The sequence below is a fragment of the Ctenopharyngodon idella genome, chromosome 13, assembly GCF_019924925.1.
Source record: "Ctenopharyngodon idella isolate HZGC_01 chromosome 13, HZGC01, whole genome shotgun sequence".
NCBI classification, from domain to species: Eukaryota; Metazoa; Chordata; class Actinopteri; order Cypriniformes; family Xenocyprididae; genus Ctenopharyngodon; species Ctenopharyngodon idella.
The window spans coordinates 20,020,006-20,164,184 of NC_067232.1; the positions used below are offsets into that span (position 1 = coordinate 20,020,006).

The 144,179-nt window shown below is 37.1% G+C and overlaps 4 protein-coding genes across 6 annotated transcripts; 1 reads left to right on the forward strand and 3 right to left on the reverse strand.

The window, feature by feature from the left end:
• Nucleotides 1-38,688: 38,688 nt before the first annotated feature.
• On the reverse strand, nt 38,689-61,236 carry ipmka (inositol polyphosphate multikinase a). 3 transcript variants are annotated; one of them, XM_051918038.1, is made up of 6 exons: nt 60,845-61,228; nt 57,931-58,016; nt 55,500-55,596; nt 52,462-52,634; nt 47,683-47,764; nt 38,689-39,615 (listed from the first exon to the last, which is right to left on the reverse strand). In XM_051918038.1, the coding sequence occupies exons 1-6, from the start codon at nt 61,017-61,019 to the stop codon at nt 39,107-39,109; spliced, it is 1,122 nt and encodes a 373-aa protein (XP_051773998.1). In that variant the 5' UTR covers nt 61,020-61,228; the 3' UTR covers nt 38,689-39,106. The 3 variants fall into 3 exon arrangements, 1 of the variants encoding a protein (XP_051773998.1); XR_007933348.1 differs by having other exon boundaries at nt 39,449-39,615; nt 47,683-48,021; nt 60,845-61,236; XR_007933349.1 differs by lacking the exon at nt 38,689-39,615 and adding an exon at nt 47,861-48,021 and having other exon boundaries at nt 60,845-61,236.
• Nucleotides 61,237-61,678: 442 nt separating this feature from the next.
• On the reverse strand, nt 61,679-67,274 carry cisd1 (CDGSH iron sulfur domain 1). The gene is made up of 3 exons (XM_051918040.1): nt 67,069-67,274; nt 66,187-66,392; nt 61,679-62,552 (listed from the first exon to the last, which is right to left on the reverse strand). Exons 1-3 carry the CDS (start codon nt 67,094-67,096, stop codon nt 62,463-62,465), a joined length of 324 nt encoding a protein of 107 aa, XP_051774000.1. The 5' UTR covers nt 67,097-67,274; the 3' UTR covers nt 61,679-62,462.
• A 678-nt stretch (nt 67,275-67,952) lies between these two features.
• polr1b (RNA polymerase I subunit B) lies at nt 67,953-81,551 on the forward strand. The gene is made up of 15 exons (XM_051918029.1): nt 67,953-68,185; nt 68,283-68,450; nt 69,891-70,037; nt 70,128-70,260; nt 70,345-70,481; nt 72,131-72,354; nt 72,676-72,847; nt 75,049-75,217; nt 75,347-75,628; nt 75,872-76,005; nt 76,109-76,279; nt 76,911-77,067; nt 77,828-78,024; nt 78,107-78,357; nt 80,367-81,551. Exons 1-15 carry the CDS (start codon nt 68,012-68,014, stop codon nt 81,247-81,249), a joined length of 3,399 nt encoding a protein of 1,132 aa, XP_051773989.1. The 5' UTR covers nt 67,953-68,011; the 3' UTR covers nt 81,250-81,551.
• A 4,525-nt stretch (nt 81,552-86,076) lies between these two features.
• Nucleotides 86,077-95,011, reverse strand: nanp (N-acetylneuraminic acid phosphatase). Its single transcript, XM_051918039.1, has 2 exons — nt 94,825-95,011; nt 86,077-87,674 (listed from the first exon to the last, which is right to left on the reverse strand). The coding sequence occupies exons 1-2, from the start codon at nt 94,915-94,917 to the stop codon at nt 87,030-87,032; spliced, it is 738 nt and encodes a 245-aa protein (XP_051773999.1). The 5' UTR covers nt 94,918-95,011; the 3' UTR covers nt 86,077-87,029.
• Nucleotides 95,012-144,179: the final 49,168 nt, after the last annotated feature.

Here is a 144,179-nt window from a genome sequence, read left to right on the forward strand (position 1 = left end):
TGTTTGGTGGAGGCTGCCCCCATATTTCAGCCCCCCTTGTCAAACAAATAGTTGCTCTGACTTAGGCCACTGGCTAGTGTGGTCTACATAGGCCTAAAGAGCATGGACTTGGCACAGTCTGTGAAGTTTCTCCTGATCCAGCGTTGTGAAAGGCAGAGGGCTGAAGGGTTCAAGAATGACTGGATTTATGGTCGAGAAAGGAACTTTAGGCAGTGTCTGTTGGGAGGCAAAGAGGTCTACCCCTTTGTAAAATCTTTCCCAGATTTGTTTCACTACCCCGGGGTGGAGTTTCAGATGTCAAGAGATGTAGACTGCTCTGAGTGACAGGAAATTGTCCTAAGCTCAAAGAAAAATCTGCTGCACTAGCTCGTTTAAGCAGCATGAACGCAGACTGCCCTAGGGATTTATGTAGGAGACTGTCGCCGTGTTGTCCACCCGGACATGGCAGCCTCTCAGCTGCTGGAGGAAGTATTTCAGGACCAGAAATACAGCCATCAACTCGAGGCAGATGATGGGGCAATCGAGGTGATGAACCTCCTATACTCAAGTTTTTCAGCAGGTCCACCTGGTACGACTGCAACACTGCCATGGTGTGCAAGGCAGCACCAGCCTGAACTGCTGGTTGAAACATTTTCCCCACTAGCCTTGAGGTGGTTCTACATGGCTTTGTGGGGAGAGGTGGTTTCTTAAGGAATAATGCTGACCCAGGAGAGAGATAGCCCGCAAGCATCTCTTCGACCTGTGGCATCATCGTATACCCTCGTGCCTTCGCACTCACAATAGTCGAATATGTCGATGTCGAAGGCGCAAAGACACGAGAAGTGTACGGGTTCTCCTCAAGTGTGAGAAATGCTCAGAGACAGGAAACTCAAAATCCATAGCAGATGCAAGAGATTCACTGTCCTCTGCACGAGCCGAAGAAAAGCCGGGGCACGCTTCGGGATCGAGCAGAAGGACATCCGGATCTGGAGAGAGAGCAATCGATAAGGATGGACCCGTCTCTCGCCCCTCAGCCAGATCCATACAAGAGCCCCACGATGCTGGCAAAGTGGTTGCTGGCCCCCGGAAGTAAGCAAGATGAGTGCGTAGCACTTTAACCGAGAAGCTCTTGCGTTGCTCGCACTCGCGCTGCTCCAACGGGAGGACAGCGTGCTCTTCCCCCAAGCAAAACTGGTGTGAACTGCATTCAGGCATGAGTAGTGAACATGGAGACACACCGTTTACCTTGCACATCACTCATTTTCCTTTTTCCTATTCCTTTTTGCTTCTTGCAAAAAGTGAAAGGAGAAAGTGAGAGTTTTAAGCACACTGCCTGGGCAAAAACGAACTCCTAGCAGAGAAACAGAAAGAGACAGCTTGTCACACACACGCACACACAGTATGCTCTGAAGACAAAGAAACCTGAGGATGCGCATGTGGCACATCTAATCATAGCCTCTCATGACCGTGTATTCCAATGACGTCACCGTCTGAGGCTACTGAGTTCAATGTCAATTTCATTGACGTGTTAAACACAGACTTCACAGCTGGTCAAACCATTATGTTTTAGTACTATCGATAATATTACTGAATATTAAGTGCTCTTTGTGGAAAAAAATAAACAACACATGGGTTTGGAACAATCTTTAAAAGGTCTACCCTGTTTCCATAAATTTTCACAAGCTTTATTTTATTTTCACATTGTGCTATTAGCCATTTCGGTAACACTTTAGAATACTGTTCCATCATTAATGAATAACTATACAGGAACAAATGAGCAGAGCTGGGTAGTAACGGATTACATGTAATCTGGATTACGTAATCAGATTCCAAAAATCAAGTACTTGTAATTAGAGTAAACTACTTTTTAAAACACTTGTAATCAGACTACAGTTACTTTTATGGATTACATGATTACATATTATTTACACAATGGCAGTAAGTTGTTCACAATTCATTGATTCTCCTAATTTTTCATTTTTTTAAAACGTTTATTTTTTTCATAATAAACCTGCAGCTTATATACGTTCGTAATTCTTCGAGTTTTTCTGGCAGTGAGGGGGAGGGGTGTGGAATCTTGCACAGAAATCAGCAACAACAAGAATATTTGTTTTTGTAATGTTGCTGTTTTCTAAATTTACTTAATTTTAAGTAAATATGTTTTAAAATTATAAGATGTGATTTTGTTTTATTCAGTGTTATTATCAGCAAACACTAACAGGTACATTAGTGTTAGTATTTTGAAGTACTGTCCATACATTGCACTTTAAAAATAATCTGTTGAAGCTCCTGTTGGTGAATTGTTGGTGAATAGAATATATTTTTTGGAATATATTTTATCTTTGTATCTGTCAAAATAGTACAAGATTATCTTACAATATAATGTGACATCAAATAAGGGTTAGCACAAAAGTAATCTAAATGTAATCCAAAAGTAGTCAGATTACGTTACCAAAAATGTGTAATCTAAGAGATGTAATATTGTCGTGTGATTTGTAATCAGTAACTGATTACATTTAATAAGTAATCTACCCAGCTCTGCAAATGAGTAATGCATTATTAACACTGTAGTAACTACTACAGAAACGTACAAAAACCTCAAAAGTTTACAGTGACTTCAGTAGTTACTAGAGAGTTATCATGTTTCTCACTTTAGAATACAGATCCAAATAATTAGTAATTCCTTCTGAAGGATGTAGTAACACTTCAGTCATTACAAGTGGGTTACCATGACCTTCACTTTAGAATTAATTATACATTATGCATTATTCATGTTAATTATAAACCTGTATATAGTAGTTCTTAGTAGTTCTCTGGGAGGTATGAAAAAACAGTAGTTACTGATTAGCTAATAGTGAACTACCACAGTGAACTAGCACTGTTACTTACTAATTCGCTAATCAGAGTTTCTTGTTAGTTATTAGTAGTTACCACAGTGTTAATAATGCATTACTCATTTGTTCCTGTGTAGTTATTCATTAATGACCGAACAGTATTCTAAAGTGTTACCGGCATTTCTTTCAGTAAGCATGAAGTTCCAGTGCTTCGATTGACAATGACAGCATCCAAAACACTATCTTGCCTGGTTAAGACATCATTAAAAAAAAAAAAAAAAAGATTAACTTTCATATTCACATGAATTTACAACCTAAACAAAAGTGCTACTTCTCCCTGCATACATACAAAAAAATAGACTTTGGAGTGGATTTGTTGGCCACAATATTGGTAAAGGATTTAGAGTGAGTAAGAACTAGATCTCTAGACCCACATTTTATGACAACCACCATGAATTTTTTTTACTGCCACAGGCATTGGGAGAGATCGACCCCTTGAAGCCAGCATATGGAGAGGGACTGCTTCTTCACAGAATCTTGCTTTGATTTGAAGGTCAGTCATTGGCGTGCATTTTTCACACATGAGTGCAACTCCAATTCTTCAATTTTATATCATTCTTATTATTCTAGGACGTTTTATGTTTCTTGACAAAGACGTGTATGTGAGTATAGCGAGTGTGCTTCTTCCCTCAGCTATCCTCTGAGCTACGGAAACAATCAACTGCGTGAGTCCTGTGTGTAGGAGATAGCAGAATTGGCTGTGAGGAATGATCTTTGCAGTTGAGCAGAATACCTGCTCATCTCTCACCGTCCACACAGAGCTGCCTCAGCCAACACTTCACACAGCTGCAGAGACATAACCTACACCGAGCTGTATTTGTCCTTGAAACTATCTCTCTTTCATTAAAGCTCTAGCTCTGTGACTGACAAAACATTTCCGAAGGACATGATATAGCTTACACACAGATGCACAGTAGAAACATAAAGAGCCACTGCAATTCAGTCAATCATTGTGTAACTTTTCATTACAGTCATCTTGACATCTCTGAGAGAACTGAGAAAGAGAGTCAAATAACTTTTGAAAGACAGGCAAAAATAAAAGAAAATAAAAAAACAATACATTCAAAAGTTTAAGGTCAGTAAGATTATTTTTCTGTGAAAGAAATTAATACTTATATTCACACAGATGCATTAAATGATAGAAACGACATTTATAATGCTACAAAATATGTATGTCAAATAAATGCTGTTCTTTTAAATGTATATTAAAAAAAAATTCTAAAAAACAGTTATTGTTTCTACAAAAAAATTAAGCAGCACGCACAACTGTTTTCAACATTGATTATAATAAGATGTTTCTTGAGCAGAAAAACAGCATATTAGAATGATTTTTGAAGGATCATGTGACACTGAAGACTGCAGTAATGATGCTGAAAATTCAACTTTGCCATCACAGGAATAAATTACATTTTAAAACATTTTAAAAGTTATTTCAAACTGTAATAATATTACACAGTATTACTGTTTTACTGTAGTTTTGATCAAATAAATGCAGCCTTAATGAGCATAAAAGCACTTCTTTCGAAAACTCTTAAAACTCCTTTTAAAAAATCTTACTGACCCAAACTTTTGAATGGTATTGGAAACAGAATGAGTTGGGATTTAAGTATATGATATGATATATTATAATTTAATTTAAAAAAAAAAAAAATGCTGAATGTTGTCAATTCAAATTCAAATATATAGGCAAGTCAAGAAACAATGTCAATGAAAAAAAAAAAAATCTTCCAATTTAAATAGTAGCAATGTTTCTATGACTGTATGTTGTGAAATTGTTAATCGTACGATATAAGTGGGTCTGTGCTGTAGATTCATTCATCTCCAAGTGATTTAACCATAAGCTGTTGTAAATGATGTGTGAATCCAGCCTCAGGTTTGTGGCATCTTGGGAATTGACAGTTCAGCACAGCATCCTAAAAAATCAACTGTGTGAAAAGCTTTTCCTTTTGAGTGCATAAGGGAACATTAATAGCTTGTCTTGAGCGTAATGTGGGAGGAAACACATTAATAAAAAAAATCCATACTCATCCAATGATTTCTAAAGGCAGTGACTGCCAATGCATTTCTGATTCTTTTTTAGAAAGAGAAAAGAAAAGTATATACACAAAAATAATATGCATAAGCAGCCTCATATCTTGACCTGATGTTCAGCTCAAGACTGGAGCCCAGAGCAGATGGAGCAAGACAAACTAATAGTGACTGATGTTTAGAGTGCGTCCCTCTCATCTCTGGATCTCTCATCTTTCTCTTCTCTCATTCCTTCAGACTGACAACCAATACGTTTTGGTAAACAGCCAAAAAAAAAAAAAAAAATGAGCAGGGCCAGATTCATTCATATGTGTTTGAAGGTGGCCAATTCTTGCTCCTCCTTGATAGCAAGACGGAAAAAGAGAGGAATTTGATTGGAATGATTGAACGGAAATGGGAGCAGACGAGGAGGGTGAGACGGAGTGACAGAAAGTAATTACCCCAGAGAAAATAGGAGGAATAGAAGGAGCGGCACTGCCTCAGCGGAGGTGCCGAAGATTTAATGTCCGAATGATCATGAAAAATCACCATCATCTCATGAATACACAGGAAAAGACTGTGACAAGAGACAGAGATGGGAATAGAGAAAGAGCATGCAAACCAGGAACATGTAACACTTATGATACAGGTACATCCAATCAGAAAACTCTAAATCTCTACAATTGCCACAATCTTGTAATATTAATCACACAAAGCACAAACATGGGAAATTACTAGCAATGCTTAATTGCACTGCAGAATTACACCCATTTGTTCTGATGGGCCTACTGAACACAAGTGACTACTGTATATTCTAAACCACTTGCATGGTTAAACTCCCTGCCAACGGCTATTTGGGATAGTTTTAAATGGTTATTTTTAAGGAGTTATTAATGAACGCTTCAGACCCTAATGGTGTCATCCTCAGCGTGGCCCAGGCCAACGTCATGGATCATGTCCTAACCTCACTACAGGAGGGGTGAGAGATTAGCGTAATGTGCCGTCCTCTTCCAGCTACGAGACAAATAACTTCAACAAAGCCGTAATTACCCAAACACCCAGAGCACGCTAATTAGCATACCTGCCATGGATTGGCCCACATCAAAATAACGTGCCCCCCTGAGGAGACTCACAACAACGTTACCCATACATCAGTGACGAGGTTAACACTAATGCCTTGTTAATGACCAGCTTCATCTGTATTAAACTGACCAGTGATATATATCAGGTGTTTTCAAATTGGAGGCTGCAAGGGGGTGCTATGGAATCTGTGGGAAAAAAAATAAGACAAAATACATTTTTTTTATATATCTATTACTGTATATCTCTATTTTATAAAACTGTTAGTTCCTGTCCTTGATTCTGAGTGGTCAATAGCTGTGTTTTATTCATGATAAAACACGGCTATGACCGCTTCACCCAATGTTAACACCTTTAGCACCAATCTTAGCAACGTAAACGGTTTGTTCTCAATTTATATTGTTCATTAAAGCTTACTGTATTATGTAGAAGAGTATTGTGAGAAAGAGATCGATTGAGCGAGTTTATTACCTGCATTCAGATTTAGCATTTTCCTTCAGGTCAGTCCTATGTTCATAATAAAAACATCTGTTTAAATGTCCAATGTATTATCTTGTCCTTTTAACAGTTAAGGGGTTTTCCCGTGACTGACAGCGCTAGTCAAAGTATTTGTCAGTTGCGTCTTGTTCCATGTTCAATTCTACGGAGCCCCGCACATCACATGCAAGAAAAAAAATTAAATCGTGCGCACGATTTACTAATTTGTTCCCTCGATTTACTAAATCGTGTGCATGATTTATTAATTCGTTAGCTCGATTTACTAAATCGTGCGCACGATATACTATTTCGTTCCCTCGATTTATAAATCATGCGCATGATTTATAAATTGAGGGAACGAAATAGTAAATCGTGCGCACGTTTTAGTAAATCGAGGGAACGAAATATAAATCGTGTGCACGTTTTAGTAAATCGAGGGAACGAATTAATAAATCGTGTGCACGATTTAGCCTACTATTTTTTTCCTGCATGTCATGTCCGGGGCTCCATACAATTCAGTCTTTTCAATGTAAAAGTCTTTGCTACTGACTAACACACTCATAAAGACAGTCTTTGCCGCCATCTAATGGCGTAATAATGTAACTTCTGTTGCTGTTCATGGTCAGGGACTGTTTTTTCCGGCGGAAGGAAGGCTTTTAGTAAAAGTTTACTTCATGAAAGTTGCATTGATACATATTTTTGGCTTTAATATTTGTGTTGTGTGGTAACCGTTTTATAAAAGCAATAAGGTACTCGAGGCTAGTGCTGTATTGTGAATAAGTCACAGCTGAAGGGCTTCACGTCGTGCCTAACAACGCCATTCAGCTGTGACTTATTCACGATACAGCACAGCCTCTCATGCCTTATTGCTTACATAAAACTGGATAGAAAAAAAATTATGTTAAAGTAGTAAAAAGTAAATATTTACTTTTTTAAATATTAAATTTTAAATATTTCCCAGATAATTATATTTTATATTAAGTGATAATTATATTTTATAATATAAGTGATAATTGTATTATCTCATATATTATAATATTGGATAGAAAAAAAGATGTTTACTTAGTACAAAGTACATATTTACCAGAAAATATTTTAAATATTTTCCAAATAATATTTGAATAATTTGCAAGTCCTCTGATACTTAAAAAAAAAAAAAGAAATGTGACAAATTTAAAGCTGAAGACACTTTCTCTATTCTTTTCTATAGAAGAAACAGTATCAGCTTATTCTACAACAAATTCTGGATATCGAACTTTGAACAACTTTCAATTCCACAACCTGCTGTTATCTGTTTTACAGAGAAAACTCACCTCAGCTTCTCTGAATTTAGTGCTTTGTCGTCTTTTCAAGGTTGCTTGCCTATATTTACAATCATTTTCATGACTGTATTTGACCGATGCATTGAGTTCTTTTGCCACCTTTCTTTCCATGTTGCACAGTTAGACACTCTCTGAATGAGAAATAAACAAAAGAAAATCAATTGTCCATTTTAAATTGCAATCAGTTAAAGTATTTTGTATTACAGTGCTAGATGAAAGTTTCAAGCACAATTTTCCATTCCACATACCCAGAATATAGTCAGATAAAGGATTTCTTCCCCCCAGTTGGCCCTGAATTAATGTTAACTTCAATTAGAATAAATAAAAATCATGACTCTAGGAATGTGAACCCTGAATTACATTGTTTAAAAAAAGATACAGCTGAAATCAAATCAAGCAATTATAAAGTTTAAGTAAAATGCCTCTTTAGAGGCTGAAAGTCTTGGTTTTAAACACAAAAGAGCTAAAAATTCAACAAACAAGTTACACTTTTTCATGCAATTACAATAAATGAAAACACTATAGTCCAAAGTCATTAGTGCTTGTTCAGAATCATTAGGACCAGTTATGTGAACCAGATCAAGTGACTCATTTAAAAGATCTGACTCAAAAGATTATTCATTCACAAATCAGACATGGCTACTTCTCTCATGAACTCTCCAGAATTTTGTATTTTGGGCCTTTAAGTAAATGGCAAATGCTTTTATTGTTTCCAAGACATGAACAATACCAAGGAGATGCAAGTACCTTGCTGTCCCCTGAGAGACAAACCAATTAGTTGATTAGAGCAACACTGTGCTAGTCCTTGAAGAAGTGCACGGTATTGACCTTTAAAGGACTCACTAAAACTTATTGTATTACACAAGTGGCATCCCAGCTTACCATGTGTCAATACAGTTATATTTCTCCAGTCGGGATCTGGCATTTATTCTGTTTATGAGGAATGAGGGGCATTAGCTTCTCTGATATTAAAATATTTAAATATTTATCTTGCAACACGATTTGTCTAGAATAATGATAAATGATACATCAAATAATGCTTGATAAACTATAGCTGTCCATTGTCCAATTCTAATGCAAAAAAAAAAAAAAGAAAGAAAAGAAAAGAAAAAGATAGATGGGGGGGTGATAAGATTGCCCAGTCTGCCCCACAAAGTTTTGGATGAGATGCGACAGCGATTCTTCATAGCACCATCTGGCTCTGGGGATGAAAATGCTAAATCAATGCTAAAACCTCTCCAACAAAGCAGGTAATGAATGAAGAGGTTCCTTTGCCAAGATGTACAAAGACTGGCCCAAACTTTGCTTCTCCCACTCTCTTCTCTCTGTGGTTTATGCAGGAGAATGATAAACAGCACCATCTGAACAGGACAGACCTGAGTATTTGCCCACAGCTCAGTCCAGCTCATTGTGAATTTCACATTACAAAAGATAGCAACTTCCTCATGAGCCAAAACAGAATCAAAGGTTCCATAATACAATGAATAAATTTCCATCTGAAATGACCTTGTCTAATTAGAAATAATTATTAAAAACAAATAATTAAAATTATTATACGGGGTCCAAAAGTGTGAGACTACACTGAAAAGTGAATGAATGAATGAATGAATGAATGAATTTATTTCAAAACACAAGTGTAAATTTATAAAATTATTATTTTTTATTAAATTATTAATTATATAAAGTCTTCATGTAGCTCAAACATTGTGCTAGCAAAGCCAAAGTCATAGGTTTGATTCCCAGAGAAAGCAATAACCAAGAACTGAAATTTAAATGTAAAAAAAAATTACATTATTACATTTTTAGGATATCAGAATCAGAATCAGAATGAGCTTTTTTCACCAGGTGTGCACAAACACACAAGGAATTTGTTGTGGTTTTCTACAGGAGCTCTTGGTACATACATATACACATACATACAACATGAGAACAGAAAGAGCATTTAAATAAGTAAAACTAAGAAAATAATAATAAATAAATAATTAAAATAAAATAAATAATAATAATACTAATGTGGTATATTAATATACATTAAAATAGTTTTACTCCAAAAGAAATCAGTATATAATAATAATAAAAAATTGCTAAAAGTCTCAGACTTTTGGGCCCTAGCAAACAAGAAATTATATAATGTAGTTTATACAGTTATAATAGAGAAGCTCTGACCTTACTACCTATCTTTAAAATTAATTCAGAAACAGCAAGTTCTCAGCATTTATTGGGTTTAAAAATAAAAATTAATAAATAACATTATGAAAATTTGATTATTGATCAATTATTGCCCAACAATAGCCATTTCCAATCATTTAAAAGAGCACAGAAACAAACAGCGAAGATGCTGGTGTTTAGGCGATATGACCAAATTCTTATCTCACGATATGAGGAATTTTATTTCATGATAACAATATATATCACAATAGTTATTTTGTTATTTTTATCTAATTTCTGTTATTAAAAATAAGAAAAGAAGAAAATTACAAACAATAGGACAAATACAATATAACAAAAATATGAATAAAACTAATTAAAGGGTTAGTTCACCCAAAAATGAAATTTCTGTCATTAATTACTCACCCTTGTGTCGTTCCAAACTTGTAAGGCCTTCATTCATCTTCGGAACACAAATTAAGATATTTTGAAGAAATCCGAGAGGTTTTTTTTTTTTATCCTTTTTTTAACCAACGAAATTACCACATTCAGTGTCCAGAAAAGTAGTAAAAACATTGTTAAAATAGTCAACGTGACTGCAGTGGTTCAACCTTAATGTTATGAAGCGATGAGAATACTTTTTGTGCGCAAAAACAAAACAAAAATAACTACTTTATTCAACAAATTCATCTCTCGCGTCATTCTGCTATGCTATTTTTGTTGCAGGGCTTCCAGGTTTTACGTCCGAACGGCGGCTCAGTGTTAGCCGATGCCGGTTCACGTGAGCAGCACGACGCGTGCGTGTGATGCTGACGCAGGAGCTGGCCAATAATGAGCTGGCATTCAGACTTAAACACAGAAATGCAGCACTGTGCCAAATGCGTAACAGACTGACAGAGAAGAGGAAAAATTGTTGAATAAAGCCGTTATTTTTGTTTTTGCGCACAAAAAGTATTCTCGTCGCTTCATAACATTAAGGTTGAACCACTGTAGTCACGTTGACTAGTTTATCGATGTTTTTACTACTTTTCTTGACATTGAGTGTGGAAATTTTATTGCTTTCAATAGAGGATTTCATCAAAATATCTTAATTTGTGTTCCGAAGATGAACAAAGGTCTTTGGAATGACATGAGGGTGAGTAATTAATGAAAAATTTCATTTTTGGTTGAACTAACCCTTTAAGTTTTTCAGATACAGTAGGTTTATTTAAAATGTAGTTAGAATTAGTACATAAATTTAATAATCAAATTCTTCACTGTATGAATTAAATATAAAAGTATTCTTATTAAAGCTATAAAAAAGTTATTCAGCCAAGAGCAGTAAGTTATTTTCTCTTTTGTTTGATTCACATTAATGACACAGAGCAGCAGGTAGGTAGGCTGCTGTCACTTTAAGACCAAACGCACAGATCCATTATACTGATACACATCCGATTTACACCCAACTGTTTATTTTCACTTGAGATATAACCAACTGTGTTTACATGAATACTCCACAGAATGGCCATTTTGACATAATCGAGTGTGTATTTGATCATTCAAGTGCAATAAAACGTGAAAGAGAACCGAATTTGCGGTCGCATGCAGAGAGATTCAGCTTTCTGTGCATGCGCTTATGCTGTGTCAGTTCACTGCATTGAGTTCTTTTTCACTGCTTATTGTGCTTAAAGGGATAGTTCACCCAAAAATGAAAATTTGATGTTTATCTGCTTACCCCCAGCACATCCAAGATGTAGGTGACTTTGTTTCTTCAGTAGAACACAAATGATGATTTTTAACTCCAACCGTTGCGGTCTGTCAGTCGTATAATGGGTGTCAATGGGAACTTCTTTTATAAGAGTAAATAAAACTTGCTTAGACAAATCCAAATTAAACCCTGCTGCTCGTGACGACACATTGATGTCCTAAGACACGAAACGATCGGTTTGTGCGAGAAACCGAACAGTATTTATATAATTTTTTACCTCTAAAACACCACTATGTCCAACTGCGTTCAGCATTCGCTTAGTGAGGTCTGAAGTGATGTCTCGCACTCATTGAAGTATAAGCGCGAGACATCCGTTGTCAGAGTGCGATCAGACCTCACTAAGCGAATGCTGAACGCAGTTGGACATAGTGGTGTTTTACAGGTAAAAAATGATATAAATACTGTTCGGTACACAGGTATACAGTTCCCATTGACACCCATTATACGACTGACAGATAGCAACGGTTGGAGTTAAAAATCATCATTTGTGTTCTACTGAAGAAACAAAGTAACCTACATCTTGGATGCCCTGGGGGTAAGCAGATAAACATCAAATTTTCATTTTTGGGTGAACTATCCCTTTAATAACACTTTTTTAAGCATCGAGCACGTACCAAAATCGCAATCACCTTCTGAGAGAGGCAGCTTTCTGTGTGCGCGCTTACGCTGTGTGCCAGTCAGCACGAGCGCAGCACGAGTTCCTTTTCAGGATATATGGCACTTATAACTCTTTTTAATATCAAGCATGTACCGCTCTTTATATTCTCATTCATACATTTCATCACTCTGAAGTATCAATAGTGCTATATATTTACATACCGCTATATACACAATATAGCAAAACCTCTAACGATAGACATTTTATACTGTGGTAGCGATATATATCGTCATACCGCCCAGCCCTACTGGTGTTTACAAAACACATTTTCTATCAAGGATACAAGCAACGCTGCCTTATGTAGTGTAAGGTATCTTAAAAGAAACAGTCTTTACATCAGAAGCATGCCTGTCATAATTTAAAAAGCAAGGTTTTGGAAGAAAAAAAAAAAAAAAAACTAGTGTGTAATATTCATTGAATATCTTATAAAGTCCACAGTATTTAACTGCAGAAAGTCATAGGTCACATCACACCTAAACCTGCAGGTTAAGTATGATTCTGGACATCAGTATGCATCACAGAAACAGGTCAGGTCATCTGACAAAAATCAGAGTCTTTAAAACCAAACAATAGTTACTCAGCCAAATGATGATATCTTGCTTGAGTCACAGTGTAACATTACACTACAATTCATCATCTCCACCCATTTATCTCAATATCTGTTAATTAGGCCATGCAAGTGAAAAGCTAATGTTCAACATATGTTGTTTATTTGCTGTTATCACCTTGCGACTTTGCACTCTTTTTGGGTTAATAATATAAAAAGTACTTGACATTCTGAAAGACAACTTCATTTTAGTTCTAATAGATCCCACCTGTCTCTCATGAATATTCATTCCATTTTTTTATTAGGAATTAATGAGTTGCAAGATACAGCTGGCATATCTAAACGCCTGACTTCATCCCTTTCTCTTTAAACACCAGAAAGGTGACAAAACCCATTTGCAGTTTCTCCAGATGCTTTTGTTAAAAGTCTTTTAAAAATGATGCAAACTAGCAACAATAATGATCAAATGAAGACAAAAAACACTGTCTTGGTTTGATTACCAATAAAAAGATGTGGTTCTCAGTACCAATTTTGGTACCAGAGGAAAAAACTGTTGAATTAAGCACTTTAAAAATAGTTCTGTTTTGTCTTGTCCGTTGGTTATCACAGTCAGTCATAGCAATTTCCTGTTCAATCACACATTTAAATACGGTTGATAATTTTAAAAAAGCTGTCTTGTACAAAGAATCTCTTATTTACATTGTGTTTACACGTTGTTGGCTATAATGAAATGATTCACAAGTATGCGACACACGTCACATTGAACAACACAAAACCTGTGCATTTTCAGAACTAAGTGGATTCTTTCCACCTTACTGACTAGCACCTCTGATTAGGCCAGTCATGAAAACTACTTTTTGTTGGCCAATATATTGTCCCAGAAATAATTGTTATTAATTATATTATTGTCATTTTAAGACCATTTTTATGCTACTGAATATATAATCATAATATAACAGTATAATAATGCAAGTAGGCCTATACACTTTCAAATGACAATGAACATAACTCTTAAGAATAGTTAGATAGTTGACCTGAAGTGACAAAAAATTAAATATCCTACATTAAAAAAAAAAAAAAAAAATGAGAATAAATAATACATAAACCTTTGCTAAAAAAAAAGTGCAAAATAACAAGCAGAAGACAAACACACACACACACTTGCAAATGCACAAAAGTCACATATGGAGATTTTTCATCTAGAGATTTTTCCCTGACCTTCTTTCTCAGTAAAGTAAGGGTGCATACTGCTGCTGAAAAACAAACCCTACTTAGCAGTCAGATGTCCATGAACAAAGGCACAGATGCCCAACAGGCCATATCTGCTGCTAAATTTATATTTCTAGAGGCTTTTTTTAAAAGTTGAACTTCTTTTAACTAGAGCGCTGCATGTTTATAACGCGTCATGCACGAGATGCTGCAAAAGATAAACCCTTGCTAATGGTCAAAGACCTTTGCAATGGTCAAACACGTCTGTTTACTGCATGTTTACATAGAAAAACAATGGAGTGCATTTGGACTTGTTCTTCCAAACTGTCTGTAGTTGTCAGGAAAACACTATAAAGCCTTGAATGACGCCTTCTTTTCACCTGTCTATGTCTGCTGTGTATAAAGGAGCAGCAAAGGCCCGCTTTCGTTTCCGACACGGAGGCTGATAAGATGCCAGAGGCAACGTGATCAGCAAAATGTTGGTGACATTTATTTTTGTGTAAACATAACGGGCAATATATCGAGTCACCAAAAATTATCAAGGTCATATCCATATATGGTACGATAAGTCGATATATTAATTATCGCGACAGGCCTATCTCTGATAGGCCACTGCGTTCAAGTGCTCAACAGATATGATTGTGATTGACTACAATGCTCAACACCTTTAAAAACACATTGTAAATAGCAAAATTGTAAATAACCTTTGATGGTCAGAGTGCTCAAACAAATGTGAACAAGAATATTTGTAAGCAGCGTCTATCAGCAGGTACTGAATATGCAGAAATGCCGGTATAGTGTTGATTTTGTGTTTATGTTGTGCCGAATTCTGACCCTGCCAGATTATTACCCCCGCTACATACCCAGTATAGGTAGGTTTAGGATTAGGTGTAGGGTTATGATTAGGGTGTTGGGTTAGGATTAGGCAGTCTGGTAGCTATTTCAACGGGGTGGGGCAGGGCGGGGCGGGGGTAGGTGTAATAATTTGGCAGGGAGTTGAAATTCGGCATAACACCTGTACTTTTGACAACCCTACTAGTTTATGCAGATCAGTTCATTCCTGTAACAACAAATTTACTCCAAATGAGAAAAATAAAACAAATGTTATTTAGAAGCCCATATAACTGTCAAGACTCCACAAGGTTTTATTTTCAAGAATCATTTGGCATCATTGCTAAATGCCTTTTTGATTTATACAGACTACACATACAGAATCTCAAATTCCATATACAACTGATAGGGAAAAAAGACTTATAGCAGAGAATGTGTGCAGTCTTAGCTCAGACCATCTATTCCAACATGCCACACAACAATACATGAAATATGCATTCATATTGATTTTACACCTACTCTGAATGAATTAACCTATAGGTTTACATCCTCTCAAAATGCACCCATATGCCTGGAAAAAGAAAAAATAGGCTATAAAATGATACTGGCTTATATATACAATTTACACTGGTCTCCCTTTCACTATCTGTTCACACATGATGAAATATACTACTGACTAAATCGTCCAAATGTGCTGCAGGACATTCCACACTGAGCTGTTATGATCACCCATCAGTAGCAATGGATATATCGTCTGATCCACCAAGGATCAAATGAAAGATTTCAAGCAGAGGATTAAATGATTTGCCTTCAGGACTATACATGGACATTTTAAAGGGTTTGTGAGCATCTAAACTATTCAAATCTCAAAATCAGATTCTGTCAGAGTATATATATATACCATTCAAAAGTTAGGCTTTAAAAAAAGATATACAGACATCTATTCAGCAAGGACTCATTAAAATCAAAAGTGACAGTAAAACATTTGTAATGATGCAAAAGATCAAGAAAAAAAAAAATAATTTGCATTTGCTGTCAACATAAGTAATAAGAAATGTTTCTTGAGAAGCAAATCAGCATATTAGAATGATTTCCAAAGGATCATGTGACACTGAAGACTGGAGTAATGATTTTTTTTTTTTTTATATTTTTTAAAATAAATGCAGCCTTGGTGAGCAAAAGAGACTTAACAAAATCATTTATGGTTTAAATGACATAAATCAAACAATATTGTATCTGATAAAGCAGAGAATATCCAAAACAAGTTCTTTCAGCTAGTGAAATTGCTTTGAACTGTCATTGACATGAATGGGAATACTAATCTCTCTCTCTCTCTCTCTCTCTCTCTCTCTCTCTATCATAGATGTCCTTGCTTAGTGCAGATTAAACAATGTTTGTGACTAATATATTTAACTGAAATGTTTCTGCCTTTGTGTTATTACATTAGAGGTCAATAGCCATTGATCACCTAGCACTCAGTTATGGATCAGACATAAAGGAGAAATTAAATAAACGACCCACAAAACAGTAACACAGAGCAAACACTGACACGCAGCATGTGATCGATTCTAAAATGTTTCTGCAGATATGACCTGAATGTATATTTTGGTTATAAGCTGAATTGAATTTTAAGTTGAAGTTTATTGACTGAATACGATTTTACTTAATCTGGTGTGCAAACTGAACACCCACATGCAAGTCAGCACTTACACCCAGCAGGTCAAATCAGTAAGAGACTCTGACTCATCAACTAAGAGCCGTTTTAGTGTGAAACTGGTGCACGGTGTAAACAGCTTTATTGGTTTTATTCCATCAGTTTTGCTTCATTACACCCTCCCAGGCACTTGATATCCTTGTATATGATTAAACTCTCTCCCCTATCAGTAACCACATACCGAGAGCGAATTCAGTGTCCCACACTCTCAAAGTGCTCTAACAATCAGAATATTTACAAATTCAGCTCTTTATGAACTGCATGAAACTAATGCTGATTTACCCCAGTTGTTGATGATTACGTTCAGAATAAAGAATGAATATTCCTCATACGTACCATTATACCCCTATGTACCACACAGGGATCTAACCTACAATTTATAGGTCAGGTGTTTATTACTTATCGCTGAGTGCCACTCAGAAGTAGGGTTGCAAAATTCTGGGAATTTTCAAAGACCTTCCATGGTAATTATTAGGAATATATGGGAATTAACAGAAATTATGGGAATTTATGGGAACAAACTGGAAATTGCAGGTTAGCCTATAACAGGAAACTTAAATGTAGTTGAAATCTTGCAGCATAATAAATCAATCATAAACAATCAGATTTAATGCTAATTCAGTTGAATTTCTACCCTGCACATTCCTCAATCACATGCACACAGCACACTTCACAGACATTGAGTGGCGACCCAACATAGTACCAAAAAAAGCTAACAAAATGTCAATGTTAATATCAAACATTTGTATTAATTTAATATTATTTATTTTATTTTAAAGAAGCTATATGTAAGAATGTATTAATCACTATTTTATTGCCAATGTGTGAACAGCTTGCAATGAAACTTAAAAAACGAGACCTTCCTCGATTTCCTAGGTTAAAAATGACTGTGATTTTAACGGTAAAAGACTGTAAAAATGCTATGGTGAAAAACAGTTAATTGGTTTACAGAAAGTTTCCGTACTATATACGGTGAATAACTGTAATAGATCTAATGGTACATTTAATGTAATTTTATGGTAAAATACCATTAAATTTACAGTTTTTGGAAGTGAAAAATAACAAGTCATTGTATAATTTACAGTGAAAAAACGTATATTGACATTCCCACAATTCCCTGCGTGACACTTCACATTTGATGTATTTTCGTCTAAATAACTATATTTCTTCTTAGTTTTTCTAAACAGTTATGTACATTAGGGATTTATGTTACATCTAATGTTGTTACATTAATGTTTATTGCATTTTTAAAATTTCATGTGTGTTACCATGATGGTGTTTAGTGTTTGTGTGAATGACACTGTGTGTACCTTCTATATATTAGTATTGTCCTTTTCAGCTTGTGGAAAAGCTGCTTGTGATGAACTTTGATTCATCATGTGACTCTCATCACCACTGTATTTGGTGGTTGTAAGTGTATTACAAAGGTACAAAAAAGATATTAGTACTTCAATAGGTTGTTAAATTAACATCATATCAGTTAATGAAATGCGTTTTTTACCATAAATTTAACAGGATTTTTTTTTTTTTTTTTTTTGTGTAAAATAAACGGTTATGAACCTAAATTATTACGATATAAACCCTTAAATTATACGGTTTTGAACTGTAAACTAAGTGCTGTCCCGTAAAACCTAAAACTGTCACAGAGACAAGCTCCGTGGTTCCCTCCTCTGGCCATCGGAGGGAGCCGTCTCCCGAATACTGACACACACACTCGCATAGGCCTACACACTACATTTCCCACAAGCCCGTGCCTTGGACTGATTACACCCACAGCTGTTACTCATTACCCGGACTATAAAGTACTCCCTTGTACCATAGTTCATTGCGAAGTCTTGTTTTGCCTTGGTGAACATTTCTGAGCGTTATTACCCTGTCTGATTACCTGTTGCTGATCCTGCTGCCTGCCTTTGACCTCTGCCTTGTGTTCTGTGAGTGATATCTGCCTGTCCCGTACCACTGCCTGTTTCCTGACCTCGATTCTGCCTGTCCTTTTGGTACCTGTCTGCTCCTGTTTGACCCTGCCTGTACGACCACGCTCTTATTCAATAAAAGCATACAAATGGATCCCAGCCTGAGTGACGATTCCTTACAAAAACGTTGCTTCCGTTTTTTTTTACGGTAAAGTTCTGGCAACCACAGCTGTGTTTTTTTACCATAAATTTTACAGAGATTTTTTTTTTTACAGTATATGAAAGCCGACATGATGTCGGTGAATCACATTCAGTCACTGTTTTGGCTGAGGCTCGCTCGTGTCACTATGGAGTGTGTGTGAGCAAGAGCAAGAGCAATAAATTGCTGGCTGCAGGTCACCAGTGTCACTAATGGTTTTCTTAATTCCATATGTAGCCCCTTTAAAAAAAATTTTACATACACTACCGTTCAAAAGTTTGGGAGCTATAGAATTTTTTTTTTTTTTTTTTTTTTTTTTTTGAAAAGAAAAAAATCCTGGAAAAAAGTACACTAATCTACAACTAATCTACAGTGTACAACAGTCCAAATGTCATAAAGTGTATGAAGTCTATTCGACAGTTACCTACAGCCAATAGATCAGCCATGAAAAATCATGAACGATGCATCCCTAACAACAATAACCAAATATTCTTAGCTTAGCAGACTGCCTGTGCACACAGTTTAATCAGAGTTGTGCTTAAAACTCCAGTTAATCTTGACTCAAACTATATGAATGATAGTCAAACCCTCACTGATGTTAGCAAAATCAATGCTGTGGGCAAATCAATAACATGCTGTAAAGATCGTCTACTAAATAAATCATCTGTCAAGACTCTTAGATCTGCTAACGACTTTTACCTCATACAAAAATATGGGTACAGCAGTGAGTTCAAGATGAGTTATCAATATTTTTGGTCTGTTTTACCCAGAAGAGACAGACTGTAAAGTTGAAATGTGCACATCTCAGTTCATTTTGTCGTCTTTTATGAGTACACTAGCATGCAGATGTTCTCAAAGCTAACACACATGGACTAAAAGTACGTTCAGAGTCACGTACGCTCAGAGCTCCTGCTGTTCAGAGTCTTACTCAAAGACTGTAAATTGTAAAAACGTAGACCTAATATGTTAAAGAACAGCATGGGGTGATGAGGTATCACGCTTAAAGATCAGAGCTAGTAACCAGATGGTTGCTGGACTGCTTACTCCTGGTAAGGAGCAGTCACCACAGTGCCATTGAAAAAGGAACTTTAAATCAGGTTTCACCCAAGAATAAAAAATAAGTTGCTTTCGATAAAATAAATAAATAAATCTGTGTGGCAAGCAGGACAGGGGCAGAGGGCCATGAGAACAGAGCGAGGCCAGTGGCGTAATTGATAATGAGCTTCGCCTGCACGCCACACCGGTCTCATATCTAACGGCAGAGCTTGTGAGATACGGAAGCATAAAAGGAGGAACGACGACGGTGAAGGACCAGGCCTGGACATTTTACATTATGTTTTGTTTACCCAGCAAATACTGGTCCGACGGCAACTTCGTGTCCCTGGCCAAAAATAGTCGCAGGTAGCATGGCATAAATGGGTAAAAATATGTAACACAGAACATTTCCTAAAAAATGCATTCAGCTACGTTTGTACATGTCTACAGTTCTCTGGGGTTGCATGTATAATTGTTACTTTGACTTTTAGCTACGTGTAGTTCAATATATGTATATTAATTAATTAATAAGATAACGTCAAAGACGTCCGTTCAAATTTCATTTTGGAACTATTTTTCAAACATGACGGGACGTGTCGGAGGGAAGTCTTTTCAACAGTCATTAAATGTCCAAATGTTTGCTGGGTTATGTATGTGCGGCAGTCGTCCATGAGGGGCTGCCGTTTTTACTTTCGTTTTGTGTTTGTTTATTATTAAAGTATTGTTGAACGTTCGCCAGTCCCCGCAATCTGCTAAATTACTAATTACTAACAGTAAAACATAACCTTCATAACACATTCAGAAAGAAAGCATTATTAGGTTCTTCCTAATAAGGTTAATTAAAGATTAGTTCACTTCTGAATTAAAATTTTCTGATAATTTACTCCCATGTCATCCAAGATGTTCATGTCTTTCTTTATTCAGTTGAAAAGAAATTAAGGTTTTTGAGGAAAACATTCCAGGATTTTTCTCCATATAGTGGACTTCAGTGGTGTACAACCGGTGGAAGGTCCAAATTGCAGTTTCAGTGCAGCTTCAGCACGGTCTACACGAACCCAGACGAGGAATAAGTGTCTTATCTAGCAAAACGATCAGCTATTTTCTAAAAAAAGTAAATATTTATATACTTTTTAACGACAAATGCTCGTCTTGCACTGCTCTGCGATGCGCCACACATTACGTTATCACGTTGACGTAGGTCACGTGTGACGTAGGCAGAAGTACAGATCCAGTGTCTACAAAGTGAATGTGCAAAGACTAAGCCAAACGAAAAAAAAGGTAAAACAATGATGTCGGACAGTTTTGAAGTTGGAGTTTTTCGCCCTACCGTGGTACTTCTTCCTACAGCACGCGTGACCTTCCTAACGTGATTACGTAATGCGTGGCGCATTACAGAGCTAGTACAAGACAAGCATTTGTGGTTAAAAAGTACATACATTTTTATTATTTTTAGAAAATGACCGATCGTTTTGCTAGACAAGACCCTTATTCCTCATCTGGGATCGTGTAGAGCCCTTTGAAGCTGCACTGAAACTGCAATTTGAAACTTCCACCCATTGTACCCCACTGAAGTCCACTATATGGAGAAAAATCCTGGAATGTTTTTTTCAAAAACTATAATTTCTTTTCGACTGAAGAACAAAAGACATGAACATCTTGAATGACATAGGGATGAGTAAATTATCAGGAAATTTTAATTCTGAAGTGAACTAATCCTTTAACCAAGAAGTGGCTCATTCACAGATATGATTGCTGAAAATAAATCTCTGAATTGGAACATGCCTTAAACTATCTCCCACAGTAAAATAATGCATTGTCAAACAACATTTTAAATCTCATGCTCAAATTAACTAAATGAATACACGTATATGGCTAGCACTTTCTTCAGCATCTCTTAACAGCCTTTAAAAAAAAAGTATCATAAAATCCTCGGCTGATTGTATTTGTTCAAACAGCTCTTACGTTACTCTGCGTTAAGTATGACACCCTGAGGCCTGACAATTTTATGCTTAAGTTTATTGGCTGCAGTAAAAGACAAGTGAAAACCTCCTGCCCTTGTCATCTTTAGCAGAGGATCCGTCCCGTCCGTGTAAATGTCTGTATAACTTACAACCTCGTTTGCTTTCAGTACCATCATGACACCTGCATTCTGAGCCACTTACGAAATGTGAGCCTATCATGCTTGTCAGGATGGGAGGGAAGGGTTATGAGTCTCCTCTGGTGTGTTAGGTCATCATGACAAACTGCATCTCCAGAGCATGTCAAACAGCTTCAATTCATACTCTTGCTCTCACCTGAATGCAATCTTAAATCCTTGAATTATGGATCTTTGAGGAAAGTCTCAAGAGCAACTAAATTCACACTGTAATTTACCCGCAAATACACTCTTGAACAGACTTAAAGACGTGGGCAATTGAAACAGCTATTACTGGAGTCTGACCTGTTGCTACAGAAGCGTTCAGAGAAATTGATCCAAAACACACAGAAAAGATTTTTTTTTTTTTTTTTTTGCTGTTACAGCCAATAACTCATATAATGTTTGTGTTTTTAAAAATTACACACCTCTGTAACCATGCATCAGTTTATCAGCATTCTATATTAATGCACCAAGTTGCTTCACTGCTTGGTGAACTGTAAAAAGCTTACAATGAATTACAGTAGTTGGCAAACGTAATAAATTTAACAATTTATTAAGCATTAAAAGTGATTTTAACAGTTAAATAGGTTTTTAAATTTACATGCTTCAAAGCATTAAAGTATACAGGGAGGATGGCGGGGCGTCAGCCGTCAACCTTTTTACCTGAGATTTGGAGCCAATTTACAGGGGTGTAAGAAGGACTTCAGAAAGATGGCAGCATCATTATTTTATTTTTACACAGAGACTGGTAGGTCTATTAGTTAAATCTGTTGACTTTAGTAATCTTTGTTTTATTATATGCCAACGGTGACAGTTCAAAAATGGCAAAAAGCATTTCTTGTGTTTTTTGCCTCAAGTTTGCATGCCTGTAACTCAAGGGCCTTCACAGAAACCAGCCTAAGCCAGGATTAGGCCTTAGTTCAAGGACATTTAAGTAGCTTTTATAAACGTTCACTAGAAAAAGAAAAAAATTCTGGTGTGCATCTTGAGACAAAACAATGGCACTGACATATTTTAAGATATGTCAGGACAAGTTACTTTCCGTTAAAAGCTTAAGCCTTGTCTGTGAAACCGGGGGAAGAAGTATTAAAGATAACTTAATATCCTTTTAGATTCTAGTTCTTAACAAATGTTCCTTTTGGTATCTTCATTTTAAAGGCCCTCCATGATTCAATCCCAGAGATATGGACATGTTAATGTGATAGATTGGTATTGGTAAATTGTAAACATTTTCAGTGGTCAAAACCCAAATGTGGGTCATTTTGCATAGAGCTGATACTTTTTTTTTTCTTTTAAAGAGAAATATCTAAAGAACAAATAATGTTAAAACTAGAAATGTATCTTTTCTTTTCTATCAGCTCTATTGCAAAGAACATACCTGTCTGAGTGCCATAAATATTATTTTTCTAAAGTTGTCATACCTGTAACTCTAAAAGTATTCAACATATCTTTATATTCTTCTAGATTCTCATTTTTAATAAACTTTTCTTTTGGAATCTTCATTTTTAAGGCCCTATATATTTCAGTCCCATAGATATTGGGACCCCAATGTGACTCTATGTCCAAATTGTTGAATTTTACCCATTTTCAATGGTCAAGAACCAAATGTACGTAACCTTTTTTAAACAGCTGATAGTTATTGTGTTTAAAGAAGAATGTCTTAAGAACAAATAACACTGAAATTAGGAACTGTATCTTGTTTCCATCTATCTAAACAATTGAATATAACACACCTCTGAGTTCCAAAAACAAACCATTTTCCAAAGTTTACGTCTTTAATTTAAGAAGTGTTAAAGATATCTTAATGTCATTTTAGATTCTTGTTCTTTTCAAGGCCCTATATGGTTCAATCTCATAGATATAGGGATGTCAATGAGGTAACGTGTAGTTACGATACTGCATATTTTAACTCTTGGTAGCTTCAGAAGCTGTTAAAATGAACAAAATCTCATCTTCCAAATATCCCTAAACTGATTTAAATATAGTTTTTTATAAATACACTTTTGAGAGCAAGTTAATATGCCTCAACCATTTTCAATGGATTTTTGGCACTCAGATGTGTATGTTTTATGCAGTTCTTTTGATAAAGGGAAACAAGATACATTTCTGGTTTAAACATTATTTATTCTTCAGACATTCCTCTTTAAATGCAATAAGTATCAGCTGTGTGTAAAGTAAACCACGTTTGGTTTTCGATCACTGAAAATGGGTAAAATTCAACAATTTGAACATTGAACTGCTTTGAGATCCCCATATCTATGGGACTGAACTATATATGGCCTTGAAAATGACAATTTCAAAAGGAAAGTTTATTAAGAATGAGAATCTTGAAGGATATTATGATATCTTGAATACTTTTAGAGTTACAGGCATGACAACTTTGGAAAAGGAATATTTATGGCACTCAGACAGGTATGTTCTATGCAACTGAGTTGATGGAAAAACACAAGATACATTTCTAGTTTCAAAATGATTTGTTCTTCAGATATTACTCTTTAAAAGAAACAAAAGTATCAGCTGTATGCAAAGTGACCCACATTTGGTTTTTGACCACTGAAAATGTTTACAATTTACTCATGGAGCCGCATTAAGATATCCATATCTCTGGAACTAAACTATTGAGGGCCTTTAAAATGAAGATACAAAAAGGAAGTTTGTTAAGAACCAGAATCTAAAAGGATATTAAGATATCTTTAATACTTCTTGAGTTACAGGCATGCAAATCTGCTAAAGTCAACAGATTTTACTAATAGACCTACCAAACTCTGCTGTCATCTTTCTAAAGTAATTTTTACACCCCTGTAAATTGGCTCCAAATCTCAGTTGAAAATTGTCATTTTGACCCCTCTCTACAAAATAGTGGGTTACTCAGTACATACACATCTGTGACATTTAATATTTTGTCTTTCATCACTATTTATGTTTGTCTTTCTACAGAAAAAAAAAATAAATAAAAAAAATAACAAAATAAAAAATTTGAGCTGGGGAAGTATCCACAGAACCACCCAAGAGGTTTCCAGCCAAGAGGGACGTTAGAGCGTGGAAGGCCTGAAAATGGATGCCGAGGTTGCTTTGTTTCTGCTTGATACGTGAGTAATTTTGTTTTTGCTACATGTTATCCAAGATATGCTGTATGTGTTATGTAACGCAGTATAGTGAAAGGCACGAGGACGAAGGAGAATACGAATGAAGATATTTAATAACAAAACAGGTAGGGAGTACACTTTTACACAAGTTAACATTAACGAGAACAGATGAGGAATGAAGGAGAACACAGGGTATATATACAAATGGCAAACAAAGGGAAATTAACAAGATAATTAACAGAACACAGGTAAATGAAATGACTAATTAAACAGAATGGGGAAAACTAGGTCACAGAAAACACAGGACAGAGCATACACCTAACATAACATCCCCTCACGAAAAGGCGCATCCTCACGTCATAACGGTCCATCGAGGAGGGAGGGAGGGAGGGGGTTCTGGAGGAGGGCATGTAGAAGAGAAAAAACAACAAAAACAAGAGTAGTCCAGGGCACAGAAAACAGTCCATGGGGGAGTGGAGGGTGGAAGGAGCCAGGGGAAAGCCAGGCGCAGGAGGAGCCAGATGTTACCCCAGAGGCCAGCCAGGATGAGGCCCCAGGGTGGAGTCGCAGATGGGAGGAGCCATGGTGGAGTCAGCTTGGTGGCAGACGACACCCTGGGGATGACCAACGGTGATGCATCTGAAGATGGAGCTGATAAGCCAAAGAGCCCACGCGCAGGAGATGGTCCTGGAGACCGAGGAGAAGCCATGGTGACGAGCATCCGAGGTGGAGGTGGACATCCAGAGGGCAGAGGCTGAGCCGGTGGGACCGAGGACAGAGGTGGAGCTGGAGGGAAGGCGGAGCCAGACGGAGCCGTAGGTGCAGGCAGGTTGACGGCTGACCAAGGTGGAGCCAGAGAGACGAGGGAGCCCGGAGAGGCCGTATGGCCGATGGTGTCCGGGGGAGCCGAGGAAGGGAGGAGCCAGGGTGGAGCCGAAGCATCGACGGGCCGAGGTGGAGCAGGGGGCACAGAGGCTGGAGGTGGAGACAGGGGATGTTCTGAGTGAGATGGAGCTGGTGGCCTGAAGACGCCTGGCCTCTCTACCTGGCATGTGGAAGATGTAGAGTGGCTGAAGGTCAGTAGCGATGGTGGGGCTGAGGAACTGGCTGAAGAACTGGCTGAATGAGGAGAGACACAGGAGATACAGAGAACGCTGGATAATCAGGAGAAACTGGAAATACAGAGCGTTCCGGAGACTCAGGGAACACAGGCGAATCAGGGGAATGGGAAATCACCTCTCCAAAAAAAGCCAATTAAATCATCCTCAAAAATACCTTTCAGTTCCTCAGTATTGTTGCCAGGGACAGCAGTCATCTCAACCACTGCGGTGGTGTTGTGGGCGGGGCTTTCCTCCCAGCCCTCGAGCTCCACAAGCACTTTCAAGGAAATCCTTCCGAGGACCGCTCCCTGGAAGGCGTGCCTGGGGCCGCTCGCTTAGGCTGGAGATGTAAAACACGCAGAGTGAGCGGTCGGGAATGTATGTAAAGGTGGGTGCACACTGTGCGATTTTGGCACCGATTTGGTCGTCTGAGACAAATTTTGAGAATCCTAAAAGATTACTATAATCCTAGGCTAAAATCTGTAGTCTTTGATTGCTAGTTTGACATGATCACTGACAGCCGAATAATGACCGTTGCAATCAAATTTTACCTTTGACGAAATTCTGGCAGTGTCAGAAGATTTGGCACACAGTCCTGCAGTGTGACTTCTACAACAAACGTCAAATTGTCTTCGTTTTGCTGTGATCAAAATTAACGCTAGAGAATTCTTTGTTTTCAGTCCTGCGTGTAATGCAGCTCACAGTCACTGAACGTGTATGGGTTGATGATGTAATACTCTGGACAAGTTTTCATGCGCGCATCCGTTTTTAACGTGTCTTGACTGTTGTACAGTCTGACATAAATGACAGCTGAGATCCCACAGTGTGACATAAGGATCATGAACGTACAGTCTGACAAGCAACAATCATAAAGGACCATTATAAATCGCACAGTGTGCACCCGGCTTGAGGCACGCCAACTCCAAAAAAATCCCTGGTGTGTGATTCCAGGGAGCGGTCCCTCTGCTCCAGGCATAGCAGGGCAACTGCAGGAATGTCCATTGTGACGGAGGAAGGAAAAAACAAAAAGAAATTGGGATATTTGCATACAAAACTGTGATCTGTGGTGTCTTCATTGCACATATTTAACCTCTGAAAGCCATCTTCATCTATAGATGCTTACTGAGTGTCATGACAATCACACACACATATGCATGTAATATATATATATATATATTATTTTTTTTTTTTGTAACATGGCACAAGCATACCATTTGAAGTCATGGTTATTATCTGCTTCAAATATCAGTGGATCAAATAACTTCCAATCATTTAAAAAATGTATTATACTGTGAAATGCTGATGCTTTTATCTTCCCAACACAGATAGCCTTTTCAATTCTCTACAATACTAATCAATAGAAAATTGGTGGTGTATATCACATTAGTGACATCTACATCATAACGTAGACCCTGTCACCTGCACAAATGCAAAAAAATGACTGATAATAATCTCCTGCCCCTATATAGAAAAGGTCATCATGTGTGTTAAGTGGGTAGCATGAACTCTTGGATGAACTCTCTGAATGTCACTGCACATCTTAAGGTCTCGTTAGTCATAATGCTTATAACACACTTGCTTTAGCGGACATTTCAAGTCAACACACCATAAACACAAACTGCATAGTGCATACACATTGTAAAAATAAATAAATAAATAAAGGTACACTTTGTAATTTTTTTAGTTCAAAATTAACAAAATTTAAACAAACCAGTACATCATCAATCCTTCCAAAACATGTATTTGTCTTACCCTGATTCACTATGGTGTGCCTATAATAAGAGTTTATATTTTAGACCTGATGGGTGGTTTTCGCTGGAAATTACATACATACATCACTCACCCACATGTCTCGTTGCTCCGGCTACCTTGACGTGTGTATGGTGTGAGAGTGGCATAGGCTAGTTTTCACAACAAGCGAGAAAGATTGACATGCACGCAAAAATCTTGAACCGCTGTGGAATCACCTGTTTTAAAAAAACGTCGAAGAGAGGAGAGTCTGCTGGCAAAAATAGAATTCGACAGAGCTCGTAATAAAACAAGAATCAACATTGGCTTGGCTTTTCGGATATGGCGAGAACTGAGGAATTTGAAATGTTGTAAAAGCATCGCAGGGGTGCCATTTTTATTAAGTTACTTTATTGAACAGATAAATTGCCTTATGCCTCTATTGTGAAGGGTCATTTCCTTATGGGATGTTGTTACGCTGTGCTGGAATTTTTTTTAAGGAAGTACCGTGTTTATTAATGGGTATAGCTACAATAATGTCTTTAGCTACTGAGCTTGAGATCCTTTCCATCTAAACTGGTTATATCCCTTAAGCCTAATAATGAATGTTTAATGAGCAGTAGGATAACCATATTCATCCGAACAGTCATGCAGAGCCAAAGCACAAACAAAACATTGTTCTTCCGCAAAATGCATGCAGTTTTGATGTTTAACCGCTGGAGTTGCTCATACAAAATTACATAAAAGTTGACTTTTTGTATTCTGTTTCTGTTTTTGTGACATATCAGGACACAAATTTGTATAACGGGTATGACATAGGTATTACAAGGAGAGGGTGACTTATGAGGACATACCCCATGTCCCCATTTTTCAAAATTCTTATAAATCATACAGAATGAGTTTTTTTGAGAAAGTAAAAATGTGCACAGTTTCCTGTGATGGGTAGGTTTAGAGGTAGGGGTAGTGTAGGGTGATAGAAAATACAGTTTGTACAGTATAAAAACCATTACACCTATGGAATGTCCCCACAATTCACAAAAACAAATGTGTGTGTGTGTGTGTGTGTGTGTGTGTGTGAGAGAGAGAGAGAGAGAGAGAGAGAGAGAGAGAGCAAAAGAAAGAGAGAGAGACAAAATAAAAGTTGGATTTTGTACAGTGCATAAACACTCATTTGTCTAAGGATACATGTCATACACTGTGGCATTCTGGTGAGAAACTGAATTGCTGCAAGAAAATTCAGTGCTTCAGATTTCGTCCTCTTGTTTTGTTCTCCCTCTCTGCCTCTCATTCACTACTAAAGATGAATATTTCAGCAGATGGTGCCACAGAGGTCCAGCGAAACGCCACTTCTCCAACCCTGTCAATGAGATCTTCTGAAGAGGAAAAAGTTTGTTCTACTTCCTGTGAATCCAAGATGAGAGATGTCAGAACCTTTCACATGCATTAAATCCTACAAGCCCAAGTCTTCATGACAGATCAACTCATCAGGTACTACAGGTCCAGCTCTCTCTCTCTCTCTCTCTCTCTCTCTCTCTCTCTCTCTATCTATCTTGTCTCACGTTCCCTCTTTTTCTCCCTCCAATCCATTTCCCATTTAAAGTGTCCTGCAATCATCCTGCAAATGTCAATTAATAGACAAATAGATTTCATCTCCTCAGCCGCACTCCTGCAGTCATGGTGAATGAATTTGACCTTTCAATCCTCTCCATGGTGATACTGTTTGATATGTTTTGGTATGATTTTATTGTTTTAGGACTTGCAGGGATGTTTAACAGAGTATGTTGCTTCAGGTTGTCCTTTCAAAATTTTACAGAACAAAAATTTTGCTAATATAAGAGACATGAATGCATTGAATTAAAGATATAAAGATATAAAGAAATCTTCTGATGACTTTACTTCAAAATAAATGTTATTCATTATACTTCAAAATAAATGTTATAGCAAAAATGTGTTTTGATTTTTTTTGATGATTTTTGATGACACAACACCCATTGCGTGTACCGTTACAGCCGTACTTGAGCCTGGAGCATGTGTGTTGCTGCTCTCTTGATGCTCTTGGTCTGTTCACTGATAAAAGCTGCTTTACAAACCACTCACTCACATATTCTAGAATGACATGTGACTCACACCTAAACAAAGCTGCTTTGTAGAAATGAGGAAATAAAGTACAATGTGAATCAGTCGATCTGAAAACATAAAGAAAAAGGTTGGGATAATATGATCATACCTTGTACAAAAAAAGTACTTATTTCCATTTTTAAAAAGTGGTGGTACTATGGTACTGAATGATTACCATAATCATATACTGAAGTACTCCAAGGTGCTTAGTTTAAATAAAATATATAGAGAGAGATGAATTTTCCTCAACATATGCTGATAATTCTATATCTTAATTTATTGGCTTAATATTTCACTTATGACTCAATATTTCTGGTTCTGTTTTTTTTTTTTTTTTTTTTTTTAAGACGGTGTTTGAAGCTGCTTTTGATTTTTTGATTTTTTATTGTGCTGTGTTCGGACCTAAAGAATGTTATTATATAATTTTAGTAATAATATTATGATTATAATAATAATAATTTGTAATTGTATTGTTAGTGTCATTAAAATGTTTTGTTAGTGTGCTATAGAAACAAAAACCCAGACGTTTTCGCCTTGGCTCAAACAACTGTAGGCAATAAGAATGATGCGTCTCTTTTATAACAAGCATTCCTGACATTTTGTGAATAGATCACCCTGAAATTTATTTTAATGTGGGAATTTTTTAGTCTTTTGTAAAACATTTGAGGACTCCTCAATCCTCTAAGCGCGTGTCATCTCTAGTGGTTTTAACAACTAGTAGAGATGACATTCAAAGGTATTCCTGAGAGGGGAGGAGCTTGATATTGGTAAAGAGTTTACATATCTTGGAGTGACTTTGGATTTCGCTTTAACTTTAAAAAGTTAAAAAGTTGTCTAATATTGAAAAATTTAATTTTATGATATATATAGTTCAGTCATGAAACTCTAGATGGCGCAAGCTGATGGGTCCTTAAAGAGTTAGTTAACCCAAAAATGAAAATTCTGTCATTAAGTATTCACCCTCATGTTGTTCCACACCCGTAAGATCTTCATTCATCTTCGGAACACAAAATAAGATATTTTTGATAAAATTCGATGGCTCAGTGAGGCCTTCATTGCCAGCAAGATAATTAACACTTTCAGATGCCCAGAAATCTACTAAAGAACAATTTAAATCATTTCATGTGACTACAGTGGTTCAACCTTAATGTTATGAAGCGACGAAAATACTTTTTGTGAACCAAAAAGAAGTTTGATACACGCTCCGAATCACTGATTCGAAATATATATATATATATATATATATATATATACAGTGGTGGTCAGAATTATTGGCACCCTTGGAAAATATGATCAAAGATGACTATAAAAATAAATCTGCATTGTTTATCCTTTTAATCTTTAATTCATAAAATTAGCAAAAATCTAACCTTTCATTGAAGGAAAAGAATTGAAAGTGGGGGGAAAATCACATTATGAAATAAATGTTTTTCTCCAAAACACGTTGGTCACAATTATTGGCACCCCTAGAATTTTTTTATGAGTAAAATATCTCTGAAGTATATTCCCATTCATATTTACATTTTTTTAGCACACCAGGGTGATCATGAACATGAAATTGTCCAGCCATGACGTCCTGTTCCACAGGAGTATAAACATGAGGAAACACAAAGGCCAAATTCCCTCAAACATTCATCACAATGAGAAAAACCAAAGAATATAGTTCTGATGTGCAGCAAAAGATTGTTGAGCTTCACAAAATAGAAAATGGCTGTAAGAAAATAGTCAAAGCATTGAAAATCCCCATTTCCACTATCAGGGCAATAATTAAGAAGTTCCAATCAACTAAAAATGTTATAAATCTGCCTGGAAGAGGACGTGTGTCTAAATCATCCTAATGCGCGGTAAGGAGGAAAGTTTGAGTGGCCAAAGACTCTCCAAGGATCACAGCTGGAGAATTGCAGAGATTAGTTGAGTCTTGAGTCTCAGAAAGCCTAAAGAAAATGATCAAACAGCACCTACAACCCCAAAAGTTGTTTGGGAGGGTTACAAGAAAAACCCTCTGCTCTCATCTAGAAACAATATCCAGCATATTCAGTTGTCAGACAAGACTGAAACTTCAAACAGGATTGGCTTCTATGGTCAGATGAAACTAAAAAAAGAACTTTTTGGCAGCAAACCCACCAGATGGGTTTGGTGCACACATGGATAAAAAGTACCCCATGCCCACGGTTAAATATACTGCTGGATCTTTAATGTTGTGGGTCTATTTTTCTGCTGGAGTTCCTGGACATCTTGTTCAGATACTTGGTATCATGGATTCTATCAAATACCAACAGATAAAAAATCAAAACCTGACCGCTTCTGCTAGAAATCCAATAATGGGCCGTAGTTGGATCTTCCATAAGGACATTGATCCAAAACAAACATCAAAACCAACACAAAAATGTGTCACTAAGCACAAAATTAAGCTTCTGCCATGGCCATCCCAGTCCCCTGACCTGAACCCTAAAGAAAATGAGTGAACTGAAGAGAAGAAGCACCAACATAGAACTGGGAATATGAAGGATCTGTAGAGATTCTGTATCGAGGAATGGTCTCTGATCTCTTGTCAGGTGTTCTCCAAACTCATCAGGCATTATAGGTGAAGACTCAGAGCTGTTATCCTAGCAAAAGGAGGTTACAAAAAGTATTGAATAAAAGGGTGCCAATAATTGTGGCCAACGTGTTTTGGAGAAAAACATTTATTTCATAATGTGATTTCCCCCCCACTTTCAATTCTTTTCCTTCAACGAAAGGTTAGATTTTTGCTAATTTTATGAATTAAAGATCAAAAGGATAAACAATGCAGATTTATTTTTATAGTCATCTTTGATCATATTTACCAAGGGTGCCAATAATTCTGACCACCACTATATATATATATATATATATATATATATATATATGTATGTATGTATGTATATATATATATATATATATATATATATATATATATATATGTTATACATACACACACTTTTGACACTTATTGTACAACAGTTAAATTGAGTAACTTACATTTTATACGCATTATTGCCAGCCACATTACTTTTTCTTCAAAACGAAAATAGTTCTAAAACCTGGATTGTCCAAACCAGCCAAGCAACACAGTAGTGGTGTTTTGTTCCAGAATTTTAGAATAGTGTTCATTTAAAAGAAAAAAAAAAACAGTTGAGTGATTAAGTGACTCAATTATAAATACACTTGTTTTGTTTCTGAAAAAATCAGTGTTTTGAATGAATAATCTGAATCAATGAGTCGCTTATAAAGACAGTCACTTGTTGCTACCTACTGGCGTAGCAATGTAAAACACTAATGACTGTCTGAAATGGGCACATATAAGCTTCGACACTTTACCCCTAGAATAAATAGCACATCACTTCCGTTTACATTTTAAGATCCTATTTGTTTCTTTTTACACTTACTGCAAACAGTATCTACCACAATTTCCATGTAAGTATCATCTACCTTCTAATGCACTCAGTGTAAATTGCTTCTCCTGTATTTGAGAGCTCGAGTTTCTGCACCTGTTCTGATACCTTGACCTCAGTTATTAAGAAAGCCAGTACAGCAGAGCATCTCAGTAATTTCATTTCCTATGCTTCCTTATCTTTCTTTTGCTTCATTCACCTTGGTTTTCCTCATTATTGTCATGTAGAAAGAGAAATGCTTACATTTTGCTTTGTTCGTTTTTACCCTTGTCCTGACTCTTCCATTATAATAACCATAAAATCACATCATATGTAAAATCCATTAAGCTTCCATGTTTTACAGTCCTGACTGGCATCTCAATCTGCAGAAGTCTGAGTCACTCACAATGCTCTGGTTGAAATGATTGACATATTTGACCTTTTTTGTTGTTTATGTTTGTCCTTGGAAGCAATAATGTAATTTGCTTATAGAGACAGCCTATGAACACAATACAGAAATTGTCGCTTTTCTAGTTACAATATAGAGCCAACTGGTAAGACTTCTATCAAACACTTCTGGAAACATCAAGGCTGCTCTTGAAAATAAAAAAGTGAATTATATTTGAATAGTAAGTAAAGGTTTAAGAGTTTTTTTTATAAAGAAAAAAATCTGAACAAGTATCTACATGAATATTATTTAATTTTAATGCAACTACAACAGAATAAAGGGCTATCAATGAGAGCTAATATTATTTAACCTCAGAATGACATTTATATAATCAAAAGATTTCAACTTTTAAAGTAGATGCAGAACAACACGAAACAGCTCTAATAAGTCACCTCCTTTATAATCTTTATCAACACACGACCAGTCTCAATGGATTTTATTTACAAGACTTTCATGTGACAATGCCATAGAAATGCACCTCAGAAAACTGCCCTGGATTAACCTGAGGTTAACGATCTTGCTCAAGGCCACATGGTCACAGCTAATGAATCACTCTTTCAAATAATCAAACCAACAATGATCTGGTTACCGCCCTGAGACTAAACTGCTACAGTACACCAAGTACTGGCATGATAAGAACCATATACATTCATCAAACTGAAGATCTACAATAATATCAATCTAGAGACCTGGAGAACCAAACATAAGAAAATATGTCCCGGCCTGTTAAGATGATACATTGAGAAACTTTTTCATTGGTCTCATTCTCTATACGACCAATTAAGATGCATTAAGAGCATTGAAAACCTCAGCATGAGTAGTTATACTTTTAAAAGCCTGGTTTTTGTAAGAGTGCAATCACAGTGGCATAGTCAAACTGAGTTCAGTTTAGATTTTTAAGAGCACTTCACAGCAGACAGCATTGTGTTTTATGTTCAGGAACTAGTAAAGGTTTGCCTGAACCATAAAACAGGAATTTTTGACCACATCTACTGAAAGTACAGCCAGAAATATCCAGTTTTCTATAGAGAATTCAATGGAACTGAACCTTCGCTACCTTGCTACTGTAGAGTCCTGCCTTAGCAACCATTGCCATATGACATTTAGACAATTGTTTACTCTTTTCTAATTTAGGGAAAACCTGTATATTTGAATAGATTTAAAAAGGAGTTTTATAGAAATGATTAAACATAATTAGCAAATTTTCAATGACGGCATGTGCCACTGGTCACGGGTAAATTGCATTCTCTCCGTATTTACGATTCTTTGCAGCCTTTAGCCACTGCCTACAACTCACTGGATCCTTCACCGAAAGTAACTCACTACCACTAAATGTTTACTCTTTGAATTCTTGCACCAGGGAACATTACAAGGTGACACTATTATGACTAAAAGTTTGCTAAGAAGTATTTCCAACTAAAGCAAGACGGTATTTGATTCTGGTATGGCAACATTCCCAGTGCATTATGTAAACTCTCATCAAGGAAACAACAGACACATTTGTAATACATTACAAAGAGCTCTGTTATTAGCTCCACAGTAGAAAATGAAACCTTATCCGTACCGGCGTATCTAAAATGGATTGGAAACATATCTTTCAGATGGAATTAAATAAGTACCTTGGGTGTCTTGTTCATGTCTTCATCTAAAAGAAACAGAAATTAACTTCTACCAGAAAGACTCGGGAGGCAAGATAACGTAACAATGATATTTATTAACAATAAGCAAGCATAGTATTGTAAAATAAAGTTCTTTGGCGTAGGCCCCGTCTGTAGCTTACATCCTGAGGGTTACGGTCTCTGCATATCCTGCCTGAAGAAGAAGGCAGGGGCGTAGCCGACCCCTCGTGCAATATGGACAGGGACCATCCTGGTGGTGGTGGGGAGGATGGAGGTGAAGGTTGGCGTCAGCACCTGCGAACTCAGACATGTGTAAGTACCGATCTTTTATACTCCAAGTGTTAGATAATGATTGGTTAGATCGAAACTATTAAGTGACATAACATTTGAGTCTTCCCTGTCAGAGCTTTTACGGTAGAGCTTTCATTTACACCCAGTTTATTAGCAACACAGCACATGAGTGAGAATCACAAGCAGGTATCTGATTCAAACTGAAGGTCTTGACTGCACTTATTTCAATCCTCCCCTCACTGCAGCCGTCCCTCTTCTAAATTTCAATTTAGTGTCTCAAACGAGTCAAAAAGATTTGAAAAAGTCTTGAAAGAGTCATTTGATTCCGTCTAAATCCTTCACTCACTGAATTTGTCAAGTTCTTATTACTTCCAGTAATAGATTATTTAATAGGCTATAGCCTGTTATAGGATGGATGGGTAACAAGTTAGCAGGTTCACAGTGTAATTTTACTTTTAAATTTACTTTAAAAAAATAAATAAATAACAAAAAGCATTGTAACTGAAAAAGAAATAGACTTCCAGGCAAATTAATCAATTGCATAATCACACAAATCAGACTTTTCTCTTTTTAGTTTGTGCTGTTTGCCTCGATTAAAGTGTGGAGACTCCAAATCAAATCATGTCAGTGTAATTTAACAATTTCTTTAGAGAAAACGGAAGATAAATGCTCTGCAATGTCACTCTTCATTTCAGCCCACGAAGGAATTAATTCGATATTGACCACTTTAAGAGCACATTTATATAGGCCGCTACACGCTGCTGACACAAACATCCACTAGCGGTAATGTCTATATCGCTTCAGTAAAATACATCACACATATGATTATTTACAAACATTTTGAAGAACTTGGAGAACTCTAACCAGATGGGTGAAAGATCAGAATTGAATTACGATTATGGCATTGCTTTGATTCAATTAATAAATTATTTGGATGTGCATGTGTGAGCACTATGAGATAAAGCTTGTCATTTTAATAAAGAATCAATTCCAGTTTTAATTAGCTTCTCTCTTTTCCACCTGCCCTCCATCTCGATCTGGCCATATATTCATTTACTTAATCACAAATCACACAAACGCTCCCAGCATGATCAATGGACATACCAACACACAATAATGAAATACAAAAGCCGATCCAAAATATGTGCAAGTAAAACTGTTTTCTCAAGCCAGCCACTGTCTCTCATCTCAAGCAAACTCCCACAAGTATCATAGACATAGATCCCAAAGCAAAATAATCAAGAGCTCTTTCAGATCAACACATAGAAAGCAATATAATAACCACATCACGTACACCACTACATATATCATGAAATGCTTTTCGTTTTCCATTGAATTTCCGGATCTGATGCCAATGGATGGAGTTGTGAGATTTCTCCATTGCTACAGTCTTTCAATCTGTGCAGCCACACAGGAGCCACAGCACCACCAAATGAAAATATGGAGAAATACACACACACTATAACATTGATTAGGACTAGCTGCACAGGCAGAAATATAAATATCAAATATATGTACTGTATGACAAGTATGATTTATTAATTCAGAGCTGTGAGAAAAACATGAAATGTGTTCCTGTATGCATTTCAAACACTATAAACATGTTTTGAGATCAAAGGTTGGGGAAAGGTGAAAAAAGAAATAAAAACATTATCAGCTGCTAGAAAGCGAGATCTTAAGCCAATAAATTCAAATTTTTGTTTAATGGATACCTCAGAGCTGAGCGTTTCTGGGGCGTTTGCTGGGAAATTGCTTCTGAGGTCCCAATTATATTTCAAATTACATTCAAATTAGGAATAATAAAAAATCCCTGCAGTTAAAAGAAGAGCAGGAGGACAGAATGACACTCAGAAAACTGTAAATGAAGAAACGCAGCAGGACAGCAGCTCAATAACTGTGAGCTTATCCACATGAAATGATGCACTTCACTTCAGATACTTATTTGTCTGTTTTATCTATTTTTAAACAACATAATTATTATGCTGCTAACGTCTTTGTTTTGACTTGCTTGATCAACTTTAAGTATTAAAAAGAAGTGTGATGTTTTTGAACATCAGTACAAATAATGAGTTCATTAAGCATCAGAAGAGAATTAAAATAGTTGTTTTTGGTCCTGTTTGCTTGCACATTTAAGCAATCTTGGTTTCTCATTGTTGCTTCATCTACATTAAAACTGCAGAAAAAACACTCTGGGTTTGTCCAATCACTAATAATAAGAGTCGTTTGGAAGAAGTGTTGCTCATGTGAGAGATGGTTTATGGATAATAAACTTTTACAAGAAAACCCAAAGTAGCCATTAGGGAAAAAGTCAGTGAAGAATCTGAAGCTTTCTGCAAAGCTAAATTTATCTGCGTTGTTGCGTTATCACCGGAATAGAGTGCTTGTATCATTTTTAAAGCATAAGAGAAGTGTACAGACATTTTAATTCCATATTAGACTTTTGAACAATTTACCAAAGTTCTGAGATTTGGGAAATTTGGGATAAAAAGTCAAATGAATGTAGCTTTAAAATGCTATTAGAAATAACTTGATTGGATCTGATCAACAAAATGTCAGCAGCATAAAATCCGAAAACTGTCAGATATTTCTTTATGGTTATCAATTTGAATTCTGCACAGACAATCTCACTTAGAGGAGAAGCTGCATGATTGCAGGCATAACCCACCTTAAAGCTGAAATATTAATGACTGCTCATTGCTCATTCTGTTTTATTCAGCAATATATAAAGAATACCCATTTTCTCTGTTAGCAAGCCTCTATGTAGAGCTGTGATGTAAAAAACAAACAAAACAACACTGCACTTTGTTGTATGAATCCAAATTTATATGAAAAACATGTAACATGTTCTTAGGAAGTTTTCTTATTTTTAAACAATACAACTTCTAAAATAATTTAATATAATAAAATGCATTGTTTTTACAGATTCTAAATTATTTTAAAAAAAATAAAATAAAAAAATAAATTACATTTTTAAAAGATACACCAATGTGGATATTTTTGGCAGTAAGAAAAGGTACACATACATTTAAAAAATAAAAATCTAACTAGAATTTACCTTGGAATCAGAACATCAACAGTTGAATCATAAGTATAGCGACATCAGTAAGTGTGTTTTGACAAATAATCATAATTATTTTATTAAGATTTTTCCCCCTGATGTCTATCTATAATTTTAGAAAATTATTTAGTTGTTGACAGACTTGACAGACTTTTTTATAGAGGGTTTGAGCTCTGAAAGTTACAATATGTTTTCATCATATCTAAAAAAATAAAAAATAAAAAAAAGAGTTCATCAAAAAATTAAATCAAGAAAAAATATGCCTATAAATATATAACCCCATTTTCCAAATTAATTTAAAACAACAGAGAAATATCAGATCAAAGAGAGAGAGAGAGAGAGAGATGGACTCTCTCAGGAGGTCAGATGTCAATCCTTTAGTATTTGTTCTAAAGTTGAGAGAAGATTCCTCAGTCCGAACATGTAGCCCTCATCCGGACTGTTGCTGGAAAATACATGAGCAAAATCGATCATCTTCACCTCCACTGCCTCCTCCTGTCCAAACTGCTTTTTATCCCCCATTCCAATTTCCTCATGTTCCACTTCTACACTTCCTACACATATTCCGTTAGTGTTCCTCTCATGGCAGTACGGATGACTGTGTGTTAAACTGCCCTGAACGCTCAGAGCCTCATGGGGTTTGTTACAGTTGCTCTGTGGCTCCCCCTGCTGATGTTCTCTTCCTATCTCAGCTCGCTTGTGTTTCCGTCCATTGACTGTTCGAGGAGAGCCTTCATACACCAGCAGCAGAGAGCTGGCATAGAAATGCAGCTGAGTTTGACTCTCAAACCAGTGGAGAATGCTTCGGATTTTAGAGATGATCAGGGAAACTGCATGCCTCTGTAAGTCTTGACCATTATGGAAGAATCTAGTCAGGCCTGAGGGGAATAAAAATTGACAGATTCATTTTTGAGTTCAGAGACTACATGATCTCACACATTTTCTAGTCAAATCACATCAAATCACTAGGAGCCAATTTTAGAGCTGAACATAATGTTACATCCCAGGACATATTTTCTTTTGTTTTGTGTAAATGAGTAATAATAAAAAGAGCGTTATGATACAGGATCTGAATTGTTATATTGGTGTTTTGTTCTGTTTTTTTTTTTCTCTCTCTCTCTCTCTCTCTCTCTCTCTCTCTCTCTCATTCTCATTCTCTGGCTGTGTCCGAAATCACCCCCTATACACTTAAAGGTGCTATATGTGCTGTAATTTTTGGACTATACTAAAGCAAAAAATATCATAATAATCCAGCGTTAGCGTCAGTTCTAGCAGGTCATGTCAGTCAAGCTCGCATCAGCTGACTCCCAGGTGACTCATGTCTACCTATAGGAATACGACACTTATTGTCACGAATGTGGCTCCCGCGCCTCCTCCTCCGCACCACCGGAGGGAGCCATCACCTGAATACTGACTGTTTCCCATTCGGACTACGTTTGCCATAGGCCCTCATTCCTGGGACTGATTACGTACACACCTGCACCTCATCACGCTCACACTATTTAAGCCACACACTCACACACTCTCATCGCGAAGTCTTGATTTGCCCTGGTGATCATTACTGAGCGTTTTCTTGTGGACTGTTTTCTCTGTTACCGTTGGATTGTTTATTCTCTGTGATTCTCTGCTGCCTGCCCTGATCTTTGCCTGTGTACTGGACTGTGTTTGCTTGCCGCCTGCCCTGATCTCTGCCTGTGACTCGACACTGTTTGTCTGCCGCCTGCCACGACCATTGCCTGTCCCTGTTTACGTCTTTGCCCTTGCCCCTGTCTGCCTTGGTGATTGTTCTAATAAAAGCTGCAAATGGATCCCCACTCTGCCGACCCTTCATTACAGAAGACTTCGCCAAACCGCGATCCAGCAGCAATCATGCAGATCTCCACCGAGCTGTCCGCCCAGGCCAACCAGCTCGCGGTACATCAACACCAACTGAATCGATTGACTTCTCTTACCGAGGAGCTGGTGAGAACCCTGCAGAGTCTTCGATTCGACGCCACCGAGGCCGCCACGCCGCCGCCAGCGACTCCCGCCAGCCAGGCCTTCACTGCCGCTCCCGCCGTAAATCCACGCCTCGCACTCCCGGAGAAGTTTGACGGTACCCCCGCAAAATGTAAGGGATTTCTTCTTCAATGTTCTCTGTTCATCAACCAACAACCAACTCTCTATCCCACCGAGTCCAGTCGGATTTCCTTTGTCTGCTCCCTGTTGACGGGTAGAGTGCTGGATTGGGCCACGGCTGTATGGAGAGAGGATAGTTCTGTGTTTCCCACCTTTTCTGCCTTCCTGCAAAGTTTCAAAGAGGTCTTCGACCATCCGGAGGGAGGCAAAAGCGCAGGGGATCAATTGCTGTCGCTGTGTCAAGGTAAAACCACAGCTGCCGAATACGCTCTTAACTTTCGAACCCTCGCCGCACAAACAAACTGGGTCGAGGACACGTTGAAACTATTGTTTCACAAGGGGCTGTCTCTGGAGCTTCAAGCCGAGCTCGCATGCCGCGACGAGGAAAAAAAAAAAAAAAAAAAATCGCTTAATGACTTCATTGAATTAACCATTCACATCGGTAATCTCCTTCGGTCACGACGCCCTGTCCGTCTCTCCACTCTGACCAATCCCACGTCAGAACCCATGCAGCTCGGGTACACCCCGCTTCATCCAGAGGAGAGAGAAAGGAGACGACAACTTCATTTGTGCTTGTATTGCGGTCAAGCCGGCCACATCAAGATCAACTGCCCCATCTGACCCAATCCATCCAACCCGAAAGCGGTGAGTTCTCCACTTTCCACCGACTATTCCTCTAACTGCCTCAAAATACCCATTCAAGTAACAGTGAATGAGCAATGCATAGCCACGCATGCACTTTTGGACTCTGGGGCAGCGGGTAACTTCATGTCAGATACATTCATCAGAGAACACAATGTTACACTAACGGACTGTAATTCTCCATTGACAGTGGAGGCGCTAGATGGGAGACCCATCGGAGGAGGAAGAGTGGCGCACATCACCGCTGAACTCACACTGCAAGTGGGAGTCCTTCATCACGAACGCATCCGATTTTATGTAATCCACTCACCCAACAATCCAGTTATCCTTGGTCTCCCGTGGCTTAGAACTCACAACCCGCTTATTTCCTGGAAGGAGGGCCAGATCGTTCAGTGGGATGCCACCTGTCACGAACACTGTCTGAAACAGATCACTCCCATACCAGTCCAGACCGTTTCAGTTCATGAGTCTAACACTGACGAGCCCGACATACCTGCTGAGTATGCAGATCTGGCGGTTGCTTTTAGTAAAAGCAAGTCAACTGAATTACCTCCTCACCGTTCCAGTGACTGCGCCATAGATCTGCTACCTGGTACCACGCCCCCCAAGGGCAGAATATTTCCCGTCTCAGCCAGAATCAGCAGCTATGAAAGCATACATCGAGGAAGAACTGGCCAAAGGTTTTATCCGACCTTCCACATCCCCGGCAGCATCCGGTTTCTTCTTCGTCAAAAAGAAAGACGGCAGTCTTCGGCCCTGCATCGACTATCGCGGACTGAACGACATTACAGTTAAGTTCCGCTACCCTCTGCCATTGGTTCCCGCAGCCCAAGAGCAGCTAAGACAAGCCAAGTATTTTACCAAGCTAGATCTCCGGTGCGCATACAACCTGATTCGTATCAGAGAGGGTGATGAATGGAAGACGGACTTTTCCACTGCTACTGGCCACTATGAGACCCTTGTTATGCCGTTCGGGCTGGCCAACAGTCCCTCCATCTTTCAATCATTCATTAACGACGTCTTTCGGGATATGCTCAATCGCTGGGTCATAGGCTACATCGACGACATTCTCATCCATTCCAAAACCTTCGAGGAACACGTCCAACATGTCCGGGCCGTACTGCAGCGACTCATTCAGCACAAACTGTATGCCAAAGCGGAGAAATGTGAGTTCCACCGTACTTCTACATCATTCCTGGGCTATGTCATCAGTCAGGAGGGAGTAGCGATGGACGACAGTAAAGTAAGGGCAGTGCTTGAGTGGCCTCAACCACGCACGCTGAAAGAACTACAACGATTCCTGGGGTTCGCCAACTTCTACAGGCGATTCATCCGAAACTTCAGTGGCATTGCGGCCCCATTAACTTCCATGACTAAGCGCCAATCCACACGCCTCTCCTGGTCCGACGAGGCGGTGCACGCCTTTCAAGAATTGAAGGAGCGATTCACCTCCGCACCCATTCTCCGCCACCCAGACCCAGAACTCCCTTTTATAGTCGAGGTCAACGCCTCCAGCACAGGCATCATGGCTATACTCTCACAGCGCCAAGGTAATCCAGCAAAGATGTACCCGTGTGCATTCTACTCCAGAAAGTTGTCGGCAGCAGAGCGCAACTATGATGTAGGCAATCGGGAACTCCTGGCTATGAAGGCGGCATTGGAGGAGTGGCGCCACTGGCTGGAGGGAGCACAACACCCATTCACCATACTCGCAGATCACAAGAACCTGGAATACCTCCGGTCTGCTAAACGTCTGAATCCCCGGCAAGCTAGATGGGCCATGTTCTTCACCCGTTTCCAGTTCACGGTAACCTATAGGCCCGGTTCAAAGTGCGTCTGCCTTGACGTTTTATCTCGTCAGGCAGAGGAGGTGGAACGAACGGAGAACGAGGAAAACATTATTCCTGCCAAACTGCTGCTCGCTACAGTTCAGTGGGACGTCATGACCGAAATCACTCAGGCCAACGAACAAACAGCACCACCACCAGACTGCCCACCAAACCACACTTTTGTACCCGTGCACCTCCGCAACAAATTGCTTCACCAAGTTCACGACTTCCCCAGCTCAGGCCATCCAGGCATCACAGCCACACTACATCTACTACAAAACCGGTTCTGGTGGGACACCATGGTAACAGACACCTCCCAATTCATCAACAATTGCACAGACTGTCAAACTTCCAAAACATCACACCAAGCCCCAGCGGGTCTATTACAACCGCTGCCCATTCCTCAACATCCTTGGTCCCATATAGCCATTGACTTTATCACCGACCTCCCTGAATCCCGTGGTCACACCACTATCCTCACAGTAATCGACCGATTCTCCAAGGCATGCCGACTCATACCACTTCCCAAGCTACCCACCGCGTTTGAGACGGCAGAGATTTTGTGCAACTACGTATTCCGCTTCTACGGGCTTCTGGAGGACATTGTGTCTGACAGGGGTCCACAGTTCACATCCCGGGTATGGACAGCCTTTTTCAAACAATTAAACATCATCATCATCAGCCTCACCTCAGGATACCACCCTGAATCCAATGGACAAACCGAACGCATGAACCAAGAACTCACCAGATTCTTACGCACAAATCAATCAGAGTGGAGCCGCTACCTGCTGTGGGCTGAGTATGCTCAAAATTCCCTACGGAAACCTGCCACTGGTGTCACGCCCTTCCAATGCGTCTTGGGTTTTCAACCGCCACTCTTTCCCTGGACCTGGGAACCATCCAACCTGCCATCGGTAACCGAGTGGATGCAACGAAGCGAGGAGACCTGGGACTTGGCCCATCACCATCTACAACGCGCTGTAAGAAGACAGAGATACAGGCCAATCGACATCGTCGCCCCAATCCTGAATACTCCGTGGGACAGTGGGTCTGGCTGTCAACTAGGGACCTGCGTCTAAGACTTCCATGCAGAAAGCTCAGTCCCAGGTTTGTAGGGCCTTTCCAAATTCTCAAACAAATTACCCCTGTATCGTTTCGTTTAAATTTACCTGCTAACTACAGTGTTTCTCCCACTTTCCATGTGTCGTTGCTGAAACCCTCTGGTGGTCCGAGAGGGGAGCCGGAGGGAGCCGAAGCCCACAACCCCCTGCCCTTGATGATCGAAGGCGAGGAAGCCTATCAAGTTCGAGAGTTGCTCGATTCCAGGCGCCGGGGTAGGAGACTACAGTACCTAGTCGACTGGGAGGGGTACGGCCCGGAGGAGCGATCTTGGGTCAATGCGGATGACATCCTGGACCCATCACTCATAGACTAGTTTCATCGGACGCATCCGGAGAGACCGGCCCCTCGACCACGTGGTAGACCCCGGCGCCCGCTTCCTCGCGTCTGGAGCCGCTCGCAGGGGGGGGGCTCGGTCACGAATGTGGCTCCCGCGCCTCCTCCTCCGCACCACCGGAGGGAGCCATCACCTGAATACTGACTGTTTCCCATTCGGACTACGTTTCCCATAGGCCCTCATTCCTGGGACTGATTACGCACAAACCTGCACCTCATCACGCTCACACTATTTAAGCCACACACTCACAAACTCTCATCGCGAAGTCTTGATTTGCCCTGGTGATCATTACTGAGCGTTTTCTTGTGGACTGTTTTCTCTGTTACCGTTGGACTGTTTATTCTGTGATTCTCTGCTGCCTGCCCTGATCTTTGCCTGTGTACTGGACTGTGTTTGCTTGCCGCCTGCCCTGATCTCTGCCTGTGACTCGACACCATTTGTCTGCCGCCTGCCACGACCATTGCCTGTCCCTGTTTATGTCTTTGCCCTTGCCCCTGTCTGCCTTGGTGATTGTTCTAATAAAAGCTGCAAATGGATCCCCACTCTTCATTACCCTTCATTACACTTATCACAGCATCCATATATAAGCTCCTCGGTATTATCAGCAGCTATTGCATTTCTCATACCCTCCTCCATCCCCAGCTCCTCCTCTCTTCAGTCAGGATTGGCCTTATGATTCCCCTGAATCAAACTATTCTTGAAATTTGTGTACATGTTAAATTATTGACATTAATTATATCTTTATATTGGTTCTGTTCTGTTACCCTAGGGGGGTTATTGCTGCTCTCCCTGCTCTTATCCATGCTAGGCTGCATGGATGCGCAGGGAGTTCTTGCCCAAAACAGAACCATACCGCCAATACAAACTCTATGCAATTATCAATCATATTTGATGATAGTGGTCCTGACAGCACTGTATGTTTCAGATATTTAGGAAACATGCAAAATTCACAACTGTTTCTACCGAAAAACAATGCTACAGCCAGTTATTCTACTTTGAAATGTGCGTTGTGTGTCTGAATGTCTGTTTTTTTGTTTTGGTTCGTGTGATCCCGCCCACTGCCAATTTACCCAATAGTATTTGGACACTCTGGGTTGCCAGTTGGCATAAAACACTGTGTATTGCAGCCATGGAAGCCAGCAAACGAACTGGGTCAGAGTGACTATAATTATATATATATATAAACATAAGAGAGAGAGAGAGAGAGAGAGAGGGTCAAAATTACATAACCAATCAAATAAATAAATAAATCATTTTTCTCAGAGCTGTGGAATTTTAAAATTGTGATTTCCAGATCTGGAAAAGTCTGGAAATTGTAAATATTATCTATGTGAAAGTCATATTATAAAAGTAAAATTATGTATTGAATTTTTTCCCAAATTGACCCTTTTCCGGGAGTTTGACTGACAGGCGATCTAACCAATCATAACGCTGAATCCACCGTTATGTCCAAATGTTTGTTTCACAATTTGTTATGCTGACAAAGCAGTCAGGGGAGTTAGTAGATTAAAGGATTAGTTCATTTTGAAATGAAAATTAGCCCAAGCTTTACTCACCTTCAAGCCATCCTAGGTGTATGACTTTCTTCTTTCTGATGAACATAATCGCAGAAATATTATAAATATCCTGACGCATCCGAGCTTTATAATGGCAGTGATCAGGAGTCACAAGTATGAGCTGAAGAAAGTGTCTCCATCCACATCCATCCATCATAAATATGTGCTCCACATGGCTCCAGGGGGTTAATAAAGGCCTTCTGAAGTGAAGCGATGCGTTTGTGTAAAAAATATTCATATTTAAACAAGTTATGAAGTAAAATATGTAGCTTCCGCCAGACCGCCTTCCGTATTGAAGTTACAAAGAAAGTGTAAACTGGCATCACATCAGTTAAGATTTTTCCGTAAGTTGAACAGGGAAGGCGTACGACATAGCGTAAGCTTTGTGAACTGCATGAGTTTTACACTTTCTGTATACGTTGAATACGGAAGGCGGTCTGGTGGAAGCTAGAGATATTTTACTTCATAACTTGTTTAAATATGGATATTTTTTTACACAAACGCATCGCTTCACTTCAGAAGGCCTTTATTAACCCCCCAGAGCCATGTGGAGTAAGTTTATGATGGATGGATGTGGATGGAAGCACTTTCTTCAGCTCATACTCATTGATCCCTATCACTGCCATTATAGAACTCGAATGCGTCAGGATATTTATTAATATTTCTGCGATTATGTTCATCAGAAAGAAAAAAGTCATATACACCTAGGATGGCTTGAGGGTGAGTAAAGCTTGGGCTAATTTTCATTTCAAAGTGAACTAATCCTTTAATGTCGGTGGACTTGAACTTGAAAAATGATGTGTACGTCTTTCCGCGTTTGAAACAACATTCCTTCTGATGTTCATTCATGTTTATTTGATGCTATAAATGAACTAATTAATGAACTAGTAAGAAGAGATGATCGGTTCACGAGCCGCTTGAACTGAGGTGCTAGAGCAAACCGGCACGACACATTAAAGAACCACAAAACAGTATTTATTGTTTAAATTTCTTTAAAAAATTACTAAATTTGAAATTTGAGACTTTGTTTCATATGAACAGTAACCTCCGTCTTGTCTGTCGACGTGTTGTTAGTGTCCTCTTTGCTCCACGATGTATTTTTCACTGCGTGAGAACGTGATGTTTGGCGTGAGAGCGGAATAGCTTGTCGGACATAGCCACAGTAACTGAAGGGGGCGGGTCTTTGCGAATGGTCAATTACAGGGTTCCATAGCTTTAACCTGAATTATTATTTGTTTGTTTGTTTGTATTATTTGTTTGTCTGATTTTCCAGGCCTGGACATTTCCTAACCATGAGATCCCTACATATAAAAAATAAAAAAAATTATGAAGTTGGAGTCATACCATTTTTAATAGTGTCCTTTCCAAGACTGCGTCCATAGAACTGGTCATGAGTAATGTAACTGTCTGAGTCGATCTGGTACACCTGAGTGAGAAGATGAGAGAGAAGAAGATCAGAAGAGATCCATCAGAAACATTACAATAACGAAAAATATGAAAATATGCTTCAAAACTTAGTGACCTGCCTTGCTGTCTACAATTTAGCATTAGCTAAATGCACCACAAATGTAAATGCTGTCTACATAGGCATCTCACTAGGTTTTAGAACAGCACTGGAGAAACTCGCATGCAGACTTAAAACTGTGATGAGCCTCACTGGATGGATCCTTACAGCCTGCCACACTACAAAACAAATGAAACAAACTGAAATAACATGGAAAGCAAGAACAAGAGAGGGAGAGAGCAGAAAGGAAGCAGAGGGGGACAGCAGCTGACAAATATTTCCCAGCCTAGAGACACTGAAACCAATTAGGTGCAAAGAAAGAAGTACACTGAGGGAGAAAGGATGATTAACTGAGGGGCTGGAGGAAGGAAACACTGAACAGAGGAAAAGAGATGGAGACTTCACACTTAATGGAACTCACAAAAACTGTCAATGATAAACATTGCAATGTAAAATACACTGCAACAACAGCATCATTTCTACAATTGACCTGACTGTTTCCAGGGTGATTTTTCTGTCCTTGCTGTAAGAAAAAAAAAAAAAATGGCACAGACAGTTATACTGTACCAATGTCAAACAATGTTTCATCAATGTTAACAGTAAGATTTCATGGGAAATGGATTTAGTAACAGCCAGAGTTGGGCAAAAATACATCAAAATGTATTTTAAAATAAAATACCAAATACCTTAATTTTAAGTGTACTAAATACATAAATACAAAATACAGCAGCCACACCATGTATCAAAATTAACTACTGTATTTTTGTATTTTAAAAATACTAAAAAAAATACTTTTACAAGGGAGCATGTAATTTATCCGCAAACCTTCCATCAATTTGCCTATTTGATCTATCTCTTCACCATTACACTGATTCAATTGATTAAGTAAACGATGTTTGATAGCAACAGCTTTTCTTTGCCCGAGTCATGCAATAAATCTGACATATGCAACCAGTTAAAGACACAATATGTTGGATTTTTGGAAACCGCTAGAACAATTTTATATATTTTGTTGACTTGTGTACTTACATTATCCCAAATGTGTCCAAGAATGTTTAAATCCAGAGAAATAAGCCATTTTAACCAGGACACACAGACCGTGTCCGTGCGTAGCCTATCAATGGCATCATTACCCTCGATTTCCGGTTTTATTTTGTCGAAACCATAAAAAATAAAAAATAAAAAAAATTGAAACATCAGACTGTTTTATTAAGCCCCGGGCCGTCCACGTTTGTGCACCGTCCGCATGACGTGATTTTCTGTTTAACGCGGACAGTGCACGTTAAACAGCTCATGCACAAGCAGGACAGAAGAGTCCACTAGGTGGCAATACGCACAGTACTGAGCACAATGTGCAGTCGTCGAAGAAGAGTGTGTAAAGAGCAATTCAAAAACAAGACGAGTAAACTCAGAAGCATGCCTTCTCCGTCGTTTTGATTCCTGTATCTTCTGAACTTATGTTGCAATGGTGGATGCACTATTTTTCTTCTCCGATCCTGCCCAGCGAATGTCCGGTTGATGACACGATGTCTGGTAAAAGTAGGCTATAGAAAAAATTGTACTGCGCATGTGTCGAACCTATGTAGCCCCGCCCTTTTTCAGCGCTGCGCTCGTGTTCTTTTGACTTCCGGTTTGTATTTCCACAGCGATCTTACGTATTTATGAATGAACTGTTCGTTTTAAAATCTTCCCGGTCTACTGACATTTGTTAAGACATCTGCTTTAAACATTACAATGCTCATGATAACTTTTGTTAACTCTACAACAAGTAAATCCACTTCATCAGCTAGTTATTCTTTGACAGCGATGCGATAGAAATATAAAGGGCTACCGCAAAAACGGAAGTTCAAAGACAAAATTCTAAAGATGGCTGCGCGCACGTTTCTCTGGCGCATAGGTCTATACTTTGAAAGATGCGCAGACGCGACTGCGTGCGAGATGCGTCCGGGCGTGGAAAGTGAAGTATACCCAGAGCTTTAGAAAGTGGAGCAACTGTTTGGATACATTCATTAACAGAAAACTACTCATGTTATATAGCTCAACACATTAAGTCTTTTTGTTTGAATATTGTTTTCTTGATTTACAGCAAGTACCATGTTACCATGACTAATATCGATCTAGCTTACTGCAGTGTGCAACAAGTGTCTCACAGCAGCTGCCAAGCGAACGCATGGAGTAGCACTATAACAACTTTCAACACACAAATGTATCTAATATGATAAAACAACGCTGCTTTACCCCACATACGCATGACTGGAAGAAGCAGAAGCAGCGACTGTGGCATAATAAAAGTCCCGCTGCTCTCGAGGTGTGTGTCGCACTCGTCTTTCATTAGCAATCGCTCCGGCAGCCTTGTTCAGCTCTCACAGGCACTCAGCCCTGCTCTGCTTCATACTACAGTAACGTTAATAATCTCATCTATGAACATGATTTCATGATGAGTCCCATCCCGATTCTTTTCCACCGGCTGTAGACGTAAAGACAACATCTCCAATGATTCCGTGAAATCAAGGCATCATCAAGCTACACCTTTGTTTTGAATAAGCGATCTCTAGGGCGAAAATGTACATATTGTGGCTTTAACAGAACAAATATTAACATATCCCTGTGATCTCCCAGATGAAGGTTAGTTTTAAAGTAACCAACAGTTTCCTAGTTTAGTTACTTGGTGTTTGGTAACGAAGGGCCTACTTTGTATCAGAAACACTGACTCAATGACAAACAAGTCATTCATAAGAAGACAACTGATGGCACCTGTATTCATAGCAACTTTTTTCTAACTAATTAATCATTTGATTGTTAATCATAAATATAGGGGGCAGCTGCTCGGTATAATTGTTTTCAAGAACATTATGTAAAGTTGTAAACTATTTAGCCTAGGCTACCAAAACGAACACCAAAACTTAACATGAACTATTAAAAATTATAGCAATTTATGCAAAAAATTGATGGAAAGCTGGCAGCCTGCACGTTTCTTACCTTGACCACCTTCTTCCATACAGATCAATTTTCTGTTCTGATCTCAACAAGTCTCTGCAAACTACTGAGTAGGCACCAATCAGAGGCCGCAATTTTATGATGTCATCATGTAAACTTCTTACAAAGTATTTTACAGTATTTTAAAAATACAAAAATACAAAACACTAAAGTATTTTGATACAAAAGCCATTTTCATCAACCCTATCAAATACAAATTACAAAATACTATTTTGTATTTGAAATACATGTATCATAAATACTGCCCATCCCTGGTAACAGCTTTAGCTACAACTTAAAGACAATATAGGACAATAAACTGAACAAAGCTCAAGGCTTAAATACACAGGACTAATTGACAAACTTAACCAGCACCAGGTGTGCAACATAATTTGTAACCATGACAACAAATGAAGAGTGGGAATTTGGGGAACAAAAGGAACCGGAACAGAACACAGGAAAACAAGTGAATACAAAGGGCTTAAGGGCTGTTTACGTGTATGCGTTTTGGCAGTTCGCTTACATGACAAAGTGCAAGTTTTTGAAAATGATACCATTATTGTCTCTGTAAACTACAAAAACTAGAATTTGCAAAAACGGTGACGTCATGCACATGTGTATTACCAAAGCCACTTGAAGTCAAGCCTGCAAGGTTAGCATAAAAAAGCGTAACACCTGCTAACGCTGTGGTATGCAAGGAAGGAGACGAGGCCTTTTTTAATGGATGTCAATAGAGGAGAGGCTTCACTATGCTAAATAAACTGCTTTTGTGGGAAAACAGCTTATCATTTAATGAATCGACAGCCCATTGGCTAATCTTCAACATGTTTGCTCTTAAACGTTTTAGATTAATATATCTTTATAGTTTACACTGAAAAATTTGTTTTATAAAAGATTCACACACAATTGTGCGACAGGTATGATTCAGTTTATGGCATTTCTTATTCATTTCTATGGTATCCGCAAACGGTGACTGTCGCACAACTCTGAACGAAATTCAATGACGTCAAGGCTGTAATATGACTGGTTATCAAGGAACATGTGATCCAAGTTAGCCATTACACTTTCTCCGATGGTAGAGCCACAAACCCTTGTATCTCCCAATAATAAGACCATCTCTGCTATTACATGTATAGGTGCATAGTGTTTTTTTTTTTACAAAGTGACATCGCCAACTACTGGCCTGGCATGCATACTACAGAATTTTTAATTGTTTTTGTGGATCTCTCTATCTCTTCTCATGTGACCTTCTTCACAGCCAGTACAGCAATACTGTGAGTACAACAATGAGGTACAGAGAGCAAAAGCAGAGGAGTGTGTGTACTGACCGCTGGTTTCATCACAATCTTGTCTTATCAGTATTCCTCAGAGGTAATTAACCAAGTCTGGATAAGCTCTGGATATTGATCATGCCTTACAAGACAGCAGACAGGGATTTCTGTTCTGCAGCATTGAAAGTGAACCTTTAGTGCCCTCAATTAGGTGATCTGAAGCTTAATATTGTGTTTATGAACCCTCACAGTTTGTAATAAGGAAATCAGATACTGAGAGGAGGATATAGAGATAAAACAACAGAGAAAAAAAGAGATCCTGCATAATGAGTATAAGGAGAATTAACAAATCACACACACACGCCGTCTCACCCTCATTCCCAGTAACAGGAATCCGATCTCTTCCATCAGAGGATACTTGCTAATCTGCTCTTCACGTTTTTCTTGTGATGCAAACGGGTCGTAACTTTTCTTCCCGATCTTCACATCCATGATGCAGGGCCGTAAGAACCTCTTCGTCACATCTTCAAGTTTCAGATACAGCTCTAAGATATGAGGGATAAAGAAGACACGGTTCTGAGAGAGTTTTTGTGCTCTTGATGACAGTCCATTTGATGACAGAATGACAGCCAGTGTTGTTTTAGTACATCTATTCTTATGGCTGGCTTACGACTGGTTTTTCTGTTACGTATTCTGCATTGTTGTTGCAAATTCTGCTGATTTGACAAGATGGTTAACAGTTTAAAATGCCAAATGACTTGTGATAGTTGTGAAATCATAATGTTAAACCATAACATATACATACACACTGTACACTAGGCCTACTGTTTTTCATGTTTTTAAAGAAACCCAGCAAACAAAAATATATTCTAAGAACATTTTGCTAATGTTCCCATTAAGTTATGAAAATATTATTTCTGAAATGTTCCAAGAACGTTGTTTTTTTAAAAATGTTTTAAAAACATTTTTTCTTGGTTAAACGAACGTGAAGGGAACATTCTGTTTTATAATGTTGCAAACAATATGAGAATGATACTTTTGAATGTTCTCTGAATGTTCTGGAATAAGTAACATTTAAAAAAAGTTTTTGTGCTAATTTTTTAAGAATATTATTAAAGACCACAAATTTTGCAGAACGTTTGTTCATAACTTTGAGAGAACCTTGCCAGAACATTAGCCAGAGTTCTAAGAACATTCTCTGTTTGCTTATGCTCACCGAGGTTGCATTTATTTGGTCAAAAAAATACAAAAATAAATAAGTTAATAAATAATATTATTACAGTTTAACTGTTTTCTATAGAGTACCTCAGGGATGACGTGTTTTTGTAGGCAAAACCCGGAAGCAAGTTAGCATTTTAGGACTTCCGGTTCCATCACCACGAAGTCAATGGGTTTTTTGAATGGGTTTTTGCTATATCGCCTGAAATAAGGTCTGTGGTTACAAAGCCTCTAAATATTTTCACGTTTTGATCTATGACATAAAACACACCAGTTATAACCCACTTGTGATTTTTTAAACCTTTATTGTGTCTTTAAAACAGCGGGTGCTAACAAATTGCTAAAAGGGACTACTTCCTTTGGCGGGGACTTTAGACGTCATCATGACAAACAGCACATTTGGACAGCATTTCTCATAAGAAAAGCCATAGGATTTAAATCTTTAAATTTCAAAAGAAACTGCAGATGATTCTAAGCATACAACCTCATCTGGAAAGCATGGTGGAGGTAATGTCATGGTATGGGCATGCATGGCTGCCTCTGGAACAAGCTTACTCATCTTTATTGATGACAATGTATGATGGTGGCAGCAGAATGAATTCGGAAGTGTACAAAACCATATTGGCTACCAATGTTCAAGAAAATGCCACCAGACTCATAGAGAAGTGCTTGATATTGAAACAGGACAATGACCCATAACACACTGCCAACTCAATCAAGCTTAAGGAGTTTATCAGGGGAAAGAAATGGAAGGTAGATTGGCCAAGTCATTCTCCAGATTTAAATCCTATGGCTTTTCACCCGCTGAAGAGGAGACTAAAGGCAGAAACTCCCCAAAACAAGCAACAATTGAAACTGGCTTCATTAAAGGCTTGGAAAAGCATTTCAAAAGATGAAACCAAGAGTCTGGTGATGTCCATGGGTCGCAGACTCACTGCTGTGATTGCATGCAAGGGATTTGCAGCTAAATACTAGCTTTTAAACTTGTACATTTGCTTTAAGTTTAATTGTCCCAATACTTATGCTCACATTAGATGAGTGATGAAACTCTTAAATTGCGGTTGTTCTTAGTTGGTAAAACATTTATATGTTGAAACAGCTAATGATAAAATGGCACTTTCTGTACTTTTGCCTCATATTCATCTTTTAATCATATTTCTTGACTCCACAGCACACATATATATATATATATATATATATATATATATATATATATATATATATAGTAGAGGGTAAATTATATATAACGTAGAAAGTAAAATCAATTACATAACAATTAAAAAATATGATTTATGACTACTCCTAGATTATTATATAATATAAACTACAGGCCCAACTACAGTTGCCAAGTCTTAGAACGCCGTTAAAAAGATTCCTTCTTCTTCACTGTCTGAATGGCTCACAACTGATTTCTACAATCACACTGAACACTGTACCTTTAAGTGATGTTTCAGAGGCCAAGCGACAGCCAACTGATAAGCCTCCACGATCAGTCAATTATTTCTGACAAGTTCTTTTTCAGTCAACTGACACAGTATTTATGGTGTCATCACTGGGATGGTGACTCACAAACACAAGAAGTCAGAGAGAGAACAGCAGTGTAAAGTCCAATTATGATAAACTGAACACGCCTTTAATGTACATAGACTTCATACAGACTATACAAACACATTATAAGGCACATGTACTTTGGACACATGGCAACACGCATAATGATGATAAGAGCTTTTTAATAAGCTTACAAAGAACATACCACTGCTAGATGACACTCCGTACCACATACCAAACCATCTATCAATTATTAACTCATTAGCAACCATCTAAATTCACCAAACATAGATAACACTAACTAGAGCTGACCTTCAAGCTTGACTGCTAAAGGAACATGATTGCTGAGTTCAGTCAGGACTGACACAACACGTCCTTAATAATTTAAAGTCAACATGAAATTGCATTTGACCTTATTTACTTTCTGCATCAGTGTTCCTAGTATTATTGTGCATGATTCATCTGAGCATAATATTCAAAATAAAACAAATGTTTGCCTTCATAATCTTATCAAAATTTAACAACTTGCTCCACCCCTGCTGAATATCCTATTTTGTTCTTAAATACATGCAATTATGGAAGTAAAATGGGTTGCAGATGTTATTTTATGTTGACTATCTACATCTTGATATAACTTATCTCACCATTTGGCGACTCCCGTGGTGCCCATGTGCCGTAGAATTTGGGAAGATGTTGTTGCAGGTCCAGTAGCCTTGTATCTGTGCAGTCTTTAGCATATACCTGCAGGGAAAAAAGTGACGTGCCTTTACTCTGAAACCAGTAAACTAACTATTAGTAACTATTTGGAGTTAGTAAGATTTTTTATGTTTTTGAAAGAAGTTTCTTTTGCTCACCAAGGCCGAATTTATTTGATTAAAAACACAGTAAAAACAGTAATATTTTGAAATATTATTACAACTTATAAAACAGTTAGTTCCTGTCCTTGATTCTGATTGGTCAATAGCTGTTATTCACAATAAAACACGGCTATGACCGCTTCACCCAAGGGTTCTGTATATCACTACACAACACCCTTAGCAACCACTCTTAGCAACGTAAATTGTTTGTTCTCAACTGATATTGTTCATTGAAGCTTACTGTATTATGTAGAAGAGTGTTGTGAGAAAGAGATTGAGTGAGCGAGTTTATTACCTGCATTCAGATTTAGCGTTTTCCTTTAGGTCAGTTTTATGTTCATAATAAAAAATCTGTTTAAATGTTGAATGTATTATCTTGTCCTTTTAACAGTTAAGGCGTTTTCCCGTGACTGACAGCGCTAGTCAAAGCATTTGTCAGTTGCGTCTTGTTCCGTGTTCACAACAATTCAGTCTTTTCAACGTCAAAGTCTTTGCTACTGACTGACACACTCATGAAGACAGTCTTTGCCACCATCTAATGGTGTAATAATGTAACTTCTGTTGCTGTTCACGGTCAGGGACTATTTTTCCGGCAGAAGGAAGGCTTTTAGTAAGAGTTTACTTCATGAAAGTTGCATTGTTACATATTCTTGGCTTTAATATTTGTATTATGTGGTAACTGTTTTATAAAAGCAATAAGGTAATCGAGGCTAGTGCTGTATCGTGAATAAGTCATGGATGAAGGGGTTGCAGACACTCCGCTTCGTGTCGTGCCTAATGGTGCGTTCACACCAGACGCGAAGACTAGACTAGAATAGTCTATTCGCGTCTTTGCAATGACGGGCGTTTGACGCGCGTAACGCGTGATTCGCGCGAGTTAAAAAATCTGAACTTTGGCGGAAATTCAAGCCGCGTTAACCAATCAGGAGCTTGCTCTAGTAGTGACGTGATTACGACGTAGCGAGAGGAGACAGAAATCCAAAACAACAATGGGGACAAAATCATCGTCGCTGTACGATACATCTTCATACTTTTATATAAACAGGAATAAAAAGGATCTTGCTTGGAAGAAAGTGAGTGAGGAGGTCGGACAATCTGGTTGTAAAAAACGCTCTTTACTCAATTTGAGCTATATATACACATTGAGACAACAAGCTAGCTAAAGCCAGCAAATTGAGCTTATTCGCCGTATTTTACAACTACTTTCCCGCTGACAAGTTGATGTGTTCATTCAGAGGAAGTGTGCAGAAACGAAACGAGCCACCTGGCAGAAGCCCCTCTCATGACGCGAATTCGCGTCTGTTGTGAATTTCACACGAGAAATGAAGCGAATTTCACACGCGAATGAAGCGAGTAAACTCAAAATGTTCAAGCGTCCAACTACGCGTGAATAGCATGATTTATTCGCGCAAGTCGCGTCTGGTGTGAACGCCCCATAACAACGCCCTTCAGCTGTGACTTATTCATGATACAGCACAGCCTCTCGTACCTTATTGCTTACTTATAATGGTTTCCCATTTGAATATATTTTAAAATCTAATTTATTCCTCTAATGGCAAAACTGAATTTTTTGCAGTCATACTAGTCCCCCTTGCACATTCTGCGTACGGTCGTCCACCGGAAGCTAGTTATTTGAATTTATAAAATTTAAATATGGATGTTTTTCTTACAAAAACGCATCGCTTCGCTTCAGAAGACATTTATTAACCTCCTGGAACCATATGGATTACTTGTTTTATGGATGGATGCATTATTTTTGGTTCAAAACACGGCCCCCCTTTCACAACCATGATAAACCTTGCCATTGCCATTAGTGCCCTCTGCAGGCATTTATTATAACATGTTATGAACATAAGTTGATTATGTTTATACTATGTATATTACATTATTTATTTTAACAGTGTTGTTCAGTAAAACCACATGATTACTTGCTTTTGATATACTTTATTAGAGCCAATTATTATTGCCTCATTGTGATTATATATGTATTTTAAGTGATTTTATAGGCGGTTCACTTAGGTCTATTTATATACCATAAAAAAAAATCTGATTACTCATTCTTTGCTGACCCCAATCTTCAGAACAGTGGTGTAATTAATTTATTTTAATAGAGTGAAACATGTTATTTATTGTTCTTGGCTTTCAGGTGTTTTTTCTATATTCAGTGTGTTATTTTGGTTTAAGGTGTTTGTCTCTCTGACATTATCATCTTTGTTACCTGTGTGTAGAAGTGCATCTCCCGTGGGCCTCTCGGAGGAGGTTGTAGCTGCTTCAGAATTGTTCCATCAGGATGCTGCAGAACACCTGTGCAATTATAGTGAACCAAACACTGAAAACCTGACAACACTTTATCATCATGACAACTAGTGACTATTCTGAGTGTGAATGCAATTAATGCAGCCGGGAAAACATCTGAAGGAAAACTTAGGAGAGAATAAAGCCACGTAAATGTCATTGGGTGACAGGATGTTGCACTGATAAGTGATTTTTTTTTTTTTTTTTGCTTTTAAGCATGTCTTAACTAGGGTTGGGTATCGAAAATCCGATTCCAGAATTGAAATTAATACTTAAGGTCAGGAATTGGATACTTGTAATAAAATTAAAAATTCATTTCTGCTTATAGATTCCTGTGTGCGCATATTAATGTTATTTGAAACCATTTTCAAGCGCAAGAAGACGCAAAAGAGAACTCAATTTGGCACTCACGCTGTGCGCTGTTTTCTTTGGGCACTCATCCAAAGCACGCGCACAGAGAGCTACGTCTCAATAGTGTGCGATACTGAATTGAGTTCGCGTACGTGTCTTCTTGCGCTTGAATGCACAAATACAAACAAAATTACATCAAAATATCCTCATAAACACAGCTGGTTTTGTCTTAAGTGAAACACCTGTGCAATTGTAGTTCTTTCCGTAGTTGAGAAAGAAAACGCATGTTTGACAGTTGGGACAAAACATTTTTGTCCGAAACAGCTATTTTCAGTTTCGGGCCGAAATCAGTAAGAATTCTCTTATGCTCACCAATGCTGCATTTATTTGATTAAAAATACATTAAAAACATTATTATTAAGAAATATTATTACAGTTTAAAGGTGCAATATGTAAGAATTTTGCAGTAAAATATCTAAAAACCACTAGGCCAGTGTATATTTTGTTCACCTGAGTACTTACAATATCCCAAATGTTTGCAACTATTTGTAAATCGTGAGAAAATTGCAATTTTAACCAAGGCTCCGGGACGTGTGAGGAGTCCCCTGTCAATTGCGTCATACCCGCATTACCCTCGGTTTTGTAGAAACCATGGAAACACCAAAGACGCTTTAATATTTACATGTTTTAATAGACAAGGGAACAACTGTTTTGATATATTTATAGACATAAAACTAATTGTTATATAGCTCAACACGCTTAGTCTTATCGTTTAAATCTAATTTTCTTGATTTTTTTTGCGAGTACCATGCTTTACCATGCCTCAGAAGTTAACATAGCATAATCAGATGCAGCTTTATTTTTAGTAACAGTAATACAGAATTTTCTCCATCATACAATACGTTTTAAATTAATTGCATGTCATTTATCAACACAAGCCATCCAGCATGATATTCTAAAATCGATCTAGCTTACTGCAGTGTCTCACAGCAGCCGCCGAGCGAACGCACAGAGTAACGTTATAACATTTTCAACACACTCAAATGTATCTAATATGATAAACAGAGCTGCGTTACCTCATACTCATTACCGGAAAAGCGGAAGCGGCGCCGCCGACTGTGGCATAATAAAAGTTCCGCTGCTCGCGGCGTGTGTTGCGCAATCGCTCCAGCGGCCTCGTTCAGCTCCCACAACACTCGGTCCTGCTCTGCTTCATACTACAATAACGTTAATAATTGCATCCATGAACATGATTTCTTCCCGCCGTTGAGGTGAAGACCACATGTCCCAAGATTCCGCACTCAAACTTGGCGTCATCAAGCTACGCCTTTGTTTTGAATAACCTTCTAGCGACCTCTAGCGGACAGAAAATATTACATATTGCACCTTTAAAATAACTGTTTTCTATTTTAATATATTTGAAAATGTAATTTATTCCAGTCATGGCAAAGATGAATTTTCAGCATTATTACTGCAGTCTTCAGTGTCACATGATCAGAAATCATTCTAATATGTTGATTTGGTGCTCAAGATTCAAGAAACATATCTTATGATTATCAATGTTGAAAACAGTTGTGCTGATTAAAATGTTTGTGGAAACCGTGGTACTTTTTTTCCAGGATTCTTTGATAAATAGAACTTTCAAAAGAACAGCATTTGGAATAAAATTCAAAGAAAAAAAATATTTTTAATCAAAAGTTCTCCTTTTTAATAATATTCGAACATGATGGTAAGCGCTACAGAATTGTCATTTTGGGGCGAACCATTCCTTTAAAGAAAAACAAAGTGCTGACCACTGACAATCCATCAGATAACAGCTGGCATCTCATTCATTCAGAAAATCCCCATGAGCCACAAATGACACATTAGAGTTACTACAACAGAGGAAATGATGTCATCTGACTGTTGGCAGAGGCAACATACAGTTTTTGTTTTGTTTTTTCATAGAAATCTCCACTTTAAACAAATGTGACAACAAATCATGTGACCCTTTAATAAACTATAATTAGTTCTCAAATACTTCTGCCTTACTCAACCCAACAAGTATGCTAGGAAAACATGTGCAAAGTCATCCACAGGTCACAAGTAAATTTGCTTTCATTAGTGAAGTAATTTAAAGAAAATCTTTTAGGATTGCAAAATTCCTATAGGTCATTTCAGTTTATCCAGCAGGATGTTGTTTGATTCTTATAGGATTCTTATTTGATTATTATAAAATTGTTTTGATGCTATAGAAATAGGTCTTGTAAAAACTTTTTGATTATGGGTGTTCATCCTAATCTAATCCAAGCAGTATGATGAACCCAATACTCCCTTTAATCTAACAAGATAAAGACTCTAATAGATATTCACATTCCTTCATCAATCCCAATATTCATTAAACATTAATAGGCCTACAGCATTTCTAAAAAAACAAAACAAAACAAAACAAAAACAAAACATGATGATCACATGAAGAACATTACAGAAGTTAAGACTAAACTGACCAGTGTTATTGATCCCGCATTTATGTCCGGCCACCTGATGAGAGAAGGGCACACATCCATCCAATAGCACCTGCTTCACCGACCCTTTCTTTTTATTGTCTTTTTCTAGTTTCTCCAGCGTTCGAGATGATGAATCCATAATTTGACCATCTGTAGACACGTTCAGCGTCAACATGTCCAAGTTTAACTTCTGTTAATGATTTTCCATATCTGACAGTTATTCTACAAGAACACAAACATGTTCATTAAAACTCAAAATGTCACTTTCATCTGATCAGATGCGCGTCTGGAGCACTGAATGTTTTCCTTCATTCACTCACATATGTGTCTTTAGTTTTTATCTACACTGCTGGAGCGCGACGCGTTGTTTGGGTTGATGAAAGGTTCGTGACGTGAGCACGCAGTCCACCAATCAAAGGTGGCGTTCTCACAGGTTGCGTTCTTACGCGACGCGTCGTTCGGGTTGCTGAATGGGACGTGACGTCAGCACACAGTCCACCAATCAACGTCGGCGTTCTCATAAGTTGCGTTCTAGCAGTATCTATCATAAAAATAGTCCATGCTATTTTTAATTGTAGGAGTTACTTTATAATTTTGAATCCGCTATTGCCAACAAAACAAAACAATGTTTACACAACTTAAACTCTTCCTTTATTGATCAAATTCGCAATCTAAAGAGGGCATTTAAAATAATGCAATGACTTTCAATTGCTTAAAGTCGTTGATCAGCAAGAATTGCATTTTATTCAAGCAACACAAACTGTGAAATCCAAAAATGTTTAATTAGAAAAAAAAAAAAAAAAAAGAAATTCTCACAAAATCACTCTCGCAAAGTCAGTTTGACATTCTTTATTAAACATCAAACTTGTACAGTCAGTGTAAGCCTACTTTTTTCTGAGAGAAAAAAATACAATCATTTCACAGAAAAGACTAGGTCATCAAAGCATGATTTTGCTCCATGTAACATTTTCTCTTCTGCTATAGAAATATATCTAGCCTTTCTGCAAGCACAGAGGCAAAATATAGCCCACCAAATTAGATTTTAAGTGACATAAAACAGTATCTATCATATTCAGTGATTCAAAAATAGAGAGATAAGAGGAGAATGCCACTCGAATGTCAGTTTCCATTAAGGTCAAATGTGAAGTTTAATAGGCAACACACACACAAAGAGCAAATGAGAAGGTGGCCATTTGGTTTTCATACAAATTTCACATTCATGTTTATCTCTTAAAACAAACAAGATTCAGTTCAAACTGTGTTTTTATTCAAATTCAGACTGTTTTTATATTCAAGTTTTAATCTGTAATGTACCTACAGTAATATGACCAGTGTTTAAGCACAGAAACATGTTTAGGAGATTTTGGCTAAACCAGAATAAATCGGTTATCCCATAAAGTCTAAGCAGATAAAAAGAGAAAATAGATATGTATTGCTTAACAGTATATATATACTACTGCTGATCACTGGAACCTGTCAACCACTATATAATCAAACACACATACACAGGATAGTATAATCAAACATTTAATCCCAGCAACCCCGACCACACATGTAAAGCGAAGACACATATTCTGTATCACTGAGTAAGGAGGACTGTCATGAACAGTGGAAATGCTCAGGCCTCCTTGCGTTTTATTATCAGAGGACCAACGTTGTCTCCCGTTTCCTGATTGTGTTTAGCATGTGCGCCATCACAGTATGGAAACTGTAAGAAAGAGACCAGAGAAAACAATTTCATTATAGAAGTGTTACAACAAGTTTGATCACTGAATTTCACGGTTCATGTTACCAAAATGTGACCTTCACCACTAGGATTGCTGCAGTAGTCTGTGTTACTGGTGTTAGGCCGTAGACCAAATACATTACTTGGCCACCGCTACACCGTCCCCCACCTTCGTTTTGCGCTTTTTTTTTTTTTTTTAGAGAAAAATAAAACCATTTAGAGTATTTGGACAATGGACACTAGTTATAAACTTAAAGCGTCTGCTCTGCTCCATGCAGCACAAACTGCAGTTTCGCAGCATAGTCGCAGGGTTGCCAGGTCTGCACAACAAAACCCACCTAATTGCTAATCAAAACTAGCCCAATCACAGCCAAAACTAGCTCAATCGCGTTACGGGGTATAGAAAGCGTGTTCCAGTGGGGGTGGGGCTTCAACCCACGGACTAGTGTAAAAGTAGCCCAATTCTGAGGGAAAACTGCGGACTTGGCAATACTGACAGTGCAGCAGGAATCAGATTTCCCTCATCACGTGACGAGATTAAGGAGATGACTGATAAGACAATGGCGGAGGATTTGGCGCGCAACAGATCCTGAGTATCATTGACAAATATCTTATCTTGTAAAATGTGCAACTTTCTCCCATTCATAAGTAATAGCAAAGACTATAAATATACAAAGACAGTTCACTCGTATCACAATGAATGGAGAAAACTGCAACACACAATATGGGAGACAGTGATAGCTGCAGATAGGAATAATGGGTTTGCCGAAAGGGGGCGTGCCAAAAGGTGAATTGCAACAACAGAAACTAACCCCTAACCCTACCCCATACCCTGACAGACCAGATTTCGCAACAAATTATAAAGACCTTTCTCCAGTCCCCTACCTTTCGGCGTGCCCTTACCTTTCGTCAAGCTCATTACTCCAACCTGCAGAATGTTAATTCTAAATAAAAGAACTAATCAGCAGTTGGTAAAGTCATTGCATCACTTCAGCTGCCGTTAGAAGTTTCGGTTCCTATAGAAACTTGAGACTCGTGCTTAGGACTGTACATGCGCATTGGATAGACCAACCTGAAATATATGATTTTTGATGCCATTTGAGCATAAGAAACAACATTTATGAGGTAGTTCATATCAGATTTTATCAGTAATTTCAAATAAAAAAATGTAATCATAAACTTGGTGAGCAGCTTTAGTGAATTTGATGTTTGCCCATTTAAAGAGATTGGAGCTGTACTTGCATGACTGAAACAGCTGCGTTTCAAAGATGGCTGCCGACTGAAATGACTTTTTTAATTTTGATGATTATAACTGACAACTAAGAAAAATCCCAAATTCAGTATCTCAGAAAATTAGAATATTGTGAAAAGGTTCAATATTGAAGACACCTGGTGCCACACTCTAATCAGCTAATTAACTCAAAACACCTGCAAAGGCCTTTAAATGGTCTCTCAGTCTAGTTCTGTAGGTTACACAATCATGGGGAAGACTGCTGACTTGACAGTTGTCCAAAAGACGACCATTGACACCTTGCACAAGGAGGGCAAGACACAAAAGGTCATTGCAAAAGAGGCTGGCTGTTCACAGAGCTCTGTGTCCAAGCACATTAATAGAGAGGCGAAGGGAAGGAAAAGATGTGGTAGAAAAAAGTGTACAAGCAATAGGGATAACCGCACCCTGGAGAGGATTGTGAAACAAAACCCATTCAAAAATGTGGGGGAGATTCACAAAGAGTGGACTGCAGCTGGAGTCAGTGCTTCAAGAACCACTACGCACAGACGTATGCAAGACATGGGTTTCAGCTGTCGTGTCAAGCCACTCTTGAACAACAGACAGCGTCAGAAGCGTCTCGCCTGGGCTAAAGACAAAAAGGACTGGACTGCTGCTGAGTGGTCCAAAGTTATGTTCTCTGATGAAAGTAAATTTTGCATTTCCTTTGGAAATCAGGGTCCCAGAGTCTGGAGGAAGAGAGGAGAGGCACACAATCCACGTTGCTTGAGGTCCAGTGTAAAGTTTCCACAGTCAGTGATGGTTTGGGGTGCCATGTCATCTGCTGGTGTTGGTCCACTGTGTTTTCTGAGGTCCAAGGTCAACGCAGCTGTATACCAGGAAGTTTTAGAGCACTTCATGCTTCCTGCTGCTGACCAACTTTATGGAGATGCAGATTTCATTTTCCAACAGGACTTGGCACCTGCACACAGTGCCAAAGCTACCAGTACCTGGTTTAAGGACCATGGTATCCCTGTTCTTAATTGGCCAGCAAACTCGCCTGACTTTAACCCCATAGAAAATCTATAGGGTATTGTGAAGAGGAAGATGCGATATGCCAGACCCAACAATGCAGAAGAGCTGAAGGCCACTATCAGAGCAACCTGGGCTCTTATAACACCTGAGCAGTGCCACAGACTGATCGACTCCATGCCACGCCGCATTGCTGCAGTAATTCAGGCAAAAGGAGCCCCAACTAAGCATTGAGTGCTGTACATGCTCATACTTTTCATGTTCATACTTTTCAGTTGGCCAAGATTTCTAAAAATCCTTTCTTTGCATTGGTCTTAAGTAATATTCTAATTTTCTGAGATACTGAATTTGGAATTTTCCTTAATTGTCAGTTATAATCATCAAAATTAAAAGAAATAAACATTTGAAATATATCAGTCTGTGTGTAATGAATGAATATAATATACAAGTTTCACTTTTTGAATGGAATTAGTGAAATAAATCAACTTTTTGATGATATTCTAATTACATGACCAGCACCTGTATAACATCTCCCTGATGCCTGCAAATTATAAGTCTACACCATAGACTATAATTTTTTTTTTTTTTTTTTTTTTTGCCCCCACAAAATTATTAAGCAGCACAACTGTTTTCAAAATAATAAGAAGAAATATTTCTTGAGCAGCAAATCAGCATATTAGAATGATTTCTGAAGGATCATGTGACTGGAGTAATGATGCTAAAAATCCAGCTTTGCCATCATTTTTTTCTTTTTTTTCTTGATGAAATAAAATGCAGCCTTGGTGAGCATAAGACACTTCTTTCAAAAACATAAAAAAAAATTGTAAAGAATTTTCTAAAAACCATGACTTTTTTTTTTTTTAATCCTTCTGCTGCCTTTGATGTTCCTGTGGTTCCAGAATAGTCTCATGGAATTTAAGAATTTAAGATTTAAAGGTGACTGACAAAAACAGAATTCAGGAACCCAGTACCCATGAGCAAAGACAATGCAGCTTGCAAGTAACCCATTGCAGGGGCAGGTCAATGGCAGTTGGACCCGCCTCTGCATGATATAAATGGGAATGCTAACAGACAGGTTCAACATAAGCACTTCCATGAATCAATCACACACAGGTGTACATGTATTATATTTACATAATAAACATTTCTCCTGATTTCATGAAAGTTGGTTTCAGATGGCATCTGCAAGTCATCTAATTTCAGTTTCTCCAGGAGGATTTGAACATGCTCTGGAAAATGGACAATTATAAACAAACCCTCACATTTTCTCATCCAACTGTTTATGTATTTTGACTGTCAATGGTTCAAAGTTAAAAGTTTCAACCCAATTTCTAATGGCAGTTTGTCATAAGTTTTAATTAAGTTCTTTCTCACGTTTTTGGATCTCCAGCACCGACAGTACACGGCTTTGTCTCCCAGGTCCTCAATGTCAAATGCGTGCACCACTTTGGGGTTGTCTTTTTGCAGCTCAAGGTTCACTTTAGGCTTCACACATTTGGCTTTGTTGAAAAATGTTTTGTAGATGAGGATTCCCACTGCTGCAGCTCCAAATGTCACGGACACTGCAGTGATGATCTCAGCTAGAGGAGGACAGAAGAGATCTTACCATACAGACATTCCTCTGCAATTATATATGCTTGTATAAAATTAAATAAAAAAATATTTAAATGTTAGAAATATGTTCAAATACTTAAAAATAATATAATCAAAATATTAATATTGTTACTTACATTAGTCATATAAAATGTAGGCCATAACATTTTACCACTCACAGATTCGATAAGCCTTTTACTCCAGTAACTACATTAATATTGTTACTTAAAATAAATGGAATTAAATAAAATAAGAAACTAGACATTTTGCGTTGTTCTGTGACTCCAATAACATCACAATGACAAATCTATTGTTTGAAAGATCTAACGTTGAATGTGCATTAAATAAACAGTCATAGTAACTAAATCAATGTTAGCTATTGAAACTATATTTAATTTATAGAAACCTGATACGAACAGAGAGTTTATTAGATTCTCAACGATACAGCGAGCACAAGCAAACAGATACATCTAGAGACGCTCATTTATACAACCTGATTATAGGTTTGTGAATCACATCTTGAAAATTTCAGTTTATTTCACTAGTTTCTATTAAACTACTGCTAAATTCCGACCATAAACAAACAAACACATACAGCATGAGCAAAATAGCACATTTTCTTCTACAAAACACCTTTATATAACATCTTTAAAAGATCTTTACCTTTATGGAAGGAGTTTGACGCGCTCATGTTTAATTATTATTGTTTGTATTTATTATTATTATTATTATTTGCTCATAATTTAAAGATCTTCAAACGTCCTCAAGGCCAAGTGGAAAGTTCAAGATAATTAACTGTGCGCTGTATTTACGCAAAATGCGAGTTACGGCGCAAAAGCAGGACTTTTACTTTGAAATCATCTTCAGTTTCAGCATGTGTGCTGTGAAGGGTGAAATAAGGATGATCGTTTTTACAGGTCAAAACGAGCCTTCCGTCCAAAAGAAAAGTGCCTGTGATTTTTTTTTCCCTTCTGTGTAATAAAGTGTAATATAAGGTTTATTACTTAGTGATTTAATTAAACGAAATGATTTCAAATAAATTTCCATTACATTTCCTTTAATTTTGTATTTAAAAGAATGCCTTTCACACAATTCAAATGGATTGTTTTAAATGCCAAGCTCCAAAAAAGACGAAAAATATACACTATTTATAATATTATATATATGGTTAAACCATTCATGAGAAAATACCCTTAATCACACATTAGACATTATAGGTAAACAATAACACAGGTTTATGTGATGTTTGTTTAATAGAGGAGACAGTAGAGCATGTTTGATGGTGTGTACTGCATATGAAAGGAGTCTCAAGGAAGAATTGCAATCAGGATATCGAGAATTCTCAATAAGTAATATCCTAAATGATGGACCAAATGCGGGAAAACAAATGAATGCAATTATGAGATTTATTAGGATCAGATTATTTAAATATAAAATAGAGATTACGTGAAAAATGCAGAATTATTCTCTTCACACTCCATCATAGTAGGCTTGGAGGTGTGCAACAATGAAGTAGAAAACTTTTATTTTGAAGTTTGGCAACAGGAAGTTATGCGCTCTGTTGCCGAAATCACGTTGACAAGCACGCACGTGTGTGCACAGCAGCATGGATCTCTCCAAGTGGTGTAATCTAAAGTCCGAACCGAGTTTAAAGCATTTGACAGAGGCAGGGTTCGGTGTCCCGAAAAACAAACAGCACGTGCCCGTACAGGAGCTGGTGAAGGCGCACATTGATTCGTTTGATCAGGCAGTTACTGATGGATTATGTCGGGTTGTGGAGGTGAGGTGCAGATACACACACACACCACATGTTAATACTCATGAAGATTCTGTATAGACAAGTGCTGGCTACACAAGCTAAATATATTTGTGTTTAGGGCATTCCTCCGTTGGAGTTCATGTACAAGGGAGACAGAGTCAGTCTGTCTTTTGTAGAGGCCATCATTCAACCGCCAGCGATTGCTAAAGGAGGAATCAGCAGAGATGTGCGGGTGTTCCCTGCCGAGTGCAGAGGCAGGCGCTGCACATACAAGGGGAAGCTAGTGGTAAGTCTGAGGATTAAATATGGTGAATTGATTATGTTATTTCGGCAGAATAACTGCTGGTTTTCTTGTGTATGTATGTGCGTCTGTCCTTTTAATCCAATAATAATACAATGACGAATCAAATTTTTGAACCATTAAATAGGTCGTTCTTCAATTGGGGTGGCAAACTAGACACAAAAGTGTGTGTACAAAAAAAATGAAATTTAAAAGTTTAAAAATTGTTTTATTTTTAAACAATAAAATGTATTACTATGTATTTAAAAATAATGTAATATGTTGTGTCCAGTAAAATGAAATCTTAAGGACTTTTTTTTCCACATTTAAACATTCATCACCACACACATCAGTTGTGGTAAACGGAAGCTCAAGCATGTTCGCTTGATGTGCGAGAACCAATGAGGTTCGTTCTTGTGTGTTACGCAGCACATTTGAGTTTCCACAAGAACCAATAAGGTTTGTTCTCTTGCCTCAAGCAGGTTCGGTTGAGCTTCTGTTTATGTTCGCTGATCAATGTTTATATGTGAATAAAAGCATACATTCAATCTGTTCATCATATCCTGTAGAATTCAACTAATCAGACCACAAATTCGAAACTCCCGAAGTGTTTCCAATTTTGTGTGCCTTATGCATAAGAGCTTCAGCCAGCGGTTATTTCTATAAGGCTGAGACTAGCCCTGCGTTCCAAACGGAAGGGCTCATCCCTATGCCCTAATCCCTTCAAAGGGTTTATTCTCCAGAGTGAGTGCTTCGAAGGGATGAAGGGTGTAGGGGTAAAGAGAACTTTTTTTTTTTTTTGGAACGCACTTCTGCGTCATCTTAACGAGACATTTAAGGAGGCGCCTTTGTCTTTTTTCCCCTGGTGTACACTTTGTATTAATACGCATTCATTTACTGTAGTAACATTATCAGCTACTGCCGGTCTTTTACGTTAAATATAATGTATATTGTGTCTATGTATTTGAAACATATGGATGGACTGATAAAGGACTGATAAAGAATAAAGGTACATATGTTCTAAAGTACAATGTCGTTTTGACCATAATAATGTACCAAATCTAACTCGTATAAATATTACAGTAGTATAGAAAAATCCTACACATACATTTATAGGTAAAATCGAACACCGAGCCTCCTGTACTCATTCTGTGATGCCAAACAACTTCCCTGTGCAAAGGATCATGGGGGCCCGAAGTGTCCATCAGTTGTACCCTTTGAAACCTTCATTCTGAAGGGCCCTTTGAAGTGGCCAGTTTTGAGCACTTCGGTTTGGATTGACCCTTCAATATGGCGGCCATGATTGTTTTCACTCCGAAGTGCCCTTCGGAGGGCGATATATCCCGTTTGGAACGGACCGTCGGTCACTGCTTGATTCACTGGATTCTGGGTCCTGGAGCCAAAACAGTTGACAACCACTGATGTCAGTGCTTTGTGTCTTCACAGGCGGATGTGAGCTGGTCTATTAATGGCATTCCCAAAGGAATCATCAGACAGGCTCTGGGACAGCTGCCAATCATGGTCAAATCGAAACTATGCAACCTTCATGGTCTCTCACCCAAAGAACTCATCGAGCATCACGAAGAAGCTGAGGTATAGATCATGCATCACTGAACTGCATGTAACACGCCACCATCATACAGCTGTCTCTTGGACAAAATAACACGTTGTCTTTACCGGTAGGAAATGGGCGGTTATTTTCTGGTGAATGGCATAGAGAAGGTGATTCGTCTTCTGATCATGCCAAGGAGGAACTATCCCATCACCATATCAAGACCAAAGTTTAAGACCAGAGGACCAGGCTACACTCAATACGGTGAGCACTGCATCTTTTCCAGATTGAATAATTGAATATGATTTATTAAATACACAGATTGATTTTAGTATTAACTCTTTGCAGGTGTTACAATGCATTCTGTAAGGGATGAACACACAGCCGTTAATATGAATCTTCACTACCTGGAAAATGGAACAGTGATGGTGAATTTTATATACCAGAAAGAGCTGTTCTTTCTTCCCTTGGGCTTTGCACTGAAGGTAAAAGGAAGTTGTTGTTTTTTATTATAAGGCACCTGAAGGTGTTTTTTTGTGATAATGACCAGGTGACATTACCCTACTTATTACCAGGTTTATTTTAGTATTATTTGGCCTGGTTTCACAGACAGGGCTTAGATTAAGTCAGGATTAGGCCTTATGTAAATTAGGACATTTAAAGTGTTAGTTCACCCAAAAATTAAAATTCTGTCATTAATTACTCACCCTCATGTCATTCCAAACTCGTAAGACCTTTGTTCAGAACACAAATTAAGGGTGCTTTCACATCCGCCTCATTTAGTTCAGTTGAATCGCACTAGAGTTTGTTGTTCCCTTTGGTGCAGTTCGTTTGGGCAGATATGAATGCAGCAATTGCACTCGGGTGCGCACCAAAAGCATACCGAGAACTTCTTGAAGAGGTGGTCTTCAGAGGTGGAGCGGTTCGCTTGAGACAGGAAAGCAATACGACCCAACAGACCAACAAACCAAACAATATCATAATTCATGACGTGAAATGTGTCATATAAAAAGCAGTAGTGTCTGATTCTGTGAGTGAGCACATTAATTACTGTAGGTGAAAACCAAAGAGCGCCTTTTCATCTTAAAACGTTGTGTAATTGCACTTCTCTGTGCAAGAATGCTGTCTCAACGAAGCATTGATTCCGGCTCTACCTGCATTATAACGTTCATATGGTCTCGACACAGTTAGCCTAGACAGCGCTGGAAGATCCAGAGAGAGCATGTTTGAATTTGCCGCGGTATTAATACGAATGTAGTATATAATTTAACAGTGGGAATGACGGCTACATTCGTGTAGTGTTTGCGTGTGTCTCGTTGACTTGTCAATCATTTTGATGGATGACGCATAGAAAATTCTGACCAATAAGACGACAGTTGTACTCGCATGTGACTTGCATAAACACATTTTGGTACACTTTGAAATGTTGCTTTGTGAAAGCGAACCGAACCAAGAAGAAAATGCAACATTGTAACATTTAGTCTGTTTCGGAACAAAACAAATAATCCATAGTTGTGAAAACACATATTTTTAATGAAATCCAAGAGGTTTCTGAACCATACATAGGCAGCAACGTCATTGCACCTTTCAAGGTCCAGAAAGGTACCAAAGACATTGTTAAAATAGTCCATGTGACTGCAGTGGTTCAGCCTTGATGTTATGAAGCGACGAGAAAAAGTATTCTTTGAGTACTTAATGACAGAAATTTCATTTTTGGGTGAACTTAACCTTTAAGTAGCTTTTATAAATGTGCCTTAGACATAAAAGGTTGCCTGGGACAGTCAGTTTAAAGTTTATATGCCATGATGTATCAATCTTCTGGTGGTCGTGTCTTCATGTGATACAAATTTGCAGTTCAACAAACTTGAACTTTGGAATTCTGCGAAAATGCTTTTCTTCACATGAGGTTGCGTTTCTGGTCTTCCACATTCGCATACGTATGAATGGCAGTCAATGGAACAAAAAGTGTAGTGGTACTGCCTCTTTACAAGGTTTAGCAGTCATTATACAAACATGACCACCTCGGCTGACCAATCAGAATCAGGTTTTCCAGAGAGTTGTTTAATATTTAGGTATTGGTGCATAATCACTTTTGAATGAAATGTTTCAAATGCCTTTCCTTTCACCCCCAAAGGCTCTAGTGGATTACTCGGACTACCAGATCTTCCAGGAGCTGATTAAAGGTCGAGAGGAGAACTCTTTCTTTAAGAGCTGTGTCTCAGAAATTCTGCGTGTTGTCATGGACCAGGGCTGCACCACTAAAGCCAAGGTGCTCCGTTACCTGGGCGAGCGTTTCCGGGTCAAACTCAACCTCCCAGAGTGGTACACTCACGAGCAGTGCGCTCACTTCCTGTTAGAGTAAGTCCTAGGTGTTACAGAACCTACACTTTTTTTTGTGTGTTTGCTGTTTTGTTGGTATAAATTCATGTATATAGGTTGGGTGATGTTAAATAATATTTTTGACTTGAATAAAATCAGTTAATTTAGATGTTACCATTTTTTTGTGTAGGATTTCTTTTATATGTGAGATTTATTGGAAGTAGAGCTGGGTGATATGCCCAAAAAATAATTTGTAATATTAAATCATCTCAATATTGAATCTCAATATTTATATACATCTTCAAACAAATTCCATCAAACAGTGCAGTGTGTTTTACAGTGCTATCCTTCTGTTTGCAGTGAATGTCTGTGTATTCACCTGAAGTCAGATGTGGAGAAGTTCTACATGTTGTGTATGATGACACGGAAACTCTTCAGCTTTGCCAAGCAGGAGTGTATGGAGGAGAACCCTGACAGTCTGATGTTCCATGAAGTTCTCACACCAGGCCAGATCTACCTCATGTTCCTGAAAGTAAGATCACCTTTATCATCTCTTCACCTGTCTGTCTTGCACAATCATGTCATTACTCATTTTATATACACCACCATTCAAATGTTTGGGGTCGGTAAGATTTTTAAAATGTTTTTGAATTAAGTCTCTTATGCTCAAGGCTGCATTTATTTGATCAAGAAATGGTAAGAAATATTGTTGAAATTTAAAAGTAACTTGTATTAGGGCTGTCGCGATAACCGCAATATCGTAATACCGCGCTATTGACGAGCCAACCGCAGAGGACTGCAAAAACCGCAGCAACTGCGATATGTGCATGTTATTTTTTGAAAGATTATGTCCTTCTCGTTTTACACTTCATGCATGTGTACTAAATATTAAATAAGTTAATAATGATAGCATAATGTGTACCTTGGTGATTTGTACAGAGGCTCCATAGATTTGCACTAAACAAGCCTAAACAGACAGTGAATGTGAGAGAGATCGACTGAGCGCGTGGGATTACCTGCGTCTGTCCTTCAGGCCGAGACGGGAAAAGGGTTAAAGGATAGTTCACCCAAAAATGAAAATTATCCCATGATTTACTTAACCTCAAGCCACCCTAGGTGTATATGACTATCTTCTTTCAGATGAACACAATCAGAAGCATATTTAAAAATATCCTTAGTCCTCTAAGTTTTTTATAATGGTTGTGAATGGGGGCTGCATTTTGAAGTAAAAAATAATGCATCCATCATTAAAAAAAAAAGAAAAGAAAAAAAGTAATCCATACAACTCCAAGGCGTTAATGTCTTCTGAAGTGAAGCGATGCGTTTTTGTAAGAAAAATATCCATATTTCAAACTTAATAAATTCAAATAGCTTCCGGTGGACGACCGTACGCAGAATGCACAAGTCGATTTGCGGCGGAAGAGTATCCTTTGACCTAACACACAACGTAATGACGAACCTGGAGGTTCAGAGGATAGAGCAAAACAAATCACCGGTCACGGATTATAAGTCTAAAACAATCATTTTTTAAAAAGAAATGTCAGAGGATTTCGATATAAGAGAAGAGGAGCTTAAATTTGTTGCACAGCCCTATTTGTTTAAACCGTGAGAGGCGTCTAAGCTTACAATACTCCTACATCCTGTGTCATACATCCCGTCACAGGTTACTCGTTTGGCGCAGGTCGACTTGCACATTCTGTGTGATCGTCCACTGGAAGCTACTTATTTGAATTGATAATGTTTTAAAGTTTTAAATATGGATATTTTTCTTACAAAAACGCAACGCTTTGCTTCAGAAGGCCTTTATTAACCCCCTGGAGTGGTATGGATTATCTTTTTTTTTTTTTTTTTTTTTAATGGATGGATGCATTATTTTTGGCTTCAAAATGCAGCCCCCCCCCCATTCACAACCATTATAAACCTTGGAGGACTAAGGATATTTTTAAATCTATCTCCGATTGTGTTTGTCTGAAAGAAGATAGTCATATACACCTAGAATGGCTTGAGGGAGATTTTTGGATGAACTATCCCTTTAACACACTTAGAGTTGTCAAAATACCGACTTCGGTACATGTCGGTACTGAAATTTTAAAAATGTGACGCTTTGAGCACTGTTGAGCGGATTCGTAAACACCTCTGATTGGCCATTGTGTTGACGCGCTCATCGGATATGTCTGTGATTGGCTACAATGATCAATGCATGGCAGCGTTTGAAAGCACACAGAAGTGTTTGAATTTGAAAGCGGGAGCGTTTGAAAGCCGGACCGTTCTGCTGATAGACGCCTGCTTTCAAACGCTCCTGTGTGTATCTGTGCAAGCGCTTGGTGAAGAGCTTCATTGATGACTTAGACTATTTACGTTTTTACAGCGTTGATCATTGTAGCCAACTGCGCTCAAAGCATCATGTTTTTAAAATTTCAGTACCGACTAGGTACCGAAGTCTGTACTTTTGACAACTCCAAACACACTGATTGAACAAAACCCAACGGAATGTCTGTTGCTGTCTGTCGTTCAGGGTGAAATTGGCCTTTACTGAATAAAAGCCTTCCTTTTAAAAAAAAAAAACAAACAAAAAAAACAAAACTAATAACCGCAAACTTTTAAACAGTAGTGTATATATTGATATAAGTGCAAATGCAGCACATCACAAACAAATAAATAAAAATAAATAAATAAATAAAAGTTTCACTGCTTCAAGAGGTTTTTTCCAAAGCTGTTCTGAATGCTTCTTAGGAGAGAATGGCAGGCTGGCTAGTGTCGGTGAAATATGCCTTGGAAAAGAGAAGTGAAAAACTGGGAGTGCTGACTGCAGATACTTTGACCAAAGGCTTCAACATGGCTACAGATCTCACTAAAGCCTTCGAGTATATGTTAGCCACAGGAAACCTCCAGTCCAAGACAGGTACGAAACTGGTTTTGCAGCTTGCTGCATTAATACAGAATGAAGTCACAGAACTGATGTGCGGTCAGGCTTTTACTGTGCGTCATCCAAATTTTTTTTAAAAGCTAACATTTGTCTTTTTAACCCCAGGTCTGGGCTTGCTGCAGAACTCCGGACTGTGTGTCGTAGCAGATAAGTTGAACTTCATCCGTTACCTGTCTCATTTCCGGTGCGTGCACAGAGGAGCCAGCTTCGCTAAGATGAGGACCACATCTGTGCGGAAGCTGCTGCCAGAGTCTTGGGGTTTCCTGTGTCCGGTACACACTCCTGACGGAGAACCATGCGGCCTTATGAACCACATGACAGCCCATAGTGAGATTGTGACACAGGTGCATCCCACAACCACCCTGCCTGCCCTGCTGTGCTCTCTAGGTAAATAACATCTTATCATTGTTAAACAAGATCATCAGTTGGCTCTAGCTATTGTAAAATGCCTGTAATTAGGGCTGCTGGTTAGTCGAAAATTGCAATATGGATAGTGCAATTATGCCTGCGATTAGATTTTTTTTTTTTTTTCCCCAAAAAAATCAATTTTTGCAGCCCTACCTTTAATATCCAATTCAATGGAATATTACTTGTCTATTCACTAATAAAATAATTTTTATCTAACACTAGGAGTGACTGCTGTAGACGGTACCCCCAGTCAGCCGTATTCAGACTGTTATCCCGTCATACTGGACGGGGCCATGGTTGGCTGGGTGGAAAAAGAAGTGGCGCCCTCAGTCATCGAATCTCTTCGCAGATTTAAGGTGAGAAATGATTTGGTTTCTTTTTGTAGTTTTCTTATCCTTGATCAAGTTATTTATGTTGAGGGTTTTATGTTATAAATTTTAACATTTGCGTCATCTGCAGGTGCTGGGAGAGAAAAAAGTGCCGCCCTGGACTGAGATTGTTCTGGTTCCTCAGACGGGTAAAGCCAGCTTGTACCCAGGCCTTTATCTGTTCACCACACCCTGTCGCATGGTGCGGCCCGTCCGGAACCTTGGCCTGGGCAAACAGGAGCTTATTGGCACCTTTGAACAGGTGAGAAAGCTGTTGTAGGAAATTTGTTGATACTCATTTGTTGATAATCAGTGGAAACAAATTTGGTTGGCTTGACTAAACTGCAGAAGTCCCATAGGGTTCATTTGTTTGGGCATTTCTGATTGTTCTGAGCTTTTAAACTTGGCACAGACCTACAGCCTGTTCCGGCTTAGCATGTCCTAGCAATGATCAAATACATTAGAAATCACTCAAAACACTTTAGCAGCCAGGCCTACATATTGACTTCCAAAGCTTTGTCAAGCCAACATTCAAAGTTTGAATTTGCCTCGTCTCGCTTTACCTTAGAGTGCCACAGTTGGGTTCTAGAAGTAAAAATCCCATTAATTTTGTATATAGAGGAATTGATTTTTAATGATAACTTATAAACCTTTAAAGACAGATCTGCTGTGAGCTCCTAAGTTTGTTAATCGATGTTAATTATTTTGTATAAGCCGTCAGTCTGCATTATTTTAACGTATTTTTTAAATAATCATGTTTGCAGTGCTTCATGGGATTGTAGTTCTTTCCCTCACTAAAGCCGTTAAGTACACAGTCTTGCACCTTTGTCTTTTTGTCCAATTTTCAATTACTTTTTTGCTTCAAATCATAGTTGGTAATGTTTTGATTTCAGGTGTTCCTGAATGTGGGCATCTTCGAGGAAGAGTTAGAGGAGGGAGTGACCACACATCAAGAGCTGTTTCCTCACAGCATGTTGAGCGTGGTGGCAGAATTCATCCCTTTCTCTGATCACAACCAGAGCCCCAGAAACATGTACCAGTGCCAGATGAGTAAGAACCTCACTTCCTTTTGTGTGTTTTTTTTTTTTTTTTGATAGTTTATATCTAAATACAGATATAATAGTAGTAGTTTGGAAAAATATGGAATTTTATTTGAGTAGTTTTCAGGTCTGGATAAGTATGGAAAAAAAATTGTGTTTTTAGACTATTGCCCTTACTCAGTTTTCAAAAATATGAAATTCAGAATTTCTAAAAATAAATTTATCATTGAAGCAGTGTTTTCATGGAAAAAGTTTAGTGATCCTTTAGTGATTGTCAAACACAAGTGAATACATTCAAGGCACACATTTTCATTACACAAAGCTTTGTCTTTTACCATAAGTGAGACTATTCACTAATCGAATGTGCATGCGCCACTCAAACCAGCTAAAGGTAAAGCAGCAAATACTCATCTAAATCAGACTGTACTTTACTGTTTGGTGTCAGAGGTGAATATATGCAGGTTATAAAGTGTTTTAGGTTTCTTCTCATCATCTAACTGATGTCATCATTTAAAACCACTGGAAAAAATGACTGTACTATATACCAAACGTAATGCTGAAAACACTGGTGTATGAACCATTTTATGTTAAATATGTTCTGAAAAATCTACAGAAAGGTTTGGAAATTTGAGCCTGAAAAAGTAGGGAGTTTTGAAATAGAAAATGTGTAGGAACCCTGTATATAACTTCTTTCTGTCATAACATGTCTGCAAATATCAGAAAACAAATAAACTATGATCTAAAACTTAAATGACATCATCCTGTCTTAGGTAAACAGACCATGGGCTTCCCGCTGCATTCATACCAAGACCGATCCGACAATAAACTGTACCGTCTGCAGACCCCCCAGAGTCCTCTGGTCAGACCCTCGATGTACGACCACTACAACATAGACAATTACCCTATTGGCACCAACGCAATAGTTGCTGTCATTTCTTACACTGGCTACGATATGGAAGATGCTATGGTAAGCATAGCTTCCCATTAGTACATTCCGAAACATTCTTTTGCATTTGTTAATATTGTTCATCCTTTTTAACTTTATCCAGATCGTCAATAAGTCCTCATGGGAGCGTGGCTTTGCTCATGGTTCTGTTTATAAGACCGACATCATAGATCTGGCTGAAAAGTTCAAAGGTGAAATCGACATTGTGTTTGGGGTGAAGCCAGGTGACCCCAAAGTAATGGACAAACTGGATGCAGATGGATTGCCATTTATCGGCTCCATGCTGAAGTATGGAGAACCTTACTACAGCTACATCAATCTCATTACCGGCCAGAGTCATGTGGTCTTTTTCAAGTAAGACATCACTTTAGTTTCTTGCTTTTGTAAATAAAAAAAAAAAAGGCCTTTAAATGTAGTCATCGCAGTCATTCATTTTACTCTATTTCAGTGTTATTTTAATATTGTTTTTATACTATTATAGTGTTTAAAATATTTTGAATATAGCATTTATATTTAGTTTTCATTTAAATTTTTGGTTTTAGTAATTTTTTTTTTTTTTGGTCATTTTTATTAGTTTGTTTTATATATATATATATATATATATATATAATTTCTATTTAGCTATAATTTTATATTTGTTTTAGTCATTTTAGTACTTTAGGCAAACAGGTTTTTTTTTTTTTGTTTTTTTTTAATCCAAGTTTTATTTCAGCATTTTCAATTAACAAAAAACAAGGGTTAATAGTTTAACAATAAGAACACTGCTCTGTGACAAATACTTTTAGTTGGAAAAAGTACAAAACAATTTCAATAATTCAAACATTTTATTTTTTTTTTTTTTTTTTACACGTATGAACTTTCAACAATGAGTACACTATTTTAATGCAGTTTTATTATGCTTAAAGTTGCTCGTATTCAGAAAAACGTATTCACAAAAAAAAAATTCACATTGTGACATAATCATATACTTTTTAGATTTTTTTTTTTTTTTTTATATTAAAGCTGCAGTTCGTAGCTTTTTTAGGTTAAAAATTATCCAAAATCAATTTTTGAGCAAGTACATAACCAGCCAGTGTTCAAAACTATCTCCTTAACTTAGCTCGATTCACAGTGGTAAGCTTGTTGTAATGTTTTCTAATTTGAGTGGCACTGGTAGGTTTCCGTGGAAAATTCGAGCTTGCTGCTATTCGTCTTTGCATTATTATGTCACGTCTGTTTACATAAAGGAGTCCCAGCTAGTAGGCTATATCACATGTGAGGATGCTGCAGGTGGCAGATCATTTATAGCCTTTTCTTACAGCAGCGGGAATAATTAAACGTATCATTTTGATGGCGGATTGTATGGTATGACAATTAGAGATTAGACTGTACAGAAATTGAAATCTACAGGTAACGCTAATACACACTAAATACACACGCAATGCTGATGTTGCAACAACATTTTGAGAAAAAAGTATAACAATAATAATTTGCACGGTTTGATGTGATATGAGCTAAGCGATTGTTAGATTTAATCACCATTGGCAGCGCAATTTATTGTAATGCTTTTTTTTTCTCAGAACAAAAATGGCAGATTTGTTACTTCAGATGACATTTTCTGGTGAAAATTCTTATTTTGGTCATATTTTCAAGATGCAGAATCTGTGATTCCGAAGTACAGTATTCACTGGTGCGGTGACTGACAGCCACAAATGCTCAAAACATTAGACTCCTCTGCGCTGGAAGCTGTGCCGATGCACAACCCACGTAAAGATGTTAATTCTGGAAATAACTGCAATTGCAGGTTTCAAACAGATGGTGAAAAAGAGGCAAAACTTACGGATTGCAGCTTTAAGACAGATAATATTAGAAGTAGTGATTTTTTTTTTTTCGTATCATTGACAAGATTAACACTGCTTTACTGACTCATCCGAGTACTGCTCAAATTTTGTTGAGGAAGTGTTAAAAACAATTTTAAATTATTATAAATAATTATATTACTATTGAATGTAAATTATAAAATAATTATTCTAATTTTAAATGGACTTTATCAATAGGCAACAAGTCAATGTATAAACTTCAACTTCAGGTGATGTTTTTATATTCTAATGTTTAGTGCAGCTGTAAAAGTGTTTTTTTTTTTTTTTTTTTTTTTTTTTTTTTTTTTTTTTTTTTTGATTGTAAAATAAAATGTGACAATATCTTGAGCTTGTGTTAACCACAGACCTTATTCCAGGCATTTAATCAAAAACCTATTGACTTCAGGACAATGGAACCTGAAGTACTAAAATGGTAACTTGTTTCTGGGTTTTGGCCTATAAAAATGTCATCCCTGCAGCACTTTGTTAGGTTTTATTGATTTCTGAACCTCGGTTTCTCCTCAGGTACCAGGAGAGCTCCATTGTGGACAATATCAAGGTGTGCAGCAATGACGCCGGCACTGGCCTTTTCAAGCGCGTTTGCATCACAACCCGCATTCCCAGGAACCCCACCATCGGAGACAAGTTTGCCAGTAGACACGGTCAGAAAGGAATCCTGAGCCGTCTGTGGCCCGCGGAGGACATGCCCTTCACCGAGAGTGGTATGAGCCCGGACATCCTGTTCAACCCTCATGGCTTCCCCTCTAGAATGACCATCGGAATGCTTATCGAGAGCATGGCTGGAAAATCTGCGTCCCTCCATGGCCTGTCTCACGACGCCACACCCTTCAGGTTCTCTGAGAAAAACTCTGCATTGGAGCACTTTGGCAAGATGCTGAAAGCAGCAGGATACAACTTCTACGGAACGGAGAGGCTCTACTCCGGCATCAGTGGCTTGGAGCTCGAGGCAGACATCTTTATCGGGGTGGTTTACTACCAGCGCTTGCGTCACATGGTCTCCGACAAGTTCCAGGTGAGAACTACAGGAGCAAGAGATAGAGTGACCAATCAGCCAGTGGGAGGGAGGAACATCCAGGGAGGAATCCGGTTTGGAGAGATGGAACGGGATGCTTTGCTGGCTCACGGGTCGTCGTTTCTACTTCACGACCGGCTGTTTAACTGCTCTGACCGCTCCGTGGCACAAGTTTGCATAGACTGCGGCAGCCTGCTGTCGCCGCTTCTGGAAAAGCCGCCGCCTAATTGGTCATCTATACGCCATCGGAAAACCATCTGCTTGTTGTGCAATAAGAGCGACTCAATTGAGACTGTATCCGTTCCTTATGTGTTCAAATACTTCGTAGCAGAGCTTGCAGCAATGAACATTAAAATCAAATTAGATGTCAAGTAAAATTGTTGGACTGTATTCAGTTTCTTTGCTTACGTGGAAAATAAAGTGCCTGAAAAGTACAATGTGAAGAAAAAAGGTGTTTAGTGTTTGTCTCACTTGTATAATGAAATACATCTGTGTCATCAACAACATTTTCGTATCAATAGCAGGACTAATGTGGACCATATAACCTTGTCAAGGTCATGCATAGGAATGGGAGTTAATTCGGTTTCAGATTATACTTAATTTTTTGTACTTTTGAGGAAGCGCACTATTTAGTAATATTTTAATTATTTTATTAAAGTAACATTTATTATAATGAATGTCTCTGAGTTCTAATGAATAATTACACTGATTGAAGTCTTGCAAGCTTTAAAGGTGCAGTGTGTAAATTTTAGCGACCTCTAACGGTGAGGTTGCGAATTGCAATATAGAGAAGCTACGATGGCCAACACAGGACAAATATGTCATCGTCTGAGACAGAAGAGAGTAGCTAGTCAATCAAACGTGCTCTGTAGAGCAGCTTGTCCGTTTGGGGCTACTGTAGAAACATGCCAATGCAAAATGGTGACTTAACATGTAAGGGGACTCGTGGTTTATGTAGATAGAAATGGCTCATTCTAAGGTAATAAAAATATAATGGTTCATTATGTAAGGTCTTTATAAACCACTGAAAACATAGTTATGTATATTATATTGCATTTCTGTCAATAGATACTTCTAAATTTCACACATTGCACCTTTAAGTACACAACTTATGGGTTTGAAACTGATTGTCTTTTTGGCCAGTGCATTAAAAAAAATCACAACCGAGTCATTTGTTGCATGCATGTATCCAGCAATCACAATGCATTATAAAGATGTGTACCTCCTCTGAGCCACGGAAATAGAAGGGGCAGCATCCTGAGATGAAATTCAATGGCTGAATCCCAAATGACACCCTAAACACTTGCGGTCTTCCTACGAGTCCGCACTTTCGTGACGTAACGCCGCTTTCACTGTCGGGAAGAAGTCTGCCACGGAGCTCGCACCAGTGTGGGCTCAGCAAGAGGGCGCATATCGGCCGCAAAGGGGGCGTTCGTGAGCACTCTTCTGAAGCCTCAAATTTTCACCCTACGGTCTCATGGACCTAACGGACACGCACACGAGGCAGCCATTGTAAGTCCGCAAGACCGAAAGTGCATAGAAGTGTGCCATTTGGGATTCAGCCAAAGATTCCAGTGGTGAGGTCATGTTGATTCAGTGCCTGCGTCCCTCCCGCTCTTCTGAGCCAGCCTCTCCCCCAGTTTCGTTAAATGGAACTAGTTCCCACACCTCCTTTGGAGTGCCTAAAGCCCTAGGTGTTCTTCGTTTTTTTACACGTGCACTAGTGTATGCGCACAGGAAAGTATACTTCATTTGACTCGTACGCATATTTAGGCGTTCGGCGCATGTGCAGTTTTGAGCAGTCTCTTGCCATGAGTTACAACCCACATCATCTTATTCTTTCATGCTAGAGTTGTACAAAATGAGGGTACTTTCTAACCTCTTCACACAATCTCTCGTCTATGTAGGCCTCCATTGTCGCTGTAGCTTGCATGCGCTCCGGTCCGTTCTGTTTATGCAGTTTTGTGAATCAACACCCCCAGGGCACGGTTGCCACCTTGTGGATAAACTAATTACTGCAAAAAAATTAATTGCGCATGTGTGACCTCCGCATACAAGTATGCATGGTTACAAAAATCCAGCGGTGAGCGTACAGTACCCGCATACTCTTCTGATGACGAAATTCGCGTCACGCGCACTGTACACTGACCCTCGTGTGTGCATAAAAAGTGAACTATACTTTGGGCTTAACAAGGAGCTTGACAATGTCAATGACAGGGTCGGCCACAGAGGACTGGTCTCAAGCTGCTGAAGTACTTGGACAATGAGGCCCTCCCCTTGAAATCTTTAGGGAACTCCGCAGTATGACGGATCTCGCTTTGAGAGTCACCAAGATGACGGCCCGGTCCACTGGCCGCACTATGGGAAGTGCTTGTGCCTGACCCTCACGGATTTCAAAGATTCAGATAAAGTTGTCCTGCTATAAGTTCCCGTTAACCTGACCGGAACTCAGTAGAGTCCATCTCGGAGTGCTCCACTGAGGCTCAGAAGCAGTCGAAAGCCATGAGCCACTTTATGCCAAAACGCGCCGAAGCACATCCTCCCTCACATTCTCGCTTTTCTTCTGCACAGCTCTGCCAGTCACCTCGTCTGCCGCGCAGAAAGAGACAGAGCCTTTGGTGCATCCCAAAGATTCAGGGCCAAAGCATCATCCATTCCCATTTCTATGTGAGCCCACCTCTTACCAGTGCGCTTGCAGGCCATAATGAATTTACTTTTGATGTTCAAATTAGGGAAAACCCTCCCCTTGAAATGCTTTCAAAGAACACTCGGGCTGATGGCTGCAGCTGCACCAGTATGTCAGCTGGGTTTGCTTCATACGAGGCCGCTTCAGCTTTGATTAAAAGACTGTCCTGTTTCATGCTTGACACACGGGCATACTGTGCATCCCAGTAACTCGCAAATGCCTGGATGCAATTGCGATAGCCCCTTAGAAAAACATAATTATGTACAAACGGGGCGTGTCAATAGGACAAGTGTGCAGATGCAAAACTGTCACAACAAATGCATCAAGTGCTGGGCTGGGGAGCCCTTTGTGATGACACACCAACTTTCTGTGTCTGACTGGACACAGAGAGAGCATACCACAAAAACTGTACAGAAATGAGAGCAGTTCAATTAGCTTTCTATTGCTTTTAGGATTTTGTCACCACCATATTCTCATATGCTTAGACAACATGGCAGTAGTTGCATACATAAATTATCCTGGAGGGATCAAGCTCACAAAGAGCCTTCTGCTATGGGCCTTGTAGGGATGCTGACAGCTCCCCCTGGATCATCCCACTGAGGAAAGGAGTTTTCCTCATGTTATTCGAAACCTATGACTTTTTTTTCTTCCATGGAATAAAAATGAAAATACTGTTGTCCAATATTACTAAAAGGCAATGGAGACCAAATCAAGCTCTGTTTTGATCACCATTGACTTTCATTAAAAATATACATTGTCTTCTTTTTTGTTACATGGAACAAAAAGAAAAAGAAAGTCACACTTGTTTGGAACAACATGGGTGAGTAAATGGTAAACTATAGGAAAAACTATACATTTACCTATTAGTTAGCTAAAGCTTTTGTTGTCTGCCAATAAGACAAATTTACATGTACATTACATTTATTTATTTAGCAGACGCTTTTATCTAAAGCGACTTACAAGTGAGGAATACAATAGGGGAGTCATCGTGAAGAGGCAAATAGACACAAGAAGTGCTCACAATACAAGTTTCAGACTTTGCTTAGAGTAGCATAAGCTAGAATAGGGAGGGATTAAAGGAAGAGAAAGCATTTTATTATTATTATTATTATTAAGATGAGATTAAGTGCTCTCGAAAGAGATGAGTTTTCAGCTGTCTATTGAATATTGCCAGGGATTCTGCATTCCGGATGAAGGCGGGGAGATCGTTCCACCAGCAATGAACAGTGAACGAAAATGTTCTGAAGAGCGATTTTGTGCCTCTCTGTGATGGTACCACAAGCCTTCGCTCATTTAGTGATTGCAGGCTTCTGGTAGGGATGTAGACTCCTAAGAGTGAGTGGAAGTAGGAGGGTGCTGAGCCTGAGGTAGATCTGTAAGCAAGCATCAATGCCTTGAACTTGATGCGAGCAACAAGTGGTAGCCAGTGCAGAGAGATGAAGAGAGGTGTGACATGGGCTCTTTTGGGCTCATTAAAGACAAGACGTGCTGCAGCGTTCTGAATCATTTGTAGAGGTTTGATTGTACATGATGGCAGTCCAGCCAGAAGAGCATTGCAGTAATCAAGCCTAGACATGACCAGGGGCTGGACGAGAAGTTGTGTTGCATGCCTAATTTTTCTGATGTTGTGTAGTGCAAATCTGCATGACCGAGCTGTCTTTGCAATGTGTTCTTTAAAGTTCAGTTGGTCATCAAAGATTACTCTGAGATTTCTGGACGACCTTGATGGGGTAATTGATGATGTACCTTACTGGATGGTGAAATCGTGCTGCAGAGTCGTATTGGCAGGGAAGACAAGAAGCTCTGTCTTTGCCAGGTTGAGCTGCAGGTGATGTCCCTTCATCCATGCCAAGATGTCCGCCAGACAGCTTGAGATTCGTGCAGCTACTGTGGGATCATCTGGATGAAATGAAAGGAAAAGCTGCGTGTCATCAGCATAGCAATGGTAGGAGAAACCATGTGCCTGTATGATGGGACCCAGTGATGTAGTGTATATGGAGAAGAGGAGGGGTCCAAGAACTGAACCCTGAGGAACCCCTGTGATCAGTTGATGTGCTTTGGAGACCTCCCCTCTCCAGGCAACCCTGAAAGACCTACCTGTGAGATAGGATTCAAACCAGTGAAGAGGGGTTCCTGTGATGCCCAGTGATGACAGGGTACACAGAAGGAACTGATGATTCACAGTGTCAAAAGCAGCAGATAGATCTAGCAGAATAAGAACTGATGATTTGGAATCAGCCTTCGCAATCAATACAATGCATGTGTGCTAGACGTAGAAGATGTTGCTTTTTATTTTTTCCGCTTCTTGCGCACCATGGTGTCCGTTAACAGGCACTGGACTGGAACCAACCAAATGGCTCTCCTCATGTGAAAGACTATTTCTTCTTTATGCTCATTTGAAAATGATCAGGAATTCTAAAAGACTGAGAAAACTCAACACTTTACTTAAAGCGTCCATTTAAACAGACAAAAAGTGATTATTACTAGAAATTGAGATCACTGTAAAGTCGCAATGCTTCTTGTCGTGTTATATAATTTAATACTCCATTCAACAATCATGATGTTGAGCCCACGCAAGCTTTACTGCACAAACTGAGCATTGGTGGAATAGCCAGTGTTTTCTCCATCTGCTCGCATGATTACCGCCAGTGTTAAGGAAGTTACTCTAAAAAGGAATTAATTAGTAGCTATTAATTACATCGTCAACAGTGTCATTAGATTACTTATTACTAATTACATATCGACCTTGACCAGTTGAACAATACAAGGATAGACACAAAACTGCACTTCTGATTCTTTTAAATAAACAGTATATAACTGCATACATTATTCTTGAACTGACCAAAGTATTCAAATAGAATTCTTCTATAGTCTATACAGTATTTAATGCAATTACATCAGAAGTAACTGTAATTAAATTACAGAAAAAAATTAAGTTATTACTTTACTTTTTCAAGAAAATAATTAAATTACAGTAGATTACTTAGTAATTACTTACACCCAACACTGCTGAACACATATACCTAAAGACATACATCACCCATGATTAATTTATTTCACAACTTAAATTGTCCAGTTATGAGGTTATAAAGATAAAGGTGTGCCATGTTGGAATTACCATAATATATAGGCTACTAAATTCTGATGTTAAAGCAAGCTGAGCTTCTGTTTATGTTCACTGATCAATGTTTATATTAAATTAAATATGTTCATCATATAAAACGATCATGTCTCTTCAGAGAACTTGGATTGAACTGCTTGATTCATATGGATTTCTTTTACAATCTCTTAATAAACATTTTGAAACGTCAGACTCTTAGGTGAATAATTTCAAAGGAGAGAGAAATCTCTCAGATTTCATTTAAATGATCTTCATTTTTGGGTGAACTCCAATTACCTGACATAAGTCATCACATTTCTCTTTATAATAAAAAAAAAAAGTACATCTTTAGGTCCACATATCTAGACATCATTTTAACATCAGTTCAGCTAGAACATCATTCAGATTGAGTACACTAGGTACAGTGTAGTCTGGAGTCACAGAGCCCTGCGGGAGAGATTTACAGTCACTGTTTATCCATACGGTTGCTCGTACTCCTGCATTAATGCCTCCCTGGATGTCTGTACTGAGTGAATCTCCCACCATGATGCAATCCTGTGGCCGAACTCCCGCAGACTCGAAGCAGTGAGTGAAGATGGAGAGCGCCGGTTTCTGCTCAGGATGATCTCCTCCGACTACCACCACACTAAAGATACCCTCACATCTCACCGCTTCGATCTTCTCCCACTGCGTCTGAGTATCGCCGTTGGTGAGCAGAAGCAGTTTGTAATTTTTCTGCAGTTCTTCCAGGAGAGATCGAACCTCAGGAGACAGAGTCAGCGCCTGTAAACGTGTGTTCTTCCACATGTAGTAGCAGCTGCTGGCCAGATCTGGATCAGGATCTGTGCCCTGTGTCTCCTGTAGGGCTTCATACCAGTGATGGATCCTGACATCATCTATTGTTTTTCCTTCTGATGGGTCAAACGATTCATGAAGAAGCTTTCGTAAAAAGCAATTACAGATGTCTGTGATGTGGTTTTCCTGCACATGTGTTGACTTCAGCAGCTCATACACCTAAAGAAAGAACACTGCGTAAATCATAAAATCTATACCTTTTATAAACAAAAAAGGTACAATTTGGATTTAGATTTTTTTTAATGAAAAGACATCCATATATTCTTAAGTGTTGAGTAAGTGTCCAAATAATTTTAAAACAATATCATCTTTAGGTCCACATTATGTAGACATCAATTCAACATCAGCTAGAACATCATTCAGATTCAGGACACGAAAGACCAAAAGACAGTATTTTACTGGGGCTAATCTAAAAAATCTACCATCACTTTCCCGTTTGGATTTTAAATCTCCCTCTTCAGTGACTTCTAGCCCTTTAAACCCACCGTTGCCTTAACAAAAGATATGTGAATAATAAGGTGTCTCACTTTCCTGATATTACAGACAGCAACCTGGACTTATTGTTTTTAACAGAAACTTGACATTTAAACAAAGTGATGGACTTTGTTTTAATACCATTGCTCCCCCTGGGTACGGACTATTTGATTCTCCTTGACTTTCAGGTAGAGGTGGGGGTATCATTGTGCTATTTAATTTGAAACTTAGCATCAGCACTGACCTATACAAATGTTTATGTCCTTTGAATGTCTTGTTTTGAGTATCTATGCCTCGCAATCTACTGTCGTTGCAACAGTCTATAGGTCTCCAAAGATTAAGGAATCTTCTATGTCTGAATTTGCCAATTTATTGTCTCTGTTGTAGAGCTGCACGACTGGATAAAATGAGAATCACATTTTTTTGGTTTCAAATAGAGATCACGATTCTCCCACGATTCTGAATATACAACCAAACAAAATAACATGTAATTTATTAGAGGTTCTGACAAATATAAATTGCTGACTCTAATTGCTGGAAAATGTTTGAATGAATTATTTAAAAAATGGTTTTGAATGAATTCAATGACTCATTAATAAATACTTGTTTCATTGCTGGGTGAATCAGTGTTTTTGAACGAATCTTTTGAATGACAAATACATTTTTTAATAGTCAGTTGTCGCCACCTAGTGGAATTAGATTTAATTGATACAACCGTTATTTGACATGCCAAGTTCGTTTCAAAGGGTAGTTTGCTTTATTTGGATCGCTATCGTAGACATCGGTGTTTAAATACTAACTTCAAACTTATATCTCAGTACTTCTGTAATCATGTGAATATTTGTAACACAGAAATACTAATGTGTGATTCAAAACGGCTCTCTCTGGCTCTGGCAGCACGAACACAATTTGAACGTTCAGGTATGATTTTGTCAAAAGTTTAATAGACGCGGGAGAATCGTTGTCATTAATAAAGTAGAATCTTTTTACGATTAATCGTGCAGCTCTACTCTGTTTCTACTCTAATTCCACAACGGCCAAAGATTTTTTTGGCGCTACTGGAATGTTTTAATCTTACTCAGTTTGTAAATGGCTCTACTCGTAGCAAAGGTCACACACTAGACCTGGTGCTTACAAATGAGTTGTTTGTGTCCCAGCCTTCTTCTGTCGATATTGGTCTTTCAGGCTGTTTTGCTGTATTTTTTAAACTGGATTTATTATTTTTATGTGTACCTCTGTCTCGCACTGTTTAGTTTCGAAAGTGGAAATCAATTGATCATACCGTATATGCAACTGCTGTTGTTTCATCTTTCACTGAATTGGGCCCAACATCCGTGGATAATGAAATTTCACAGCTAAATAATGCGCTGGCTATAAACCTGGATTTATTTGCTCCTCTAAAGATTTGTGAAATCAAGTATGCCTGTTCTGCTCCATTGTATAACAACAATCTTCGATTAAAAAAGGCTGACTGTTGAAAAATGGAGAGAAAGTGGTGTATTTCAGGCTTAACTAGCTACTATCTTGCTTGGAAAGACCTCGTTAGTGAATATAGAACTGAAATTGAATTTGTCAGATCTGCTTATTTTGCATGTTTAATCCAGGAAAATCAACATAGTCCTGGACATCTTTTTAAAACTATTGGTGGTCTGATCAAAGCTAAAGATGGCAATACGTTGACAGCCTCACATCAGCTGTATAATACTTTTTTGATTTTCTTTAATACCAAAATTGCTAATGTTCGTAATCAGGTTTCTTTGCTTTCTTCTCCTCCTACTACTACTACTTGCTCTAGTTTGTTAAGTTTTTCAGGTACTATGTTTTCAAATTTTGTGCAACCTGACTTTGCCTCACTTGTTATAGTGGTTTCAGGTATGAAAATTATGACTTGCATGCCTGCTCCCCTTCCTACTGGTTTGTTTAAGTCTTGTTTTGAGCATTTGTGCCCAACAGTGCTTAAAATAATTAATGAATCCTTACTGGTGTTGTTCCTGCTGCATTAAAAATTGCTGCTGTTACCTCTGTACTTAAGGGAAACTTAGACTTGGATAATTTAAATAGCTACCAACCTATCTTGTCTTTCCTTACTGGCAGAATTTTTAGAATGTGTTGTTGCTTTACAGTTGCATAATCACCTTTCTGTTAATAATCTTTTTGAGCAGTTTCAATCTGGTTTTTGAAAAAAATGGAAATGGCCTTGGCTAAATTGACTAATGACTTACTTTTTGGCTTCTGATGCTGAATCTCCTACTATTCTTATTCGCTTAGACATTAGTGCCACATTTGACACTGTGGGACATAATGTTTTACTTAATCACCTTGAAACAGTTGTTGGTATTTCTGGCACTGGTTTAGATCTTATTTGACCAGACGCAGACAGTTTGTTGCTTTAGGGGAATATAGATCTAATATTGGACCAGTTTCTACTGGAATCCCTCAGGGCTCAATTTTAGGACCCTTACTTTTTAGTCTATTTATTCCCACTTGGCCAACTTTTACAAACTCTTTGGTATTAAGTATCATTCTTATGCTGATGACACAGATCTATTTTCATTGTAAACACGGTCAAAATGAGGCTTACTGCTTACTAAATGTATTTCTGAGATAAAATAATGGAAGGCTAATCATGTTCTTTGTTTAAATGGTGACAGAACTGAGGTCATGCTTATTGGTTCTCCTCATCAACTCAATAAGACTGGACAAACTCTTATCATTGATGTTTTTGTACTTGAGTTTCAGAAGAAAAAAAAAAAGAGGAATCTAGGAGTGATCTTTGATTTTTCATTGACTTGTGACCACCATGTACACAGAATGTTGTAAAGACTTCCTTTTTTATCTTGGAGATATTGCAAAATTGCGTCCCATGATATCCCTTTCAGTTGCCGAAAAATTAGGCCTAATTAATATACTGTATTACTGCAATGCGCTTCGTACTGGGATTTCTAAGCATACTCTAAATAAGCTACAGTATGTACAAAATTCTGCAGCTAGAATTTTAACTAGGACTATTACAAGAGATCATAATACTCCCATTTTGAAATCATTGCACTTGCTACCGTTTAAATTTAGAGTTGATTTTAAAGATCTTATTCTGAAATAAGCACTTCACGGACTGGCTCCGGAGTATTTATCTCAGCTTTAACACAATACAGGTGCTGGTCATATAATTAGAATATCATCGAAAAGTTGATTTATTTCACTAATTCCATTAAAAAAGTGAAACTTGTATTTTATATTCATTCATTACACACAGACTGATATATTTCAAATGTTTATTTCTTTTAATTTTGATGATTATAACTGACAACTAAGGAAAATCCCAAATTCAGTATCTCAGAAAATTAGAATATTACTTAAGACCAATACAAAGAAAGGATTTTTAGAAATCTTGGCCAACTGAAAAGTATGAACATGAAAAGTATGAGCATGTACAGCACTCAATACTTAGTTGGGGCTCCTTTTGCCTGAATTACTGCAGCAATGCGGCGTGACATGGAGTCGATCAGTCTGTGGCACTGCTCAAGTGTTATAAGAGCCCAGGTTGCTCTGGTAGTGGCCTTCAGCTCTTCTGCATTGTTGGGACTGGCATATCGCATCTTCCTCTTCACAATACCCCATAGATTTTCTATTGGGTTAAGGTCAGGCGAGTTTGCTGGCCAATTAAGAACAGGGATACCATGGTCCTTAAACCAGGTACTGGTAGCTTTGGCACTGTGTGCAGGTGCCAAGTCCTGTTGGAAAATGAAATCTGCATCTCCATAAAGTTGGTCAGCAGCAGGAAGCATGAAGTGCTCTAAAACTTCCTGGTGTACGGCTGCGTTGACCTTGGACCTCAGAAAACACAGTGGACCAACACCAGCAGATGACATGGCACCCCAAACCATCACTGACTGTGGAAACTTTACACTGAACCTCAAGTAACATGGATTGTGTGCCTCTCCTCTCTTCCTCCAGACTCTGGGACCCTGATTTCCAAAGGAAATGCAAAATTTACTTTCATCAGAGAACATAACTTTGGACCACTCAGCAGCAGTCCAGTCCTTTTTGTCTTTAAGCCAGGCGAGACACTTCTGACGCTGTCTGTTGTTCAAGAGTGGCTTGACACAAGAAATGCGACAGCTGAAACCCATGTCTTGCATACGTCTGTGCGTAGTGGTTCTTGAAGCACTGACTCCAACTGCAGTCCACTCTTTGTAAATCTCCCCCACATTTTTGACTGGGTTTTGTTTCACAATCCTCTCCAGGGTGCGGTTATCCCTATTGCTTGTACACTTTTTTCTACCACATCTTTTCCTTCCCTTCGCCTCTCTATTAATGTGCTTGGACACAGAGCTCTGTGAACAGCCAGCCTCTTTTGCAATGACCTTTTGTGTCTTGCCCTCCTTGTGCAAGGTGTCAATGGTCGTCTTTTGGACAACTGTCAAGTCAGCAGTCTTCCCCATGATTGTGTAGCCTACAGAACTAGACTGAGAGACCATTTAAAGGCCTTTGCAGGTGTTTTGAGTTAATTAGCTGATTAGAGTGTGGCACCAGGTGTCTTCAATATTGAACCTTTTCACAATATTCTAATTTTCTGAGATACTGAATTTGGGATTTTCCTTAGTTGTCAGTTATAATGATCAAAATTAAAAGAAATAAACATTTGAAATATATCAGTCTGTGTGTAATGAATGAATATAATATACAAGTTTCACTTTTTGAATGGAATTAGTGAAATAAATCAACTTTTTGATGATATTCTAATTATATGACCAGCACCTGTATATCACAAACCGAAATTTTCGCACATCTCAGCACGGTCTGTTGGTTGTCCATCAAACACGGTTATGTTCCATGGGAGACAGAGCTTTTTCTATATCTGCTCCCAGGTTATGGAACCAACTTCCAGTTGAAATTCAGGAAGCACAGTCTCTTGGAATTTTTTAAACATATTTTAAAACTTAATTTTTTTTTTTTTTTTTTTTTTTTTAAAGTTGGCTTATTGTTGATTGTGGTAAAAATTTTCCTTGTATTTCTACTCTGTAAAGTGCTTTGAGAAGCTCCATCAAAAGGCGATACCTATAGAAAATAAAGTAGTAGTTGTTTTTATTATCATCATCATCATCATCATCATCATAGTACCATGGCAAGTGTCCAAAAAACATGGTAACACACCATGGTAATTTGATATACTTCTGAGTATGTAAAAAAAAATACTATGGCATTACCATAAGCATGGTAATACCATGGTACTTTGATTGACATACTGTATACTTCAGAGTACATCAAAGAATATGTAGAGGTGCATCTCAATAAATTAGAATATCATGAAAAAGTTTTTTTTTTTTTTCTGTAATTTAATTCAAAAAGTAAAACTTAAATATATTCTAGATTTATTAGACATAAAGTAAAATATTTCCAGATTTTTTTGTTTTCATTTTGATGATTACAGCTTGCTGCTCATCAAAATACAAAAAAAAATCAGTATCTCAAATTATTAGAATATTTAATTTCAAGTTCTATTAAATTACCATTCTCAGGGTATAAATACTGGGTTTAGGTCAGTAATCCCAACAGCAGTCATGGGAAAGTCTGCTGACTTGACAGTTGTTCAGAAGATGATCATCGAGACCCTCTACAATGAGGGTAAGCCACAGAGGGTCATTGCTGAAAGAGCTGGCTGTTCGCAGAGTGCTGTGCCAAAGCATATTCATGGAAAGTTGACTGGAAGGAAAAAGTGTGGTAGGTAAAGGTGTACAAGTAAAAGGAATGACCGCAGGCTTGAGAAGATTGTCAGGCGAAGCCGATTTAAGAATTTAGGGGAGCTTCAAAAGGAGTGGACTGAAGCTGGAGTCAGTGCATCAAGAGACACCGCAGACAGATGTCTTCAGGAAATGAGCTACAACTATCACATTCCACGTACCAAGCCACTTCTGAACCAAAGACAACGTCAGAAGCGTCTTACCTGGGCTAAGGAGAAAAAGAACTGGACCATGTTACTTGAAGTCCAGTGTGAATTTATCAGTCAGTGATGATTTGGGCTGCCATGTCATCTGCTGGTGTTGGTCCAATGTGTCTTCTGAAGTCCACAGTCAACGCAGTCATCTACCAAGAAATTTTAGAGCACTTCATGCTTCCTTCTGCTGACAAGTTTTATGGAGATGCTGATTTCATTTTCCAGCAGGATTTGGCACCTGCCCACACTGCCAAAGGTACCAAAAGCTGGTTTAATGACCATAGTGTTACTGTGCTTGATTGGCCAGCAAACTCGCCTGACCTGAATCCCATAGAGAATCTATGGGGTATTGTCAAGAGGAAGATGAGAGACACCAGACCCAACAATGCAGATGACCTGAAGGCCGCTATCAAAGCAACCTGGGCTTCCATTACACCTGAGCAGTGCAACAGGCTGATTGCCTCCATGCCACACCGCGCTGATGCAGTAATTTATGCAAAAGGAGGCCCAACCAAGTATTGAGTGCATAGAAATGAACATACTTTTCAGAAGCCTGTTTAAAGCCTTCAGATTTCTGTTTAAATTATCCTTTTTTTTTTTATTGATCTTATGAAGTATTCTAATTTATTGAGATGAATTGGTGGGTTTTTGTTAAATGTGAGCCAAAATCATCACAATTAAAAGAACCTAAAGAACTTAAAGTACTTCAGTCTGTGTGCATTGAATTTATTTATTTAGTTCCACAATCTGAGTTGAATTACTGAAATAAATGAACTTTTCCACGACATTATAATTTATTGAGATGCACCTGTATGTGTCCAAAGACCATAGAAATACCATGGTATTGTCAGCTGTTCTTTAAAGCGTCAGTTTAAACACTAATCATATTCATTCATTTACCTTCTGAATGGCAATTCGTCCTGCCCCAGCTGTATCGACCAGCGTGTTATCCAAGTCAAATATAATCGATAAAACTCCTCGACTTTCCATCATATTACATATAAACGTCCAATATTACCTACAGTTCCGGACACGCGGAACTCCGGCTACTGACGTCAGACATGTTGCATCGTGGGAGATGTAGTTCCCGAGAAGAAGAAAAAAAAAGAAAGAAGAAAGAGAGGGAAAAAAACATGGGCCGATTACATAAACTGCTATAACTATAGTCTTACATGTTTTTTTTTTTTTGTTGTTTTTTTTCTTCTTCTTCTTTTAGGCTGTTGATAACTTTTTAAAATCAGTTATACATAGCCTATACATAAAAACATAGATTGGTCTAATTTGATACCTAAAAGTAAGACTGATTGATTACAACTAACTGCTAGTTGGTCATACTAGTTTTTAAGACACAAGTCTTATTATAATGGCTATGTTTATGCAACTGGCCCCAGGTCTGTAGCCTAGATCTACTTGTTAGATCAAACTTTTTGCTTCTTCATTTTTTCAAGTAAAACATTTCACCTAAAAATACATATAATTATTATAATTATTAGGCTATTATTATTGGTGGTGATGTTTTTTTTGTTTTTGTTTTTTTGTTTTTTGTTGTTTTGTTTTGTTTTGTTTTTTCATTCATTCAATTATTATTATAGATATATATAGCCTACATATAGGCTATGATAGGCTATGTTAACATTGACAGGTTATGTGAACATTGCAAATGTAATTGTAAAATTTAAAATTGTAAAAACTGTATATTCTGCAACACAATTAGCCATATTTATGCTTGAGAGAAAGACACTGTTCTAGCAGTAGGCCTATACTAATAGCACACGACATTGTAATCAGGTGGAAAATCTGAGCGGCAGCTGAATGTCGGAAGACGTGCGAGTTGGCAGCTAAGAAATGAGGTTACGTGAAAACTTTAGTTTGTTCTCAATAAACATGCTCTTTTTCAGGTTCTTATCAGATTACATGTCCTGGCCTTTGAAAAAAAAAGAAAAGAAAAAAAAAAAAACTCCCGTGTCTGAACTTAACCTATGTCTAAGGTTTCATCTCAAGATAGTGTAGGCTACGTGTGAGAAGTAGGCTATTGTCTTTATTTGCTTCCTCATCTTAACCATGTGGCAAGTTACTGTATTTTACGATTCAGGTACATCTAGCCAGGGCAGATACAAATTAAAGAGTCTGAAAACATTGCGCAAATGCACTTTTTTTTTTTTTTTTTTTTTTGTATAATAAAGCAGGTAGGCCTACGCAAAATCTGAAAAAAAAAATAAATAAATAAAGGTTACTAAATATATTTAGCTAAATTGTACTTACAGTTGAAGACTTTGCCCATGTACTGTTTACTTCTAACAAATATTGTTTTTTGTTTGTTTGTTTGTTTGTTTGTTTGTTTTTTCACTAGAACACTTATTTTAACACAAAATGAAAAAGGAAATGATTCATTATTATACTTGAGATTTTTTTAAACGACAGTAGCTAACAGCCTATTCATAATTTTCAAGCAATTAAGATGCAATCACAATCATGGCCACATGAGGGCATCATTATAGCGAAGTGAACACTAAAATTCAACCACATATCTAAAACTGTCCATCATGGCCAACTTGGCCATGGCTGAAACTTGTGGATCTTTTAGTTAGACTATTGGATTGAAGGATATCATCTTCAGTAAAACAAAACTTCCTTATCACATCTGTATGGTATGCTGTGAGTCTGCGACCGTATCGTAGAGAATGAAAGCAGAACCTTTGGGAAATCATTCGAATAGCTTACCTAAAAGCTCACCTAAAAATGAGATTTACTCATCCTCAAGATGTTTCAAACTGGTATGCTGATACTGTTTTTGTGAAACACAAAATGGGAGCAAAAAAGAGAAAGACATTTATATTTACAAATATCTATTATTAAAACATTTTTGCATCTTTGAGGACAGTAATTTTATAATTTACAGTCAATCATCTTGAAATGTCTACATTGTTAAGAAATTAGATATGTTTATCTAGCACAATAGCTGTGTTAATTGTACACTGTCACATAATTAAACATTGAAAGCCACAGAATGTTCACTGAGAGAAGCAAGTTGCAGCCAGATGCAGAGCAGAAATTACCCATAATTCCATTTATCAGCATTTTCTTAGTGCAACCTCACCTCACATGGCCTCACAGCTATTTTACTTTTTTTTCCCTCTACACGCAGCATGCACACACCTTCAGGGCACTTCACTCACCATGAGGAACACTTACAGTTTTCACATTGAGTTTTTGTGGTTTGATATTTATTTTAAAAGGCTGAATTGCATGAACAGCCTTTATTCATAAACAGTGGCCCATAAAGTATTTAGAAACTTAAACCACTATTAAAAATACATGCATTTCTTTGCATGACATGAAAAATATCAAACCAAAATGGCTTTTATTTTAAAGTGCAATTTTCAAACAGATAAATACAAAAACAGATAAATAAACAAAGACAAATAAAAAAATTAAGGTTTTTAATTATAAATTATAGATATGCAATTCAAAATGAAGACAAGTCGAAGGCCGCGTTCCAGTTCCTTTTTTTATGCCCTTCCCTTGCTAACTTCCCTCAGTCTCGTTGACTCGGATGTACGTCAGCTTACGTTGCACGAGTGCCCACTACTGGCTGAACTATTGCGATGGGCTGAATTGGAACTTTCTAAGCCCTTGATCACTTGGAATCCGCTATGGAGTTGATTTATTATTTAATTTTTTCCCTTACAAAATTGTTTAATGTAGCATTCTATATGTATATAGGTGTGTTTTGGTTGTTTTAAATATTTTTAAAAAACAATTAATATATCATAGAGTTGTTTGTGATGGGGTAAATTAAACGCGATATGCGATGACGTCACAATCGTGTTGCATTGTGGTATATGGAGCTGCCTGAAGTGTACATATGAAGTAGACTGGTTCCCTCTGTCAAAATCAAGGTAGCGAGGGTCTGTCTATATAAACCTCGTCCACCTCACGAAGTGGAACGCACTTCAGAATGGTGGCAGGGATTCTCCCGAGGGGAAGTGCTTAGGGAAGTTCATGAGTGCATGTCTAAAAGTGGAGTGGAACGCAGTCCTGGTTGTGAAATGGTGGAACATTTATAGTTAATGTGATTAATTACACCTGTGGCTACTCATATACATCATCTAAGGGTACATTTACATGACAACGATGTACTAAAAACGTAAAGAGGATTTGTGAATGGATGCAACTGACGCTGGTAGGTCACGTGACAGTAACAACTTGGCGGATGTAGTACTTCCGAATTCATTCATACTACACGCATTTGTACTATATAGAACATACTTTTTCAACGGTCATGAAGTAAATTTAAATTCAAATGTAGTGCCTACTCAGCAGTACTTCTTTTCGGACACAGACTGATAGTGGTTAAACGGATCGTTGTTGATCCGTGATCCGTACAGACCAAGCCCCACGGTTCGACACGCATGTGATTCGCGGATCAATTGCAAGTTTAACTGGAATGGAGTGAAAGGTTATCATTTGCACGTGTTTTGCCTTGCTTGTTTACACATTAAATAGATATAAAACCATTCCAGCGCTAGAAGAGGCAAAAGAGGATTTAATTCGGTATACATTCGGTTATGTCTTAAGTGAACGAGTTGAGAATTTGGATGTGTGCGTGCATTCGGTCTTACTCTTAAAGTGACAGCCACCTATAAATACATGCTGTTGTCTGTCATGTAAATCAAACAACAAAACACAGCTTTTACAAAGATTAATCTATATTAAATTTATACAGTGAAAAGTGTCATTTTATATTTAATTATTGCTTATATTTAATTATTACATTTCTGTACATGAAAATTAATACTGCAGTTAGACCTTATACTTTATTTGTAACTTTATGTAGTATTTATCTATGCTTGTAATTCGTGTACAGTATTTGTTCTTTTTACAGTCTGTTCACTTGCCTTTTATAATGTATTAGTTAGGCTAGTAGTTTCTGCTGTGGTACTGGAGTAGTTAAAGTACCCCCCACCCTCCAATTTTTTTTTTTTTTTTTTTTTTTTTTTTTTTTTTTTTTGGTGCTGATCCAAAAAATGATCCGATCCGTGACTTAATAACCGTGATATGATCCGAACTGTGAGTTTTGTGATCCGTTGAACCACTACAGACTGAACATGTATGCATGCGCATGACGTCACTTTTTTTACAAATTTGTGTTTTTGTAGTTTCCACGAAGACAATAATGGTTTCGTTTTCAAAAACTCACTTTGAAACCCGTTTTCAAAAGTTTGCATTTTCAGGCCCCCAAATTGCCGTTGTCATGAAAATTAACGGCCAAAACGCATAAAAACTTTCTGTTTGTAGTTGAAAACAGTGTTGTGTAATTAGTAGTTATGGGTTCTTGATATTAAATCCAAACAACTGCATGCATTATGATAAAAAAAAAGAGCCGTGTAAGCAGATCTGTTATCTGCTGATCATTACTGTGCAGCTTGCATGTAGAGGAAGACATTGAGAACAGTTAGCGTATCCAGAGGAAGTGTCATGTATTGTTATTTCAAGCATTAAAATGACACTTCAAATGACACCTCTCACTCCCTCTCTCGTGTATCTCTCATTATGTAACCTTGCGTGCACTCACACCTGGCCGAGTGCCAAACGTTGACACGCAAAAATGTGTCACTGCATTCTGCTCTTGTTCTAGGCATGATCAGAAATTGGAGCATTTCTCACGCATGTAGATTCTGCTCATAGCACGGATGCCAGTCTCTGTTTCAACAATTCCTGTTCATGTTGGCTAACGTTCCTTCCAAAACACGTTCTGTAAACAGAAGTTTCAGGGAGTGGAAGTGTGAGAGAGTTATGGCTACCAAAACAAATACTGCAGCAATTACAGCTACAAATCTCAGTACACTGATTTAGCATCCATTTGAATATCCTTCTGATGGATGCTTATAACAATCCATGTCATAAGCATTAGTAGCAATAATCCAGTTTTGTTTAGGAATTAAAACAATAAGTAAAATGCAGTTTTAACTAGGCTACTTCAAACAACAATTAGACATCTGAAATGTCATTTTGACTATATTACTTACAAGAATTGCAATGTACAACCCGAATTCCGGAAATGTTGGGACGTTTTTTAAATTTGAATAAAGTGAAAACTAAAAGACTTTCAAATCACATGAGCCAATATTTTATTCCCAATAGAACATAGATAACATAACAAATGTTTAAACTGAGAAATTTTACAATTTTATGCACAAAATGAGCTCATTTCAAATTTGATGTCTGCTACAGGTCTCAAAATAGTTGGGACGGGGGCATGTTTACCATGGTGTAGTCAAGTCAAGTCAAGTCACCTTTATTTATATAGCGCTTTTTATAATGTAGATTGTGTCAAAGCAGCTTTACATTGATAACTGGTACATTGTTTGGCTGCACAGCAGCTCTTAAAGAATAGTGTCAATGCAGGCAGATCATGTAGCATCTCCTCTTCTTTTCAAAACAGTGTGAAAGACGTCTGGGCATCAAGGTTATGAGTTTCTGGAGTTTTGGTGTTGAAATTTGTTCCCATTCTTGCCTGATATAGGTTTCCAGCTGCTGAAGAGTTTGTGGTCGTCTTTGACGTATTTTTCTCTATAGTTGAAAGATCTGGACTGCAGGCAGGCCGATTCAGCACTCGGACTCTTCTACGACGAAGCCATGCTGTTGTAACAGCTGCAGTATGTGGTTTTGCATTGTCCTGCTGAAATACACAAGGCCTTCCCTGAAATAGACATCGTCTGGAGGGTAGCATATGTTGCTCTAAAACCTTTATATACCTTTCAGCATTCATAGTGCCTTAGAAAACATGCAAGCTGCCCATACCGTATGCACTTATGCACCCCACATACCATCAGAGATGCTGGCTTTTGAACCGAACGCTGATGACACGCTGGAAGGTCTCCCTCCTCTTTAGCCCAGAGGACACGGCATCCGTGATTTCCAACAAGAATGTCAAATTTGGACTCGTCTGACCATAGAACACTTTTCCACTTTGAAACAGTCTATTTTGTAAATCCCACTTATTTGTATTACATATATTACTAATGGCAGCCAGGAAGATAATCACTGTGAACTGGATGAATGTGCACGAACCTACTGTGACAGAATGGACACAAAGACTGAAACAGATATATATTTGAGAAAATGACCGCGGACTTGCAGTTAAAATCTCACGTTTTTCGACAGAAGTGGGCAATTATTGAAACATATTTGCTTCAAGGAAATAGCTCTAACACATATTAATGTTTGAACCATGCAGATAATTTACCGGTATGTGGTGCATTTACTGAATTGCTGTCAGGAACTTTTGTATTTTTTTTTTTTTTTAATTTAGTGGGGGGGTTGTTGTTGTTTTGTTTTTGTTCTTAGTGTTTATTTATTTATTCATCTACTTTTCATGTATTAATTTTGTAAGTAAAAGTTATGTAACAGTGTTTTGTTATAAAAAAAAAAAAAAAAAAGGTTCAATAAACACATAGTTTTTTTTTTTTTTTTTTTTTTTTTTTAAAAGAAACAGTCCATTTTAAATGAGCCTTGACCCACAAGATACGATGACGTTTCTGGACCATGTTCACATATGGCTTCTTTTTTGCATGATAGAGCTTTAGTTGGCATCTGCAGATGGCACGGCAGATTGTGTTTACCGACAGTGGTTTCTGGAAGTATTCCTGGGCCCATTAAGTAATGTCATTGACACAATCATGTCGATGAGTGATGCAGTGTCGTCTGAGGGCCTGAAGACTACGGGCATCCAATAAAGGTCTTCAGCCTTGTCCCTTACGCACAGAGATTTCTCCAGTTCCTCTGAATCTTTTGATGATGTTATGCACTGTAGATGATGAGATTTGCAAAGCCTTTGCAATTTGACGTTGAGGAACATTGTTTTTAAAGCATTCCACAATATTTTTTTACAGACTCTTTCACAGCTCTGCCCATCTTTACTTCTGAGAGACTCTGCCTCTCTAAGACATCCCTTTTATCACTAATCATGTTACAGACCTGATATCAATTAACTTAATTAGTTGCTAGATGTTCTCCCAGCTGAATCTTTTCAAAATTTCTTGCTTTTTCAGCCATTTGTTGCCCTGTGCCAACTTTTTTGAGACCTGTAGCAGGCATCAAATTTGAAATTAGCTCATTTAGTGGATAAAAGTGTAAAATTTCTCCGTTTAAACATTTGTTATGTTATCTATGTTCTATTGTGAATAAAATATTGGCTCATGTGATTTGAAAGTCTTTTAGTTTTCATTTCATTCAAATTAAAAAAAAAAAACGCCCCAACATTTCCGGAATTCAGGTTGTAGTATTTTGATTATTTAGGATAGGGGTGCCCAGTCCAGTTCCCGGACCAAAGTTCAGCTCTAATCCTGATAAAACACAACTGGACCAGCTAATTAAGATCTTCAGGTGCACTTGATAATTACAGACAGGTGTATTGGATCTGGGTTTGATCTAAACTCTCAGGTAGGTAGATCTCCGGGAACAGGATTGGGCACCCCTGATTTAGGATTTAAATACAAAGTTCTGTCATGAAACTCTAGACGGCACAGGCTTATAAGTCCTTAACTCAATATGCTTGCAATCATTCTCTATAGGGCACAGCTGATTACTGTATCAGTAGCTATTGAGCTCGCTGCTTAACTTTCAAATACTCGGCCAGCATTTGCTGTAGCAGTTTGCAGCACGCTTTCAGAAACCCTCCACCTTCCCGAGCTCCACCTGTATAGATTTGCTACGGGTAATTCATGTATACTATATTGTACAGCAGCAGCATGTCTTACTTGCTCACAGTAGAGTGTTGTGTATGTACTGACAGTAGCAAGTCCCGTACTTGCTCTGCACAACAGCAGCTTAGCAGATCTGTTCCGCCAAGACCAAACATATCAACATTTATTAGACCACACAAACATTTTAGGAATCTGTCAAAAACTTGTTTAAAAATAAAGATGTTATTGTCACTTATTATTTAAATAACAAACTGAAACAACTAAATAGTCTTTATTCACACATAATAACCAAAAAAAATTATATTTTATTTTTATTTTGTATGGCGTCCTTTGGCCTTGATAAAAAGCTTGCATTCTTGCTGGCATTGTTTTTATGTACTTTTCTACAGTCTCTGTTATTGACTTCCAAATAGTTTCTAGTTGTTTCCAAAGACTTGCTTTTGATTAAAGTTTTGTGCGATCTATCTTCGAATCCATTAAATCCCAACAATAATTATATTTTACCATTTGAAACACTACTGTGACTAAAGAGCTTACAGTGGATTAACCATTACAGAAACATAAAAATGATTTTGGTAATCACCAATACTGTTAGTTTAGAGCAGCTGTGGCACAAACCTTACATTGGGTGGTGGTCTGCTTACACACACAAAATCCTTTCTTGTCACACAATTTCTGAAACCTGACACTCAAACACCAGAACCACACACCAAATCTGAAAAACCATACACTAATTCTCGGCCTTCGATTCAGTTTTCAATTTCATAAAACACTTTTTGCAAAACACAACACACAGTTCTCTATGTAACACAAAAATCTAACAGGAAGTATCTTGATTTCATTTTTCAAACACAACCATTGTTTCTGTCCAACTACACATGGTTGATGTATTTTCTTTCTTTCGTACTGTGTAATACTGTATTCACAACCACAAATGCTTACTGTAAAAAAAAAAAAAAAAAATAGTTTGGTTTCAATCTTGCTTTCGTGTTTACCATGAATTTTTCAACATCTCTCTGCCAATTACTTTCAATGTTTTACAAAAATGTACATAGGAGCTCATGAAAGAAGAGCTTTAGGTTTTGAATAACTGTGTGTATATGATATATCCAAAAATAGAATATTATGGCAAAGGTGTTTGCAACGTAAGACAAATGTTTGCTTTTAAGATGTGTTTGTGATATTTTGAATGCAGTGCTTCATTTTGCAAGAGATGTGAGGCATTTTATATCTATAATTCAATATAAATGCAACTTTGGTTTCTAAATTGTTGATTATTCATATATACAGTGCTTACAGTTTTTTTCAACTGGTTACACACATTTTCAAAACTTTGCCTCTTTTTTTTAAAAAAAAAACTTTACACACAAATCCAAGAATTGCATTAAAGATTTCAAAAACGCAATAAACATTGAATGCATGTGTTAAAGGACATGAGAAATGACACTGGAAACCTTTTAGCTGCTCTTCTCCACAGATACACAGCGCTCTGTTTTGATTTTCATCTCAGTGGGTGGTCATGTCTGCAGTCGCACGCGATCTCTGTGTTCAGCACAAGCCTCCCCCACAGACAGCAAGGCGTTTGGGTCACCTTATGTTTAAATATCTCAGATAACACCTGCGCAACAAGAGATCGAGCAAGTGCATGAGGGCACGGATCCTTTATTCTTGCAGTGTGAAGTCTTTTCTCTTCTAGATCAGAACCATCATACATCGCACATAAAAATATATTGTATGAGAAAAGCAAATGTTATGTCCTAATTTTGCAGGGAGTGTTTGAACTGTCAATTTAACACATTAATTTGAAAACAAGGCACTGACAGCAGCAACCTGTCAACAGTCGAACAGTAGTGTGGCACTCTAGGTCAATGTGTCATTTATGTAACATAAGATCTGCTGATATTGCATCATTTTCAGCACCTTACACAAACACACTATGTGGTTTGGAGGAAATCTTAACACACCTGTTGAAAAAAAAAAATATATTGTATTCAGCAGGGAAATGTTGCCTCAGCTCACACCACTGTGTCTGTTAACAGCAAGTCAAAACTTGTATTGCCAAAATTAAATCATTAAATTGCATTGCTGAAATATTGCATATCAATAAAAGCCATATGATAGAATTATGAATGATATCAAACAGAGTCCTTAAACATGAGCAAAAATAGTTTCATTTATTACTCACCTGCACTCAATTCTGCACTGAAAGTAGCATTTCTAGATTTGTTTTCATTTTATAATTAATATAACACAATATGCCAAACACTGTCACTAATTATGATCGTGTTGTTTTGAAATGAAAATGTTTTATTTTGACTTTTCACTGGTTTAATTGTAAAGTATTTTTTCCCAAGAAATGCCAAGTTGCATCTAAAGAAATTAATAGCTACTTTTGAGTAATGTTCAAAATGATACTGTATATAACGTTTGCATACAGTATGTGTTTTATGTTTATTATTGCATTTGATACATCCGACTTTTATGGCTCAATGAGTGTGATACAGTGAGAATATGGAGCTCATACTTGATGAGGGGAGAAAAAAAATCTACATTTTATTCAGAGGGCCAAACTGAGACAAAATATGTAATTTAGTGCAGATATTTATATGGCCAAAAAGTAAGATTCTAATACCTTGCAATGTAAATCAGGGAGATATTTATAACTGTATTGCAGACTACTTACATATAAATAGTTGTCACTCTTAATCTCCCAATACGTCTTAGTAAGATGATATGCTGTATAAATGCTAATAGTTCTATGATCAAAACTGTAGTTTGAATTAAGAGGGCAAAACATATAATGCAATGCAATGATGCCTGAATCAAAAGCCTGATGTATCATATTTGATATATTTTAAAGGTACACTATGTAACTTTTGTTGTTCAAAATAAACAAAATTTAAATGAGTCAATACATCATCAGTCCTTCCCCAAAACTTGTTTTTGTCTTACCGTGATTCACTATGGTAAGCCTATTACAAGTGTTTATATTTTAAACCTATATTTATATTATATTTCACACACCCGGAGCAGTGGGCAGCCATTTTTGCTGCAGCACCCAGGGAGTGATTGGGGGTTAGATGCCTTGCTTAATAGCACCTCAGTTGTGGAAGAGAGTGTTTATTCACCTTCGGGTTACAAGTTCAACTCTCTAACCATTAGGCCACAACTACCTCCTCATATCCGTAAACCGAGAAAAGTTGCAGCAGCTACTTTGACGCGTGTATGGTGTGGGAGTGGCATAGGTTAGTTGTCACAACCAGTGAGAAAGTTTGACATGGAAGAAGCCAAATCTCAAAACTCTGGAGAATCACTCATTTAAAAAAAAAAAAAAAAAAAAGAGAACGAACAGAGGAGAGTCTGCTGGCAAAAAGAGAACGTGACAGAGCTCATAATAAAACAAGAATCAACATCAGCTGGGCTTTTTGGAGATGGCGAGAACTGAGAGATTTGAAATGTTGTAAAAGCCATGCAGAGATGGTGTTTTTATTACTCAAGAGGGGAGTAAGGTATTTTATTGAACAGATAAATTGCTATTTGTAGCTCTCTAATAGAGTTCATTGTAAAGCATTATCTATTGTGAAGGGTCATATCGCACAACCCGATGCACAACCAAAACAATGTTCTTCCCCAAAATACATGCAGTTTTGTTTTTTACAGGGCCAAAAGTTACATATTGCACCTTCAACATGCCTTTTCTAAAAAATAAGTTGTTTCAACCCACACTGTAAAAAAAAAAAATCCTAATTTTATGGAAAATAACTAAATTTTTTACAGTATTTTTCTGTAATTTTAAATTATGTTTAAAACTATGTAAAATTACAAACAATATCTTTAAATTAACAACTTGACTGTTATTATAAGGATTATTTCATTAATGACAAAATACAGTAATTCTCATTTTTTTATATGTGAAAATTACTGTATTATTTTTATAGTATTTTTTCTGTTTTCTTAAATTACATATAAATTCATGTAAAATTACATGAATAACCATAATCTGTAATTAAACATGTAGCTCATTATATGAAAAGGTGATATCCATACTAACAATTTAACATTCTTCTTTGTAATTTTAAAGTAAATCTTATTGGTTTTATATTTAGCTGTATTTTTAAACTCTGCAATTCTGGATACAAAGCAAATATAGCAAACTAAATATCAAACAATGCATAGTCTGTTTTTAAAGTGTACAAAGCTGCTCTGCTCTCCAGGTTTAAACTGTCAGGCCTTTGTCCACACACCAGTTGATCCAAATTGTGAATAGAGATGAGAAAAGCATGCATATTCTTTGCAAGCTCAAACTCCCCAAAAATCACCCATCAACTTTCACAAACACACTCATGGCATACTGCCATTTTAAAGTATTGGTTAATATGTTATCTGATCAGAATATGCATTTTTGGAGTATGTGAGAGAAACCCTATACTGACACATTTGAAACTAGAAAAAGCAGAACATGGAGAAAATGGTCAGAAAGAACTGGAATGTATCCCAGCATGCAATGTGTGGAAAACACACATTCAATAGAAAATTTATAATCCTCAATTTGTCAGATGTGTATGTCTGTATTAAGGAAATACTTTGCTGTGAGGTGACAGTATTAACCACTAATTCATCATGCTGCTGCAAGCATACAGTGTTGAAATTAATGACAATACGTTCATTATCGAAGTTCTCAATTATTCAACATTTTCAGTTTACATGGTCCCATACCACAAATACCACAGTGGAATAACCCTGGACCAACAGGTTGTGTATACTGTGCAATGTAAAGGGGCAAATAGCCTACGGAAAATGTCATAGTTGTGCACAGCTGCATTTAGGCATAAGGTTCTAACGCAGGGATTTGTTAAAATGCAAAAGGGTCATTACTGGTCATGTGAATGTATAGACGAACATGTACACACACTCTTCCCCTAACCCTAACCCTAAATTCATAGGGAAATGATAGGTGAATAGTGAATAGCACATAGCAATAGGTACCTAACCCTGGTTGTAAGCATATGTGAAAACACCATTTGACCAATTACTTATAAATGTAAAAGCCTACAAATAAAAAATAAATATACACATTTGCAATATATGTATATATATATATATATATATATATATATATATATATATTCTATATAGAGGGTATGCGTCTTTAGACATCACTTTCCCGCCGGAACGCGCTCCCTCAGCTTCACTGAGTGGCAAAAGAACCTGCTGCATGACTGGATTTAATAGGGGAAACTGTGAAAACGCGAGTAAGACAAACGATTACATTAAAGGTTGGGCTCGAAAGTGTTCCTTATGACATGTCAAAGAAACCTAATCCATGGATATTGACATGCAGCCAGGAATCGTGTTTTACTGACATTTATATGTGCCTGATTTCGACGCCGGGGAAATACATAAAGCAAATCTGCCTGTGAACGCTTTATATAAATACAATATACGTAGGTCTAAATCGGAGTGATCACTTATATCAATGTTATATATTTCGTCATATCATCCAGCACTAAAACTTGTATAGTTTTTGTCAAATTATGACAAAATTATGCACCAATATCTGCACGAAATTATTCAGAATATAAGATGGTAAATATTTAATTGATGAGTTGTCAACACAATATATAACAATACAATATATAGAGTATGACTGTACCCCAAAATCCAACATTTTGACACAAAATGATAACTGCAAAACATGTTTCTTCACCTGGAGTCCAGCTATTTCTGTGAATTGCAGTGACCTATTTGCTTCTTTTTTCTGTAGCTTTCAGCAGTCTGTAAAAATATACCTCGGATTTTGTGTCAAAGCTATTTGTACAGTCAGTCGCAAAGAAAAACCAATGCTGCCACTCAGTCTTTTGCCACTCAATGGGCGTAACCGCAGTTATAACGGTCGACGGTGACGTCACGTGCATACCCTCTGTTTGTCGTCTCTCCGTGTTACTTTGAGCGTGATTGGTTAATCTGAACGTCATCAAGGAATCTGGCCAATGACAACTGTGCGTGCCTCAAGTTTGAATATACATCCGTTCGGTTGGAGTGTGTCCCTGCTCGGCTTCTTATCTGAAGTACTGCTTCGGTCGGTACACTAGTAATGGCTTTTACATGGATTATTTTACATCTGACTGCAAAATTCTTATTTTGAGCGAATATATACTTCCGGGTCGAGAACACTGTGCGCGTCTGTGCTGCCGCTTCGCACCTGGACTGTTTGTATGTTTTGCAACATGTTTTTCCACAGTTCTGTTAGGATTATTTTTATCAGAATTCTGTCTGGATTACTCCATTTCTCACTGCTGATCTTTGAACTGGACTATTGTCATTATCAAACTCCTGTTGTCTGTGAGCTTGCCACCGGGCTGCTGCTAGCCCTCTACCCTGTTAACGTCTCCACCACGTTCGGCTCTTTTGATGGGTGAGTTACCGCTCTCTCAGTCGCGCTGTTCGTTTAATGCTTGCTGTCTGGGTGTGTTGTCTCCTATTTAGTCTGCTGTTTTTGGTGAAGTTTCGCCTGTGATCGGCTCGCATTTGCACTCGGGCAAAAGTTTTTCTTTTTTCCTTCTCTTATCTGCCTCATTTTTTATCTCACTTCCGTAATGGATATTGGATATTTACCATCGCAGCTAAGGGCCTTGAATTGCCACCCGCGTCTTGATTCTGTGACGTATGAATGCTGCCGGAGTCTAGGGATTCTCCGGCGCCCACGATACATACACCGCTCACGGCGTGTCTTCAGGAGTACCTTTTGCTCTAAGCCTGATGCCCTTCCGTGCATCTGGACTAACTATAGATTGTCGTCCATGCCCAGACAATTACCCGCCGGCTATACTATACATCGCTCTTTAATCTATCTCACTGATGCCCAGCAATTTACCGCTATCTTGAATTCCCTGCATCGTCACTTTGCGCTTTTGAACTGTCGATCAATATCGGACAAAGCCCCTTATCTCAATGAAATTATCACTGACCATAAGCTTGAAATTTTTCTTCTCACTGAAACGTGGCAAGTTCCGGATGATTTTCTGCAGTTAAATCTTCTCGCACCTGAAGTATCTGTCCAGACCTCGACTGCATGGTAAAGGGGGTGGTCTCGCTGTCATTTATCGGGACAATCTCCGACTCACGCAACTTAATTTTCATGATACCAATTCATTTGAATATATGGTATTGAAGGCTGACTCTCTTATAATTATCTTGTTCTATCGTTCTCATAAAGCCCTGTCCAACTTTTTTTCTGAACTCAGTGAACTGTTAACCCTTGCCTGTTCATTGTCATTTCCCATTCTCCTGCTTGGTGACTTCAATATTCATGTCGATACTGTTTGCTCTAACACTAATCAATTACTGTCTGTTTTTGAATGTTTTAATCTGACTCAGCATGTTCATTTTCCTACCCATACTCGTGGTCATATCCTTGAACTGGTACATCAAGGGTTGATATCTGTTCCATCTTTTCTTCTGACACTGGTATCTCTGATCACAAACTTCTTGATTTTAGCTTAAGTTTGCCTATGTGTAAAATGTGCCATAAGACTGTTATTTCATACCGCAATCTGAAAGCTATTGATACTGCATCATTCTGTACCTCTATTGTTTCTTCGAACCTCTCTGATGTCTTTGATATTTCTTCTCCCTCCGTGATATTTTCTAACTATCACTCCATAATTTCTGAAATCTTACAGCAGCATGCTCCTATTAAGACCAGAAGTGTCCCTTCCTCCCACTCTTCTCCTTGGTATACCCCTGAGCTCCGTATTCTTAAGGCTACTGGTAGATGGCTTGAGCGTCTCTACAGAAAAACTGGTCTTACTGTACATTATTTAGCTTTTCTTGATCATCTCAAAATATACAAATCTGCTCTCATCTCTGCTCGCTCTAGTTTTGTCTCTGCCACAATTAATAAATCAAGTAACAGGCCAAAAGCATTATTTATTACAATAAATAAGCTTACTAAACCTCCACCCCAGGACTCCCTAGATTCTAATGAGCTTTGCTGTTCTTTTCTGGATTATTTGCTTGAAAAGACCGATGCAGTCCACCAATGCTTCTCTACTGATACAAAGCTCAGCTATCCACCAAATCTATCTGTCTTGTTTTTCTTTGACGACCCCATCTTCTGTCTCCAAGTTAATCTTGAAATCCAACTCTTCATCCTGTCAACTTGATCCTGCTCCTACTTCTCTCCTGAAACTTTGCCATTCTTTTATCTCTGCACCTATTTCTCACTTCATCAATACATCTCTTACCTCTGCTTCATTTCCTCTGCCACTCAAAACTGCTGCAGTTACCCTGTTCTCAAGAAACCCAACCTCAACCCCTCAGTTCTATCTAATTACCATCCTATTTCAAATTTACCCTTCATAGCTAAATTACTGGAAAGCACTGTTGCCTCCCAACTCCAGTTTTTTGTAGTTGAAAATAATCTCTTTGATCCTTTTCAATCTGGTTTTCGCCCCCTCTATAGTACTGAAACTGCACTTTTTAAAGGTAATGAATGATCTATTGCTTTCTGGTGATTCTGTCTATACTTCTGCTACTTGACCTCAGCTCTGCCTTCGATACCGTCTCCCATGAATTACTTGTTTCTCGTCTCTCTGATTTGGGTATTTCTGGTACTGCTCTTTCTTGGTTTTCTTCCTATCTTTCTGACAGACAGTTCTACATCTCAGTTAAGGATTTTCGCCCCCTGATCCGTTCTCGGGCCTTTATTATTCATAATTTACATAATACCACTTGTTCAGATTTTACAACGTCATGGTCTTAACTATCACTTTTACGCTGATGACATTCAATTATACTCTATCTGCACACCTGCTCTACCTGCCCAAACAGACAATATCTCTGCTTGTGTGAAAGACATAAAAGATTGGCTTAATTCAAATTTTCTGAAACTTAACATGGACAAAACTGAGATTATTTTCATTGGAACTCCCTCACTTACCAGCAATATTTCTACCAATTTCACCTGTGAGATTGCTGGTTCTCACATCAAATCATCTAATACTGTTAAAAATTTAGGTGTAATCTTCGACTCCACCCTTTCCTTTCAGTCTCATTATTATTTTACCTCTATTACCAAATCTGCATTCTTTCATCTACGTCGCATTGCCCAACTTCCCTTCATCAGTACCAAAGACGCTGAAACTGTCATCCATGCATTTCTCATCACGCCTTGATTACTGTAATGCCCTTTTCATTGGTCTACCTGCCAGCTCCATTTCCAGATTATAATACATTAAAAACTCTGCTGCTAGAATACTCACCCATACCAAGCGTTCTGCTCATATCACCCCAATTTTGTATGATCTCCACTGGCTTCCAGTTGCCTATTAAATTCAAAATTCTCCTGCTCGCTTTTAAATCTTTGCATGGCTTGGCTCCCCCTTATCTTTGTAACATGCTTGTCCCCTACACCCCGATTCACTCACTACATTCCTCTGACTCTGGCCTTCTCGTTGTCCCTCGGCATCGCCTCTCTTCAATGGGGGGCAGATCATTCAGTGCTATCGCACCCAAACTCTGGAATTCTCTCCCCCGCTCACTCTGTTGTGTTAATAATATCTCTGAATTTAAATCATTACTCAAAACTCACTTGTTTTCTGAATGTTATACCTCTGATTTGATTGATTGCTCTGCTTAATTAACTAATAGTTCTCTGAATGTTATGTTATGTCTCTTAAGTCCTGTTTTGTATTTTATTGTGCTTGACTCTATTCTTCTGTATGCTTCCCTGTCAATTATTGTTTTTCATCATTGTCTACTCGAATTATCTCTTCCTTGTTAAATGTACGTTGTAAAGCATCCTTGAGCCCTAGAAAGGTGCTACATATATAAAAAACATTATTATTATTATTATTATTGTTATTATTATTATTATTATTATTATTACTACATGTGTTGTGGGATGTCGATCGAGAACGAAAAAACACAAATACGAACACAAGACATTTATCAATGGCTAACGGACATATTGCAAACGGCAGAAGGGAAATATATTTTTATCATATATACTTTTTTCTACTGTTATAGTGCATTAAAGTGAGATGTGAATCGCAATTACATGTTTTAGTACTGTCAGCTAGGGCTGGGCGCTATGACGATGTGATATAAAGTGGCTCGTTTTTGCTAGAACTTTTTAATATTGCGGAATGCGTACTGCTTAAAGTTATTGACATTTTGATAAAAATACATGCATGAACGAGGAATGAAGAGCGGGACATGTGTGATGTTTAAATAAGTGCAATATAAGCCGCCTCTCTTAAACAGCATCGATCATGAATTCAATTGTTCTTGGCGGCTTATAGCACCTGAATGGTAAAATACGTAAAATTTCTCATATTGTGAAATAATATGGTCATATTGCCCACTCCTAGTGTCAGACAGTTAGTTTTAAGATCAAACTTATCATAAGAAGTAAAGGATCTTTGGATTTTGGAATGAGTAATCTGAAAACAGTCATGTACACTCGTTCGACAGAGACAACATGGAAACCACCATCATCTCGGAATCTAAAGATTTTGGATCTACTGTGAAGTCTTTATATGAAGCTGGTGAATAAATAGTGGCAAACCCATGTTTCTGTCAGTAAGTTAATAATAAATATTGAATTATTAAACAAATTAAAATTCATTTGTGTGTGTGTCCTCATGATCCAGAAGTTTTGGGAATGAAAATCATCTGCCACATGATCTTCAGAGGAAGTGAGTATTCATGATATATTAACATTAATACTGTAAATGGCAAACTCTGCACCAAGGCACCACTCTGGTTCAAACTTACCTTCTTGAGTTTAAAGGAATAGTTTACCCAAAAATGAAAATTCTGTCATTAAGTACTTACCCTTATGTCGTTCCACACCCACAAGACCTTCGTTCGTCTTCAGAACACAAATTAAGATATTTTTGATGAATTCCGAGGGGGGTATCTGATCCACACATAGGCAGCAACATCATTGCACCTTTTGACGTCCAGAAAAGTAGTTAAAAACATAGTTAAAATAGTCAAAATAGTCGTGACTACAGTGGTTCAACCTTAATGTTTTGAAGCAATGAGAATACTTTTGTGCACAAAAACCAAACAAAAATATTCAGTTCAACAATTTGAACCGTTGTCATACCTAGTGCAGGTTTCATTGTTAACGTCCAAATTCCAGCCAATAGAGCTCTGTAGGTTGACGTCACGCAATCTAAACTCAGCCATTTTGGCAGGCCATCAGGAGAGCGCTAGAGCATTGGTATCAATAGTAGTCGAACAATAATTTAAAACCAGACATGTTTAGACCTTACAATCCTTACTATTTCAACATTGTGGACAGCTGCTGTGCGCCAGGAAATCATTTAATCGTATTCCTAAGGATCCCGATAGACGACTGAAATGGTTCACTGCAATAAAACGTGCTAACCAACACAACAAAACAACAGATGGTTGTATTTTTTTTTTTTTTTTTTTTTGTCTTTTATCTCAGTATTCCTATAAGTGTTTTATAAGGGTTTTTATGTTCAATAGTAACTTTGAAATGATATGAAAGAGTTCAAAATGTGTTTAATAACTGGGCTGATAGGCTATATAAGAATTTTCAGTATAACGTAACGTTACACATTATTCCACCGGTCACAATTGTGGCCGAACATAAAACACAATTTTTCACACACATTTCCATAAATTTAAAAAATAATTATTGATTATTTCAAGGGGCAACTACTGACACCTCATTTGGATATTTTTGTGTCTGGGGAAAAAAATTTGGATTAAACGGGTTAAGATTTCATGACATTTATGATGTCTACTGTACTCACGGTGATATAGCTATGCTGGCTACCTACAAACAAGGACAGATAGGTGCCGATGACGTTACCTAACAACACAGTTGACTTAACGTTACCCTTCCAATGACGACAAAGCAGGTTTTAGCTGGCAGACTACAAAGTTTAATATTCATCACAAAATTAGATTGTGTCCATTTGTACCCCTCCAGGTTTTTGTAGGCTTTTAAAGAGTCTCCGGAGTAGGACGAGAGGTAGTTATCAGGATACTGCAGGTCAGAAAAGCTATCCGTTCCTTTATTGATACACGTTAAAAACACCCCAGGGGCATTATAGGGATCTGTTATGTAGAGCTGCACGATTAATCGTAAAAAGATCGCGACAACGATTCTCCCGCGTCTATTAACTTAAACCTTTGACAAAATCATACTGGAACGTTCAAATCCGTGTTTGTGCTGCCAGAGCCAGAGAGAGCCGTTTTGAATCACACATTAGTTATTTCTGTGTTACAAATATTCACATTATCACAGACGTACTGAGATATAAGTTTTATTTTAGTAATTAAACACCAATGTCTACGATAGCGATCAAAATAGAGCAAACTACCTTTTGAAACGAACTTGGCACGTCAAATAACAGTTGTATAAATTACATCTAATTCCACTAAGTGGCGACAACTGACTGTTAAAAAATGTATTTGTCATTGAATCGTTCATTCAAAAGATTTGTTCAAAAACACTACTTCATCCAGCAATGAAACAATTATTTATTAGTGAGTCATTGAATTCATTCAAAACCATTTTTTAAATAATTCATGCAAACATTTTCCAGCAATTAGAGTCAGCAATTTATATTTTGTCAGAACCTCTAGTAAATTACATGTTATTTTGTTTGGTTGTATATTCAGAATCGTGGGAGAATTGTGATCTCTATTTGAAACCAAAAAATCATGATTCTCGTTTTATCCAGAATCGTGCAGCTCTACTGTTATGTTTAATCTAATATGTTTTGCTATGTACATGTCTATGTTTTTTTTAATTAAAGTGTGCAGTGAACTCTGTTGCCTTGAAACTGATGCTGGCGCCATTCATTTCATATTCGCTCCCGGCTGTCCCTGCCTGCCAGCATGGTGGTGTAAATAGAGTGGGTCACGTGACTACCGGAGCTCTATACTGAGCTGGTGTTAAGGTTGAACCACTGTAGTCACGTTGACTATTTTAACCATGTTTTTAACTACATTTCTGGACATCAAAAGGTGCAATGATGTTGCTGCCTATGTGTGGATGAGATACCCTTGGATTTCATTAAAAAAAAAGATTTTAATTTGTGTTCCGAAGATGAACGAAGGCCTTATGGGTTTGAAACGACATGAGGGTGAGTAAATAATGATTATGACACATGTAAGATTTTCATTAATTTCGGAACATAACTGAAGATCTTTTTGATAAAATTTACGAACTTTCTGTCCCTGCATAGACAGCAACGCAACTGACACTTTGAAACTTCAAAAAGTTCATAAAGAGATTGTAAAACTAATCCATATTAATTGAGTGGTTTAGTCCAAATTTTCTGGTGACATGATCAGTTTATTTGATGAACAGATTGAATTTAGGCTCATTCACATTTAAACATTCATCAACTCACACATCAGTTGTGGTAAACAGAAGCTCAAGCATATTCGCCAGCAGTTTCGGTTGAGCATCTGTTTGTTCGCTGATCAGTGTTTATATGTGAGTGAAGGCCTGAATTAAAGGGTTAGTTCACCCAAAAATGAAAATTCTGTCATTAATTTCTCACCCTCATGTCGTTCCGCACCCATAAGACCTTTGTTCATCTTCAGAACACAAATGAAGATCTTTTTGATGAAATCCGAGAGCTTTCTTAACCATCCATAGGCAGCAACAGAACTGCAACTTTCAAGGTCCAGAAAGGAACTAAAGATATCGTTAAAATAGTCAACGTGACTACAGTTTTTCAACCTTAATGTTATGAAGCGATAAGAATAATTTTTGTGTGCAAAAAATGAACAAAAATAATGACTTTATTCAACATTCTCTTCTCTTCCATGCTGGCTCACTATTGGCCAGCTCCAGCATCACACGCATGTCATGAAGCTCACGTGAACCGAGTCGGCCAATACTGAGCCAGCGTTCTGATGTAGAACTCGCTGCGTGTGTTTACTACGCGAATAGCGTACTAGAATGATGTGGAAGAGATGGTTGAATAAGGTCTTTATTTTTCTTTGTTTTTCCACACAAAAAGTATTCTCGTCGCTTCATAATATTAAGGTTGAACCACTGTAGTCATGTTGACTATTTTAATGATGTCTTTATTTCCTTTCTGGGCCTTGAAAGTGGTCGTTGTGTTGCTGTCTATGGAGGGATCAGAAATCTCTCGGATTTCATCAAAAATATCTTAATTTGTGTTTTGAAGATGACTGAAGGTCTTTTGAGTGTGGAACGACATGAGGGTGAGTAATTAATGACAGGAATTTCTTTTTTGGGTGAAATAACCCTTTAAATCTGTTCATTATATAAAGTGATCGGCTCTCTTCAGAAAATTTAAACTACATGGCTCAATTCACATGGATTAGTTTTACAATCTCTTTATGAACTTTTTAAGCGTGAAAGTTTCAGTTGCGTATCTGTTTATGGAGGGACAGGAATCTCTAGGATTTCATCAAAAAGAAAATTTGTGTTCCGAAGATGAACAAAGGTCTTACAGGTTTGGAACGAAATGAGGGTGAGCAATTAATGACAGAATTTTCATTTTTGGGTGAACTAACCCTTTTAAAGCATAGCTCACCCAAAATGAAAACTCCTTCATTTTCTGACCCTCATGTCTTTTCAAACTTGTATGACTTTCTTCTGTGAAACAAAATATTCTGAAGAATGTTGGTAACCAAACAACATTGGACCAAAATTTATGGAATCACCAAGACATTTCTCAAGATATCTTTTGTGTTCCACAGAAGAAAGTCACTTACAGTTTGGAAAAGACATGAGTAAATAATGACAGAATTTTCATCGTATGGAAAAATGTATCCATTGAAAAATGGATACATGTACCTGGAAAAATGTATCCATTTTTGTGAATCCTCATAGCTGTTAATATAGCCACAATGTCTTATAATGTCAAATGTTGTTTAAAGGAAAGGTACAAAAATTGAGTCCTTTTTTAAGGATTTTTCAGTGAATCAATTTCTTTTTTCTTTCTTTCTTTCTTTCTTTTTTTTAAGGATCCAGTTGACTACTGGAGATTTGGACTAGGAGCTCTTTATGTGTCTTTCACTTCTGGTGCAGAATCATGGACCTTTTGTTGTATGTTTTTGATTTTACTTATTACAATTATATAGCTGTAGAATTCTGAATTAAAAGACAATACAATGTTTGACTATATGTATTATCAGAGCTAAATGGAGGCCACAGGGGTCAGTCAAATATTGAGGAAAACAATATAAAACTGATTTGGAAAACACTAGCTAAAATACAAAGCTAACAGTAAACAGCACAATTTGATCCTTTCTCCATATGTTTCAAAAGTAATCAGGATAGTAACTCTAACTTCTAAGAGAGAAATGAATTCCTCCTGGGGGCTATAATTTACATCTGAATAATGAAACTGTTTTAGAATTAATAGTGGTGTGAAACAGTGACAATCTTGTAGATGTATCAGTTTTGTATTTCTTCAGTTTGAAGTTTATTTGTTAAGGTTAGGTTTAGGGGTAGGTTCAGGGTTAGTACCTAGTTATTACCCAGTTATTACAATTACTATCATAAGTACATAGTAAGTACATGGGGAACAGGACTGTAAAATAAAGTGCTACCGAAAAATCTTTTCTCTGCAGAACTTTTAGTGCTGTCACTTTATTGAAGCTGTTTGATCATAATAATCTAGGAAAAATCCATAAAAAGTTTTACACTGTAGAAAAAAATGTAAATGACTGGAAGTTATGGCTGCCAAACAAAAAAAAAAACTAAAATTAAAGTAAAATATCTTAATTTACACAAGGAAAATCTGTAAAATAACATTGTTTTCCACTAAAACTTTGTGAAAATTTCTGTAAAATTGTTTTTGCACTTTATTTGAATTAAGATATTTTACTTTAATTTTATGGTTTTTGTTTGGCAGCCGTAGCTGCCAGTCAATTACCATTTTTTTCTTACGAGTTTTTTTTTTTTTTTTTTTAACAGTGCAAATTTGGTTAAAATACGGGCAAACCCAACCGTTGGGTTAAATTTTTTAATGAATTTTTTAACCCAACGGTTGGGTTTGCCCGTATTTTAACCAAATTTGGTTTGAAACAACCAAGCATTTTTAGAGTGTAGGCTTTATAGGGTTAGGAACATCATAGAGAATTGGGCCTCCATAGCAAGGATAAAAGTCCATTGAACTGTGGCTGCACTGGTTACCTGCAAATTGGACAGGCAGAAGTAAATGAGGCCCTCAGTCAGTGACTAAGAATGTAGACAGGAAGTTCCTGCATCCTTTATGATTAATAATTGTATATCACTCAACACTGCAGTCACTCCAGCTGAACACTGGCTGTTTTCTCCCTCCCCAGGCTGTTGATTACATGAGTCAACATTTCCATTAGAGTCATGGAGTAAAAGGGATACGAATACATAATAAACCAGATGGGCTTATGGACATTAACTACACATTCCACACCCAACAACAATACATATGATTACAAACATCAACACTGATTTTGATGAAGCAAGAATTTCCATGCACACCACATATATCCTTCATGGAGGAAACAACAACATGCTCAGTTGTGTCATGCTCATTTGATACAGAAAAGTAAAACACAAATCAGTTCTACAATATAATATTGTAATTATGGAATGCTTTGGTCTGTGAACAAAAGTTGGTAAAATGTCATATTAATAAACTGCAAGATTGCTATAATGAAGACGTGCAACTGAAATTAAATATATTCTGATTGTACTCATATTATTGTGCAGATCATCATATGTTCAATCCATATGGTTCTGAAAGAATTCTCTTCTGCTCACCAAGGCTGCATTTATTTGATCAAAAGTACAGTAAAAAAAACAGTAATATTGTGAAATTATTACAGTTTAAAATAACTGTTTCCTATTTGAATATATTTTAAAAGGTAAGTGATTATGTGATGTTTTATTATTTATTAGTCATTACTCCGGTCTTCAGTGTCACATAATCCTTCAGAGATCATTCTAATATGTTGACTTGATGCCCAAGAAACATTTTATTATATAATTATATATAATTAATTTTAAAATGTTATATATAAAATTTGGTAACTCTTTTTTATAGTGTCATGTACAGTTAGATGTAGTTACTATTGTAATGACTATAAATTATGCATAACTACATGCAACTAAACCTAAACCCTAAACCAAACCAAACCAAATCCTAAACCTATAGTAAGTAAATGTAGTTACTTAATATTACTCAGTACTTAAATGTATAATTACAGTGTAACAAAGACACCTTCAAATAAAGTGTAACCTAAAATGTTTATATATATATATATATATATATATATATATATATATATTACAGTTGCAAGAAAAAGTATGTGAACCACTTGCAGAATCTGTGAAAATGTTAATAATTTTAACAAAATGAGGATAATACAAATTGCATGTTATTTTTTTAATCAGTACTGTCCTGATTAAGATATTTTACATAAAAGATGTTTACATATAATCCACAAGACAAAAAATATAGCTGAATTTATTAAAATAACCCCATTCATAAGTATGTGTACCATTGATTCTTAATACTGTGTGTGGTTACCTGGATGATCTACGACTGTTTTTTTTTTGTTTTGTTTTTTTTGTGATGGTTGTTCATGAGTCCCTTGTTTGTCCTGAGCAGTTAAACTGAGCTCTGTTCTTCAGAAAAAATCTCCAGGTCCTGCAGATTCTTCAGTTTTCCAGCATTTTTTGCATATTTGAACCCTTTACAGCAGTGACTGAATGATTTTGAGATCCATCTTTTCACACTGAGGACAACTGAGAGACTCAAACACAACTTTTAAAAAAAGGTTCAAACATTCACTGATGCTCCAGAAAAAACATGATGCATTAATAGATGGGGGGTGAAAACATTTGGAATTTGAAGATCAAGGTAAATTGTATTTAATTTGTCTTCTGGGAAACATGCAAGTATTTTCTGTTGCTTCCGAAGTGCAGTACTAAAAATGAAAAAAAAAAAAAAAAAAAATGATATTCAAGCTAAATAAGAAAAATTTGGACCTCTTCATCCTGTTCAAAAGTTTTCACCTCCTACTTTTAATGCATCGTGTTTCCTTCTGAAGCATCAGTGAATGTTTGAACCTTTTTTAATAGTTGTGTTTGAGTCCCTCATTTGTCCTCCATGTGAAAAGATGGATCTCAAAATCATTCAGTGACTGTTGTAAAGGGTTCAAATATGCAAAAGATGGTGGAAAACTGAAGAATTTTTGGGACCTGGAGATTTTTTCTGAAGAACAGAGCTCAGTTTAACTGTTCAGAAAAACAAGGGACTCATGAACAACCATCACAAAACAAAACAAAAAACAGGTAATGACACACAGTATTAAGAATCAATGGTTCACAAACTTTTGAAGTGGGTCATTTTAATAAATACAGCTATTTTTTGTCTTATGGATTATATGTAAACATCTTTTATGTAAAATATCTTACTCAGGACAGTACTAAATAAAAAATAACATGCATTTTGTATGATCTCTCTTATTTTGTAAAAATTTTGCACATTTTCACAGATTCTGCAAGTGGTTCACATACTTTTTTTTGCATCTGTATATATATATATATGAATGTATGTAAGCAATAAGATACGTGAGGCTGTGCTGTATTGTGAATAAGTCGTGACTTATTCACGATAAAGCACTAGCCTCGAGTACCTTATTGCTTTTATAAAACGGTTACCACACAATACAAATAGTAAAACCAAAAATATATATCAGTGCAACTTTCATGAAGTAAAGTTTCACTAAAAGCCTTCCTTCCGCCGGAAAAAATAGCCCCTGACCGTGAACAGCAACAGAAGTTACATTATTACGCCATTAGATGGCGGCAAAGACTGTCTTTATGAGTGTGTCAGTCAGTAGCGAAGACTTTTACATTGAAAAGACTGAATTGTTGTGAACACGGAACAAGACGCAAATGGTAAATGCTTTGACTAGTGCTGTCAGTCATGGGAAAACCCCTTAACTGTTAAAAGGACAAGATAATACATCGGACATTTAAACAGATTTTTTATTATGAACATAGGACTGACCTGAAGGAAAATATTAAATCTGAATGCAGGTAATAAACTCGCTCAATCGATCTTCTCACAATGCTCTTCTACATAATACAGTAAGATTTACGAACAATATCAATTGAGAAAATACATTTTTTTGCCGCAAAAAGTGGTTGCTAAGGGTGTTGTGTAGTGATACACAGAACCGTTGGGTTAAGCGGTCACAGCTATTAACCAATCAGAATCAAGAACAGGAACTAACCGTTTATATATATATATATATATATATATATATATATATATATAGTTTATTAATTGTTATACTATATTTAGCTTTTATTTGAAATAGTTTTTTTGTAACAATTTTTTTATAACAATTTAAAAGTCTGTACTGTCACTTTTGATCGATTTAACGCATCCTTGCTGAATAAAAGTATGCAAAATGAAGTCACATGGAGGAACATTAAACATTTACAATTAATTTTACATTTAGCAAAACTGTAAAATGTATTATGCACAACAACGGCAATTGTCCAAAATATTTTTGGATGCTTGTCTGACCTAAATGGGCATTTCCTTATGGTCATTGAGGCAATGGAAATGGTACCAGGAACATGTCATTGTCATGGTTTCTCAGGTTCATTATGAGCTTTAGACGGACATTAATGAGATCTAATGACAGATGTCTTCCAGACACTGAGTCCCTTTCTGAGTGATAGAAACCTGATAAGAGGGGAACTCCTGCTGAACAATGATGTTCTTGTATCACACCACCAGAGCATTTCTGAAGAAACCACACAGTGGTGTGCTCAAATTAAAATGAGAAACATTTTGTTTTGTCAAAAGGTTTGTGTTTGTCAATAAATGACGTTGGCGTGACATGTTACACTTGTGGAAAATTTTATGTGAATGTTATTTCCCTAAAACACAGTGATGTCAATACTAATCATATTCCCCTGAGGCATAAAAACAAATTTCCACACAACCTTTATAAATATATTCCTGTAATGACAAAGATGAGTTTTCAGCATCATTACTCTAGTCTTCAGTGTCAAATGATCCTTCAGAAATCATTCTAACATGCTGATTTGCTCAAGAAACATTTATTACTATTATCAATGTTATGAACAGTTTTGTGGAAACCGTAATACATACAGTACTGTGCAAAAGCCTTAGGCCACTACCACCAGCTTTGTTGTTTTAGCAATGTTTAAATGACCATCCATATTTATTTTTTGGTCTTTATTACGATACAAACAGAAAAAACAGGTAATATGTACACAAAATGTAAAAAGAAATTCAGAACAAAATGTCTTCTTTAAGCAAAAATTAGTATTTAGTGTGACCTCCTGGACTTCTTCCAGTTTCTCAAAGATGAAAATCTGAGAAACTTCTTTTGAAAGTTTCCATGGCCTTCCAGTCAGTTCCATTTAAGTTTAAGAGAGCCAGTTTCTGCTATTGCTCAAGTGTAAGAGGAGGTCACTAAATACTTGCCACTTAAGCCTATAGAAGTTGTTTTTTTCTGATTTTTTTTCAGTTTTTTAATACTGCATACAAATGTCCTGTATTTTCCGGTTATATTCTAATAAAGAGACTGAGAAATAATTATACAGTGCACAGCATAAATGAGTACACCCCCTCTAAAACTTCTGAAAGTCAGCAATTACTCAATTAATTAGAAGACATGTTAGGGTTCTTTAGAGATATAATGTTCCAACAAATCTGCTTAATCAATTACCAAAGAAGCATGTCAAAATTATTCATGAAAATAAGATTTTCTTATCAAGGTGATAAAATGTTGTGTAGCAAAAATGAGTACACCCTCCTAAAAGTTACTGAATAAAACAAAATAAAAATTTTCTGGTGTAAGTTTAAGGCAATGTTCGATCAACAGGTAAGTATGCTGAACCAAAACATTTAAAGAGAAGTAATTTCTTGACAATTAAAAGTGTTATATAGCCCACTGAATCATTCTCAGACTTAATGCTGACAACAATGGAACCACTTGGGAGAGAACTGTCAGGAGACTTATTTCTTAGCACAAAAGAGGACAGTGGTACAAGAGGATTACCAAATCATTGTTTTAAGTGTGAAAATATAGCAAAAGTAAAAAACAATGGACTTGTGACAAGGCCCCTGAAATAATCAGGCCTTCGTTTTAAGCTTTCATTTAGTGATGAGGGATTTTTTTTGCTAGACAAAGAGCAGGAGAAATACCAAACGAGTGTTTCAGAGCCAGCAAAAGCTATGAAAAGAGTGACTGTTTATCTCACAGAGTAAGAGACCATGAGATCATGAGACCAAATCAATCATTTTGGATCTAACAGCATCCAAAATGTTATGGTGTTGCTAGAGGAGGAAGTACAGTGAGAAGTGCCTGGTTCCCACAGTAAAGTTCAGTGGTAGTAAAGCTCTTACATACTGTAGGGATGTATGAGTGCTGAAGGTGTGAGGGAGTTGTTCTTTATCAATGCTGTCATGAATTCCCACACCACTGTGTAATTTAATACACAAACTTGAAACAGAAGATGTAACCCTTTCCTTATTCCCTGCATTGCTGGGCATTTTTTCAACATGAGGGTATGCATTCTCCCAAAGTGAAAAACCTTCTGTGGACATGTATTGCACTCAAACTTAACACTCTTGAGCACCTGTGGTGGATTCTGTAGAGACAAGTTGAGCAACACTCCCCATTAAAGATCAGGGCATTTAAGGAGCTCATCATCCAGGAGTTAAACAGGACAGATGTCACAATTAGTCATGAACTTATACAGTCCGTGCCAAGAAGGTTCAAAGCAGTATATTCAAAATTATGGAGGGCATACTAAGTGCTAGAAAATCATACATTTGTTGAATTAAATCTAGGCTGTACTCATTTTTGCAATCCTTAATTTAAACAAAATTTACTAACTTACTTATTTAGTTATTTACTTATTTACTTATGGCTATTAATGACATATATTTCTCAGTTTTTATTATGTATATGTTTAATACATTTTAGTTTTGCCATCTTTCCATGAATTGTATTAGTGATCATAAAGAAAATACATCTTTTGTATTTGTTCAGAGGGGGTGTACTCATTTATGCTGTGCACTGTATATGGTCATTATACCATTGCTAAAACAAGATAGCAAAATAGTCCATAATTAGACCAAACTACACCAAAAGCGAATTCCTTTTGCATTATGCCTATATACATTACAAACACAAGGCACAAAAGCATTCAATTCCTTGAACAACACAATAATAAAAAACAATACCAAATAGCTATAAAAATATGTAACCTACATCTGTAGCATATTTATGTGTAACAAAGACTTTGAGTGTACTCACCATTAAAATAGTTTAAGGCGGCGAGTCTCTGAGTGATATAGTCCTTTATAAATATAGCCTAATTATGTTTCAAGTTCCGTAATTGTGTGTTAAATATGAATTTTCTGATCATAGGCGGAGGGTGAACCAACTCCACAGAAAGTCTGAGATGCGCTTTCCATTTAAAAACACATTTAAATATATTTCCTTTAAATAATTTCTTGCCACTGCACAACCTAAATATCCCAACATAAACACTGCTGATAAATTATTTGTTTAAGGATAGTTCACTTTAAAATGAAAATTAGCCCAAGCTTTACTCACCTTCAAGCCATCCTAGGTGCATATGACTTTCTTCTTTCTGATGAATACAATCTGAGATATTTTAATAAATATCCTGATGCATCCAAGCTTTATAACAGGGGTCATGAGTATGAGCTGAAGAAAGTGCTTCCATTCACATCCTTCCATCATAAATGTGTACTCCACATGGCTCTGGGGGGTTAATAAAGGCCTTCTGAAGCGAAGCGATGCGTTTGTGTAAAAAAAAAAAATATCCATATATAACCAGTTTTGAAGTAAAATATCTAGGTTCCGCCAGACTGCCTTCCGTATTCAACTTATGAAGAATGTGTAAAACTCTTGTAGTTCAAAAAGCTTATGCTACGTCCTACACCTTCCCTTTTCAAATTACGGAAAAAGTGTTACTGACGCGACGCCAGTTTACACTTTCTTTGCAACTTGAATACGGAAGATATCTACTTGATACTAGATATTTTCCTTCATAACATGTTAATATGGATATTTATTTTTACACAAACTCATCGCTTCGCTTCAGAAGGCCTTTATTAACCCCCCGGAGCTGTAATAAAGCATCTACGTTCACAAATCACTGTTAATTTTAACAGATTACGAACAAGGGATTTGGCATAACAGAAAGTGCGCAAAGGGCACTTCCTTTTATAATCATAAAAATCTCACTCGTCTTATTTCATCGCAATCTCAAGAAGTTCTGTAACAGTAAATGAAACTGACTGCACAATGAATCTACAGTGCTTAACGCTGCTTTGTCATTCTTCAGAAAGTAAACACAAATACGCACAGGATCGTTTGCCAAATATGTTTTGCAAATATGCTATTACTGTGAAAACTGATCCTAGAACAGTAGTTTATGTGCAGCTTTTCCCTCTAAAAGCAATCAAAAGCAGCAGCAGGTAGGTATGTTTGAGTGAGAAAATTTCACACTAGTCTCAAGTTCGTGGTCAGGGGAAGGTAAGCCTCGCCCAGCCACTCCGCCTAATTTATGATTCATATTTCTGAAGATGACGGTAAAGTTACCGTTGTAGAGATTAGTGTTCCTGTGAGCTAAATGCTGCTGCAAATATTTTGTTATGGAATGCGTGAATGGCCAAATCCACAGAAATAAAGATTTTGCGGGGGGGGCTACTGTAATATGTATGCTCAGTTTCTGTGAGCTCGTTTGTTTTAGTTCTCTAATCTCATTGGTTGTTAATTGGTTCTACACATCTGTTCTGTTTCTTCTCTGATTACCTCTTGTTCATAAGCCCCAAGTTATCCTTAATTCCTTGTCCTGTATCGTCTATAGTTATGTGGTTGTTTCCCTTATTTTTCTGAGTTTTCCAGTTATTCCTGAGTATTATATTAAAGACTGTCATTATCGTGTTTCTATTGTCGTGCGCTTCACTGAATCAGCCACCAACCGTGACAATATATTAAAGTACCATTTTTTTTTTTTTTTTTTTTAATTTGTAAAAAAATGATCAGAACTGTTGGTTACACTTTATTTTAAGGTTATGTAGTTACATTATACTTACTCAAATAAATACTGAGTAATATTAATTAACTACATGCACTTATTATTGATTTACAGTTGGGGTTTGGTTTAGGGTTAGTTACTTGTTATTTAGTTACTAAATTATGCATAATTTACTGTTGTTATTATTATAGTAAGTACATGTAGTAACGTGTAACTACGTTAAAATAAAGTGTTGCCAAACCGTTCAATTATTAATCTAGATCTATTGAATCTGAATCTGGTTGATCATGCAAAAAAAAAAAAAAAAAAAAAAAAAACTAATGTTATGTTAAGTTACAAAGTTAAGTTACAAAAATACAAAGAAATATACAGTGAAACACCCCCAAAGAAACGTAGATTTCTACAAAAACGGGATTCCAAAATCTTGCATGATCTTTTGTGTGAATGAATGTCAAAATGACACTGGATCTTCAGCATACTGTTTATTTACCTCTTTGTTTTCATGAACAGCTTATTTTCTTTGCTTTTGGGTGACATAACCAAATACCAGGAAGTTGTAAATCACTTGATAATAGACAGACAAAATGGCACCACAGTGATCTCTAGAAAGCATCAGAATAGTTGGCATTTTCTTACATCCAAAGCAAATTCATGCCATCTGCCAGAAACATGTCCATGCAATCTTCACCCCAAGATGAATGAGCATATCTGCCCAAAACAAACAACATATCTGCTGTGCCGGGTGAATAATAGGACCTGTCACTGAAACTGGAGAGGATGGATGATAGACACCAGATAAGTGAAATGATGCAAGTCTGCAAAGGTTTCCCATGAAATAAATGAAAGTGCAATGTGCAAAAAGGAGAAAATGTTTCAATGTGTGCATGGAAAGTCCATTATCTGATGATCTGATGGCCTTTGGGTCTATATATAAGAGCTTGCTCTTCAAAGGCCATCTATTTTAGTCCTCAGTTGCAAGGAAAATTAAGTACAGATGAACAGCATATTATTAGATTGGGTGGAAGGGGGGTCACTATAAATTGTACCAGCTGATTGCATTATTTATTTGCATACACGATCCGTGTTGTTTTAGTAGCTGATTCAGCAAAAGAATTATGCAAATTGGGTTGACAGCACAAAATCATTTGATCGACATTTAATACATTTCTGCAGCCATAATCAACAGAAAATGTACACAAACATCTCACACATAGGCCTATATATTTAAGTCACTAAAATATTGACTTGAAAGTTTTAATTGTATAGAGCAGCTTTTACTGCTTTTGAGTTACATGAAAGAATCAAAACCATATGGTTTTTTAAAAAAATGTAAAAAAAACACATATATTCCATTTTTGGATGAACAGTTCCTTTAATGACATAAATGTACTAATGAATGCTGAAAACTATCCATTTTGACATCAAATAGCAACACACAAACACAACAATCCATCACCAGGCTCAACTACAAGTGTGGAATTTATCGGCCTGCTGTAAATTAAACGAGAGATTTGCACTGTCACTACAGCAACTGGCTGGCAAGAAAAGAAAATGTTAATCCTAAAGGCAGGGCAGTCAGAGGATAATAGGAAACATGCAAAATAAGACTGCAAACTTGATGCAAAGTAGATGGTAAACTGAGAAAGAACTGAATAAAAAATAAAATCAACTTAAAAAAAAAACACTTACTAAAAATGATGACGTATTTTAGTTGTTTGTCTACATGTCATGTTACCATTAACCAGCATTAGTGTACTGTGAACATGAAAGTGTGTTGTTAAATTACTGAAATATTAACTTTCATATTAATCTCTCAGGAGGACTTCAAGTAAATAATAGGTCAATAATTAAGAGTTTGGCTGACAAAAACATTTGTGAATCCCTGTACAACAATGTTGAAGATCAGAAATGCTATCATTGTATTTATACTTGTAAAATGAGAAAAACACTTTTTGAATAAGATTTTCAGATTTTAAAAATGATTAACGCAACACATGACATTTTGGATGCTTTCACAGACCATTATAAAACACATGACATGAAAGTAGGTTGTTTTTATTGCAACATATGGTCAAAGAACAGACACTAAATTGCAGAACTTGTGCAAACATCCACATTGCTATGATCAGATACTTTCTTAAATACTGTGTTCAGATGGTGTCTGGATTTGTGAACAGTATATCGCTGCAAATGTATTTCCAACTTATGGGTTTAGAAAAACAGAAAAACATTGTTATTAAAAACAGCAATTATGCACATTATAACTTCAAGGTAACATTGATGATTAACAACAGAGAAATATGAGAATACTGTTTATTGCGCAAGTGAAAATTCTTCTCCATCACTGTCTGTGTAACTGTGTGTAAACACTGCGAAATGTGATATTGTAGTTGTATTGTTGAATAGGAGGCTGAGGTCATGAAAGTTTAGCAAAGAATATTGTACTTCCTCAAACAATACATTATAGTGTGGTTTTGTACCAAGAGAAAATGACAATTTAAATACACTGGAGTTAAAAAGTTAGAGACTACTTGTGAAAATGCTATTTTACAATTTTTCAAAAAAAAAAAAAATAAAATAAATAATAATAGTGCAATATTTGTTATTTTGTAATATTTGTTATTTTCATATTTATATTATAAAATAATATTAGAATTATTATAAATATCATTATATTAATTATATTATTATATTGTATTATATTATTTATTTATTTAAAAATAATATCCAAATAAATCATAAAATTTTGTGGTTTACACACACACACACACACACACTGTATATATATATACACTGATCAGGCATAACATTATGGCCACTGACAGGTGAAGTGAATAACACTGATTATCTCTTCATCATGGCATCCTGTTAGTGGGTGGAATATATAAGTCAGCAAGTGAACATTTTGTCCTCAAAGATGATGTGTTAGAAACAGGAAAAATGGGCAGGCATAAGGATTTGAGCGAGTTTGACAAGGGCCAAATTGTGATGGCTAGACGACTGGGTCAGAGCATCTCCAAAACTGCAGCTCTTGTGGGGTGTTCCCGGTCTGCAGTGGTCAGTATCTATCAAAAGTGGTCCAAGGAAGGATCAGTGCTGAACCGGCGACAGGGTCATGGGCGGCCAAGGCTCATTGATGCACGTGGGGAGCAAAGGCCCGTGTGGTACAATCCAACAGACGAGCTACTGTAGCTCAAATTGCTGAAGAAGTTAACGCTGGTTCTGATAGAAAGGTGTCAGAATACACAGTGCATCACAGTTTGTTGAGTATGGGGCTGCATAGCCGCGGACCAGTCAGGGTGCCCATGCTGACCCGTGTACACCGCTGAAAGCACCAACACGTGAGCATCAGAACTAGACCACGAAGCAATGGATGAAGGTGGCTCGTCTGATGAATCACGTTTTCTTTTACATTACATGGATGGCCGGGTACGTGTACGTCACTTACCTGGGGAACACATGGCACCAGGATGCACTATGGGAAGAAGGCAAGCCGGCGGAGGAAGTGTGTTGCTTTGGGCAATGTTCTGCTGGGAAACCTTGGGTCCTGCCATCCATGTGGATGTTACTTTGACACGTACCACCTACCTAAGCATTGTTGCAGACCGGTATTCCCTGGTGGCTGTGGCCTCTTTCAGCAGGATAATGCGCCCTGCCACAAAGCAAAAATGGTTCAGGAATGGTTTGAGGAGCACAACAACAAGTTTGAGGTGTTGACTTGGCCTCCAAATTTCCCAGATTTCAATCCAATCAAGCATCTGTGGGATGTGCTGAACAAACAAGTCCGATCCATGGAGGCCCCACCTCGTAACTTACAGGACTTTTAGGAATATTAGGAAGGTGGTCATAATGTTATGCCTGATCGTTGTGTGTGTGTGTGTATATATATATATATATATTTATTTATTGTTTGTAAAATGAATAAATTAGACTGAGCATACAGAAATACTTTATTCATAATTGGTCAAGCCATTTCATTAACGGATGTCATGTCAATAAAACATATGCCAAAATAAAGGAGGATCAGAAAAACAAAACTATAAAATGATTCTGAAAATCTAAAATCCACAAAAGCCATGACAGTCTCAAGAAGAGAATGCTTCCTTTACTCTCGCTCGTTCTCTGGACCTTTCGTGAGAAAATGGTTGTTAGGGAGTTACTAGGGTGGACCAAGACAATACTAACACAACAGAAACTCTAAATCAGCTTCCATGTCCACTGACAAAGAGCAATAACAATACAGTTTTGTCTGTCTGACTCACGACATGTACTTTCACATGCTCGAACTAAATGGTGCACTGCAGGTAATTTGCAAGCTCTCAGCTATTTCTTCTTGCACATTGCATTGCTTTGTTTGCACGGTCACAGTGGCCAGCGCAGAATAAAATGTGAGAGAATTGCAGAGAGTGGTAACACAGGTGTAGGTATATGTGTGCGTGTGAGCAAACTGCCTCTTCCCCCTCATCTGGCCAATCTAGTTTGGTGTGTTCCATTCACACTGACACCAATTCTATGACATGATTGCATAAGTTAGTGTAAACTACAAAGAACTAAATGTGCTACCTTGTAAAAACATCCACAGAGCTTACTGACACACACACCCACATATACAGCTGTTTTCTCACACATCAGAAAAAAACCTTTCATCAATGGAAACAAGGGGAAGGTCCTTCACGTGTCATTCATAAATTCATCTGAATGCTGTTAGTCAGACTGGGGCTGCAGTGCACTGTGCAAAAATGCTTTCATTTAATTAAACACATAATTCACCCAACTTATATTGATTCAAAGCTCTTTTCTTGAATCAGGAGGAATATTAAAAAAATATTACATTTTAAAAAATGCATTAATTAAAATGATTACAACAAAATTATTATTATTGTGTGAAACGAGAGAGAGCGAGTCCATGATACTGGATGACATAATTAAATAACTATACACAAAATATTGAATATTTTATTAGCTCACCAAACGCAAAACTTCGATGAAGAAAATTTTTTCCTAGCAAGCGTATAGAGCTGCTGACTTTAGTAACCAGGATGAGCCTGTTACTTGTTTTTCAGCGGTTGTTATCGGGGAATAACATACCGTTGGATGCCGCGATTGACCAATCAGAATCAAATATTCCACAGATCCATGCAATATGTATATATTATATATATATATATTACATGGATCTGTATGTACACACACACACACACACACATATATATATATATATATATATATATATTTACAAAGTTTTATATTAGATGCGATTAATCATGATTAATCTATTTGACAGCTCATGATAAATCGTGATTAATTGATTAGAACAAAATGGCTTCTTTAAACAAAAATAGTTTTTAGTGTGACCTCATGGACTTCTTCCATTTTCTCAAAGAAGGAAATCTGAGGAACTTCAGATTTTGAAAGTTTTCTTGGCCATCCAGTCTTTTGCCATTCCATTTAGGTTTAAGAGAGCCAGGTTCCTGCTACTGGTTCCTGCTATAACTGTAAGGGGAGGTCACTAAATACTTGCCACTTTAGCCTTTTTTTTTTTTTCTTCCCTGTTTTTTAATACTGCATACAAATGTCCTGTACAGTATGTGTGTATGTATATATATATATATATATATATATATATGTGTGTGTGTGTGTGTGTGTGTGCGTGTGTGTGTGTGTGTGCGTGTGTGTAACATTTTGTTTAATATTCAAAGTTTTTTACATTTATTACATTTAAAAATGTATTATTAAAATATTACAACAAAACAATTATTATTAAATTAACAAAAGTAAACTATTTGATTTGATTTAAATGTTTATTAAAAGTTTATTTAATACTCAAACCTTTAGTAAATGTATTCAATTTAAAAAATGTATTAATTTAAAAATACAACAAAATATATAAATTATTTAAATTATTATTAATTTTACAAAATTTAATTTAATTTAATTTAATTTAATTTAATTTAATTCATTGTGTTTTGTCATTTTGAACCTTGACGGCACCTGGCAAATTCTTTGAAAGGAAATATCAGGGTGAATGTTCTGCTAAATGTCTCCTTTCGTGTTTCTAGGAGGATAGGGAATCATACAGGTTTGGAAGGGCTTTCAGCATGATAATTAGCATGCAAACAGTTCATAGCTGTCATCTCCAAGATATCTAATCTTTTCTAGATTAAGGAAGTCTGTATAGACACACTCACACAGAGACCAGCAGTGGCAGGAAGCAGTGTGTGTGCAGTGCTTCAGACAGTCATGGCACATCAAAGTGCAGCGAGACACATATAATCCAGACTGACAGGCCAGCCATTCTCCTTTTTAGATTACCTGTGGCAACACCTCTCCTTTCTTGCTCATTGAAGCAACAAAGCAACTATAGCAACTGTTACGGTGGTGACCAACCTTAAACATGCACTCTGTCAGAATTCAAGGATGTACAGTGAAATATATGGTTAAATAAATATATATGGCATAAAAGGTTTTATTTTACAACCAACCTACAGCCTTGGTGAGCATAACAGACTTCTTTCAAAAAACACAAATAACACCAAAAGGTCCACTTATAGTACAATTTTTACACCACTTTTTTTTATTTTATTTTTTTTTTTATCATTTTCCACTTTTTAACTTTTTAAACTTTCTGCAGAATAGTCACTGAGGAAGTTTAGTCTGGAAAACATTTAAAATGAACATACATTTGATTCCTGATGATACAATGCCTTTAAAGCTTCACATCAAATCTGTTCTGTGCTTTATAGAAAATATAATTGAATGAGGGCTTGTAAAAGGATAAAACTCTCAAATCACGTCCATGTGTTTGTGTGCAGAGGATTTGTGATGAGGTGAATTCGGGTTCCTGTTTTTTGGGGCCGCTGTGGGGCAGCTTCTGTTCCACTGAGACCTTTTCATTTCACAACAGAAGGACTGAACTGCAGTCCACAGTGACAAAACAAATGACCGATCTAATTAGAGAAATATCAGAATTAATAGAGCATAGTACTTTTGGAGGACTTGGGAATGCAAAAACCCAAACAAAAGGGTCATGGTCCAGTAATTATTTTCTCCCTTCTGTTTTAAAAACATGGAACAATGACATTATCTAACCATAAAAGTATAAAATATTCTTGCATCATTCACATGAAACCTGCTATTTTTGTCACTATACAAGTAACATAATAAAAATAACAATAAAAAGAACTGGGGAAAAAATATGATATATAAAATCATATATTATAGTTTGGGGTTGATAAGATTGTTTAATGTTTTTGAAAGAAGCTTCTTAAGCTCAAAAAACAGTACTTATATTAAAGGGATAGTTCACCCAAAAATGAAAATTCTGTCATCATTTACTCACCCTCAAGTTGTTCCAAACCTGTATACATTTCTTTCTTCTGCTGAACATAAAGGAAGATATTTTGAAGAATATGGGAAACTGAACAGTTCTGGGGCACCATTGACTTCCATAGTATTTTTTTTTTTTTTCCCTACTATGGAAGTCAATGGTGCCCCAAAGCAGCCTGGTTACAAACTTTCTTCAAAATATCTTCCTTTATGTTCAGCAGAAGAAAGAAACTCATACAGGTTTGGAACAACTTGCGGGTGAGTGAATGATGACAGAATTTTCATTTTTGGGTGAACTATCCCTTTAATACGTTTTAAAATAACTTTTAAAATAATTTTAAAAAAAAATTGATATAAACATTTGATTAGTGAAATCAGTCTGCTTCATATTGGAAACATTATATATATATATATATATATATATAATCTTATATACACCGATCAGGCATAACATTATGACCACTGACAGGTGAAGTGAAAAACACTGATTATCTCTTCATCACGGCACCTGTTAGTGGGTGGAATATATAAGGCAGCAAGTGAACATTTTGTCCTCAAAGTTGATGTGTTAGAAGCAGGAAAAATGGGCAAGCATAAGGATTTGAGCAAGTTTTAAAAGGGCCAAATTGTGATGGCTAGATGACTGGGTCAGAGCATCTCCAAAACTGCAGCTCTTGTGGGGTGTTCCCGGTCTGCAGTGGTCAGTATCTATCAAAAGTGGTCCAAGGAAGGAACAGTGGTGAACCGGCGACAGGGTCATGGGCGGCCAAAGCTCACTGATGCACGTGGGGAGTGAAGTCTGGCCCATGTGGTCCGATCCAACAGACAAGCTACTGTAGCTCAAATTGCTCAAGAAGTTAATGCTGGTTCTGATAGAAAGGTGTCAGAATACACAGTGCATCGCAGTTTGTTGCGTATGGGGCTGCATAGCCGCAGACCAGTCAGGGTGCCCATGCTGACCCCTGTCCACCGACGAAAGCACCAACAGTGGGCACATGAGCATCAGAACTGGACCATGGAGCAATGGAAGAAGGTGGCCTGGTCTGATGAATCAGGTTTTCTTTTACATCACGTGGATCCAATTGAGCATCTGTGGGATGTACTGAACAAACAAGTCCGATCCATGGAGGCTCCACCTCGCAACTTACAGGACTTAAAGGATCTTCTGCTAACATCTTGGTGCCAGATACCACAGCACAACTTCAGGGGTCTAGTGTAGTCTATGCCTCGACGGGTCAGGGCTGTTTTGGCAGCAAAAGAGGCACCAACACAATATTAAGAAAGTGGTCATAATGTTATGCCTGATCGGTGTGTGTGTGTATATATATATATATATATATATATATACACACACTAGTCAACATTTGAAGTGGATCAAAACCTTTCATCAAAGTTGTCCTAAAACCAAAATGTGTTTCTTTCACAATTCATGCATAACATGTAAGTCTGTTATTAATCAATGTTGTCATTAATGAAATGTCATCCTTAATGGCTTTTGATGATTGTTTGTCATTAGGTACCGACACATATGCTGGAGCAATGTGGCCTGCCCACATCGAGCAAGGCTGGTGACGGAATTCTTGGAGGAGGAAGACATCTCAAGGATGGAGTGGCCAGCCCGGTCACCCGACTTGAACCCCATTGAACACATTTGGGAGTAGCTACAGTCAAGAGTGCAAGCACGCCAGGTCCCTCCAGGAACCCGTGTGGAGTTGCGAACAGCATTGCTGGAGGAATGGCAAGCCATCCCTCAACAGAATATCCAAAACAACATCTCAAGCATACACAGGCGATGTGAGGCTGTGATCAACATCAGAGGTTGTAACACTGACTACTGACTGGTTGTCTCTATGCATAACGTTTGTTGTTTCTTGTTCATGACTTGTTTGTCGCATTTGTTAAACCATGCAATTCATGTTTATTTTACAGCACAAACTCAGATTTTTGATCTGTTGTAACGTGCAATTACATCTTGTTTTGTTGAACTGAAAAAGCTTTATTTCCTGTTTTGGGTCCTGCGTTAAGCTCTGATGCTCTGATACTCCACACAGATTGACTACAGTACAGTACAATACAGTGTCCAGTGCATCACCATTATGACCATTGTGCTGGCTCCTTGAGGCACTCCAAAGGCACTACACTGCTGCACTGCAGGCAATAATGTTTAAGAGGCATTTCTAGTCCATTGTGACTTCAGGTGAACCTTTAATTCATAAATTTATGCACACCGCAATCCACCACAATCCTCTTTACCTTGATTGCAGTCCTCATCAATCAAAACTTTACTAGCGAGACGCTTGTTTGCTTTTTCCAAACGCAGTTTGCCTATCATCTGGCCATACAGTGGTGAGATGTTTTGACATTCCGTTCTGTTTGTATTTCACACAGCGCAATGCGTGAGGGCTTCAGAAACAATCACAGAATATGACAGCTTATGTTTTAAAGCAAAACACACTGGATGAATAATTAACCAAAAACTCTCTCTCTATATATATATGGGTCAATGACGTGACAGGTCATTTTTTGTCCAAAGGCCTTAATAATAATAAAAAACAAAGATATGATATCTAAAGTATATAAGGTAGTACAACTAGATCTCTTTTATTGAATCCAAAAGGTTTTAATTATATTTTGCTACATAGAAAGGCATTTTAAAGATTTTTAAGTGTCAAAAGGTCATTCGGTTTAACCGTCCAAAGGCCAATACAGCTATTTCATTAGTGATTAAAATATCTTAAAATGTAATAAATGTATATATTTTTTATTCTGGCATGATTTTATAACATCATATATCAACATAGTGCAAAATGGTATTAAAATTATGTGTAGAAGTCATTGGTTTGTTATGAGAAAGAATGTCCAGAAAAAAAGAATTTTATTGATGTCATTTGGAGTAACCAATATAAAGGGACCATTTTGTCATGCGGTCAATATCATGTGAAAGGATGTGACATCATTCAGACACCTGCAAAGGACCACATGCTCATGAAGCAAAGTTACTAACTCTCTCTTAACTATTTGAAAAATTCATGTTTTCACTTGCTCATATGCACGAAATATCAGGTCATTCGGTACAACCCCTATAAAACATGGAAAATGTAATATTTTAAAAACTTGTACTAAATATAAAATGTTTGATTGTCCTTTTGCTAGCTAGCTAGTAATCTAACTAGCAAGCCTGTTAGCATTGTTTGAAAATAATGTCATTTGGTAAAACCGAAATTTTGGTTAAACCAGATGACTTTTTTGGTGACAAATTTTGTCCATCTTGTAAAAAATGACAAAAACAGTGTTAATTGACTATAAAAAACACAAAATATCATTGTTAACACTTCAAAATTAATTATATTTCCATTATATCTCCAATTATATCTCCATTAGTTTTTTTTTTTTTTTTTTTTTTTTTACATTTTTAAAAAACCTTATTTGTCAATGACCCATTTATATATATATATATATATATATATATATATATAGTATATGATATCTTTGATCTAGTAACGTGCAAATCCACCAGTTGCCATCCAACAACACATCAGTATTTCACCTTTATCCCAATAAGACATCTGCCAGTTTATCACATACTCTGAAATCCTGCACGTCTGCAGCGGGTTTAGATGAAGGTCACTGTCCTTCTGTGCATTTCTGCGAAATCATCTTTGACATCTACTGTAATATTCATATTCACCGATTTCAGCATTAGTGCTCATGACATTCCTGCCATGTTATGGCAACAGCGTGAGATGGTCTTGGTTGAGCAGTCTGGCTCCTGCTGTTAAAGGAGATTCATGTTTCCTTAACAGCTCAGTTGGACATGAGAAAGATTTTACAGCCAGTGAAGCCGAACGCTCATTAGTGCCTGTGTGTGCAGGTATATCAGTTCAGCTGTGGTGAATCTCATCAACAAACACAGGTCCAGATAGAATCAGTGCACTTTTTTCATGTTTTCAGTTGTGATTTTGAAGGAAAACTTGTGGAATGGATAAGCAGAGGTGTAAAGAGTACCTGAAAACCATACTTAAGTAAAAGTAGAAATACAGTGAAAATGACTCCATTACAAATTACAAGTAGACAAGGCTTAAGCCTAGTCCCAGACTGAAATGCATGTTTGAGCTGTCTTAACTGAGAGTAACTTGCACTGACATATCTTAAAATATGTCAGTGCCATTGTTTTGTCTCAAGATGCACACCAGTAATATTTTAAATGTAAATAAAAGCCTATATTTAATCTGTTCATCATATAAAGCGATCGTGTCTCTTCAGAATATTTTGACTAAACCTCTCAATTCATATGGATTAGTTTTATGATCTCTTTATGAATGTTTTGAAGCGTCAAAATGGTAGTTGCATAGCTGTCAACGGAGGGACAGAAATTGCTCAGATTTTTTTTTAAAATAGCTTCACTTGTGTTCTGAAGATAAATGAAAGTCTTACAGGGTGGAACAACATGAGGGTGAGTAATTAATAACAGAATTCCTGAAGTTGTTCCAAACCTGCATGAATTTCTTTCTTCTGCTGAACACAAAAGAAGATATTTTGAAAAATATGGGTAGCCAAACAGTTGATGAGCCTCATTGACTTCCACAGTATTTTTAATTTTTTTTTCCATACTATGGAAGTCAATTTGGCCCATCAACTGTTTGGTTACCAGTTTTCTTCAAAATGTCTTCTTTTGTGTTCAGCAGAAGAAAGAAATTCATACAGGTTTGTAATAATTTGCGGGTGAGTAAATGACTTTCAAAAAAAAAAAAAAAAAAAGCATTAATTTAAGTACAATAACTTTACACCACTGTAAATAAGTATGGTATAATTTCAAGTTGGCATCTATTTTCTAAATTCATGTTATTGATCATATTGTTAACAATTAATCTATGTATGCATTTCATTAAAAAAAAAATTGACCTCATAATTCTTAATCAAAATGTCACAACTCGATTTTCCGGTGAAACTACAGACTTTGCTCTGGTAATGCATTTTTTTTTTTTTTTTTTTTTTGCAATACAGAGGAAAAGATTCTTATTATTGTTATCAATGTTGAAAGGAGTTGTGCTGCTTAATGTTTTTGTGAAAACTGTGATACATTACCATTCAAAAGTTTGGGGTAAGTAATAATAATAATAATACTTTTATTTGGCAAATACACATTAAATTGATTAAAACTGAACTTTCTGTTCATCAAAGAATCCTGACAAATATTATGCAGCACAATCGTTTTCAACATTGATAATAATTAGAAATGCTTGTCCTGTAAAATCATGGTTTCCACAAAAATATTAACTGATAATAACTGAGCAATTACATTTGAAAATATATTAAAATAGAAAATTGTATATATTAAAACAGAACTTTTAAATTATAATAACATTAATTTTATTAAAATCTTAATTATTCCAAATGTTTGACCAGTATATAGTGTACATAATTTCGGAGGCATTTAGGGGATCTGTCACCAGCAGCTTCATTTAAACTGAAGTTGAACAGTTTGCAGAAACTAGAAATACCAACAATGTGTTGGTACCTGTATATGGTTTTGTCTCTTCCGATCTCTACGGCTCGATCCTCCCGCAAAACTCTGGATTCTTTATCTTGGAGCCAGATTTCCCATTGCTGCAAGACTCTGGATTTATCATCCCGGTGAAGGGGGGTATGGGTGGAGAGGAAGTGTCTTGTTTTCACTGGGAACTCTGGACTTTGGGATGGCGTGGACTCGTGCCAACTGGTTGTAGCATGTGTACGTGCGATTTCAGCACTCACCTAGCATTGTTCTTAGAGGCTGTTGGTGGGGTACCACACGCATGATTATACCATAAACCTGGAGATACAAACACAATAAACCCAGATCATCAACAACAACGTTAGCAACTGTTTTACACACAAAGGTCACTGTAATTCTTAGCATGCATAACAAAGGTGATGAAACCTCTAAATCTTACCACATTATCTGATGAAAAAAAAAAGAATGATGTATTAATGACAACAAAAAAAGTCCAGAGGAAATGATACGAATTCCTCCCTGAAACAATACTGTAAGGGCAGGCAGAGCCTCAGATATTACTAGCTGCAGGGAAAATTCAGCATGTAGCCGTGTCTTGCCAAGAGGGGATTTTTCATCCTCCTCCTCACTCTCTACAATCTCACGCAAGTTCCTTGAAACAAAAGCTAGGCAGAAATAACGAGAGAAAAAAAAAACTAGAAAAACAGAACTCATGCCAGTGCAGAAATAATTACCACGTTGAATAGTCACATCTCTGCCCTCTCTGCACGCAACGAACGATCTTCTCTGCATAATGCTCTGGTACTTTTGTAAGATGTGGTGAATTATTTTCCAAAAAACAGTGTGGATGTGTATGTGTGTTTTGTATACTTCAAATAAAATAAAATAAAATAAAATAAAAATAAAATAAAATAAAATAAAATAAAATAAAATAAAATCATGGATTATCTTTTGTATTCTATGGAAAGAAAGTCATGGGTTTGAAAAACACAATAAAATTAAAATTAAATTAAAAAAAATTAAAAAGTAAAAAATAAAATATTATGGAACATATTTTGTGTTCAATGGAAAGAAAATTATTGGTTTGGAACACTGAATAAAATAAAATAAAATTATATAAAATAAAATAAAATAAAATAAATGAATATAAATACAAATAAATGAAAAGAAACAAAATGAAACTAAATGAAACTAAATAAAATAACATCAAATAAAATAAAATAAATAATGGAATATCTTTTGTGTTCCATGGAAAGAAAGCCATTGGTTTGGAACACTAAATAAAATAAAATAATAAAATAAAATTTTAAAAAGTAAAATAATAAATAAAATATTATTGAACATATTTTGTGTTCCATGGAAAGAAAGTCATTGGTTTGGAACACTGAATAAAAATAAATAAATAAATAAAAAATAAAATAAAATAATAAAATAATGAAATGAAATGAAAAAAAAAAAAAATAATGAAATGAAAAGAAACAAAATGAAATGAAACTAAATAAAATAACATAAAATAAAATAAAATAAAATAAAATAAAATAAAATAAATCATGGAATATATTTTGTGTTCCATGGAAAGAAAGTCCTTGGTTCAGAACACTGAATAAAATAAAATAAAATAAAATAAAATAAAATAAAATAAAATAAAATAAATCATGAAATATCTTTTGTGTTCCATGGAAAGAAAGTCATTGGTTTGGAACACTGAATAAAATAAATAAAACAAAACAAAACAAAACAAGACAAAACAAAATAAAATAAATCATGAAATATCTTTTGTGTTCCATGGAAAGAAAGTCATTGGTTTGGAACACTGAATAAAATAATAAAATAAAATAAAAAGAAACAAAATGAAACAAAATAAAATAAATCATGGAATATCTTTTGTGTTCCATGGAAAGAAAGTAATTGGTTTTGAACACTGAATAAAATAAAATAAAATAAAATATATTTTAAAAAAGTATTTTTAAAAAGTAAAATAATAAATAAAATATTATTGAACATATTTTGTGTTCCATGGAAAGAAAGTCATTGGTTTGGAACACTGAATAAAATAAATAAATAAATAAAATATTAAAACATAATTAATAACACAAAATAAACTCTGATTATAACAAAACTATAAATGGCAACATAAACAGCAACAACAGAAAAATAAACCTGCAAATAATTAAAAAATGTATTAATGCCACAGTGCATGGTGGGAACCTAAGTGCCAACATAGTACTGTGAGCTGTCTAATCTGTAATTTGTCAATATTAATAAACTCTAAAAAATACTACTGTAAAAAAAAAAACCTTGTAAAAGTATGGCAATTAGTATCCAGAAATAAACTTGAATGGCAAGAATATGTGGAAGATAAAGTTGGTCACTTCCTCATATCATGGTGACTTGATATGACTTCCTAGAATTATGTTTTTAGAAGGTCTGTACTCTTCGTGACAAAAATAAAAAACACATTCATGGTGTGTCTTCCGTCTTAGAGGCCTTGCGTGACTCTGCAGGCTAGTGTCACTCATGCATGACCGTCTATCATCATTAACTGCTAATGAAAACACTGCCGTCATGTCTCGTAGTGGGGAGACAGAACATCTCTTTGAGCACTGGGTGACCTTTGACCTCTTCCAAGGGGGCTGGATAAAATAAAGGAGGTAAAGAGTTGAAGTCTACTGACACGTAAAAACTTAGTTTGTTCAGGCTGGATCACAATAGGATTAGGATTTGGCTTCATATGGGTGGCAAAACAGGTGTAAGGAACTTTTTGTTAGGAAACAGCATTAAAGGTATATTTCACCCAAACACGAAAAATCTTCCTCACCCTTATGTTGTTCCAAAATTTGCTTAGACTTCTTCGATTAAACAAAAAAATGAGTAGTAATTTACACTGTATGGAAAAAGATGAAATGAAACTTAATTGTGAATGAGGGGTCATTTACACGATAACGTTTTCAACTAAAACGGAAAACTTTATGCGTTTTGGCCATTCGTTTACATGACAATGGCATTTTAGGGGCCTGAAAACACAAACTTTTGAAAACAGGTTTCAAAGTACACATTTTTGAAAATGATACCGTTATCATTTCCGTGTAAACCATAAATATGTGAATTTGTGAAAACGGTGATGTCATGTGCATGCATATTACATGTTCAGTCTATATAGGCTTGTAGTGTTTCTTCACAAAGTGGCATCGCCAACTACTGGCCTGGCAGCATAATACAGCGTTTTTTGTCATTTTCACAGATCCATGTGAACAGGGATTGTATGGACAATGTTGGCTGTACACAAAAAATGCAAAAGAAAAACGTTTCCTTTTCATTACATCGTTGCCGTACCCTGGGATAGCCTGTCTTTGCTACATTCTGCAAATATCTTTTGTGTTCCATAGAAAGAAAATTCCAAGATAGTTTGGGCTGTCTGATCTGTACTTTGCAACTTAATAAAATAATAAAACAAAACAAAACAAAACAAAATAACTCATGCTGAAAATAAAATTATTAAGTGTTTGGCAAACACAGAAAATGTATTCAGAAACCAGCACTGGACAGTCACAGGACCCTAGTTCTCATATTTGGTTTGGGGAACATATGTAGACAACATATAAACAGAGAAACAAAAATAATTTAAAAAAATAATAATAATTTTAAAAATTATTATTTTACATGCACACAAGATAACACCAAATAATCAATATTGGGGAAGACAAAAGACCATATTTTAGTAATCTGCAATTTAAATCTCCATAAAGATCAACCACTAATCTAAATAATATAAATAGATCTATGGTGTTTAACAGCCCTCTATTTAAAGTATTGGGATTTTTGGTCAATCTAAACATCACAAACTCACTAGATTTACATGGTAAGTGTTGTTTTAGTAGTACAGATTCAGACCCACTGAATCACTGTTTAACATAATAAAAGATATTACACTTACTAATGTTTTCTAAAAAAAAACTAGATATTCACTTTTTATTAGCAATAATGTAATGTCACAACAAGTCTGGATTGCTTTACACTCACAACTTACTGTAATAATTTTTAAGTGCGTGCATTGCTTACTGTATATGTGTTCTCAAATAAAAAAAAAAAAAACAGCATTAGGCAATCACACAGTAAGAGCCAGTGTGGGCTGACATTAAAGCGCAGTCATGCGGCTGATCACGTACCACCATGTGGCTTCCTGCACATTCTCCCCAAAGAGCCCATTTTTAGACGTCGGCTACAAACGTTCCCTCCACAAAAAGAGAAAGGAGAGAAAAGAAACAAAAAGAATGTAAATCTGACATGGGTGACGGTTCAAAATTCTGGGGGAGAAATGCCCTCCTAGTGTCAGGAAGAGGGAGACGCCTTCACGGACTAGTGACTCGCTTTGGCAAGGGCCTCCGCAACAGTTGGCTAGACAAAAAAAGCAGCGCAGCCTGATGGAAGCTGTACCTCAATTGGTTGTTAATTTGTGGGGTCGTTAGGATACTTCGAAGACTCATTAGCATTGTTTGCCTTTTCAATCGTTTTAGTATGTTTTTGAGCTTTTGTAGGGGGAGGAAAGAAAGGGTTTTATCATTTTCCTGGGAAACTGAAGGTTGAGGAGAGTGTGGCATCACGAGGGTCATTGTGCTGTAATGAGGGAAACAGG

Excerpts from the sequence above, each read along its gene's own strand:
- ipmka (XM_051918038.1), bottom strand. The coding sequence starts at position 61,019 with ATGTTGACGCTGAACGTGTCTACAGATGGTCAAATTATGGATTCATCA. Across the intron at positions 55,597-57,930 it reads AGATGCACTTCTACACACAG|GTATATGCTAAAGACTGCAC; the intron begins GTAACAAAGATG and ends TTTTCCCTGCAG. Across the intron at positions 39,616-47,682 it reads AAAGGACACTATTAAAAATG|GCCTGACTAGATTCTTCCAT; the intron begins GTATGACTCCAA and ends TATTCCCCTCAG.
- nanp (XM_051918039.1), bottom strand. The coding sequence starts at position 94,917 with ATGATGGAAAGTCGAGGAGTTTTATCGATTATATTTGACTTGGATAAC. Across the intron at positions 87,675-94,824 it reads GACGAATTGCCATTCAGAAG|GTGTATGAGCTGCTGAAGTC; the intron begins GTAAATGAATGA and ends TTCTTTCTTTAG.
- cisd1 (XM_051918040.1), bottom strand. The coding sequence starts at position 67,096 with ATGAGCGCGTCAAACTCCTTCCATAAAG. Across the intron at positions 66,393-67,068 it reads GTCAAACTCCTTCCATAAAG|CTGAGATCATCACTGCAGTG; the intron begins GTAAAGATCTTT and ends GTCCTCCTCTAG. Across the intron at positions 62,553-66,186 it reads GGTGCTGGAGATCCAAAAAC|TTTCCATACTGTGATGGCGC; the intron begins GTGAGAAAGAAC and ends TCTTTCTTACAG.
- polr1b (XM_051918029.1), top strand. The coding sequence starts at position 68,012 with ATGGATCTCTCCAAGTGGTGTAATCTAAAGTCCGAACCGAGTTTAAAG. Across the intron at positions 68,186-68,282 it reads GATTATGTCGGGTTGTGGAG|GGCATTCCTCCGTTGGAGTT; the intron begins GTGAGGTGCAGA and ends ATTTGTGTTTAG. Across the intron at positions 78,358-80,366 it reads AGTCATGTGGTCTTTTTCAA|GTACCAGGAGAGCTCCATTG; the intron begins GTAAGACATCAC and ends GTTTCTCCTCAG.